Source organism: Lepisma saccharinum, chromosome 19, assembly GCF_977018435.1.
Source record: "Lepisma saccharinum chromosome 19, izLepSacc3.1, whole genome shotgun sequence".
NCBI classification, from domain to species: Eukaryota; Metazoa; Arthropoda; class Insecta; order Zygentoma; family Lepismatidae; genus Lepisma; species Lepisma saccharinum.
Window position 1 is genome coordinate 8,570,739 of NC_139247.1, and position 144,179 is coordinate 8,714,917.

The 144,179-nt window shown below is 37.9% G+C and overlaps 2 protein-coding genes across 3 annotated transcripts; one reads left to right on the top strand and one right to left on the bottom strand.

The window, feature by feature from the left end:
- Positions 1-22,884: 22,884 nt before the first annotated feature.
- LOC146002783 (uncharacterized) lies at positions 22,885-75,769 on the bottom strand. Its single transcript, XM_083140715.1, has 5 exons — positions 75,556-75,769; positions 70,097-70,258; positions 47,258-47,379; positions 31,499-31,539; positions 22,885-23,054 (listed from the first exon to the last, which is right to left on the bottom strand). Exons 1-5 carry the CDS (start codon positions 75,679-75,681, stop codon positions 22,885-22,887), a joined length of 621 nt encoding a protein of 206 aa, XP_082996841.1. The 5' UTR covers positions 75,682-75,769.
- Positions 75,770-76,116: 347 nt separating this feature from the next.
- On the top strand, positions 76,117-103,926 carry LOC146002801 (MIT domain-containing protein 1-like). Of its 2 annotated transcripts, XM_083140751.1 has the most exons (6): positions 76,117-76,216; positions 84,714-84,860; positions 87,031-87,207; positions 95,013-95,251; positions 97,222-97,421; positions 103,545-103,926. In XM_083140751.1, the coding sequence occupies exons 3-6, from the start codon at positions 87,078-87,080 to the stop codon at positions 103,699-103,701; spliced, it is 726 nt and encodes a 241-aa protein (XP_082996877.1). In that variant the 5' UTR covers positions 76,117-76,216; positions 84,714-84,860; positions 87,031-87,077; the 3' UTR covers positions 103,702-103,926. The 2 variants fall into 2 exon arrangements, with proteins under 2 accessions (XP_082996877.1, XP_082996878.1); XM_083140752.1 differs by lacking the exon at positions 84,714-84,860 and having other exon boundaries at positions 76,129-76,216.
- The last annotated feature ends 40,253 nt before the right edge of the window (positions 103,927-144,179 follow it).

A 144,179-nucleotide genomic window follows, 5' to 3' on the forward strand; every position in this document is an offset into this window, starting at 1 on the left:
CTCTTTTGGAAAACAAACTGCTAAAATTGACCAGAGTAGCACTTCCTCCATGATGGACAGCACGGAACTAAGAAGGGAAAAATGTACAGTAAGACGTAGCGTGTGGACCGGCCTTAAACTGTAGGTTCAAGTGGAAACTGAAGTAGAAGGAAAGAAACAAAACCTTGCCTTTTAAGCATGTCCAAGGGCGGAACCAGAAATTGCTCTCAGAGGAGAAGGGGAAAAGGAACGTCTACGACGACCAAGAGTGCTCCTTTCGCTCACAAAAATTTGGTTATTTTTTAACCCGTGGCACAACCCCTTAGAGCCAGGGCTTACCTACAGACTGCCCGCCTCACTCGCACCTGCCGAGGTGGGAGATAATCCAAACAGTTACGGGATGGCATGTGGTCAGCTCAATGAACCGCCAGCCGTTGTTGTAAGTTTCTATGACCGGTTATGATACTCATTCATAGCCCCCTAATTTCCTGACGATGGTGGGTGGCCATCGTTCCCATGGACAGGCCAATCTCTCAGGAAAAAAAATGTTATGCTTCCCCCAGGAGTCAAACTTCCGTGCACATCCCGTAGGTTATATCAGAGTTTTTTGTAGATTAGGCACACACAGGAGATGTACAACGTAAAAATTTTCAGCGAAAAATGCAGGCTCGACCAGGACTCGAACCCGGGTCTCTGGCATACCGTGCCATTGCTCTTTGGCATGGCATGCCAGAGACCTGGGTTCGAGTCCTGGTGGAGCCTGCATTTTTTGCTGAAAATTTCTACGTATATCAGACTTTATCTTGTAGACTACATGTCCTTGTCTCTGCACTTGAGCATGTCGAAAGTGATGACTGGATATTGCGGGAAATGTAAATTAGGGAGACGCTTCCGAGTCAGATACGTTTCTTCCTAGAATATCACAGGAAATTTCTGCTAATCTACAATCATAATCTCTCAATTACGAAGAGGCCGTCGATACAATATACATAATTTCCTACTTCATAATCTGTAACCGTGTCATGAACTTCCACACTCCACAAGTGCACTAGCAAAATAGAAATTTGCATTGTTACCCTTGTTAAAATTTCAGTTAAAAACAAAGAAAAGCTGACTTCACAAAGACTCAAACTTGGCGTCTCTGTTTCTGTATCCTTCTGTCCCTGAGCTTCCCCTTCAACTTAAGACATGAATTTCGACACCTTGTTTCGTGTCTTCATAATCAACGTTCTCCACGTCTGAGCACTCAAATTCTCATGCGTATCCTTTTCGACATGCGGAAGCACCGAAAGCACCCTTCCACAAGAAAAATAAAATGAACTCATGTCAGAAGAAAAACAATAAATGTGAAATGTTAACTTGTGAAGAAAGGACATGTAGGCTAAGAGATAAAGTCTGATATTACCTATTTTTACCTGTGCAAGAAGCAGCACTCACACACACACACACGCACACACACACACAAAAACCTGCCTCTTGGTCTTCAGAGGCTTTTCCTTTCTCCTTCCCCTCTGACAATTTCTGGTTCTGTCCTTGGGCATGCTTAAGGCAAGGTTTCGTTCCTTCGCTTCTACTTCAGTTTCCACCACTTTCTATTGCATACTTATTTTTTCTGCATTGTTCTTCCTATCATTTCTCTATTTTCTTTTCGATTAGTTAGTTTGAGTTTTTGTTTTAAGCCACTTTATGCATAGATAGACCAGTTGAGACTGAACCTATAGTTTAAAATGATATCTGAAGCATTATGTACTTCCACCGGGTATCGAACCTGGGACCTCTTTATTATAAGGTGATAACATTATCACTACGCAAATGGCCAGGCTTCTCCTTGGGTTACTGGACACATTTCCTGCTACATTTTACAACACATAATGAATGCCATTTTTCACAGAATATGTGTGTTCCTTGCAAAATCAGTACACATCGTTTTACAACTGGTATTAATATCACGGATGCAAAATAATGTTAGGTTGGTTTCCAGCATACAGACGGCAAAACTCGCTTCTTTTTTTAAGTTTGTTGCCGCTAAATGATGCAGCATCGACAAACATGTTCCTGAGAAAAGTTTTTGCTTTACATTTTCTCTAAATGTTTCTGTGGTACCTGGGCACCATTTTAATGACACCCTGTATAACAATCTAACAAACATCAGTGTTTGGAGGTGGTGGAATATGTATAAGTACATAGATATTCAAATGTTTATCGTAGGCACAAACATGGATAGCTATGGTTTGCCCTTACCTTTGTGGTATTGCTTTTAAACATGCTATTTCTTCTTTTTTTTTTAGAAATATCTACTGGATACTCGATTCTGGATATCACATTATTAGACCCGGCCATATATTTAGTATGATTGTGTGGGCAAGCAAAACATTTATTATGTCAGCAAAAAACTTCACATCACGTGCCGGCAACATACTTGTTTTTTTTTTAAAAAAAAAAAACAGCACAATATATAAACCACTTTAGGAGTTCTTCCAAGCTTTACATTTCATCTCGGAAGGTATGCAGTCAAAGTTCTGCTGGCGCTAGCGCACTTCCGTATTCTCGACCAGCTTTGATGAAGATTCTGAGACTAAATAGAAAACTTGGAAGAACTCCTAAAGTGTTTCCTATTATGCTGTTTGTGTTTTTTTGTTTGTTTTTAACAAATAAAATTTATTACTTGCTAACGGATGAAAGTGTGCGATGATGTACCAGAGAAAACATTTCTTCTCAGCATTTTGAATATTCAACGGTTATTATTATTATTATTTTTTTTAAGGCAGCTAACCGGTGTGTTGTAAACTAAGTCTTTCATGTGGCTTCAAATGTAAAAGTCGCAAGGCGTTAAATCAATCTGGGGATCGAGCCTGGCAGCCTTCATGCTGGTAAATCACGTCACGTCTTGTAGCTAGAGGCACATCCTTCAACAAGATTGCGATCCCGTTCCTCAAAAAATGTCCATAAGTTATGCCATTTAAGATTTGGGGCAGGCAACATGGCTCGATCAAGTGATTGTTGATGATGCCCATCCATACTTCTGCCTGGACATGCGACAGTGGATGGATGAAAATTACCCAAAGAAATGGATTGGCCTAGGTGGCCCGATTACACTGTGTAACAAAGATTTTCTTTCCTGGATGGTATGTAGTGACCATAATACCCCTTGGTATCCTGATGTAGGAGCACTAGTGCATTTGTTTGTATCAGCCTCCTTTTCCCGCAAATGGGGAAAAATGGATTTTTAAAATACGAAATTTCCCTCTTTCAAGATGGCAACACTTCCCCTTGTGGAGTTGCAACACTGCGTGAAAATCCATATCAGAAGCCGGTGGTACATTATTGAGAGTGTGTTTGTGTGTTGTTATTCATTGTTGTTCTGGATGTTTGTCTGTTCCGAGAACTCTTCTATGAGTTCACACAGTGTTAATGTACTGCTCAGAAGGTACTGAAAGCTGGACTTGCAGCACAAGGATTTCAGTTTGTTGCTACGTGTGACTGTTAGATATTCCTGTTCGGATGTGACAAGTATCTCCGGTTCTGACATTATATGTGTTTGATGTATCTTTATTGTAAATCATGCCAAGAAGTTGTGTAAATAACCCAAACAAGTTCTGTTACATATGTGGAAGAGTGACTGTTAAGTCCAATGTTACTCATCTGAAACCTGCTTTGAAAAAGGCTTATGAATTGTACTTTTCCTGCAAAGTCTTGGACCAGGATAAAAAATGGGCTCCGCACGTGTGTTGTAAATCCTGTGCTGTAACCTTCGGGGATGGTTGAACAGAACACACAAGGCAATGCCATTTGCCATGCCAATGGTGTGGCGTGAGCCACAAGACCATACCATAGACTGTTATTTTTGTTTAACAAACATTCGTGGAATAACCGCAAAAACAAACAAGTCAATCAACTATCCATGTGTACCTTCTGCTATTAGGCCTGTTCCACACTGTAATGAGTTAAATTTCCTGTGCCACCAAATGCTTGGACGTTGAGTGACTGTGATACTGAACGTGAATCCGAAAGTGAATGAAGTGAAGATCCTGTGTATGTGGGGAACGCAAAGGAACCGAATATAATATGCGAAGCAGAACTAAATGATCTCGTGAGAGATCTGGTAGGTCCAGTCCCGGTTACCCTTACTGTGCATAAAGTGGACTTAAAACAGCAACTCGTGAGAGATCTGCAGTTATCCAAATCACAGGCTGAACTATTAGCTTCCAGACTACAAGGTTCGAACCTTTTGCGGAAGGACAGGAACGTAACAATGTATCGCTGTCGTGGAAGTGATCTGGTGAATTTTTTTAGCCGTCAGGAAGGTTTGGTGTACTCTACAGATGTGTGTGGACTTATGTCTGACTGAGTATGACAAGAATCAATGGCGTTTATTTATTGATTCTTTGAAATTCAGTCTTAAAGCTGTGTTATTACACAATGGCAATAGTCACCCTGCTATTCCAGTCGCCTATGCTGTAGGTGTGAAAGAATCATACCAAAATATGAAGCTCCTGCTGGACAGAATGAAGTATGCGGATCATCCTTGGCACAGTTGTGCTGATTTTAAGGTTCTTGGTCTGCTTTTGGGAATGCAGTCAGGATATACAAAACACTGGCCACAAGCAAGTCGATGGTTCCTGGACAGAAAAGTGTTAGTTACCCGCCTCTTGTTGATCCAAAAATGTGTACTTACCACCATTACACATAAAATTAGGATTAATGAAGGTGTTTGTGAAGGCACTAGATAAAGAGGGTGGATGTTTCCAGACAATATTTCAACATATCACAGATGCAAAGTTAAAGGAAGGAATCTTTGTCGGCCCACAGATTAGAGAACTCATTAAACATTCAACATTCGACGAAATCCTGCATGAAAACGAGAAAAGAGCATGGGTTGCACTGAAGAATGTGATAACAAATTTCCTTGGAAACCGAAAATCTGAACATTATGCTGAACTTGTAGAACTGCAACTGATCTTTCATGCAATGGGTTCTCACATGTCCCTAAAGCTTCATTATCTACACAGTCACTTAGACTTCTTCCCAGAAAACTTAGGTGCAGTATCAGATGAACATGGTGAACGATTTCATCAGACCATTTGCATCTTAGAAGAAAGGTACAAGGGAAAGTGTGGGATTACTACGTTAGCTGACTATTGTTGGAGCTTGAAACGAGAAAACGAGGGTGCTCAGTACAAACGGAAGCGCCAATAAGACTACCTTGAACATCTTTATACATGTTACTTTATGTATCATCCTTTCCATCCTTGGATGCATGTACATTACTTAATTTGATCTGTATTGTTACTTCTGATACCTATTGGTGTAATACATAACATATTTTGTTCATAATATATATTTGTAGTTCTTGAATTGACGTTAATTTCATTTAGGCGTTTACGTAAGTACCTTTGGCTCAGGGTGGGATAAGGGAGCAGCTCGGGATGTGGGACAGGGGTCAGGCAGGGTATATATTTCGATACTGGTATTTATGCAGATCGATAGCATTGTTGTCATGTAATCTTTGCTTCTTCTACTGTGTAATTTCAAAAACGAATTACTTTTAGTTTCATTCTTCGTCCTGCAGTGCTTCAAATAGCATTGCATTTACATCACATAATAAAATTTTCAACTATTATTTCTCAAAATCGGAGGCTGATACACGAATTTCAGTTACACCACTGTAATCAGCGTGACAAGTTCTATCGGAAACAGTTGCATTCATTTCGGAAAGAGAAAAAAGTTGTAAATTTGTTACACAGTGTTACCTGGCCAGCTCAATCCCCCGATTTAATGCTTTGCAACTTCTACATTTGGAGCCTCATGAAAGACTTACTTTACAAGACAACGGTAAACTCGCAAGAAGAGCTCAGGGAGAGGTTCTTAACAGCTGGTCAACACATTAAGGACACCATCACATCACGAGTTACGAGACCAAATGTCCATAAAAACCTGCATGCCTGCATTCCTAACGGAGGTGCCCACTTTGAGGAAGATGTATAATGTTCTTTAATTGTATTATTCATTGATTCCATTCACATGAAGATGAATGAACTATTTTTTCTTGTACACAGATGTGAATGTTAGCAACATTTGTACCTTGCTGGATAGCAGATGACACAAGGAAGTAATTTAAGTAATTTGAACGCTTCGTGTCATACCATTTTTGTTATTAATATGTTGCCAAATAAACTAAGAGTGCATTTTTTATCATCACTTGTAAGTTTAGACCCACCCATTACTTACATGTGATTGTTATTTGGGACAATTTTTTTTCCAACCAAACACTTATTTGTTAGTTATCAGAAAACGCTGAAATATACATACATACAATGAGCTGTGTATTCTCAATTCTCATTTTTATGTGGAAAAACAATAGAAATTCGATTATCTCGAAAACTACTAATTTTCGGACGGGGTATCATATGGTCAAATTTATTGCAAACTGCCTCTACTTTAACCCCTTTCAGGGAATACACCTAATTATAGGTCACCCTGTATGTATGTACACACACACACACACACACACACATACACACACATAAACCCACCAATGCAATAAAACTAAAACCGTGAGATAAAATGAGGTTTTTCTTTCCAGACTGAACTTTCAAGGCTTTTTGCTCCCCCTAATCAGATGGTCTGCGCATGCCTATAATCTTCACGCGGAAAATAAATCATTGATAACTCATATATAACAAAAAGTGAACCCAAAAATGTTGATTACAAATCAAATGGATATCTTCTGGACTGCACATACATATCCAAAAATCATTCAAAGGTTTTTCCATTCCAGAACTTTGGCACGAATATCCAAGATACATCTAACGCTTTGAAGATTTTCACACCAAAGATGACATCTGATGCTTCGTTAACTTGAGGTCCTTTGTTCCTTGTGGAAGCATTTGAACTGTTCTTTTTGCGCAGTTTGATTAATTGTCAGAATTCAAATGAATGGGGTAGAAAGTAGGCTGCTCATCTTCATCCATCATTATGCTGTGTATGAATGAATGGTGTGAATCTGGTCAAGATTGAAGCAAATCATATACACAGCTCATAACAAATTTCCAAACAAAAACCGAGCTTACTCACACAAAATCCCTGCACATTCATCGGAAAATTCCCTTTTTTCACAAAAACTTTCTCACTCACAGGAAAAGCAACGAAGACTAAAATGAAAAAAGGTCTGCTCAAACCACAGCTAGAAAAATGGATATTTGGATCACATATCTTCAAAATCGCATAAATAGGAGAGGTTCTAGCAATTTTCAGATTGAATAGTTGAAAAATCACATAAATTTGTGGTAAAATCAAAAGCAAAAAATCAAAAGGCCCACTATCCAAACTTCCCACTTATCACTACTGATATTAATGAGTGCACTGTTTGGTTTAACATTGCAACTTTTGAAGAACTAAAATGACATCACTTCATGTCTTTACCATGAGCAGTGGATTTGATAGTTTTTCACATCAAAACAAATGTAAGCCTAAAGAGAGTATAAATATAAAACTCAAGTAATTCAACAAGTAATTACAGTAATCCAATATTTCACAGCAATCTTCAATCTTTATTTTTTTTTTTCACAAAAATTCTCATGTCCAGTAACAGCTGCTAGTTATCTCGGATTAGCATGTAGTCACATTACTGTAAGAGGGAACCACTATGTTCATACAAATGTTCCTACTCAACAATACAGATCTAGAAATGTTCCTGCACACTTTCAACCTAAAGATTAGAAAGCAACTACAATAAATTTATAACAATCTACTTAATATCACAAAATATGAGTAAACCATGGAATAGATCCAGTAGAATGTCAATTACAAACTTATGATTTACAGCACTATCAGAATCATATCTGCATTCCATACTATGAGTGACAGTTTAAGCAACTGTTGGTAGAAAATGGTTTCCCACAGAATTCACACTTTATGTTTTGTCGACACTTGAGATATGAGTGACGCAATTGGAATTGCTTGTTAACAAACTATATTTCAGTAAATGATTTTTTACTGAAAAGTATAAATATTTTCACCATTCAATCTTTCATGCTAATTCATTTTATAAAAGTACTTTTCAGAATCGTGTACCACACTGGTTGCAAGAATATAATGTGGTTGAATGAGTATTTTTTTTCTTGAATTTGGATGAACATTGAATGACGTTTTCAAGATTTTTTTTATTTAAGTAATTTTCCTCAAATACAACGGAAAGTTTATTATGAAACTCAACATGCAATAATTTCAAATGCATTTTCAATTTGTCTGAAAAACGTTGGTTACACTGTACAGAAATTTAAACTTTTCTTTATTAAGAACTAGATTTGTGTATGTTTCATACAGCCAAATTGTGTGATCAGCTTGTTACAAAATTTGCTTGAGTATTGTTCCTAATCCTGTGACATTGCTTATGCCTGCTAAATTGTGATTTATTCTTGAAGAACATTTTACATAAGTCACACTTCAAAGGCGTTTCATACATATGACATCGCATGTGCTGGAAAACATCTGATTTAAACTGGAAAGACTTTTTACATATGTCACACTGGAATGGTCTCTCATCTGTATGACGCTGCAGGTGCAAAATAAGATCTGATTTACCACTGAAATACTTTTTGCATACATCACACTGGAATGGTTTCTCACCTGTATGACACAGCATGTGCCTGTTAAGTTTTGACTTTTGTACGAAAGACTTTGTACATATGTCACAATTGAATGGTTTCTGACGTGTATGATACAGTATGTGAATGTTAAATTTTTTTTTGCACTTGAAAGACTTTGTACACATGTTACAATGGAATGGTGCTACATATGTATGACATTGCATGTGACTGTTAAGGTGTGATTTCTGCACAAAATACTTTTGACATATGTCACACTGGAATGGCTCCTTACCAATATGACGCAGCATGTGATTGTTGAGGTTCTGTTTATGCTTGAAATAAATTTTACATATGTCACACTGGAATGGTTTCTCACCAGTATGAAACCGAATGTGGAGGTTAAGACTTGCTTTATCTCTGAAAAACTTTGAACAAATGTCACACTGGATTGGTTTCTCACCCGTATGGCACATCATGTGTTTGTAAAGGTACCTTTTATGCTTGAAATAATTTTTACATGTGTCACACTGGAATGGTTTCTCACCCGTATGACATACCATGTGATTTTTAAGGCTCTGTTTATACTTGAAATATTTTTTACATTTGTAACACTGGAATGATTTTTCACCCACATGACACAGCATGTGTTTGTTAAGGCTCTCTTTATGCTTGAAACAATTTTTACATGTGTCACACTGGAATGGTTTATCTTCTCTATGACACCGCATGTGGAACTTAAGGCTCTCTCTCTGCCTGAAAGACTTCTTACATGTGTCACACTGAAATGGTTTCTCGTCGTTATGACATCGCATGTGGGTGATAAGACTCTGTTTATAAATGAAAGATTTTTTACATGTGCCACACTGGAATGGTTTCTCAGGCGCATGACACCACAAATGGATGTTCAGATCTGATTTTAGCTTAAAAGACTTTGTACATATTTCACAGTGGAATGGTTTCTCACCCGTATGGCACCGCATGTGAATGTTTAAACTCTGTTTATACTTAAAAGTATTTTTACAAATGTCACATTGGACTGCTTTCTCAATCATATGACATCGTATGTGGAAGCGAAGGCTCCTTTTATCCTTGAAATATTTTTTACATGTGTCACACTGAAATGGTTTCTCAATCATATAATTCACATCAGTGTACCTCCACAAGTAATCGTCACATATATCCTTTTGTTGCACTGATTTTTCAGGCAATGAGAAAACATTCGATCTTGCATTCAAGTGGGTCAGTAAGTGATCTTTCAAAGAACATCTATTCAGGAAAAGTTTCTTGCATATGTTGCACGAAAATGTTTTCTGATCTGTTTGAAAGCATGTGTGTCTCTTCCAAGCACTTTCAGAAGAAACTGATTTATTACAATTTCTACATGCGTGCAAGTTATCACTGGTACCGCGACGAAGGTGATTAATTGAGTGTGTAGATTTCACCATGTGGGCTGCATCCGTTGAGACTCTTGAATAAAGTAAAAGTAAGAAATTGTTTGTTAGGAACGTAAGTTGCAACATAAAATTTGTAATCATGTCTATGTATTGTACAATATAATTAGTCCAAGTACAGAATGTTTCAAAAGATATGCAACCCCAATTTGATTTGTCTTGTAAAATGAAACACGATGGTAAGTGCTAGCTGGATTAAAAATCTCATCTATTTAGATATTTTTCAGTGCTTAACATTATAATTCCTTCCATACAGAATATGGTGTAAATTAATCTACATTGGAAGACAGCATTGATATTTCCCCCAAGAATGTCACTTTAGGGAGAAACATATGTAAAAATTATTGAATAGTCATAATCAAGACATGTGATGACTGGTGCTATGTTAATCTGTCCTTTACGACAAATATGGGTCATGTGCAGCCTCTGATGGGTTTGGGGCTGACAAGTGAACATGTTATGTGACCTTAGCTAACAACAGTAGCAGTTCGAAATTTTGTCTGCAGTTCCAAGCAACATGTATTTGCCATACATTTATATGCAAAATCATAAATGATAACTTTACACTGAAATTGGACCCTGAGGGAGGGGATTCTACACTAGCAATGGCAATCGTAAATTATTTTCACTCGTGACCTGTTACTATTGTGCCATGGCTTTGTGTCAACTGATGCACCAGCACCAAATAGCAGCATTTAACACATTATATCTCCAACCAAAGAACGATATTTCAGTTCATTTATTTGTTCACTAATATTAACACAATCTCATGACATGCTCAAATAACAAAATACTATATATATATATATAATTTTAGTGTGATTTGAAAATGTCTTTGATGAAAGATTTCTATTTTCAAGAAAGAGGTCTACAATGTTATTGATATTGGGGTTTTGCATCCACCGTGTTGACACAAATGGGTTTAAATTTGCAGAATCGCAATGAAAGACCAGTCTTCGTGGACATGCCAGTCACTTCTCTCACATTAAAAAAAAGTATCTTTGGAGAAACTGAATTTCAGCATATTTCCGAAATCGGATACTTTCCATCTCACATGTCACTTATCAAAAATTATGATCTGGTTTGACTGTACCAACACGTAACTATAAATCATCAAAATTTAATCTCCAAACAAGTCCCAAAATGTTAGCACTTCTTTAAAAAAAAAAAAAAAAAATGGAGACGGAATTGAGATGTCATCAATGAGTGATCACTGTTGGTAATTACCTGCAATTTTCAACCTGCTTGCATCCATAGATCCCATCCTGCAAAAGTGTTTCGGAAAACTGTTCATCAGCACGAGGTGGTTTATATATTTTCCAAAAATCTTGTTTTCATTGGTGGATCATTAATTGGTAATTGCCGAAATGCAACACCCCCTCACCCCCCCCCCCCACACACACATATATATATATATATATATATTAGTGTGGAATCCATAGTTTTCGGGGTCCTTAAGTTGAATAGACACTCCCAATGCAGTTCAACTCCCAAGTTCAGTTTACACTATAGTTAGAATTCATTATTTTCCTGTCTAATACAAGATTGGGATAAATAAATGCCTGGGCAACGCTTGGCAATCAGCTAGTATATGTATGTATGTATGTGTATATATATATATATATATATATATATATATATATATACAGGGTGCTCAGAAATTCCCCTTACGAACTTGTAGGGCTAGTAGAGGGGACTGAGTAGACAATATGTGGAATAGGAACCCATGTCCGGAAACACGGAGTTTCCGTGCTACAACCATGACAATGTGTTGGATGTGTCCATGTTAGTATGGAACCAGGTAGACAGTACATGACGTCAGAAGATGACCTGATGGCACGGACATCTACCCTGCCATGCTATCCTGCCTGGAGCCACATTCATGTGCCTGTGCATCTCTAATGAAAATGGTTGAGAACACGTTGGCAGAATACATGGACATGATTCTTGTGCATGGCGCAGCGGAAGGGAATGGAAGAGCATCTCGTCGGCTGTATCAAAAGCGTTATCCACAACAAGCGACTCCATCGCATACCCTTTTTGCCAGCATTACGCAATGGCTCCAAGAACGAGATACCTTCCTGCCGACAGGAAGGATTGTGGTGCTCCAAAGAGATGCCACATGCCCGAATTGGAAGAGACTGTACTACACCACATTGAACAGGACACATCAACAAGTACGCAAACAGTTGTGTGTGCAATGGGTGTTTCTCGCAGCATTGTGTAGGAGGTTCAGCATGAGCAACAACTACATACTTACCATCACCAAAGGGTACAGGCTTTGAGACCAGCCGATTTTGTACCACGTGTTAACTTCTGCACGTGATTTCTGCACCACTACATCGACGAGCCCAAATTTCCACGTCGAGTTGTTTACAGATGAATGTAAATTCACTAGGGGGTGTGTTCTCAATTCTCGAAACAGCCATGTCTGGGCAGACAAAAACCCTCATGCAACGTATGTTACAGGATTCCAGCACAGATTTGCTATCAATGTGTGGGCAGGTATTCTGGATGGTCATGTGATCGGGCCGTACCTTCTTCCAGTCAGGTTAACGGGTGTTGCGTACTTGATCTTCCTACAGTAAGTATTGGCCTTGTTCTTGGATACTGTGCCATTGAACGTTCATCAGGAAATGTGGTTTCAGCACTATGACGCACCGCCTCACTTTACATGTAACATTCAGAGACATCTTAACCGAAGATTCAGGCAAAGATGGATAAGCCGAGATGGTTCAACCACGTGGCCCCCACGATCGCTGGATTTAACGCCATTGGACTTTCTCTTGTGGGGTCATATGAAGAGTATGGTGTGCGAGACTCCTGTAGAGACAGAGGACAAACTACTGGCACAAGTTATGGTTGCTGCACAAGAGATTGACGGGACACCAGGTGTGATGGAGCGAGTGTACCGGTACATGCTTCGTCGATACAATGTGTGCAACGACTAGAAGACAGAAACAAATTGTGTGTTTCACTGTCGACCCAAGTGTTATTGTGATCAATGAATAGTACATTTCCTTTTTATTCCCTTGGCATTGTTTCCAAATAAATTTGTTTGTAATATGGACTGAGTCACATGTCATTCACTTCTGTACCTTACATAACACCTCATTTGACATGGTTGTAATAAATGATTACACTTTAGGTCATCAGGTGATCTTCGGACGTCATGTACTGCCTACCTGGTTGCATACCAACACAGGCACATCCGACACACTGTCATGGTTGTAGCACGGAAACTGTACGTTTCCGGACATGGGTTCCTATTCCAAATATTTTCTACTCAGTCCCCTCCACTAGCCCTAGGAGTTTGTAAGGGGAATTTCCGGGTGTTTCTAAAGTTCATTTCCAACACGTAGGAGGTGATTCTACAAGTGAAAATAAACACAGAAGTTCATGTGACGAAATGCCGAAAACGGCACCCATTCAGAGTTATTGAAGTGGAAAAAGTGTGAAAGTTATGTTTACAAAGAAATACGAGGTGTGGCAATAAAGTTTCCGGACTTATGCTGTAACTCTTTTGTTGATAAAAAATCAGACAATCAAAATGTTGTACCCTTCAATGTAGTCCCCTCTTTGATCCCTACTTCACTCCACATGGATCTTCAACTGTTAGAAGAGGTTTGCAGGACATTTTCGGATATGCTGTTCAAGAGTTGTGTCGCTTTGGCTTTACCCCATCCACGGACTCGAACTGGGTTCCTTTTAATGCAGACTTGACTTTAGGGAAGAAGAAAAAGTCGCATGGGGCTAGGTCCGGCAAGTACGGTTGGTATTCCAATACTGGAATGTTGTGTTTCAGCAATAACGTCTTCACAGAAAGCACATTGTGAATTGGCATGTTGTCCTGATGAAGAATGCATCAGCCATTCTTCCACATGCCTGTTCTCCTTCTTCTCACATGTTCACAAAGGTTCCCCAAAAGATTTTTATAATACAACTGATTGACCATCTGACTTTCAGGAACCCAATCAATGACCAATTTTAGCGACTTTCTCGATACTGACCTGAGTTTTTAAAGAGCAAGGGCGGCCTGATTGTGGATCGTCCCCGACACCTTCTCTTTAAACTTCTCGAAAACCCGTGTGCGAAATAAACACTCATTCCCACAAATTTCAACTAATTGAAAGTTTCCATGGAGGATTTCCCAAGTTTAGTGAGATTAACATGATGTTTCACTTTCGAACTTAATATGATTCCGATGGAGCTCAGATGCACGGTCTGCTTGTAACAAATGCTACAGCCAGACTGCTGCACGCACATGCGTAAAAGTTTGTGCGCAGGAAAAGGATAGTCCACAGGTCAGTATCCTACCTGGCTCTTTGTTAGCAAAGCGACCTGAAATGAAAAAGAAAATCAATCCAGAAACTTAATTCCACACCTCGTAGTGGCACAACGACAAAGCACACGACCGTGGCTTAGGGTGTTCCACAAAGAAATGTGGCGTGCTCTATTAAAAAAAAGCACATAGCAGATGTGTGAAGTTGATGCGTAAGGGGTTCCCCAAAGGAAGTGAATGGGTCTGTTGAAGTCATGGGGGTAGGGAAGGGTTTAGCGAGATGCGATATCCACGGAAAGTGATATGTTGAGACTGACAAGAAGGAAGAAAGCAAATATTCATAGTGGTCATCACCATTATGTAGAAAACAAAGATGGCGCTAGCGTTGTGCTAGGTTGGATACTATGTGTCGACATGTTCTCTGTTTGCAGAGTGGAGGTGCCGAGGGAACCACATAACAGAAGATTTTCAAACTGTCTGCCATTAACTTCCACACAGAGATGACAACGCCGAAGCAACGATTGTTTAGTGTGAGCAAACAACCCCATTGCTGCGGCGACATTAATAAGTGCAACGAGATCCTTGCTTGACATGACAGGTGTTTCATATATGAGGCGTTTCATCTCTCCCCATAGAAAGAGGTCCAGGGGAGTGTTGCCTCAGTGCCAAGGGTACGTCCTACAACAGTTCAGGCAAAACACGGAGAAATGCATGATATGTGCTAACACACAGGCGAACAGGAGAATGTACGGCCCAATCAAATGGTCATGCACTATCCCACACCACACATTAACCACAAAACTGTGCTGATGGTGTGCCACGAGAATTGCATGTGCATTTGCAAAATCCCAAATGTGACTGTTTTTACTATTGAACATGCCCATTTTGGTGAATGTTGCTTCATCGGTCCACAACACCCTGTTCGCAAAATTCGGGATAGTTTACATCTGATGCAAAAACCATTGTCAAAACACCACACGTGGGCCAAAGCCCTGAGGTAAAAGGTCTTGTACCATTTGGAGTTTGAAAGGGTACATCCCCTCTTTGGACAGGACGTGCCACACATTTAACATGGGAGGTGGTGTGGGCACTGGCTATAGCATGCGTACTGGTGTCAGGATGATCCTTGACAGCATTTAACACAGCATCCACAAACTGATTTGTGCACACACTTCGTGGTCTTCCAATTTCTCAATGGGGTGGTAGTACTAATCCTGTTTCCCGAAGTCGAGTATGCACTCTTTGAAAGAACGTGTGCGACAGCAGCATCCTATTTGGAAAACCCTCCAAATACAAACGCCGTGCTGAAAGGTTATTACTTCCCGTCTCGCCATAAATGAGATGCATGTCTGCCAGCTCCTCTGCGATGTATGCTGCCATCCTCATTGCTAGATATCTGCAGAGCCATAGACGATGAACACTAGTGCACTATACACGATGGGCCATGCCTATCGATAACACCTAGCAGTGCCTACTGCAAGGTTTGCCCAATTCGCTAAGTTCACGTCCTTCCACTCGTACGTATTCAACCGCAAACGTTTGATGGAACATGATGCGCGGTGATGCTGATATCGCAGTACGTGAAGCACGAGTGACTGCAACTGGTGCTTTCCTGCTGGAAGGAAACAGCTGTGTTAGCACCCCTAGCAGGAAAGGCCAATGTCAAGGTCACACATCGGTCTTTCTGCATGTGAGTACGTACAATTATCGACAACACACCATCGCGACCAAAGACATCGCCCACATTACATTACCCGGGTTGCCCATGCTAATCACTCAATAAAACCCTTCCCTTCCCCCATGAATTCAACAAACCCATTCGTTTCCTTTGGGGAATCCCTTGCACATCAACTTCACACACCTGCCATGTGCTTTTTTGAATAGAGCATGCTGCATTTATTTGTGGAACGCCCTTCGACTTGGTCATATGGTTGGCTGTTGTGCCACTATTTCCTTGTAAACATAATTTTCACACTTTTTCCCCACTTCAATAAATCCGAATGGTTGCCGTTTTTGACATTTCATCACATGAACTTCTCTGTTTATTTTCATTTGTAGAATCACATCCTACATGTTGGAAACAAAATTTTAAAAACACCCTGTATATATGGATAGATAGGGAGAGAAAGAGAGAGGGAGAGAGATTCGACAAGACGGTTAATGTTCCAACAAGCACCCAGCAACATTAAAGTGTTAATTCTTGTTGCCTATGACTACGAAGAAGTTTTCTTCCCTTGTTACCTAGTACTGAATGGAGCTAAAGTGAAGAGTGAGTATACATTCTGGAGAATCACCTTCATCCAGCTATTCTTTGGAAACCACCAATGCTTCTGGGAAAACATGTGATTGTGCTGCATCACAACTCAAGGTGCTATTTTACAAAGTCAGTGGGGAAACTGCTTGAACAATGGGGTTGTAAAGTGCTACGAGTTCTTGTGACTATGACTTGTTTTGGAAGCTACAAAGTCCACTATGAGGACATTTGCTTGCAAGCCTTAGAGTGGTTCCTCATTCCTGTTTTACTCCAGAATTTCAAAACTAAATGAATCTTAAAAAAGAAGTAACAGATTGAAACTGTGCATCTAAAAAGCGAGAAATACACACAGTTTGCAAAATTGCATGTGCAATACAAGCATAAACATACACCCAGAAACTCGTAGTGATGTAAACATTAGCTACAAAACGATCGTGAATGCTATGTGGATATACAGTGATCAGAATGCTACATTTTAAAAGTAGCTTAGCTACAGCTACTCTTCCAAAATGTAGCTTCGCTACAACTAAATTTACCAAAAAGTAGCTCGCTACACTACTCCTGTTCGCTACTCGCTACTTCGCTACTTTTTGCGCTACTTCTGCATAAAAGAGCTTAAAAACAACCATATGGATATTAAAAAAATCCCCTACTACTGGTAAATAGATTTTGTTATTTATTATCATGATTCCAGTCATTTGATAATTTTCATAGCAGTGTTACTTCATTTACTTATTTTTACTATAGTTTTTGAGAATACCATACCTATGCAAGTAGCATATCAATTCAAATTTGATATATGAATATTGGAATTAGGGTGTTACCCAAATTAATTATTACAATTATACACAAATAAAATTTGGTAAAATTACGTATTTATGTTCACATTAACGTATTTTTCTTGACAATAAATATTTCATTTTTTAATAGACTGATATGAAGGCAGCATTTTGAATGAAAAGTACCTGGGGCCCGTTGATTACAAAAGGGCTCCAGGTTCGATACCCAGTCGAGGCACATAGTGGTTAAGATCCAGTCTCGATCAGCTTATCTATGCATAAAATGGACTCAAAACAAAAACTAGGAAAGACGCCAAGTTGGGAGGATGGGATCCTCCTGCTCCTCCATTCCCCGCACTTATCATCATTCTTCCTCCTTCTCACAATTATCCGAAAGTGGCAGAAAGCGACTATAGATAAGAAAATAATTAAATAAATCATTTATCCTCATTATCATGATTGAGAGAAGTGGAAGAAAAGATAAGGAAGTAAACAGAAGAGGACAAATGTGTGGTGGACTATATCAAAGCATTCGAAGATTATTGTGGAACAGGAATGTACCTATGAAACGCAAGAATGTAATATCGAACACATACTATGTGCCAATAATTATGTATGGAGCAGAGATTTGGACAATGACAAAGAGAGATAAAAAAAGATGCAGACAGTGGAGATGAAATTTTTAAGACGTATATTGGGGAAGACTAGAAGGGATAGAATAAGGAATGAGGAGATCCAACAGACAGTGGTGGTGGTGCAGCTTCAGTACAGGATAGATCAGGCACAGATGAGATGGTTCGAACACATGAAGAGGATGGATGCAGAAAGACTACAATGCACAAGGAGTGGGAAAAAGGCCAAGGGGGAGCCCAATATGTCGGTGAAAAGAGCAGATAGTGGAGAGTGTTAGGAGAAGAGGACAAGATTGGAATACCGTGGTAAGAGAGGAGTGGTGGAAGACCAGGAAGAAATGGAGAGGCTTGACTTCTATGCCGACCCAGCCAGAGGCAGAACACGACGAAGGATGATGGTGTCATGATTAGCAAAAGTTACAGAAAAGTAACGCAAAAGTAGAAAAAATACATAAATTTGAAAACTATGTATATTAACTAAAGAAAGTTGTCGTTTCTGCAGGAAAGTCAATAACTCGATAACTCGTACGTACTTTTTACAGTATGATAAAATACTGGGGTTATTTTTTAAGTAAGGTCCGTTTAGCAATAAAAATGAAGTAAGTAAATGTTTTTTTAAAAAAATATTTATTTTCTGAATTTACATACACTTCTCTATTTTTCTACATAATTTCCTTGCCAGTTTTAAAAAAAAACATTTATCGTAACTACGAGTTTTTGGATACCCTCCTCATAGAATTCCGCCACCTGTGATGATAGCCAGTTAGTCACGGTCCTTTTTACTTCTTCATCAGTGTCTAAACGCTTGCTGCCCAGGAAGGTCTTCAGATGGTGGAAAAGGTGGTAGTCGCTAGGTGCAAGGTCTGGATTGTATGGCAGATGATCGAATACTTCCCAGCCAAAAGATTCGATCAGATCTTGAGTGTGAACCTCTACATGTGGCCTTGCATTGTCATGAATAAGTACAACACTGGCTGACAGCATTCCACGCTGTTTGTTCTGGATTGCTTGACGAAGTTTTCTTAGGGTTTCACAGCAGGAAGCTGAGTTAATTGTTGTTCCTTGCAGCAAAAAGTCCACAAACAAAACACCCTGCCTGTCCCAAAACACAGTGATCTTGCTCTTTGAAAGTGTCTGTTTTGCTTTCACTTTGACTGGCGATGATGTGTGTCGCCACTCCATTGATTGTTGTTTTGACTCAGGAGTCACGTGGGACACCTATGTCTCATCTCCTGTGACGATATGACTCGAAAACTCATCACTAGAGCCTGGATTTATAAGCACAATCAAACAGTAAAATAAGCAAGTTAAAAACACAAAAAATGAAAAAAATAAGCATGAGAATAAGCATAAACAAATACAGGAAAATCTGAAAAAAATATTTGTTTATTAGATTTCTTAACTTATTCAAAGGTGTTAAAGTATGTAAGGAAGATCATCCTGAGATTTTCTTGTGTGAAGCTCCTGCATCTGTCGTGAAGAATGATTTGTACAGTGAAAATGTTCTTTCCACGTAGCATGACATCACAGGCACATGAAAAACACCACAGTTCTTCTTCGGTGAATTCCTCTTCAATGTCTGTTTCTTCACCAGAAATCTTTTTATAAATTTGGCACAGTGTTTTTTAACCGGGATTTTTTTCCTGCCTGAGCTTATCGGACACAATTTTACCAACACCGTGAGTTTCTGAAGACAACGTTACTGAAATTTCATCAATAAGCGAAAGCAAATTTTGCAATGTATTATTTCGAGCTTTCAACTGTGTTATAATATCAGGTAATTTGGAAAAATGATTATGGATGCACTGTATCATTTCTAGGATGCCATTTCTCTCGTCCAGCTATTTAGAAGCATTGATCTCGTCATCCCGATGCCGCAGTGTGATTGAAATAGGATTGAAATATGACAGATTTCAATAAAATATGCCATTTTAAACCAAAATCATAAAATATGCAAGCATAACAGTTTCCTGCAGAAATAAGCATTTATAAGCACTTTCAACTTTAGTTAAATAGCTCATCAAGGTATGTAATATGAAGTATAACCTTTCTTCTTACCATTAGAGGTCTGGAAAAGAATATGCATTTCACTTATAAATCCGGGCTCTACTCATCACCTTCCTCGTTGTAGAGGGTCAAAAATGTTAAAGCACTTGCCAATCTTTTCTTTTTGTGTTCCTCACTCAGCAGTTTAGGAACCCATCGACAGCACAATTTCTTGAACTGTAAGTTCTCAGACATGATTTTAAACAAAACTGACCTTGAAATTTGTGGGAATTCCGATGACAACTTGGAAATTGTGAATCTACTGTTTGAGTGAATGGGGGTGTCAACTGCCTGCACCAACTCGTCAGTGATTACAGATGGCTGACCAGCGCGCGATTCGTCATGGACGTTTTCCCGACCTTCCTTGAACAATCTCACCCATTTTCGCACTTTACTGTTACTCACTGCATTGTCTCCGCAAACTTCACGTATCTGGCGATGAATGTCCATAGGTTTCATGTTTCTTGCTGTTAAGAATCTGATGACTGACCGTATTTCACAGTTGGCGGGACGCTCAATTTTCTTAAACATTTTAACGACGCGTACAGACTGATGCTGTGAATGCAAATGGTGTCAGATGATGCTCAACGAATGCCAGGAGCCTGCGCGTGCACTCAATCCCACGCGCACACACAATTTCAAACAGTATTCACAAACAGACCTTGAGCCTAGCGACTACTAACTGGCTATCATCACAGGTGGCAGAGTTCTATGAGGAGGGTATCCAAAAACTCATAGTTCATTATGATAAATGTTTAAACAGGCAAGGAAATTATGTAGAAAAATAGAGAAGTGTATGTAAATTCAGAAAATAAATGTTTTTTGGAAAAACATTTACTTACTTTGTTTTTATTGCAAAACAATCCTTACTTAAAAAAGAACCCACGTATATTGAGGAAACTGTCATGTAAACCTGAGTGTTTTAAACGTATTGTAATTTTAAAATTTAAACAAATATTATCGTGAAAATAATTGTAATTCCAGATATTCTATAATTCTTGTTACAATAATTTCTTGCTGGTGAGATTCTATGTACTGACAATGATCAATGCTGGCAGTATTCCCTTGTCAGTGGTGCAAAATCCATCGCTCCTTTCTGCACTGCAAGTTATGTTTTACACAGCAATTAATGACATTTTGATGTCTCTTGCACCATGGATATCCACAGGATTTGTTCTGTGGGTGACACAAATGAGGCACTTTTATCGAGAGGTGCAGCAAACGAGGCATGATTCTCCCCAAAATAGCGATGCAGCTCAAAAAATGTAACTGTTAGCTGGAATATATTCATATATGTCAGTTAGTTATCTGGATATTTGAATTATTCAGATACTAATTAAATAAATTACGCAGATATCTAGATAATCTATATTTACATGTAGCCTAACAAACTGTCTTTATGAACCTCCTGCAAATTAAGGGTTATTGGACATTTTTTCTGACACTGTTGCACATTCAAAATTCCTTTCAAAATGCTGAAGAAAATGTAGCTGTAGCGAATTCGCTACAGCTACACACCAGCACACCTAGCAGCAATCGGGGAACACAAAAATGACAGAAACGTGCCAAGCAAAAACCCAATAAGTTCCAACAAGGATGGTGCCAGTGGCCGCTGAAATTAAAAGAACAAACTAAAAACAGCTTTGTGGAAAATTCCAATACCTATTTTCTCTGTAATTACTACAACCTCTCTCATTTCCAAAAATAGGACTAGCATTTATAGTTTCCGAATATATACGTAAAAAAGGATTTAGAAAATTTTGTTAAAGTGCACAATTCCTGCCACAAAAATGGAACACGTATCAAGCAATATGCAGTTAGTTTTGAACCCTCATGTCCTATGTTGTCTACGTGGGGGCCTGAGAAAGTTCAAATTTTGGAAAAGAAATTCAGATATTTTTCACTTTCTTGTACTTGATTAGTGAAAATTGGTCTTTTTTTAATATAAGCTTCTAGCCTAGAGTCTACTGAAAAGAACGAGATGTAGCTGGTTACTCTAGTATTTGTAGTTACCGAGATATCAATTTTTGGTTAATACCTTGAGCAATATAAAATTATCCATCATAGAAAACACAGCATTTACATTAGAAAATATTTTTTTCTCGGAAAATATCAACAGGAAGTTCACAATTTTTGCCATGAGAATAAAGCACACAAAAGGGGCAATATGCAAATATTATTTTGAACAGTCACGTCCTGGTGTTGGCTACATTTCCAGGAATTTTGCATTTTATCTTCAAGGAATGCATTTTTAATATGCCTTCTCTTAAAAGGTGCATGGGCGTAAGTAATATGCCATTGATGAGTGGTCTTGCATGGTCTCTACCTGCAAAATTGAAGGTATGTGCATGCAAAGGGTAGATGGTACAACCAAATTTACCCACTAACAATGATACAGTGCTTCCTTTTGTGAGCATTGTGCATATTTTTTTTCCCAACAAGTATTTAACTACTTTTACCTTGACTTTGCACAATTTTAGGAACATTAATGTACTACACAATATACAGGGTTTCTATAAATTAGTTATACAAAAGTAACCGTTAATTGTGAAGAAAGTGTATGTGTAACAGAAATGTTTTATACATCAATGAATACAGCATATCTTCAAGTTTCTTGTCGCACGTCATTTGCTTCTAGTTGTTAGTTTCAGATGCAGCCACTGGAGGCCTGAGCGTTTGCTTATCTCCTCTAGTGTTGCGCCAGCCATCATGGACTGTCAGAGGCTTATCATACCACAATTGCGTGAAGATATGGGTGCTGATTTCATTTTCCTCTGTATTTTCATAAAGAAGTAACCGCCTACCTCAATCGTGAAGTACCGACTTGGATTGGTCATGGTGGAACGATTCCGTGGCGACCTCATTCGCCTGATTTAACCCCCATGGATTTCTATATCTGGGGTTACATTAAAGAACATGTGTTTATCCCTCTTCCCAGCAACGTAGACAAGCTTCATGTCCGGATAACGCAGGTAGCTGCGACCATCGATGCATACATGCTTCAAAGGGTTTGGCAGGAAATCAAATACCGCTGAGACATTTGCTGTGTAATGAAAGGATCACACTTGTAGAGAAAACTTGAAGATATGCTGTATTCATTGATGTATAAAACATTTCTGTTACACATACACTTTCTTCACAATTAAAGGTTACTTTTGTATAACTAATTTATAGAAACCCTATATATTTTCATTCTTTTTTTTTTTTTTTGGTGGCTGCAGTAACATGTTCAATAAGTTTTCTTTTTTCTATCTTCTTCAAAAAAATTCAAATGTCTTCATCTTCTATTTTATAACTTTCATTCTTGGATGGGAATATGGATAAAATATACTTCCATTGAGGGAACTGTTATTCTGCACAAATATAAAACCATCTTTGGGGCTCTACAATTAGTTTTTATGCTACAATTTGCAGTACATTTGAAATGGGCATGCCTGGAGAGTCTCTTCCTCAAAGTTTCAGTGAGTCAGTATGGAGTATTTATTGGAACAGCTCACTTGCATTCTTGAAGAGTTCTTACTACTTTTTCTTATCATCATGAGCAAGAATCATTCCAAGAAAAATTCTGTGGTTTAGCTGTACCTCATTAAGGAAAATTTTTTCGACTTCAGGAAACTGGAAGTGCATGAAATGTATGTAGGATCATGTGAATTTATTAACTCAATGATAGTGTACATAATTAGTTTAATGAGTTGTTGTTTTAAGTCCACTTCACACACAGTAAGGCTAATCGGGACTGGACCCACAGTTTAGATTGGTTGCCTCCACCAGGTATCGAACCTGGGATCCCTTGATTACAAGGCGAAGGCTACCACTGTGCCATTGGGCATTAGTTTAATGGTTTTAATACTTAATGTCAAAACTGTATTTCAAGAAAAAGTTGGCAACGGGACGAAATCGTGAGGTTTAATAGGTGCATTTATGATTAATACTTGCCATTTCAAAATAACCTATGTCAACAGGTATCTAACAGTAGTGTATCAGGGGTTTACAATTTTTCACTTAAGACTCAATTTTTGTGCAAAATAATGTTTTATGATTTTTCATATAAAACTGTAGCCAATGCTTAGGCACATGTTGCCTGCATCTGTTGACAAAATTTCGATCTCCTACTGTTGCCAGCTGAGGTCATATGGCTCTAAAATGGCATGTTTCCACTTAACCCATACAATGGTCAGTCCCAAATTAGGATTGTTAAAGTTCCAGAAACCCATAAATAATAGTCGGTCCTATTCGGTTCCACCTTTTTTCTCCCACAATTTAAATTCGGCCCAAGTTGTGTATTGTTTTATTTCAGTACGGTACTTGGACCATATTTAAATTAATCTGGAAAAAAGGTTCTGATCCACCATAATTTCTATGTGGGTCCCAAATTGATTTCTCTGCTCTATCTGGACCGATTTAAAGTTGTGTTCTAAAAGGATTTGTGAGTATGTTTTATATTAGACTCGTAGAAAACATAGTGCAGGGAAGAAATGAGAATACTATTGTTCTCTCCTACACCATGCTCATAGACATTCCTTGTGAAGTATTAACAGAAGGAGTACATCTGATGGAGGATGAAATGTGGAAAATTGGTGTTATTTTCCATAAAGCACAGGCAAAGACTAGTGAAAATGCAAACACACCATCACTGTATTTGGTTTCATTTACATGGAGATTTCCGCCGGCCCCTGTGGCGGAGTGTTTAGCACATTGTGCTACGATGCCAGGGGTCCCGGGTTCGAATCCTGGCCTGGGCATGGATATTTGTGAGTATCCATTCATCAATTTCATCATATCATATCACTCATCCCCATCTTCGCAAATTAGCCAAAAGTGGCACAAAAAGCGAAGTAAAATAAAGCAAATCAAATCACAAATCACATGGAAATTTCCATCTACAGCATTTTTGCACAAAAAAAAACCTCCATGGTGCAACAGCCCTCGAAGAATCAGAGTCTGTCAGAGTGGCTTTACAGTGGACGACGAGTGGTCAGTGCATCGCATCCCGTAGCCAATGTTTTCTGGTTTCGTGACTGGAGCCCACTACTTCTTCTTTTCAAGTAGCTTCCCAATTGTCCTCACAATACTGGGTCAATGCCGAAATTTTGGGAGCACCCACCAGAAATTGAACCTGGGACCGGCCACACCAAAGGTACGAGTGCTAACCACTTGGCTATATGGGAGATATCAGTACAACTGAAAGTAACTCAAAATTCACTTTCACATTGCCAGAAAGAGCACAATAACTTGCATTTGCATTTGGTCGCAACATAAAAACTCTAATCTGCTTACTTGAAGTACAGTATTGCAGCCACTAGCAAATCATCTTCATTTATTCGTGTTGGAGTTGTACTCAAACTACTTCTATACAAAATATAAGGGATTTCAGAATGAGGCAAAAGGCAATAAACTCCATGCACCAAGTGACAAACACAATTCACACTGAAGCAACAAGCGGCACAAGCTCCTTTAGTCTCAAGCAAAACATTCATCATGCATGCGCGAACAATTGACCGAGGTAACTTGATACATGATATTGAGGAAACGGCCCAGTGGCACTTGTCACTCTTTTCTTTCCCTCTCTCTCTCTCCCTCCCTCTCTCTCTCTCTCTCTCTCTCTTTTCTCTTTCTCCTTCTTTGAAGGGGGGGAAAGCAAGAGAGAGAGACTTTTCTTTCTTTAATTTCTCTCTCTCTCTCTCTCATTTTTCATTCTTTTCTCTCGAGAAATTGAAGAGAAGAGAGAGCTAGAAAGAAGAGAAATGAGGATTTCACTAATGGTGCACCACTACTTGGGTTTTCGATAGCCAGAGTTTGAATGCAAATGATGGCTGACTGCAATTATTTCTTTTGAATTTTTTTGAATTTGAATTTAAAATTTTGGGTGCGTCAGCACTTAGGCTATTTTGCACTCTTCACATTATATGGGGGCAACCCCTTATCATTACAAAAAACAACTCTAACATTGCATAACTAAAAATCTTAAAATCTTCTGACTTCTGCTAAAAGCTGAGGCTGTAAACGGGCACTCAACACACACAAGGACAAAAAACAGGACAACACAAAAAATTATACTGGCCATAGTGCCAGTCGCCAGAGCCTCGTTAGTCTTCAGTCCAGGGTGTACTACGTGGAAGTGAGGTTGACTTTTGGGTGCCTACGTGGAAGGTACCCCTTACACCCCTGCAATTATTTCTTATATGAACTGTTGCTCACACATCACTGTTCTAGAATAAAAAATAAGCTTTAGAGTATACTACACTACATTATGCCCCAGGAGTGAGCAAACAAAAAAAGTATCTGCACAAGTCATGACTCAACATGTGGTTCCCTCACTTGCTCTCTCCACTTTTCTACTATGCAAGGCCTTGCTCCTCAGATTCTCAAGACAGTGTGGGTGTGTTTGCATCTCCTCACCTAGATGCTAGATTAGTCTTTCATGCTTATGACTGGATAACTGTTTTTCATCAGGTCCCATTCATGCTTTTGATGAGAGTACAAACCATGCTTGGTTGTGATGAAGCAACGACAGCTTTTGCGAATGGGTTGGACTGAATTCGGAAATTTGTTAGAAAGTGGACCATAATAATACGTCTTTCGAGTATTACATTACCTCGACATTTTGCAGAGAATTAAGTTAGGACTGATTTAAATAAAAAGGATTCTGGACCTTTATTCTTCTTTGTGATATTTTACTTCTTGGACCGAATTTATACACTTTATGTTTGCTGATGTTCTCTCTCGGATCAGAATTGAATTTATATACAATTCCTGGAACTTTATCGAACTGATCAAACCCAATACATTGGTCTCAAAGGACACATTACTATGGAGTCAGTGATCAGTTGTCTAATTATGACCCTTCGATAATTTGTTATGTAAGTTTCTCACCCAAAGTGGAATTCCAGAAGAAAAAAACAACAATGTTGACTTCTGCCATAGATTAATTTACAGAATTTCTTGTGTGGAGTAAACTGATAATGTTAAGCATTGAAAAATACATAAATGGATGAGACTTTATAATGTGGAAAACCCAGTGTTAATATTTCTCACAGTTTTCATGTCATTAGCAATCAAAGTTTGGGTTGTGAGCCTTCTGAAACACATTGTACCTTGACAAAGTATTAATTAGTTTATGGGTCTGTAGAATAGGATATGTACAGAAAAAGAGTTAAAAGTACATATTTAGCTGTAGAGCAGACGTCATACTTAGAAATTAAAAAATAAGTGGTTCATCATGCACACATTATTTGAACATTTCTGGTGCTAAATATATTCACTCAAATGTGAAAAAATATTATTTTGTATTTGAGTGAAATACCTGTGCTCGTAAAGTAAGAAGTTCATGCCTTATATACTACACATATGTAAAATCATGTAAGTAATACAGTGGGTAAATTTACACCTGTCTTCAGCTAAAAGTATTTTTTTTTTATTTATGAGACTTCAATAGAAAAGGTATGATACATTAGAATCTTTAGAAAATGAAGATGATTGTAGTGGGGACCAGAGACAGGGTATGAGAACAGTTCCAGGTGGGAGAAAATATAAATGCTACTACGTAATATACTCAATAGCATTTATATCTTGTGTACCAAAAAGAAAGATACATAGGTGGGGGAGAGGGAGGGGGGTCCTTGGTCACTGCACAAGTGGGCCCTGAGTGAGCAAAAGATTAAAAAACATTAAAGAGAGGATAAACGATGGATTTGTTTGGAGTTATTTTGTTGCTTGAATAACCTGCACTAGTTTTATTTTAACATTTTCAGTCTTGTAACACTAGCAGGATGACGATTTCCTAGCTACCTATTAGGATGAACCCATCTTTTTGACAAGTAAAGTTTTCCCAAGCCATATTTTTCACTGCGTGATGTTGATCACATCACCCACACTCACGACCGGATCAAGGAAGTGTGTGGCGTTAACCCCCCACACCCCCTATATGCCTTCATGGCAACGTGCTAAGCACAGGGGAACTTTTATTCTGAGCATGAAACAACTCCTGTGTTTCTCTATTTCCTTTTTTTTCACATCATTATAAGCATTTGTTACAAATTCTGCCTCCTACAGTGGCTAATAGAGGAGCACAAAAGGGAGAAAAATGTCTGGTCAGAAGGACCAAGTTATTCACATTCAGTTAAATCATGGAAGACGTGGAGTTAACTAAATATTGTCAAAATTATAATTAAATATATACATAAATATATAAATGAATCACCTATCAACATCATGGTGTGTTTGTGTATTTCATGTAATTTTTATTTGATTCATTTACTTATTTATGGGTGTATTTTATTTATTTACTTATAGTAAAAGAAACAAATGGGGGAAAAAAGACCTAACCCAGAAATAATTGCAACACAAATGTTTTCATACTATGGGAATGAGAGACGTGGTAATAGATAATACAGGTACTCACGTTTTCCGTGAAGCTGTTTTAAGTAATTTTCTATGTAGTAATTTCAGTGGGCACTGCCAACATCCTTATTGGAAATCGTTGTGTCATTGCTTGGTGCGTTTCTGCTGTTTCTTCCTAAATCGCCGCTAGGTGTACTGTTGTTGGCTGTATGTCTGTGTATGTGTCATATGCTGTTCACCGATGTTAATTGCTGCAGTAAGTGAAACCAAGCATGGTGTGCTTGACCACTATCTATGTTGAGTTCATGGTTGTAGTGCATGATGGCATGCGTTTCTTTGATCTTTGTGTCTATGAGGGTGTATGCTTTGTATTTGACATGTCCTTTTTCGATTTTATGGTTGTGGAATCTGATGTGTCTTGCAAGTCCAGTGGTGGGTTGGATAGTCTTTTCATTTGATAAGTGCTGCTTAATTCTTTCATTGATGGGCCTGATGGATCTGCCGATGTAATGAGCCTTGCACTCGCATTCAGCATCATAGGCACCGGGGTTGTCAGGGGGGGGGGAGGAAGTATCGTTTATGCTTGTTTAGTTGGTCAGCTATTTTTGAGGATGGTTTGTGTGCAATTTGGATGTTGTAGGGGATGAGGTCTTTGGTAAGGTGGTTGAATGTGGTAGAATGGTAGGGGAAGGCAAACACTGGACTTTTCTACTGGGATCTGGTTGAGTTGATGGTGCAAGTTGTCTGACCTGGATTTCAGCTTTGCTGTACCATGTGGAGAGTTGACATTCAGTATATCCATCCTTTAGTGCCAGTTCCGTGATGGTTGCTATTTCGTCCCTCAGGTCTTTTTCTCTGGATCAGTAGGAGAAGGCTCTTCGGTACAAGTTTATCCATACGTTTGCCTCTTGCTTGTGTGCATGGATATACTGGTTACCTGCATCTGGTTTTCTGAAAACTGTGGTTGTGAATTTGTTGATCTCGCGGCTGATGGTGAGGTCCAAGAAATTGATTTTGCCCTGCTTTTCTTGTTCTATAGTGAAGTGTAGGCTGTGGTGGATGCTGTCTAGTTTTTCTAACAAAAGGTTGATCTCTTTGGTTTTCCTTGTATATGACTATAGTATCATCAGCGTACCATCCATATCTAATGAATTTGAGTTCTGGAGTTTGGAGTATGCTTATTCCACAAAGTGCATAACTATGTTTGCTATGGGAGCTGATAGTGGGTTTCCCATGGCAAGGCCTTCAGATTGTTCATTGTTTTTTTTTTTGCCAGATTGTGTGGAATGCTATAGTCAATAATATATTAAAAATCCGCCATCCAAATGTTTGGGGAAAATCCGCCATCTTGGAAAATGGTGGAAAAAAAATTCAACTTAATTTTCTTATAAAAATTAATATCTCGAAAATGGTGCATTGTATACAAAAAGTGAAGATGACCAAAATGAAAGAACAGAAAATTTGCTAAATTATGTTTTTGTTTGGTAGAGATACCATCAATCTTAATTGAATTAGAAAGTCTTTAATTTTTAGAATTAGCATAAAAGTTGGTTTTCGACACAAAAAACAGCAAATATCAAACAAACTATGTAATTTACGTCCTAAAGTCACTGAACCAAATTCATACCTTATGATTTCCTCTAGAGATTGGAATTTGTTTAGTGCCTCTAAGAGTCAGGGGTTGAGGAGATATGGAGTTTAATGCAGAGTCATGTGTGCAACAGTTCTTTAATTCAAAGACATTTGTTGCAATTATATTTTGTTATTTAGTTTTATGCATAATCTGAAAAGAATGAAGAAAAATTCTGTTGTGCTACTCTATTCAATGTTGATGTTATTTTGTTTGTTATTCGTTAATATAGTGACTGTAGAAATTGGTTAATATACTAATGTGTTAAGTAACATTTGGAAAGTTATTTTTATTTAAAATATTGCAACAAACTGCTCCACACCGGGGACAGTTGCAATAAATTGGCGACCTAGAGCCAGGATTCGAAAATTGAGAGTTGATAAGAACTGAACTGATATGCTATAATGAAGAAAAGAGAAGTGCTTCAAAGTAGCGTGAGTCTTCAACCGGATCTCAGTGATGTTGCTGAAGTAAGCAACGAAGAGGACAATTCAGGTAAGCAAATGGAGGATTTACTCTGTTGTAAGGACAGATTTTCTGACACTTGCATGATTGAATGCACGTCATGCAAGAAATGGGAACATGTAAATTGTAGGGGTCTTACAGTTATTCACTGGGTAATATTCAGCTCTATGAAAGAAGACTATTACTGTAAGGCATGCAAGCCAGAATTCAATCCATTCACTCTAAAATCATACTTGGATACGGTAAATCCAAATATTGACCAAATTTTATCTGCTTTTCACTTGAGTTTGGCCCAACATGAGAATAGGTTGGAAGACAAGTTGCTCCAGAGTACCGAAACACTGGAGAATAGGTTACTTCAGAACACTGAAGCTTTGGAGAATAAGTTACTTCAGAACACTGAAGCTTTGGAGAATAGGTTACAAGATAGACTTGATCAGAACACTGAAATGCTGCACGAAAGTTTACAAACAAACTGTGAAGTTTGGGGCACAAAATTGGTTAGGTTGCAGCAAAGTACTGAAAAACTGAACGAAGGGCTCCAACATGTAGAAAATAAGTTGCAGCAGGTTTCTGATTCATGTCAATCAGTTAATAGGTTACTAAATGAACGTATAAATGATGAAGTAACTTTATTAAATTTGAAAGTCAGTGATCTTGAATCAAAACTAGACCATCATGATGATGAGTTAAAACAACACGTATCAAACCAGTTGTGCCAACAAGAAACTTCTATAAGTACACTACAAACAAATATGAATACTACGCAGGTATATGAATACTACGCAGGTAAAGTTGCAAGAATTTGATTCTTTGCAAGAATTTGATTCTATGCTTAAGGATTTAAATGAGAAATACATTAACTTAGAGCAAAGTGATGTTATTTGTACTAGTATGGTTAGAGACATTCTACAACCAGATAAAGAATTAAGTAATATTGATGCACTTACTAATGAATATAGGCACATAGCATGCCAAACTGATACAATATTAAATTCTAAAATAAAGCATTTTGTTTTTAGTGAACACAATAAATGCGAAACATTTCATACAGGTTCTTCTGGCTGTGATACATCTGATGCTGAAGTGAATTCTGCAAAGGAAAATGTAACCAAATTGTGCAAGGGCAAATCTGCTCACAATAAAAGTAGAAATAAATTTGGTAGAGCTTCCACTTCACAGGGCAAGAATATATATGCATTGCGGCATTGTGTTTTAGATAATACTGAATTTACTAATAGCAATCCTATTGTTGACAAAATCCATTGTGCATGTTCACTAAATAACCATTCATGTCTTTCTTCGTTGAACAGCTCTTTACTGTATGATAATAAGCACGTACATACTTGTGATATTGAAAATAATGCACCTATAGTCGTTTTCACATTCAGAAGACACAATGGGTTCTTATGGGCAAATACGACCGCTCTGTTGTGAAATTTCTCGATTTACAAATTTAGCTTACGTAAAATCGGTACCTGCAGTTTTGCAGGAAATTTTGTAGAGAATACGATGGTGAGCACAAAAAACTGGTAACTTGCTTACATATTTTTAGATAAATTAAAAACGCAAATTTTCTGTGAAAACAAAATTTTTACAATATTTTCATTCCTAACGTTGAAACATGCCATAAAATTGAAGCATTCATAATGAAAAAAATTGACACTGTTTTCTAATTGTCATAGGTGATGGTGGTGCTCAGAATTTATCAATACTTTAAAGCATATTCGCATTAAAAAATATTCAAATAAAGTATGTGGAGATTTTTTATATACGTGCAGTAGAAAATGTCGTCGCTGGCCATTTATTCTTTGTTCTGTAATTCCAAGTAAAAACAAAGTTGTGAAGAAAATAATGAAATTATTTTTTATAACCACTCAAAGGTTCCCAGAAATATTACTTCCATGCATTTGGAGTTTCTTTTTAACCCGAACTGCACACGAAGTAAAGGGACGTTGTCTGGCCAACTTGAGCCGACTCACCGCAGCATTCCGGCTAATCACCACCAAGTTTTCGAGTTGTTATTTTATTTCCATTCAGTAAAAATATTAACTTCATGCAGTTTGTTATAATAGAATTGCAATTACTTTAATTTAATAATTGACAATTATTTCCAATACTGCTGTTGTGAGCAACATTAGTGCTGTCGCAAATACACGTTGTTTTTGTTTACATTACTGTCGACATTAATACTGAAATGAAGATCACCTTTCAGTTTCCAACGTACACATAAATTCATAGACAATAATGAATGTATATATATATGTAACACAGTACCGTATCTCAATGTTATTCTATGAAATAATTACAGAGAAAGGCGAATGAATATTAAATGTGCCTGTGTATTAAATTAAATCTAATGGGAAAATGACATGCTAATGAACTGTAATGTTCACAGTATATTATTAATATTAATAATTACATATAATTATCATTATATATACAAAATATGTAACACCTTCATTGTGAAGAAAGCTCATCATTTCCCGGCGACATGAGCTAGCACTGTATTGGCAACACTGTGCGGTTTCTCCATAAGCGACGTTGTCTCTTCTGAACGTGAAAACGACTTTAGTTCTTTATGTGCTACAGACACATCAAAGCAAATTTGTTCTACATCTAACAGAAATTCCATACCTTCTAGAACTTATGTTGCTTGTGATAATAAAGACAATTTCACAGGTCTTGAAACTTCAGTATGTGGTTGCCAAAGTCAAAGTACATGTCATTCCTTAATCCATGATCAGTTTCCTGATGACTTAAATGTAAATCATAGTCCTTGTACTAGAACAAACTGTACTTACAACCCAATGTGGCTGAATAATGATTCTACATGGAATTCTTATAATCAGTCTGATACATGCTCTAATAGATTTACACGAGTTAGTGAATTCAGTCAATTGCCACGTTTTGGAGGAGATGTTTCAAAACAGTCTGCTAGAGAATTTATCGAACAACTAACTACAATGTTAAACTTAATTAGTGTTCCTTCCAAGTATAAATTATGTATAATTCGTAAGTGTTTTTATAATGTAGGCACTTCCTGGTTTAACAGTGAAAAGAAGAATTTCACTTCTTATGAGGACTTTGTACATAAATTTCTAGACCAATTTGCTTCTAATGAATTATTAGAAAGTCAGTTGACATTGTTACGATCTAGAAAATACAACCCAGCTTCAGGTTTATCATTGGAAGCATACACTTTAAAAACGTACTCTGCTTATTGTAACCTTGTGGAAACTCCAAACAAAGTTGAAGTAATACGGATGATTTTGAAACAGCTACCCGAGTCAATTTCAAAGAATGTGGGCTGCCATAACATTACAGATCTTAAGCAACTGACGCAGAAATTAAGGACTATTGATTTGTAATCAAGTGATAAGAATAAAAGTTCATCCTTGCCCGGTGATAATACAGATTCTGATGACAGGGCTAATAAGAAGAGAAGTATCGCAGACCAAAATACTTCGTCAGGCAAGTAAATGTTGAGCGGAATTCTTATGATTCTACAACACAGACTGAAAATGCAGGAATGAATGTAAATCATCGCCCGTCTCCCAGAAGATTTGAACGCAATCCCTCAAGAAGGCAGTTTGTAAGGTCTGAAAGAACTAATAATACCGTGAATGATTCTAATTTCAGACGTGAACATTATCCATCCATATATAATAATAATAATGGAAGTGCTGGTGTTAGAAGAAATGCAAATGTTGATGAACAATCATCTTCTATTAATGGCCAGTATACACTTAATTGTAATACTAATCAGAATAGTGACAGTGTTTGTAATAATTCTCGTAATTCGATAAATTACTCGGATGCTAGAACGGATAATCCTGTTTCATCTGAAAGGTTAGGTGAGTTTATTTGAACAGTGAGTTGATCATCGCTGTTACAAGAAAGTTCATTGTTTCTTATTATCGTGTGTAAAACAGCATGAATTTATTGTATTTGTTGTTTATTTATGTTCTGCTGATCATCATATTGTCTTTTATGGAAGAACTTATGTTCATCTTCTGATCTCATAACTGTCTGACATATTTCAATGTATCAAAGACAAGTGTTTGACACGAATAAAAACGGAAAGCACCAAGAAAAAGTATACAAAGTGTCTCGCTGGAAGAACGATAAGAAGGAATATATGTAATGTAGGATAAAATGAATGTAATATGGTATACCATTATAATGAAGCACTTCATTTGCACATATAGCTTCAAAGGGAAGAAGTGCACTCGTGAAGAATATAACCCTTTAAATGGATATAAGATGGTTATGAAATAGTAATGGCAATGAGATTGCAGTAAAGAAGAAATCTACTGAAGATGGCTGTAAAGAAGATGTGAAAAGAATGAGATTGCTGCCAAAGAAGTAGTAGTAGAAGAAGTGAAGATGATACATTGAAGATGTTACGTTTGAAAAATATACGTATTTCTACATCAAAGTATGATGTTAAGGTTTTCAACCGGAGGAGGAAGCTATTGCAACAGTTCTTTAATTCAAAGACATTTGTTGCAATTATATTTTGTTATTTAGTTTTGTGCATAATCTGAAAAGAATGAAGAAAAATTCTGTTGTGCTACTCTATTCAATGTTTATGTTATTTTGTTTGTTATTCGTTAATATAGTGACTGTAGAAATTGGTTAATATACTAATGTGTTAAGTAACATTTGAAAAGTTATTTTTATTTAAAATATTACAAACTGCTCCACACTGGGGACAGTTGCATGTGTTTCCCTAAATTTATGTGTTCCATTTCATATGATATTGGTTGATTGATTGGTTGATTTGCTTTATTTTACTTCACTTTTGTGAATTTTGGGTAATTTGCGTAGATGAGGATGAGTGATGATATGATGAAATTGATGAATGGACACTCACAAACATCCATGCCCAGGCTGGGATTCGAATCAGAGACCCCTGGCGTCGTAGCGTGATTATGATATTGGTGAGAATGAAATACATTGTTTTCTGCAGGGTTTCGTTCACGTGGCGTTCGTTATTACATGTTGTTTTTGTTGTTCAAAAATGTAAGTGGCGATTAGGTGTCTTAACTGAGAAAGGGGGTGGGGAGGGACAAGGAAAGTTAACTTTCTACTAACTGCAATTTGAATCATAACGAAAATGAAATTCGGGCAGATGATTTTGGATCAAATCTACTGGTAGACAAGGCTTAGAAGTAAGAGGCCATACGGCGGGGACAAAAACTGTGTATTGGGGGTGGGAGAGGACTGCTCCCCGTGCCCTCCATCCCTAATTGCCGCCACTGTCAATACATTGAACTAATATGATACAGTAAAATATGGTTCTAAACTGGTCACTTTGCCTTAAAGTCCATTGCAGAATTTTTCGTAGATACCTGGTGCTAAAATGCTAAATTTCATCATTTCCTCTACATACAGACCTTCACTTGTAGCACAGGTGTTGCCCCTGAAGCAGCAAAAGGAGAACATTTGCGTAACTGATTGAAGATGTAAACCCCACTTCCCAATATGCTGGGCTTTAATGAAATTCCGAAGAATATAGAGCATACTAATATATTGCAGCCACAGAGCAGCAGTGTCCTGCTATCTTTCAGAGTTGAACCAAATGTAGATCAAGATTTTTCAGCACCTAAGAGCTTGAACTTACATGGTGTCTACTTCTGAATTAAGCAGGCCAATGATTTATTGAACGTATCTCAGAAATATGTTCATTTGCAATGCACTTTGCTTCAAGTACAGTGAAGAGTGCTACATAAACTATGAAATGACTCCATGTGCCTCTGGCTATGGCTTTTTCGCATTGCTTTGATTTGTTCTAGGTTAAATTACATCATTTTGCTGCCACTTTTGGATAATTGCAAAGATGAGGACTGATGATAATATGGTGGTATAGATGAAGAGACAGTATGGATGACAACACGAGACTCACAGAGTATTATACTGATTCCAGACGCCAGAGCCTTGCTAGTATTCAAAATGCAGTCCAAGGTGTACTGCTTGGAAATGAGGTGCTTTTCCGGTGATCCTAGGTTACCATAGGTTTAATAGTATTACCTCCGTAAATGATCTCAAGGATTTGTTGAAGACCTGAATCTGCCATTAGATAAACAACACATCTCAGGAAACTCATCTTGAGCTGAAGACCACACAGCCTTAGTATGGGCTACTTCAGAGGACTATCTGAGTACTCATTGGCTACGAAACAGAGTGCTTTCAGAAATATTGGTTGACCAAATGTGATGATGTTTGTGATTGCCTCTTTGAATGCCCACAAATACAGTGCAATGTTGATTGAATGCATATCTGGAAGTAAGGAAATTCGCTGGTGTCCCTGGATGATCACTTTTTCATTTATTTCCCGCAGGACCTGCCACAGAAAGACTTGTTGTGTTGTCCATATATGTTTGTGATTGTGCATTCATCCATCCTTATCTTTGTGATTGGCAGAGTGGTAGCGTCGTCTCCTTATAATTAAGGGGTCCTGTGTTCTATACCTGGTGGATGCACACTGCATAGTGGTTTGGATTCCGCTTTAAACTCTAGGTCCAGTCCCGATTAGCCATACTGTGCATAAAGTGGACTTATAACACCAACTCAATCAATCAATTATCTTCGTGATTAGCCAAAAGTGGCAGAAAAACGACCTAATAAAATCTAAAGTAAATCGAATCAATCAGAAAAATCCATATCCAGAGGCACAAGGGGTTGTCACGAAGATAAGGACGGATGAATGAATAATTACACGAATGGCGCAACGTAAGTCCGTCTGTCGTAGGTCCTGCGGCAAATAAACGAAAAAGGTGATTATCCAGGGAAATCAGTGATTTCCTTACTTCCAGATATGCATTCAATCCACATTGTACTGTGTTTGTGGGCATTCAAAGAGGCAATCACACAAACATCATCACATTTGATCAACCAATATTTCTGAAAGTACTCTGTATCGTAGCCAATGAGTACTCAGATAGTCCTCTGAAGTAGCCCATACTAAGGCTGTGTGGTCTTCAGCTCAAGATGAGTTTCCTGAGATGTGTTGTTTATCTAATGGCAGATTCAGGTCTTCAACAAATCCTTGAGATCATTTAAGGAGGTAATACCGTTAAACCTATGGTAACCTGTGATCACTGAAAAAGTACCTCATTTCCAGGTAGTACCAAAGATAACAGGATACTGCTGCTCTGTGGCTGCAATACATTAGGATGCTCGATATTCATCCAAATTTCATTAAAGCCCAGCGTATTGGGAAGTGGGATTTACATCTTCAATCAGTTATGCAAATATCCTCCTTTGCTGCATCAGGGGCAACACCTGTGTTACAAGTGCAGGTCTGTATTAGGGATGGCCAGATCCGGATATTGCCGGATCCGGTTGGTTCCAGATCCTAAGGATCCGGATCCTAAAATTTTTCGGATCCGGAATTTTCAGATCCGTATCCGGTACTTTCGGATCCGGATCCAGAATTTTCAGATCCGGATCCGGAATTTTCGGACCCGGATCTGTTTTGCCATCCCACATGCGCTTCTTTTAATTAATACACTTACAAGGGAGGTCTAAGTCTCCCCCTCTGATTTCCATGAAACTTGGCAGGTGTATAGAGCCCCCCCCTCAAATGTCAAGATGAGGAGAAATTGAAGTGGGGATCTGACCCCGAAACCACGTAAATATGGCATAGGAAGAATCAGGGGGCATAGGGCCTCTCTATACACCTGTCTAATTTCATGGGAATCGGAGGGGGACACAGGGGTCAGATGATCCCCACGTCATTTGTCCTCATCTTGACATTTGAGGTGGGATTTGCCTCCTAAAACAGTTTTTTTAGCCGAAACAAAAAAACACGTATTTCTTCCTTTGGGCCCCTCTATACACCTACCACGTTTCATGGAAATCGGAGGGGAACACAGGAGTCAGACCCCATTCAATTTGTCCTCATCTTGACATTTGAGGGAGGGTTGCCCACTAGAACAGATTTTTAGCCGAAACAAAAAAACACTTATTTCTTCATTTGGGCCCATTTATACACACACCTGCCAAGTTTCATGGAAATCGGAGGGGGACACAGGGGTCAGATCCTCACTTCAATTTGTCCTCATCTTGACATTTGAGGGTGTTTTGCCCCCTAGAACAGTTTTTTAGCTGAAACAAAAAACACGTATTTCTTCCTTTGGGCCCCACTATACGCCTGCCAAGTTTCATGAAAATCGGAGGGGGACACTTAGATAACCTCCCATGTTAGTCTTACACTTTGTAATTATATAACAGTGCATATATTATAATGTTTTATTTTAATTTGTAAAACTGTAACTGTAGAACAATTGTATAATTTTTGTATAACATTTGTATCTTGTTATATGTGTTAAAGGTTTCATCCTGGAATGGAATGTCTCACATTTGTGTGTGTTTTCATTTCCAATACATTCGAATGAATACATATTCGTTTCAATGGCATTTACAAAATCACCTCTGACATTTTATGTTAAACAAGTAAGATTATTTTTCTGCACGAGTGTGTTAGCCGATGCGTAGCAAAATATTTTAGGAACAACACTTGAAAAAAATTCTTGTAGGACTAACTAATGAAAAATTTCTTTGTAATCGAAGATCATAATACCTTTTAAGGTGTGGTAATATTATAATGGGATTGAGTTACGAAACTCTCGAATCCGGATCCAGATCCGAAACTTTTGGATCCGGATCCAGATCCGAAACTTTCAGACCCGGATCCAGATCAGGAACTTTTGGATCTGGATCCAGATCCGAAACTTTCAGACCCGGATCCAGAATTTTTGGATCCAGAATTTTTGGATCCGGATCCAGATCCGTTACTTTTGGATTTATCGGATCCGGATCCGTTTGGCCATCCCTAGTCTGTATGTAGAGGAAATGATGAAATTTAACATGTTAGCACCAGGCATCTACGAAATATTCTGCAATGGACTCTAAGGCAAAGTGACCGGTTTAGAACCATATTTTACCATATCATATTAGTTCAATGTATTGACAGTGGCGGCAATTTGGGATGGGGGGCATGGGGAGCAGTTCCCTCGTCCCATACACACCTTTTGTCCCTGCACTATTGTCTCTTAATTCTAAGTCTTGTCTACCAGTAGATTTGAGCCAAAATCATCTGCCCGAATTCCATTTTCAATACGATTCTTTCTAAATGCCCTCCCCCCCCCCCTTGCTCAGGTAAGACACTTACATATTTGTACAACAAACACAACATGTAAGTAACAAACCCCACGTGAACTAAACACTGCAGAAAACAATGTATTTCGTTCTCACCAATATCATAATCATGCTATGATGCAGGGGTCTGTGATTCGAATCCCAGCCTGGGCATGGATGTTTGTGAGTGTCCATTCGTCAATTTCATCATGTCATCACTCATTCCCATCTTTGCAAATTAGCCAAAAGTGGCACAAAAGTGAAGTAAAATAATGCAAATCAATCAACCAATATCAAATGGAATACGTAAATTTACGGAAACTCATGACTCTGCATTAAACTCCATATCTCCCCAACCACTGACCCAAATGGCACTCAACAAAATCCAATCTTTAGAGGAAATCATAAGCTATGAATTTGGTTCAGTGACTTTAGGACGTAAATTACATAGCATCTCACATATTTGCTGTTTTTTGTGTCATAAACCAACTTTTGCGCTAATTCTAAAATTTAAAGAAAATATGAATCTTTCTAATTCAATTAAGATTGATGGTAGCTCTATCAAATAAAACAACTACAATTTAGCAAATTTTCTGTTCTTTAATTTGGTTCTCTTCAATTTTTTCTGTACAATGCACCGTTTTCGAGATATTACTTTTTTTTAATATTCAAGTTGAATTCTTTCCGCCATTTTCCAAGGTGGTGGATTTCTCCCAAACATTTGGATGGCGGATTTGTAATACATTATTCACTATACCATTCCGCACAATCTGGCACAAAAAACATTTGTGTTGCAATTATTTCTGTGTGAAACCGTACATTTCCTCTACTATTATGGTGTATTTTTGTTTGTTTAACGCCAGGGGTACCGGGTTCGAATCCAAGCCTGGGCATCGACGTTTGTGGCATCCTAATCTTTGTAATTTGCCAAAAGTGGCAGAAGAAAAGCGAAGTAAAATAAATCAATCAATGAAGGAGGAACCATCGATCTGCCGTATCATCTATCACATATTCATCTGAAGAATAATTTGTAGACAAGTTCGTAAGTCGTAAGTAATGAACATCTATTCCGGCATTGCCATTATGTACTCTGAACTCATCATATTCATAAATATTGCCTTCTCCCTGAGCTTAGACATCTGACAAATCATGGAGATAGCTAGATCACGATCCAGTAAGTAATGTTTGGGTGACATATTGGATACTGCACTTTGCCCAATAGAGTAAGCGAATAGGGGTCGCCAATATTTTACTCTAGATAATTCATTGACCAATCTGAACAAACATTCTATTTGAAATTACATCCATTAGAGGAACAACAATGAGCAAAGATGAACTAAGGTTCACTCAAACTTAGAATACGCTATTGCTAACAGATGTGTCTACTTAAGAACTGCACCCATCAAAATGACGAGTGATCCTACTTATAGTAGTAATCCAATGTAGCAGCCTTCACACATGAGATAAAAGTTTAACTTTTCACACAAGTATAGAGCATTAATATTTGTTAAAAGTCACAGAACATGGAAGCTGTGGAGTAAAATTAACATTGTTAAAATTACAATAAAAATAGGGGTCACCTATCAAAATGACGGGTTCCGTCTTTCTAGTGTTAAAGCAGAGGCAACCATCAGTTCTTTTTGGGTTACTTACACCTCTAAAGAAAAACATTTTGGGTTCGAACAGCAAAATGGTTAAATTACACTGAAATTAAGCACATCATCCTTGTAAAATTCCAGCCCATTTTGGTACGTCACATGACCACCTTTCTCAGAATGTCTACAATTTGGTAGAAACAAAATTCCCTGACTTTTTAACCTGTATGTGGTATCATGAGGTTCATTTGGACCCCAGGCTCAAATAAAACTGGGTGTTTTGAAAGCAACTTAAGTTTTTATGGCATCCATTTCTGTATTTTCTCTTTAATGTTTGTTAACAAACTGTGCATACTTCATGGTACCAACTGTGTGACTATGCATTTTTCTAAAAAAAAGTCTATTTTTGATTGTTTCTTGCTCTGAAGTGTTCAGATGAATGAGTTGTTTGGAAAATAATTGATTATACTTTTTCTGAACCTGTATATCTCTTGTAATAGGTTTTAGGGTTCCTTGAAATCAGGCAGATGAACATTGTGAATCTACCTTGTTCTCTTTAGATTTCTGAAACATCAAAGGAAGGAGAGTTCACATGATATTACTACCAAGAGTAAACATATGTTTTTACTGACTTTGATACAAATCTTAACATTTTTAAATCGCAGTGTAAACTTTTTCTTGTTTCCCTTGAAAATGAAATTCTGTTTGTTCTTTTTCTCTTTGTTCAAAAATCTAACATGTACGGTAGTGCTCTGGTTCAAAAATGTTGATTTTTTTCCAAAAAAACAGCAAATTACCCTGATATTTCCATGACTTTTCCAAAGTAAATTCCCAGTTTTTTCTAAGTTTTCAAAACTGGTAAGCACCTTGTTTCTATTCATTCTAATATGGCAGACTTCATGATGGCTGCCACGTTGGTAACACACTCTATGTCCTCCCCCTCTTTCTATAATGCTGGTGAACAGCCAAAATGTCTCAGAAATCAAAGTGCCTGAATCAGGCCCGTACCCACGATTTTTTGAGGGGGGGGCAGACCCTGTGGCAAATTTTAAATACATTTTCTCTGTGTGTGTGGGGGGGGGGTTGTATAGGAGAAAGTGTGGGTAGAGAAATTTGCTCATTTTGTTACGAAATGTTGAAGAACAGCATTTTCTAACCTATATGTATGCAACCACGTGACAAATATTTGCAGTTGACAGTGACATTTGTTTCTGTCAGAGAACGAAAAAAAAAATTGTATGGTAGAGGTAGACTACATGAGTGCATTATGCAAACAAATCAAAAAGCCTACGAAAAGCAACTTAGGTATGTGTGTGGGGTTGATAGATGAGGGTTCACACCAATTTTGCAAAGTCCCTGACTTTTCCAGGTATTTTACATAACTGTGTAATGATTTAATATGCTAAAAAATAAGAGTTACATTTCAACTTTGTAAGTTAATCAAGTGAATCACGTTTGTTGAACATTTTTGAAAATAAATTAAATAACCTTTTTATAAGTAATATTACCCAAAAAAAGAAGATTGTTAGGAAAATAAAACAAAACGTGTTTCTGGTTACAAATTATGCCAAAAAAAAATCATTTGTTTCCAATTACCTTAGTCCTAGCCTTGTTTTTCTGACTCCTCCAGTTTCCCAGGACTTTGGAGTCAGTGCGAACTCTGTAAATAAATTATCTGAAAGGAACGGCAAAGTGACTTCACCTTGGCAGTGTGTCTGTTGGCGTAATATTGTTCCTATGGTGTATTTTCGCTTTTAGAATCTTATTCGATAGTAAAAATAAATGCTATTAAAAGATGCTATTAAATGGGGTTCCATACATATGGGATAGAAAATGCCATTTTCAACAGCTTGTAGCATCAAATTTTTGGCCTTGATGTCTTCTGCACACTGTGAAAGTTGTCTGTTCACTGTTGTATGGTCACACCACTGTGTATTTATGTTCAAGCTAATTAAAAGTAGAAAAGAAGAAAAGTTGCAGAAAAACAAATTCCGATTGACAGAATTGAGTAAATAATAAATAATGTACTTAATTTCTTGAGTGTTTTGGACAAATAACAATGTATGTTAAAAGTACTTCAGGCAATTTTTTGTCCCCAAAATCTAGCAATGATTCTGCTGTGAAGTTGATTCTTCTATTTACATAATATTAATTAACCGTAAGCCATTGAGTGGCAGAATGGATATCAGTTGCAAAAAAACCCTGATGTCGGAGAAAGAAGACAAAGTTTTTTATCCTTCTGCTCAGTGGTGGCGAAAAGGGATGACAGACCTAGCGGTGCAGATGGACAGCTAAATGCCCCTTATAAAGTTGGTTTTGTATTGCAGTCACTGAGGAACCTTTCTTCCATAATGTAAAGAGAATTGAAAATTCCCCTCTATTATAATTATGTGAAACATTTGTGACTGAGCAGAGGCGAAAAGGTCGGGACATAGATTAAAAGGAATGGACTGTCCCGATGAAATCAGAACACCTGATAGCCTTGCATCAATGGCTGTAGAACTAAAATAGCCCAATATTGCAGACTGTAGACTTCTAGAGCCTGCCTCTCTCCAGAAACAACCTATTCATTTGTGCAAGGACAAAATCGAAATTCATGCAAAATTTGAGAAAGCATTAACGTAATTTTTGTAGGTTTTTATACATTCAAATTAAAATTTTTCATGGCTCGAGGGGGGGGGCATGCCCGCCCCCCCCTTGGGTACGGGCCTGGCCTGAATATTAATAATTCAAAGGTGCTGAATACGAATCTGACAATAAAAATTGTTAATTAGCTATAGTTTTCATGACTTTTGAAGGATATTATTATAAATAGGTTTTAAAAAATTATATTATTTCAATTGTCAGTATGTCAACATAAGTCAAAAGTGAACAGAGAATACATAAAAACACCTTCCTGTGAGCATCAAGTATAAAGAACATAAATGGCAGATCTGTGGTTATTTGAAAACTGTAGGCATAGTGCTTGGTCTTCAGCTTGGTTGTAGAAAGTTATTTTGTTTCCTATGTTTAATGGAATAGCAGAGACGAAATAGAACATTTTAAAATGAAAGAATGGCCATGAAGAAAATTTCAAGACCCTGAATCAAACAACGATGTAAGTGCATCTCTTGCAAACCCCAATTTGATTACATTACCACCACTGTACATAAAATTTTAATTATTAAAACAAAATTATAACAGCACATTTTCCTCAATTTTATATTTTCCTCCATTTTATGCTTTTGTTTTGGCTTGGTTATCTGAAAAACGTAAAATCAAGGTTCTACTGCACATAAGTATATAGTATCATTCATAAAAGTAGATTTATCTTGGTTATCTGAGCTTATCAAAATTTGTAATTGTCATTTTTGAACTCTTTCATTGAAATAATTAAGAATTGGCTTATTTCATTTCCAAAACAAAACAAAAGTTGAAATTTGGAGACCAGTGTGTCATGTATCAGGATGTTTGATTCCCATTTCCCTACACATAACTAAAGAGATGTTTCCACACTTATGAACCAGCAGGATAATGGTTAATGATATGTAGAAACTATGTATACTAGCATGATTCTTCTGAAATTCAAGCTAAGTTTCACATGTCACTAACCACATTTTTATTTAAGAAAACTGAAGTTTTCTCCAAAATAGCCATCACATTGTTAACGTATCCTTAAAATGATTTGCATAAACTTCCAAATTTACACATTGCAGTTTTTTATGGTTTTCTCTTAAATTGGAAGGACCCCTGGCTTCATTAACAAATGTTATGACATCTAAAGTCATTTTCACGTTCAGAAGACACAACGGCGCTTATGGAGAATCCGCACAGTGTTGCCAATACAGCGCTAATTCATGTCGCCGGGAAATGATGACCTTCCTTCACAATAAAGGTGTTACATATTTTGTATATATAATGATAATTATATGTAATTATTAATATTAATATTATACTGTGAACGTTACAGTTACCCTTTTTACTATGATCCATTGCGATCACTACACACGCGAGTGTAATGCACGAATATGACACTTCAGAAATCACTTTAAAAAGTAAAAATCACTGAGAGCTCACACAACTGAGAACACTTTTTCGAGAGAAGGAAAAAGTCTAAACAGACCAAAGCAGATCTCTCACTCAAGTAAGGGGAACCTGGCACATGGGTTAGATTCAAGTTGCAACCCAAACAAACAAATGAGTTATGGCCCACGTGAACTGATAAAACGTGAATGACTCAAGCAAGGCATCTCATATTTCTATCTTGAAGCCCCATATTTTGTCACGTGTTGGAAAGCCTTTCAAAGGTTAGTATGGTGTCTATGAATTTATGTGTACGTTGGAAACTGAAAGGTGATCTTCATTTCAGTATTAATGTCGACAGTAATGTAAACAAAAACAACGTGTATTTGCGACAGCACTAATGTTGCTCACAACAGCAGCATTGGAAATAATTGTCAACTATTAAATTTAAGTAATTTCAATTCTATTATAACAAACTGCATGAAGTTCATATTTTTATTGAATGGAAATAAAATAACAACTCGAAAACTTGGTGGTGATTAGTCGGAATGCTGCGGTGAGTCAGCTCAAGATGGCCAGACAACGTCTCCTTACTTCGCGCACGGTTCGGGTTAAAAAGAAACTCCAAATGCATGGAAGTAATATTTCTGGGAACCTTTGAGTGGTTATAAAAAATAATTTCATTATTTTCTCTACAACTTTGTCGCTGGAAGTTTTTACTTGGAATTACAGAACAAAGAATGGCCAGCAACAACATTTTCTAATGCACGAATATAAAAAATCTCCACATACTTTATTTGAATATTTCTTAATGCAAATATGCTTTAAAGTATTGATAAATTCTGAGCACCACCGTCACCTATGACAATTAAAAAACAGTGTCAATTTTTTTAATACTGAATGCTTCAATTTTACGGCATGTTTCAACGTTAGGAATGAAAACAATGTAAAAATTGTGTTTTCACAGAAAATTTGCGTTTTTAATTTATCTACAATTATGTAAGCAAGTTACCAGTTTTTTGTGTTCACCATCGTATTCTCTACAAAATTTCCTGCAAAACTGAAGGTACCGATTTTACTTAAGCTAAATTTGTAAATCCAGAAATTTCACAACAGCACGCTCGTATTTCCCATAAGAAAAGCATTGCTCATAAGAGGCCATTGTGTCTTCTGAACGTGAAAACGACTATAGTGCATCACTCTGGTTGGTTCTGATTTATCCCATCTTGCAGTGCTCATAGATGTTTGTTGGTTGATTTGTCTGCTGTGCCCTTTGATTTCTGTCATTTGGCAGCATTGTGGTGAACATGATACCACCGAAAAATGTCAATTGTTGCCAAAAAGGGTTTGTGCATGAACAGTGACACATTCTTGGTACATTTTTTCTAGCATTTGAAATCACGAAATAAAGCAAATTTGGCATAAAATGCAAAGTGTAGCCCATTTCACAAATGTCAACATATTTCATGATATAAAAATGAAAACATCACAAAAAATAGAACATTTCCTGTGTTTTAGGCTAAACAAGATAGAATGTACAATATGTGTGTGTGTATAACATGAATGTTTTTCAAAATTTTAAGAAGAAAAAACATGGTACATAGAATAATTCCTACAGCTACATGAAACTATGTGTAAATAGATGTTTTGCACGATTTTTCACTTCGTATCAGAACATTTTGCCTCACCGAGCAAAGTGGCCAGTTTCTGGCAAGAGATAAAAAGTACACATACCGGGAACTGTAACTTCAGTATTTGTCGCCCAAGAAGTAATGGGAAGTCATATCCTCAAAAAATAGTTTCCAATGTGTGCAATTGTCATGAACTGAAATGCTAGTTTATAGGTGCAATGAAGGTATAATTTTAGGTATATGTATTTTGCAAAGAAGTGTGCTAAAGTTAAAATGCTGATTTTGGAAAAAACAACACCAAAAAGTAATAAAAATAACACCACTTTTAAGAAAAAAGGACACCAAAAAATTAAGGTCCATAAATATAGTGTATATGATTTAGTAACTGAAAATCCATGTCCAAGTCATAACACAATCTCTGGATTCACTTACATACCTTGATGTTTCATCTTGGGGATCAGAGTTCTTTTCTAAGCTGGGATCAACAACTGCAGAACTATTTCCTTCAGACTGATCAGAAATACTGTCATCACTTGAAGTTTCACTCATCACTTTGACCTGGAATGAAGTGAAAGTCCAGCAAAATATGATTTATTGATACCATTTATTTCACTTCACATTCCTGCCACTTTTGACTAATTGTGAAAATGAACAGTAAAAAGATAAAATAGACGAAGGAACAATCACAAACGCATACAGACAACACAGAAGTCTCATAGAGGATTACACTGTCCATGGGTCCACATGCCAGAGCCTTGTTAGTCTACAAAATGCAGTACAGGATGTACTACTTGGAAGGGGGGTTGACATTCGGAAAGGGTGAGCCTTTACAAGTGTCCAGTAAAATAATCACACACGAAGGTAAAAGGTAAAGTTCTCCATGCATATATCAGTTGGGGGGTAGAGCCCAACACATTCTCAAATTTTCAGAGGTGATGTGATCAGCACCATGCTTTGGGCACCTTTACCCAACCAGGTAACCATTGATTTTAAGCTGGATGAGCTTCAGATACACTTTATACAGGGACAAGGCTGGAAAAAGTCCAACCTTAGATCACTCACCCCAGGAATCAAAGCTGGGTGGCAGTCAGATTCCCAACAGACTAGACTACTGCGACTCTATAATCGCACACAACTATTATACAATTAAAACTTACTCTGGAATTGCAAATTATTCTTGCCATATAATTCATATTACAAGATATGAGAAAACTAACTGTAGATGTTACAGTACACAATCTATGTGGGTGAATCACAGGAATTGATTTCTTACTTGCAGGGAAAGTGTGGTGGTGTCCTGTGGCCTTGAGGTGATGATAGTGGGTGTATCTGGAGTCTGTTTCTTCCCTGGAGTCCTTGTCAACTTTTAACATTAGTCAGTAGCACGATGAGTGAGCAGGAGGTACACCCGTCCATTGCACAATGCATCATTATCAAAATTTTTTACAAACGAAGGAGTAAAACCAAGTGAAATTTTGACCAGACATCGAGCACAGTTTGGTGAGTCCACCCTTTCAAAGATCCGTGTGTATGAATGGCACAACATGTTTTTGGGAGGACGGGAAACTGTGGAAAATGAAAAATATCAATGGCGGCCAAGGAAAAGCATCACTCAAGAAAACATTCAGGCTGTTCAGGACTTGATTGAAGGTGACCGTCGCTTGGCAGTCAGTGAAATTTCATCTGCAGTGGGCATAAGTTATAGTACTGCTCACACGATCATTCATGAGAACTTGGGCTACAGAAAAATCGCTTCGAGGTGTGTCCCACACCTCCTCACTGAGGAGCAGAACAAGGTTCGACTGGAAATCTCTCAAAGGGTCCTGGTACGTTATGAGAGAGAAGGGGATGAAATTTTGCACTGTCTTTTCACCTGTGATGAAACTTGGGTCCACCACTACACACAAGACTCAAAATAGGCCAGCAAGGAGTGGTGGAAAAAAGAAGAGGCTGGGCCAGGCAAGGCCAAAAGCCACGCATCAGCTGGGAAGATTCTTGCCACAGTTTTTTGGGATTTCAGAGGTGTCATTTTTATTGATTATCTTCATGAAAGAAGAACAGTAAATGCTGCTTACTATTGTCAACTCCTGGAAAGTGTTAAGGCTGCTTATCGGACCAAACAACGTGGTACACCCATCAGAAGTGTTCTACTGCTTCATGACAACGCTTGACCTCACACAGCTGGTGCAACTCGTGACAAAGTGGACGAAATTCATTGGACACCACTTGAACATCCTCCATACAGTCCAGACTTATTCCTTTTTGATTATCACTTGTTTGGACCCCTGAAAGAAGCACTCGGAGGTAAGCGTTTTCAGGATGACACAGAAGTGGAAGAGTTCATGTGCAACTGGCTGCACACACGACCGTGAACTTTCTGGGACAAAGGGATTGCCAAACTCCCTATCCGCTGGCTAAAGTGTATTTCAGTTGAAGGGAGCTATGTAGAAAAGTAATTACTTTGTTTTGTATTTGTATTTTGTTTCAATAAATTATGAAAAAAAAATCCCATTTATATTTGATTCATCCTAATATCTGATGAGAAGATATAAGCACTATAATTAAGGAATAGGGTTACCAGACGTCCGGATTTTCCCGGACATGTCCTACATTTTAGCCTTGTGTCCGGCATCCCGGAGGAATTTGAAAAATGTCATAAATGTCCTACATTTTGAGCGTCACATAATAAAATTAGGGAAATACGTGTTTCAGTTTAACAAAGAGAAATCATGCAAGTTACATGTTTATGGACTGCACTCTCAAACTCAATAGTGGCATTTATTTTGATTCAGTCATTGCTGAAAAATAAAATAAAATATTGTCCTGCTAGAGGACAAACGGAAAAACGGAAGCATTTAATGAACAAAAGTTTTGGGGCCGCATTCTGATGATGCGACCGTTCAATGCCTGAGGGTAATTTCTTGCCTTGGGGTTTATACTGATGAAACAATGTGTTTCCCATTCTTATTCATTATCTTGATTGTAAAGCAGGGGTTTAGAGAACAAAGTTATTTAGGGTGTCTACTAGTCAAGAAAGTCGTGAAAATCAAGAAAAAATAAAGAAAGTAGGTCAAGAAGTCAATAAAAAGTCAAGAAATTATACTTGTGGTCAAGAATGTTTGCTATCGCAATGACTGATTAGTGGATTTAGTTTAATTTACTTAACTTTTCTGCCCCTTTGGCTAGTAGCGAAGATGAGGATGAATGGCCATAAGATAAGATGGATGAAGAAACAATCACAAACATATAGGGAGGAGAACACGAGCCCCACATAAGATTATACTGGCTGTGAATCCAAACGCCAGAGCCTCGCTAGTCTGCAAAATGCAGTCCAGCATGCATTAATAGATATAGATCTAAATCTCTTGTTGTATACTGCTGCAGTTTATATTTTAACCGGCCTTTTGGTAGGATTTTCTTATTAAATATTATTTTCTTAATTGCTAATTTCAAACATAACCTTTATCTATTCAACCCCTACTTAGGTAAACAAAAAATAAAAATAAATGTATCTTCTTATTAAATATTATTTTCTTAATTGCTAATTTCAAACATAACCTTTATTTATTCGACCCCTACTTAGGTAAACAAAAACAAAAAATAAATGAATTTTGGATTTGTTATTTTGTTAGACACTCTGTTATTCAACTAAAAAGTACCCAAGATGAAACTTCTGGAACTATTTCTATGGTAATTGCTGAATATTTGTTTGCCATTACAGGTCATAATGCAAAGGTTGAGAGACTACGTTTATTACCATCAGCACAACGGACTCACGAGAGATATTTTTTTTCATAAAGTCTGTAAGAATTTTGGTACTGGCACATAAAATATATAAGAGTTTGACTGTTCAGTCTCTCATAAATATATTTTGACTGAAATTTTGGGAATTATTGGCTCCTCTGAGAAGTACCGTTAAAACAGGTGCATTGTTTAGTATAATTAGAAGTTTGGAAATTTTGAATTAAAGAATTCATTAAGAAATATTTTTTTTTACTGAAAAGTGTCAATTTTAAATTACTCTCTAACGTGTTCTATAGAAATATGTATTATTTATTGTGAATGTTTTGTGTCCTACATTTTGACTCAATGTCCTACATTTTGGAACATAATGTCCTACATTTTGGAACATAATGTCCTACATTTCCCTCATAGCGATATGGTAACCCTATTAAGGAAGAATATTATTGTCTTCATGATGGATGTGGTGAACACAGTTTAAGTATTACATATGTGAAGACTCATGTTTCCACGTTGCACAATTGGATATTTTTTATTCTGATTAGTTTTGAAGGATCACTGCCTTCAAAATTAATCAGAAAAAAACCTATCTAATTGTGCAATGTGGAAACACGAGTTTTCACAAATGTAATTGTTATATGTCTTGTAATTTCCTGAACTTTCAGCTATGATGTGAAAAGTATATTTCGGTTATAGCAAGACAGCAATACAAATTATGAATGGTAACACAATCAAGCCTTACAAAAACACTAAAACCACTGTCAAGTTAGTTTTATTTGTGTGTATAGCATTCCTTTACATAAAGAAAACCCAATAAAACTGCCTTGTTCAGCAGCTTTAGTGTTTTTGTAAATTCATTAAATGTAAAAAAGAAAGTTGTTGTGCTTATACATTTTCATCAAACAAAAGACAACTTGCAACAAGATCTAAGGATAGTGCTGTATTTGTAATTTGTTCAACAAATAAATTCCTATTATGATGCATTTAAATTTTTTTGTGATGGTAACACGAAATATGAGATGGCACTTTGTTTGTGTTTTTTTTTAAATTTCTGACAAGCATGATGCACATTTTCTTGTCATGTTTTGGCACAAAATGATGCAAATAAAGTGCAAAATAGAAAATAAAATCACAAACATGAAATTCAATGTATCCTTACCATCACAGCACTTTCTACAGTCTCAATTACCTCATGAACTAAGCAACAACCAAAAACACTGACTAATACTAATTTGGGACAGGGAAATTTACTTCTCAAGACAGGAATACATTAGATATATGAATCTAAATATATTTTACAATGAAAGTTGATTATGTTGCTACAATACGTAGTAAGACACCAGTGTATGTATCACCTGTTGCGCTCTGAGAGATTCGACAAATAGCATGCCGGGAAGATCTACCAACACAAAGTGAAATGGTCAGGAGGGTGAAAATGGCTTCTATGACTGAGAACACGGCCATCCATAACCATGTCAGCTTCAGCGTTCGTAAGGCTCATGTGCACCACATCCTCCCAATCCTGCCTACTTTTCAGTCATCCATTAAGACACCCATCTTCTGTTCAGACATCCCTCGTTTGTAAAGGGAGGACATTCAACAGATGTTCACTCACATAGACAAGGATCACCATAGCACCCAAACACCCTTCCACTTTTATTGGAGGATGGAGAGGGGAAACAGAGATGCATGTTATTTCATTCCACGATATTGATTGACTAAATTGTCATTTTAAGACCACTTTATGCACACATAGCCTAATCGGGACTGGACCTACAGTTTGAAGTAGGATGCAAAATACTATGAGCCTCTACTGGGTATCGAACCCAGTACCCTTATAGTACGGCGGATGTGTGTAAAATCAAGCATTTTAGTGATAAAAGCATGAAACTTGGAATGTGGTTTAATATCCGTTTTAATACAATTTTAAAGTTTGGAGGCATTTAAAATACCCCATTGGTCAGCAATGGTAGACGTTTTCAAAATGGCGGCCGATTTATTACTATATCTTTTGATACAAGCTGTGTAAATGAACTTTTATTGGTCCTGTTTGAAGATTTATCTCTGTTAGTGGTCAAAGGAAAGGAAAACTTTTCAATAAGGCCTACGAAAGCACTCTAAATGCGTGTTAGTGACGAAAAATAATTGTTAATTATCAGCACTCACGGTTACTAATTACCATATCTCCCAGATATGGATATATGGGTTGTATAAATTCCAGGGACCAAAACACAAAGACTGAACCAATGTGTGGAGATATGTGCTGAATTATGCATTTTTGTGATAAGAGCAGGATTAGGAATTACAAATCAAACGTTTTGAAGATTGGTGGCACTGAAAATATCCCAGAAGAGGGGGGGAGAGAAGGTGTATTTTCAAAATTGCTGTCATTGCGATCCTCAATACATCTTATGAGCTACATTTTGATACTATCGTCACGGAAAATAATGCAGAAGACGGTATAAAAGTAATTATTACATTATAACAAAGACACCTGATAACAGGCAAATTGTCTAAATTGCAGGGGCGATTCCTGAACATTAATTCGCTATGAATTGCCTGGGTCATATCTGCATAGTTGAAATTTTAACAATATATAAAATGTTCATTTAAGCTACTTCCATCGAGGATATTTCAGCGAATGACCCTATAGAAATATTAATGTTATAATCAAACAGCAGTGTGAAATCTGCAGATTCTTGTCTTGAAGCCATCAATAACTAATAATGCTTTTATAGTATCACAATGAGAATAATAGATGGTACCACCAAATCTACTGCCTGGTGAGCTATAAAGTAATAGCATTAATTACATCTGCTTTGAATCATGTTGAAATCGAAGTTATTATATTTGCTTAACGTTTTAATTATTGTACCTATCAAAGAGAAAATGACTACAAACTTTGACAGAGCCCACACAATGTGCACAACATACTCTTTGCATACTTCTGAAATGTATATTTTCCATTTTGCTGGTTTTATGTCGAAGGAGAAGCCTAATCCATACATAGATTTGGTAGTCAAACAAACGAAGAAGTGCAGTGTAAGAGACTGCACCTTACACTATACGGAACAGAACATTAAAAATGACGCAGAGTGTAAATACTTGTATATTGAATTGTTAAACTCTAGCTCAAGTGGCTAGCCGCAGAGCATAGTACTCATTCATTAAACTTGTGAAGAGAACACTTCATGCACATCAAGTCACAGCTTCCGCATGCAACTTCAGCACAAAGCCTATGACTTACACAGGCAAAATCAACAACAATGAAGATCCCAAGACCTTAGAACTTGGAGTGAAAAAGAAGAGAGGAGAGCTTCCACTTTGCTTTTTGGGAGATCCTCCTGCAATTAGAGTTAGGCGTTCTCGCCTGGGATCGATCTGCCCACAAAAGCAACTTTCCTCTCTACGTGGAGTCTTTGGTTAACTTGTGGATATTTCTTACCTTCTATCACTATAATTAATCCATGCTGTCACAGTGCACGTACGAGATAGATGAGCTTAAAAGAACAGAATCCAACAGTATTTGATGATGGTGGGATCACAAGCTAAGGAACCTGCACAGTACCGTGTGTATCGTACTCATGCGTGTAGAGGGAGGGGCAGAGAGGAGCAGGTTTGCCCGTAGGCCAAGCTGAAGGGATGGAGGGGAATATGTGCGAAGGCTTCTGGCAGAAAGATATTTTGTTTGTGGTCACTTTATGAAGGAAAATTTTCATTGCAAGAAACCTAGATGCTTCTCTTGACAAGGCTCATGAGTTAAGGGGACTTGAGCAGCGAAAGCATTGACAGGGAACCCAGCTCAACTAACGGGTCATTGAGAATGATTGCCGGGATTTTAAACTGTTATTACAAAAGAAGTATTTAATGGATATGCACGTGTGGCTCTTCAAATGATCAGCAAAGTTTAAAGTTTTAGACTTACCATAGTACACTTCAATATGGGCGCCATTTGTAGCTCTGGTGATGCCTAGACGGTATTCAATCCTCTGCCATGTCTTCTGAATCGTGTCCAGAGTTACAGTCGCAATTGCTGCAGCAACCCTCTCTTTAAGGTTCTCCCGCACATGCATCGTTTTAAGCCACAAGGTCGCACGAAACTTTAAACTTTTCTGAACATTTTAAGATGCCACATGTGTATATCCACTAAATACACTTTTATAATAACAGTTTAAAATCCCGGCAATCATTCTCGATGACCCTGTACTTCTACTCTGTCTCAAGAGTCTGTGGAGCAAGCAAACAAAAACTAGTAACTGCGGAAGTAGTGACTTGAGAGGGTTCGACCAATGAACTCGTGAGAGGGCAGTTTGCAGAAAAGTAAGCACTGCTTATGTCACCCACTTGATTTCGCCCATTCTCTACCATTATGCACTACATTAATCCCCAGACTCCCTCGACGTAGTATAGGATGGTTACTGGACTAGAAAGAACACAGGTCATCGAATAATTCCTCGCTGCAATCAAGGCATCTGAACTGAACAATCCGAGAAGAATCTGCACCACCCAAATAATTCCAGAAAACAAGCATCTTTCTGAAGCATGTCATATCCTAAGGGTCGCCTACAAGAGAACTTGGAAACATGTTCTCCGATAGCGGCACCGATAAATCATTTTAGAAACATGAATAGTGACAGATACAGTAATTGCTCAGTCTACAAGAGTCATCCAGGAAGTTAGATGGAATAAATGCAGTAATTTCTTTGAAGAGCCTCTAATTTGTGGAATAGTGCTGTTCAATAGATTACTTAAGGGCATGCAAGACAGTCTCCGTCAAGCTTTTCCATACGAGTCAGTGTTGCCAACTTAGCTCTCTTGGAGCCAGATCTGGCTCTTTCGTGTACTTGTTTGCCTGTGAACTGGGGTGCCCGCCCCCGTTCCTCACTATGATACCATTACTGGTTCCGGCTCACATAGACCAACTATGGCCATGATTATACATGATTTGCACGTGACGTGATATTGTTATATTGGCTGTGTCGCCCCATCCCCTCCTATATCCCCAGCAATTTATTTTATAGCGCCGCGTTGACGTGAAATTGGCATAATATTGTTATCAAGGAATCCTTTATTTTCGATTGATTGATTGATTTGGTGTTTTAAGTCCACTTTATGAACAGAAAGGCTAATCGGGACTGGACCTAAGTTTAAAGTGGAATCCGAACCACTATGTGCCTCCACCGGGTATCGAACCTGGGACCCCTTGATTACAAGGCGAAGATGCAACCACTGCACAACCACTGCACCATCGGGGAAGCCCCTTTATTTTCGATTTTGAACAACCTTGAGATGGGTGATGCTGCCGGATCTAAATGGTGAAAACTAAGAATAAATTGTCATCAATTTAGAGTTAACGGTAATAGCAGCACTACACCCCTTTGACAACTAACATTACTCTTGGAAGCACTTTTAGGCCAGTCAATAAGGGAGTCCAATAAAGAAAAAAATTAGGGAAAGCTGGAACAAATTTTATTATGTTCCTAAAAGGGTTCTTAACAACATATTAATTTTGCACCCCTGTACCGGATTTGGCCGCCATCTTTGAAAAATGGCACCTAAAAACAGTTTTTTGCAAATATCTCGATTGGAAAGCACTTATGTGCATTTCTCCTCTAGGATGCTTCGTTTGGGGCTAGATAAGCGAGAAAGTTTAGGTTATTTTCCCACCCCATTTTGCAAGCCCAGAACTGAAGGAAGCACCTGTTACATGATGTTTTGCAGTATATCTCTTCTATCAAACTGCACTTATTACATTTGTTCTTTCTTTAAGAATGTCATTCATGGTTCAATTGCTTTTATCATTGCATGCAGTACTTTATAGGAAATAGTTTAGTGTGTACAAAGGTAAAGAAAGATAAAATGCTCACCTGTGCATTGCACCATGCCAGTTTAGTGTGTGCGGGAGATAACAGGAGATAATATGTTTGGTTGGAAAGTCAAAGTATCTCCAAAGGAATATGTTGACTTTGTTTTGGTCTCTGATCTGGTTAGATATGACGACTGAGCCGTGATGTGCCCCATGAAGAGTTGTGCGGGATGGCAGAGAAGTGACTGACTCAATGCTAACCAAGTGGATTTTCGTCATGCCTACTACATAGTTCACAGATAAAATAGATGGGCTGCATGTTGATGTACAAAAATATCTTATATCAAGGGATAAGCAAAGGCTTCCTGTTATTTTGTCAGTGATTCTCTCTCACCCACCATTTCCTGGTTTTGATGGTATAAAGTCAATAATTACAGGAATAACACGAAACAAGAAAACCAATCCTTTGGCTGCTCATGATGTTAGAATGTCTTCAATGTTTAGTATTTGGCAAATGTCAAGTTTGAATCAAATAAGAGATATAATAACTGGATCAGTCACTTCTGAAGTGAAAATCAGAGATGTATATATAATAATATTTTACTAAAGACCTATTCAGAGTACAAACTGTCCCATACCCATTGTAGCTGATGAGGTAGGGATGTGGAAAACCAAAAAGCCTTCTCTTTATGACCCTCTTTGAACCACTCTCTGAAAGTTTCACAGATGGTATCAACACAAGGAAGCTGCACCACTAGAGTTTCTTTGCATTATATTCTGTGAACTCCTTCAAGGTTCCACAAGGGGCCTTGTAGCTGTAGAAAAATGGGCTCAAGTGTTCAGTGATCTCTGAACATTGCAAAGATTTACCTGTTCAAAACCTGACACTGTTCTATACTCTGTCCGGGGAATATCTGGAGCAAGGCCGCGTGCATTATAGTAGAGAAGGGGATAAAGCGAGTGAGCAGTGCGAAGCACTACAAGCTCCTGTAAACGGCTAGTAGCTACAGTAGTTTTTTCCCCAGCATGCAATTCTGTTTCGTCTCACGCAGAGGTTTGGACTTGGGGGGTGTGTAGTTAGGGCACCACACTTTCTTGAGCACGACCGAAGGTGGGGGTGATGTGATCAATACCATGCCATGCTGCCATTACCTCCAGTTTCCTCCAGATACCCACTTTATACGACGCTGTGTGGGTGCTGGAGCCGCTTGAACAGATGGAAAAAAATCTCTGCTCTTCCCCACTGGGGATCGAACCCAGGTCTCTCATGTGGTGGTCAGATGTCCTAACAACTTTTTTTTCTCAAGGAATACTCCTATGCGGTAGTATTTCCCATCATTCACTGTTGAAGATTGTAAATACTAGTGCCTTCCGCTCCTCATTTGTTTTTATTTTACTCCCGCTGGGAGCTTCTGGCAAGAACGCTGAATGCTGAGAGCGTGTGATTCGAACAACGGCATGGTGCATGTCGGCTGGCTGCAGCGGGAGAACATTTCAGCTAGCCTATCGGATGTGGGCCTTTTTGTATTATTTCAGTGTGCAAACGCATTTAATTATTATATAGTACCAAGTGAATTAAAGGACTTATATCATATACGAATTTGTTGCTATATCCGTTGATCCAGCCCTATGGTAAGATAAACAATATGGCGTCATACTCAGAGATGCTAGTTTTCTTTCATGTTGATACGTGGAAGGTATCTTCAAACATTTTTGGTCCTCCGCATTCCGGATGTAGTGACAGTTTGTTTCGTGCAGGTCAGTGATAATCAGTTGTGACAGTGCTAATTGTGACAGTTTTACAGAACAAACAGTGTTTTTGGTTTGCACGCATACATGTTTTCCGCGCTTTCGTAACGAACATTGTTTGAACGCATTTTGCAGTGACCTTGAACTCGGTTGCGATTACAGTAGCATTAATCGTCACGGTACGGTGGAATCAGCTGTTTTCAGGAACTCTTGTTTCGTCGTAGGATGATGCATTCTCTGTTTCTTCACGACCGTCGTGGGAGGAGGGATTGACTTTCTACGCGAGCATCAAAGAAGCCAATCGGTGAGTAAGTCTGGTTCATTTTACATTTCCTTCCTTGTATTTTCCTTACCTTGCAACCATGGCCGACATTCAGCGTCTTATCAAAGAGAGAAATGCATGCAAGCGCAAACTCAAACGTATAGCTTCGTATGTTGATACTTACGATGAAGCATCAAGCAACATTCTAACAATCAAGACTCGCTTGGAGCATTTAAACGAGGTTTGGCTAAAATTAGAGGAAGTTCAAGACAGCATTGAACTACAATCAGTCGAAGGTGAACATGACGCGGCAAGAGAAGAAATTGAACGTATGTACTTTGATTTGAAAACAAGAATGCAAACTTTGATTGACAAGCATGTCACAAGGCCAGTTTCCCCTGAAACTAAACAATCTGTATCACGAGGAAGTACGCAGGTGAAACTTCCGGCAATTGCATTACCACATTTTAGCGGTAATTACACGCAGTGGGTGTCTTTCAAGGACACGTTCGTGTCGCTGATACACAACAATGTAGATATTTCAAATGTTCAGAAGTTTCAGTATTTGCGCGTATCGTTGAAAGGCGAGGCCTTACATCTAATTCAAAATTTGCCAATGACAGAAGCAAATTACGCTATTGCTTGGGAGCAACTCAATGAGCGATACGACAATAAAAGGTTGATAGCGGTGTCACATGTAAATGATATTTTACATATCAATCCAGTTGTAAAGGAGAATTGTCAGGAACTTCGTGCATTTACAAACACTGCAGTTAGCTCTATTTCAGCGCTCAAAATGATAGCTGAAGATACGTCGTTAACTGATATAATTTTAGTTCAGCATTTTGTTTCAAATCTCGATCCTGCAACGAGAAGAGCATTTGAACTAGAAAGTAATGATACTGAATTTAGCACATTAGATCAGCTCTTTAGTTTTCTAGAGCACAGATGCCAGGCTCTTGAAAAGATTAATCCAGTTACGAGTGAAGGTAACAAGATAGCAACAAAATCATCTACAAATATGCACAAACAGTACAGTGCTAAATGTCAACAATCTTCGAAGTCATATGTTACAACAGATTCTTCATTGTGCATGTTTTGTAAAGCAAACAAACATCGCTTATTTTCGTGTGAAGCCTTTAAGAAAGCTTCTATTTCACAAAAGTATAAATTTTTACGTGAGAATCGCGTATGCTTTAACTGTCTTAGCAGCAACAATCACGTTTCGGCACAGTGTAAATATGGAGTGTGCAAGCGATGTAAACAGAAGCATAGTACTTTACTTCATGTAGATGAAGGTACATCCAATGTAAACCGGCAACGAGAAATATCTGGGGGTCACGTGAACACATCGATGTTAAACAATACAAGCGATTCTTCACAGCATTCAGATCAAGCATCTCAGGTTTCTTATTGTTCAATTAAGCAGAAAAGTACTTCACAGGTGTTACTTGCTACGGCAATTGTTCAAGTACAAGATATAGCGGGCAATTGGGTCAATTGTCGTGCTCTCTTGGACGCGGCGAGTCAGAATAATTTCATTGTTGAAGACGTTGTTCAAAGTAATCGTCTTAGAAAGGTAAAGCATCGAGTTCCCATTCAGGGAATCAACAATTCGTCAGCTGAATCGAGTCATTCAGTAGAGATCCGTCTGAGATCTAATAATAGCAATTTTACGACAAGTATTTCGTGCTCAGTGTTGCCAACCATTACAGGACTAATGCCTTCAGAAAAGTTTGATGCATCTGAATTGAACATTCCAACAGATATTCGTTTAGCAGACCCAAACTTTTGTTCGCCGGGCAAAATACAGATTCTGCTTGGTGCAGAGGTTTTCTTTACCGTTATGAAGCCTGAAAAGAGAACAAAACCAGGAAATTTCCCCATTCTTCAAGACACAGAGTTTGGATGGATTATTGCAGGGAAGATTCCAGCAACATCTTCTAGCAACAGTATTACTAGGTCATTTTTCACGAGAAAGGAAGATTCTCTCAGCTCGCAGCTCCAACAGTTCTGGATCATAGAGGAGATCCACACGAAACTGCAATCACCAGAAGAAATTGCTTGCGAGCAACATTTTCAGCGAAATGTGACACGAGATGAAAGTGGCCGTTATACGGTCAGGCTGCCATTATGTAAGGATCGTTCAGTGTTAGGTGACTCCTCGCACTCTGCATTAACTCGATTTCACCAATTAGAAACGAGGCTTCAACGTCAACCACAATTAAAGGCTGATTATACAGAATTTATGCAAGAATATTACCAGTTGGGACACATGGAATCCATAGGGAATTTAAATGATGTACAAACAAATGACTGCACAAAATTTTTCATTCCGCATCATTGTGTTTTCAAGGATTCCAGTACAACGAAAATACGTGTTGTTTTTGATGGGAGTTCGCCATCAACAAGCGGTGAATCAATAAATAGCATACAAATGGCTGGACCTACCATACAGGAGGATTTATTTTCAATTGTTCTAAGATTTCGAACTCACAAGGTGGCATTGGTTTCTGATGTAACAAAGATGTATAGAATGATAAACATACATCCAGATGATAGGCCACTGCAATGCATTCTGTGGAGAAACTCTCCTCAGGAACTCATAACAGCATTTCAATTGAATACGGTCTCGTATGGGCTTACATCAAGTGCCTTTTTAGCAACCAGATGTCTGAAGCAGTTAGCCGAAGATGAAGCAGTTAACTTCCCACACGCATGTCAAGTGTTGCAGCGTGATTTCTATGTTGATGATTACGTTGGAGGAAGCAGTAGCGTGCAAGGTGCGTTACAACTTTATCAAGATCTTTCAGAACTTCTGAAAAGAGGAGGATTCATCTTACGAAAGTGGTGCTCCAACAGTACTGAAGTACTCAACGCTATTCCAGAATCACTGAGAGAGACTCAAAATCTAATTCATTTTCATACCGAAGGTGTTAAAACTCTAGGAATTTCATGGAATCCCTCGGCAGACACTTTCATGATTAACATTGGAGCCAAGTCTGTCAACATGATGTCACACAAATCAACCAAACGTCAAGTAGCCAGTGTTATTGCCCAGATTTTTGATCCAATTGGACTACTTTCACCAGTAACTGTAATGTATAAGTATTTTTTACAACAGTTGTGGCTTCACAACATAAACTGGGATGATCCACTTCCAGAAAGCCTGCAAGTTGAATGGGTTCATCTTCATTCTCAGCTACCAGTCATCAGTGAAATGCAAATACCACGTTTCATCCTAACACCTGGTTGTGTCAAGAATATACAAATCCATGGCTTTTCCGATGCATCGGAGAAAAATTATGGCAGTTGCTTGTATGTTCGTTCAGCAAACGAAGAAGGTTACGCCGAAGTTCACTTACTGTGCTCAAAATCACGGGTCGCCCCGATCAAGAAAACCACTCTTCCTAGATTGGAACTGTGCGCTTCAGTCTTATTGGCCAAATTACTCAACAAGACTCTCCCAATTTTGAGACTTAATATTGACAATGTTTATTTGTGGACAGATTCACAAATAGTTCTAGCATGGCTCAAATCGCCAGCAAGCAGATGGAAGCCTTTTGTGTCCAACAGAGTAGCGCAAATTCAAGAATTTACTCAAACTTATCAATGGAGACATGTTTCGTCCAAGGATAATCCAGCGGATTTAATCTCCCGTGGAGTTAAACCTCAAGATATTCATCATCATTCGCTATGGTTTCATGGTCCAGCTTGGTTGCAAGAAGATGAAACGTGCTGGCCATCATCATCATCTGACACAAGTCTTAACAACAAACATGTTCCTGAACAACGAAAGCTTCCTGTAACCACACTGGTGTCTCATCTGCAATCAGAGGCAATAATAAACGATTTTTCTACATTTTTCAAATTGTTAAGGATTGTAGCGCTCTGTAAAAGATTCATTCGCAATTGTAAAAATGCAAGTAACAAACAATGCGATCCACTTACTTCAATTGACATTGAAGATGCCACTCAAACGTGCGTCGTTATGACACAAATTTCGTTCTTTCATCGAGAGATAAATGATCTCACTGCCAAAGGGCAAGTATCCAACAAAAGTATCCTTAAAGACTTACACCCCTTTCTGGATAATCAGGGAATTCTTCGTGTCGGAGGTAGGCTAGAAAATAGCAACTTGGAATTCAGCAGCAAGCATCAAATCATTTTGCATCCAAAAAGTCACTTCGCCCGTCTACTAATTGCATCAGAGCATGAGCGATTGATGCACGCAGCACCCCAATTGTTAATCTCATCCATTCGAGAAAGGTATTGGATACCTAGAATACGACAAGTTATTAAGCAAATCATTCATCAGTGTTTAACTTGTTATCGTTTGAAGGCATCCGCAGCACATCAGCTAATGGGACAGCTCCCATCCATCAGAGTTACACCTAGCAAGGCATTTAATCATGTGGGCATAGACTATGCCGGACCATACGTCATCAAAGTAGGGTCAATCAGGAGTAAAATCACAAAGAAATGCTACATAGCTCTTTTTACGTGCCTAGCCACGAGAGCAATACATCTTGAACTAGTAACAGACCTTACTTCTGAAGCTTTCATAGCAGCATTGCGACGCTTTACAGCAAGGCGAGGCAAGTGTTCCACCATTATCAGCGATAATGCCACAACATTTCAAGGAGCGAAGAACGAACTTCAGAAACTTCAATTGCTATTTCAATCGCAAAGATTCAGTGAAGACATTCAAAGGTATGCAGCACAAGAAAACTTTCAGTGGAAAAATTCACCCCCACGTAGCCCAACATTCGGTGGTGTCTGGGAAAGCGCCATAAAATCTATGAAGTACCATCTTCGCAGAGTCGCCAAGAATGCTGTACTGACATACGAAGAGCTGTCAACTCTTTTGTGCCAAATCGAAGCTTGCTTAAACTCTCGACCTCTTACATCCTTACCTGACTCTCATGAAGAATTTAATTACCTCACTCCAGGCCACTTTCTTATTGGTGGTCCACTAACTTCCTTTCCTCAACCAGACTTAACTGATCTCAAGGAAAATAGACTTTCCAGGTGGCAACGAGTTCAACAGTTTCAACAAAGGATTTGGAGAAACTGGTCCCGAGATTATCTTCATGGTATGCAACAGCGTCAGAAGTGGACAACCACGCAGCCCAACCTGCAACCAGGACTACTTGTGCTTCTGAAAGAAGACAACCTACCCCCATTATCCTGGAAAATGGGCATTATAGAAGAAGTGTTTCCAGGGAAAGACAATTTAGTTCGTGTAGCCGTGGTTCGCACCAAGGATGGAGTGTACCGCAGGGCTCTAAGTAAGATTGTGCCTCTTCCAGATGGGAAGATCAATTAAACTTCCATGATTTAGTTTGGATGCTGTGCATTCCAACGGGGGGGAGAATGTTGAAGATTGTAAATACTAGTGCCTTCCGCTCCTCATTTGTTTTTATTTTACTCCCGCTGGGAGCTTCTGGCAAGAACGCTGAATGCTGAGAGCGTGTGATTCGAACAACGGCATGGTGCATGTCGGCTGGCTGCAGCGGGAGAACATTTCAGCTAGCCTATCGGATGTGGGCCTTTTTGTATTATTTCAGTGTGCAAACGCATTTAATTATTATATAGTACCAAGTGAATTAAAGGACTTATATCATATACGAATTTGTTGCTATATCCGTTGATCCAGCCCTATGGTAAGATAAACAATATGGCGTCATACTCAGAGATGCTAGTTTTCTTTCATGTTGATACGTGGAAGGTATCTTCAAACATTCACAATTTTCTCAACTTTCACACATATCACTTTTTACTAATATTCTGGGTTTTTCTCATTAAGGATATACACAAGTATCCATGTCCTAGCCGGGATCCCTGGCATTGCAGCCTGCTGTGAAAACAATTCCACCACGGAGGTCAGCAGGACTGAGCTACCGTGGCTCATACATTTAGAATAGGTATTATAATAAGAAATAAGCCTGCAAGTTACCTTGTGAGAAAGTTTCCTTGTCTTTCGCCCTTGCAAAATGGAGTGGAGAAAAATAAGTGAAATTACTCGCTCCTAACAGTGCTTCTTAGAACAAAAATGCACATAACTTTCCTTATAGAGAATTTTATGTAGATTATTTTTCATCATAACCTCTTTTGCTGTAAAGTGCTTTCCAAGTGAGATATTTGCAAAAAAACTGATTTTGGGCGCCATTCTTCAAAGATGGCGGCCAAATCCGGGGTGGTACAGGGGTGCAAAATTAATATGTTGTTAAGAACCCTTTTAGGAAGATAATAAAATTTGTTCCAGCTTTCCTTAATTTTTTTCCTTATTGGACCCCAAAACCATCCCTTGTTGACTGGCCTATTTATAAATCTAGCTCCTTGAAAATTCAGTTTCAACTCCATTTAAGGTGAAATTTAGCTCTTTTATGTGCACTAGGTTTGGCAACACTGCCAGGAGGCAGGGAGAAATGCATTGGGCATGTGGGAGTATTTTTTGATTTGTTATCTTGGGAATATCTAACTTCTGATGGAATCGAAAATGATATCAATGGGAAGAGGGCAGTTTGAAGAAGTGATTGCCCAGCAGAAAAGTTGAAACTCCTATTTCATTAGCCGTATCTTGATGTTGAAGTTGATTCCCCATAAGGAATACATGGGATTCCGAAAATTCTTATTAGTCATATTTTTACAGGTCGTATCTAGCTTAATAATTAACTTTGAAAAACACTTCGACCTATCACATGTGGAGAAATTCATACTCTCTTGTACCCCATGCTTTTCTTCAGTAGCATTGTCCATTCCGACGATGTTCAAATAAATGCACATATGGTGCTTAACCCTTAGTATGCCGCGCGGTCTGACGAAAGTAAGCCCAGTGTCGCCGAGGCTTTGAGCGGGAAATTTGAATTCGTATACATAATGGAGAAAAATCGTAATAACTCTGGCACTATGGGACCAATCTACTTCGGATAACTTTTGTTTTGCAGGCAATACATCGGTGCATGCAACCATGTAAAATTTGGATGCCCCAACCGTAGGGGGGTTACGGGCGGGGGCTGCATCCCCCGAATTTCAATGAAAAAATCATAAAAATGTGGACTTTGCCCCCTCTTCTCCAGCTACTTTGGGGAGAAAACCCGAACTTTTGCTTTTTTTTGTTCGTACTTGCATCTTGTGTAGCTACTGTGAATCTTTCTTCCCTGTTGACTCGGCTCTTTGTGGAAATATGTCCGGAAGGAAAGGATTGTGTGTTAGGGAAATCGATGAGCTGTTATATGATATGAATTGTTTTATGGTGAGGCCTTTCCTAACAGAGGAGGGAAGGGAGCCTTTGCAATCGTTTGTTTTGTCTATACTTCTGGATAGACGCACGCTTTAGACTCATGCTTCTGGCCTCTGGCTATCGTCAAGCTTCATTGCATTTCTAACAGAGAGGTGACAGAAAGCTGACACCTGCCAAACCTCATCCAATCCCCTCTCTCCTTTCCCCCCCCCCCCACTACTTCAGCTGGATCACCAGGTCTAAACTCAAAGAAGAATGTGTGCCTTATCAGTACTAAATCACAGCGTTGGAAGCTTGGAGGAAAACAGCATCGTAAATACCAAGCATTTATTGTGTCTGTCAACTGAAGAGCGAACATGTGTTTGGGTGAGCCCAAACACGTGACATATTCCGAGAAAGGAGTGGGGGGGGGAATTTGAAATTTTCAAAACAAGATTGCAAAACAAGTTCCCGAACGAACTGTCAGTGTTTCAACCTCAATATATAAATATAAGTGTGGCAAACCCTCGATAATTGTATCTAAAGCTGTTTGTAACATATGTGTTACAGCGGCTACAAGGGACATACTTTTTTTGTAACATATGTGTTACGGCGGCGAACTAAGGGTTAACTGTATCTACTCGCCTTAACAAAACAATCTTCTCCTCTTCATTCATCCTCCTGAGAACAAAATCGCGCGAAAAGAAACAGCTAGCTCATCCCCGTAAAACATGATAGAAAGTTGATCTCGGTTATGTAGATTGCTTGCCAAGTGACGAATGGCCTCCTTTGTCGGTAAATGGATGCAAGTTGGTGGCTAAGTCAGGTTTGTTGCCATGTCTAGAGGAATTGGTAGAGAAATTTACTTACCACCTGAAATACGAGTAGGTATGCTTGTCATAGATGACAAAGTAATTAACTTTGTTTGAATCTGACATACATCACAGTTCAATCCAGGTCGACAAGAAGACATGGTTTTTGACATGTATCGCACCACGAGCCTCACAACAGCAAAAGAGGAAAGACAATTTGAAGGGGTGTAAGCGAGCAAAGGAATGCTCTCCAAAATTTGCTTCAGTTTCTTCGTGTGGATGGGAAAAATAAATAAATTTTCCCTAAACTTCCTCATAAAGCGTCAGCCTCATCAAATCGTTGTATCTACCTGCGCAGATTAAAGGAAGGCCATTGTGGATACAAACACAGATTGGCTTTCACCATGATCTCATGAACAGCAAACCCTCTAATGTTCCTGAACGTTCTAGATGGTGTTGCCTGCAAATTCTACAAAGGTGGACTCCATACGAGGGACACAGTTGTGATCGTTCTTGCCATCAGTTTTGCTTAGAACCTCGAATACGAACGTTTGATGGTAGCAGGTGGAAAAATTTGGTACATCTGGATGCCACGAAAATGGACGAACCTTGGGGTCAGGCAAAGTGCAGTAATATCTCAGCTCTCTATGCCATAAGTGGGTGCAACACCAATTTTAGCTAGCGTTGCCCAACAGATGGGATGAGACGGTACTTTCGTGTCTCATCTTGTTTTGTCTCATGAAAATGCTGTCTAGACCCGAAAATAGTCGCTCATCTTGTCTAGTGACCAACACTAAGCGTCGCAGGAAAGAAAGAGTATTTGGCATGGGCGACCTGGAACACTTTTGAAGAACTGACACCTACGATCCAGTTCTTGCTAATGGCACCACCTGCTGAGAATACATTCGCCGTTCATCCAGATATTGAGAGCTACATCGTAGCTCAGTACGATTGGTGGAGACTCAAGGGGAACATCAACGATACCCCAAGAGTTAAAAAGGAAGATAAATTGAACATATTTCCTCTAGAAGAGATGATCTACACCAGCCGCATGACAATGTCAAAACTCTTCAGGCCGCACATCTCAAACCCCAACCCTTTGAAGTCCAAAACTAAGGAGTCGCCCTTGACAGGGGTGATTCCAGTGATTACAATTGCAGGATTGGTATATGTTGTTAAAAATATACACAGTCTCCCTGTCCTAAGTGCCATAAATAAGCAACCGCAGGGAATGCAAAAACCAGAAGGCTTAATTCCACCCTGCTTAGAAGTGAATAATTGCACGATTACTTATATGTGTGTTTGTAGTAAAAATATTTTAATTACAATCCTTAATGGTTCTATTGAAATAAATTAATTTGAAATATTTGTTCGTAGTCTGTGATAGTATTTTATATTTATTTATTTACTCAGAGTTCCGATACAGTCTTATTTGGCCTTTTTACACTGAAACAACATAAAGTAGAATCAAAGATAAAAACAATAACAAGATGGGATAGATTTACATGTTCTTGGTCAGTAATGTACAAAAATTACTTTCTGAAAGGAAAATATCTACATCCAGGGGAAGTTTGTTGTAGATTTCTGGCAGCCTGTAAAACAAGGAGCGTTGTAGAAGGGATAGCCTAGTGGTTGGGTTGAGGAAGAGTTGCAGGTTGCGCGTTTGTATAAATTGATTCCAATTGTTCAAACATTTTGGCAAGAAGCCTTCTATGGATAATTCTAGTTTTGTTTCCCAGAGATTTGACACATTCCTTTTAGAAACTAGCTTCTCAATGTTTGCATTATGCTTTTGTGAGCAACAAACTCTTAATGGAGACAACAAATGTTTGTCAGTCATTTTTTATTGTTGGGCTATTTTATTAATCTTCATAATGGAGAACAGCTGTTTACCAAGGCAAGTGGGGCCTCCCGATGGTGCAGTGGTAGCGTCGTTGCCTTGTAATCAAGGAATCCCGGGTTCTATACCCGGTGGGGGCACAAGTGGTTCGGATCCCACTTTAAATTGTAGGTCCAGTCCCGATTAGCCTTACTGTGCATAAAGTGGACGTAAAACACCAAATCAACCAACCAAGGCAAGTGCTGCCAAAATCACTAAAACTCCAGCAGCAAAATCTCTAACTGGAGGTTATTGCTCTGGCAGATTTGAGAAAGATCTAGAAACAACCACCCTGAGATATTTCTCTATCAATACGTATTCCGATGATGAGGGTGCATCGAGTTCGAAGCAATGTGAACCTACCAGTCTTCTTAGAAGGTGCCGCTGTTATAGCAAGAAATATCTGTTCATGGGTTTCACGTGTTCAGGCCCAGAAGACAAGCAACTTCCACAGTGTGTGTTATGTTATGACATATTGTCCAATGAAGCCATGAAACCATTGAAACTGCGAAGGCATCTTGAAACTAAACACAATGAACACATGACAAAGAGCATTGACTTTTTTAGAATTAAGGAGCAGGAGCTTCGCGGAAGCAAGAAATTTGTAAAATTTGTGGGTGCAACAATGAGAATGCTGTGAAGGTGGCATTTGAAGTTTCTCACCTGATAGCAAAAATTGGAAAACCTCACACAATTGCTGAAGAATTGGACAAAGGTTTAGCGGAGACATAATGGGGAAAAAATATGTAGAACCATCTGCTCATCAATTACAACATATCTACAACCATTTTCACCTCCAAAGAAAATACATGATTGTAAAGTAAAAGTAAAGTGCTTGTGTCCTGAAGGCATAAGGGGTGTGGAGTTAGAACCCCACACTTCCTTGATCACGGCCGAAGGCTGTGGTGATGTGATCAGCACCATGCTCCTGGTCACCTTTAACCCCTCACAAAATTTTCTCAAGTTACCTACTTTATATGATGCAGGGTGGGTACTGCAGCCACTTGAAGAATTGGAAAAAAGCCCATTTCTCCCCCACTGGGGATCGAACCAGCGTCTCTTGCATGGTAGTCAGACACCCTACCAACTGAGCTACCATGGCTCTTTTTATGTTAGGTAAGATAAATTTTGAATCAAGAGCACCTATTTAAAAATCAAATAATTAAAATCATCAAAATCAATACCCTAAAATCAAATTATCACATTAAAGGCATGCTACCATGAAAGACTAAATGAGTAGCACGTTAGTTTCCTGACCACCATTTTCGATCAGCCATGCTTGGTAGTATGATTTGATTGATTTGTTTTTTTAAGTCCACTTTATGCACAGTAAGGCTAGTCGGGACTGGACCTACAGTTTAAAGTGGAATCTGAACCACTGTATCATGTGCCTCCACCGGGACCCCTAGATTACAAGGTGACGATGCTACCACTGCATACTTGGTAGTATGACAGATATGGGATTTTTCGCTATGTTATTCAGGGACAGCCAAAATAACTCTCCACAAGCTTTCAGCTTCACCCTATTTTTTCAAGATAACAATATCAAATGACTGGGTTACATGCAAAAATACAGTTGTTTTTGTTTTGAAGCTACAGGCTGAAATTGTATTCAATAAATGCCTCAAGGGGTGAGGTAAATGCAGTTACAAGGTCACGAAGCTAATTTAAAAATAAATCAATGTAGTTGGCAAGAAAGCCATATTGGGATTTCTACTGGCATTTTTAAAAGAGGTAAATATTATATTTGTTAAAGTTGGCCACTTTTGTACAAAATACAAATGAATAAAATATTATTTACCTGATTTGTCTGTCTTTGATTGAATTTCACCCTCTTTATGGAGGTCTCATCTTTCATCATCATATCAGCATTCACACATGTTTGAAGGAAATCGTGATATATATCAAACTCTGTGAAACACTGGATGCACACAATATCTGATGAATGAAGTGGAGTTGTTGCCTAAAAGGAAGAAGAAAAAGATTGAGTACATAAAATAACACTATGTCCATAATTGTATCATTAAATATTAAAATAAGAAGAAGAAAAAAACAACTGGGACGTACAGAGTGACGTTTTTGCAAGGCATTCAAGTGGCACATAGTACGCATTGGATTGCATTGTTGCAGACTAATGAGGCTGTGGTACCACAGGCAGCACAAAGCTATTCAAGTAAAAAGTGTATGTCGTGGTTCCACTGAATAAAAAATTACTGTGTGCACAGTCATTAGGGGAGGGTCAGGGACACACAGCTTCTGTACAGATGCATTAACACTGCAGTGATCGCATGGATAAGAAACTCCTCATTGGTCACACAAATTATTATTGAGACTCATTGAATCTTATTGTTTTTACTTATTATTTATCTCAATTGATCTGGTTTCATAACGAGAATCTCCATTTTAAGTATTTGGGTTCACTTAACAAAAAAATGTACATTACTTCACTCAACACATTACAGGAAGGTGAAAATAATAAATCTAGTAAATTACAGTTGAATGCAATGAAGCCAAACAAAAATACATACAGTGTATCTTAAAATCTTACTTTTATCATTCTCATTTCACACATGGGTTTCTTCTGGTCTGGGCACACCGACTTCATACATTTATGACAGATTCTTCGAAACTGGTTCTTACATATACGAAAATTCTATATGTCTGAAAATGCTCCCATCAATAATCGTGCACCAACCTATGATGCCAGGGATCGCAGGTTAGAATCTTGATATGGGCGTGGGTGTTCTTTGTGAGTGTCCCTTCATCAAATTTAATATCTTCACTCAGCATCATCATCATGATTAGCCAAAAAGTGGCATAAAAGCGATGCTGAATAACAACAACAAAAAAAGTATACCAATCAATAGTTGTGCAGATCACTATTGTGTTCTCCTGAAAGTTGGGCTCAATAACAAGTCAAGAATGGATGTATTTTAAATAAAAGCTGAACGAACGGAGTTCCTGGACTGCTCCAGGAAGGTACACTACACTGGGAGAAAAGGTGAACAGTGTTGTCAAATCATAGTAGCATGCAAATACAGATGAATTCAACCTACTGAAGGAAGATACTTCGGCCTTTTGTTTTATTGCGATTTCATCATGCTACGAATGTAATTTTTACATGGTTTGGCTAGACTTTACTTTACGTCCTTATTGCCTTTTGGTGGTAACCGATCGGAGTTAACAACACCGTAGGCTCGTCTTGTGTCCGCGTTGTGAATGTGTGTGCTTTGCTCGTTTGCGTTCTGCGTGGTGATTGCTTCTTTGCGTTCCCGGTGTGTTGTGCGTGTGTATGGTGCGTGAAGAACAGGTTCCAAAAACTTTAGTGTAAAATACATTTATCACCAGTAATTATTTAGTGCATCATTCAAAACCGTGCTTGCAGACAGCCAGCATCTCTTCGGGTAAGTACCTTTTTCTATTTTACTTTCTGTTCACGATAGCCCCCACGAACCATTCACGGGGACAAGGTATGCCTACAATGTTAGGTTAGGTTCCATTAACACTCATTTCACCCCTAAATATGTGCTTCATCATTGAAAAGTTTCCTCAGTACGTTCAATTACGCATATCCGGACAACATCAATTTTTATCGATTTCCTCCTTTAGGTAATTATTCTTCGCTTTGGGATTTATGTTTGAATTCCTTATACAATAACCTTTCCAACGATATACAACACGTAATCCTTAGGAAAAGGACGTAAAGTAGAGTCTTACCCATGGTTCGATTTTGATGTACGTCTGTTAACACATACTGCGGAGTTTTAGGGATTACTTAAGGTTTTGATCAATATATGCTCTTGTGGTTAGGTTAGGCAGGTTAGGTTTGGTTGCCTTGGCATTAACATAAAGTCCAATGCATTCTACTAAGGTTCCCATTTACTTCTACATTCATTCCCACGTTTCGAATATATTTACCTTCGGACACCTATAACTTTTTCGTTTCGTCAATTTCTGACATTCGTACTTACCTATCTGCTTCGTGGAACATTCTTTATGGTGTATTGACATTTTTTTCATCAAAATAATTGCAATTTTTCACATTACGAGTACTTCCTTCTCGTAGTCTTTTCACTTTCCTGAGACACAATATGGTGCCCCACATAATCACAAGTCGTGCTTGTGTTCTGTTTTCATTTGTTATGCTGTGTTTCAACATTCGGGACCCAAGAAATACCCATGAACAAAGACCTTTTTTCCTTTTTTTTTTTACACACACGAAGAAAATTGTAATGTTTCGTGGCACTTTCCGTGAATGGTTTTTGGGGCTACCCGTCCTGGAATCGGTGGGAAATTTAAACTAAAAAATTATTTTTGTATGAAATTTTTGAGTCCAAATTTCCCACCGATTCCGGGCTTCGCCCCTAGGATAATTGACCTACCACTCACAACCGATAACGCGGCCCCGCCTCCGCTCCGGCTCCCCGGCTTTCTCTATAGAGTCCCTGTTAAAGGCATGTTAGAAATTGGCTGGAGTCACCTACCCCCAAACGAATTTCACCATGCATCCACGACATGTCATGTTTCTAACTTTCGTTGCAAACACAGACAGTTCGAAACACTGGATACCAAATGAATATGATCAAAACACAATCACGATGCGTGATGATGCATGAAGGTGTACGCGCCAAAGGCTACTGTCTGTCGTAGAATTAATTTTTAACAATGAACATGAATTTCCCCTATCATACGTTCTAACATCACACAAAAACACCTTCCCGATGTTAGACGATACTACAGGAACTTATTATGGTAAGTACTTTCTTCTGTAGATATGAAGAAATCTGTCCGAACAATAGTAAACTAGTACCAACTTAACTTGTTCTAATTAGTTGCTCCTATCTTTAAACTTATTTCAACCGTTGTTTCCACTATTGTAAAGTACTTACTAATAATCCTGCAAAAAATGTTAAACATTCAGAACTATTACTGAAAGAAAGAAATGGAAGATAAGGTCTCGGTATCAGTTCGTTATATCGGAGACACTTTAAATTGGATATTTTGTGTTTCGTATGGTGCGTACTTAATAATTGTGTATTGCAGAACATATTTGAAGGGGCCTTTAAGGTTTTCACACGATTAGAAACACTTTTTACACTAAAATAAGCCATTCCTTTAAGTGTTACAGAACGCACATCATGGCGTGAGCCCCACAAACCATTCATGGATAGCACCAAAAACTATTCACGCATAGCAACAAAAATCATTTGGGATCATATAACCATTCACGAATAGCCCCAAAAACCATTCCCGGATAGCCCCATGGACCATTCACAGAAGGTTAGGTTAGGCAAACAGAGTTACGTGGTTACGTTTTCGCTTAAATTGAAGCAATGGGAATTGATTTCCGGCTGAAATAGATTGAAAGATGAAACAAAATACCTCGAAGAACTTCAACAATGCTACAGAAACTGATTTCCGTAAGTAGTTTCTCCTGTAAATTTGAAGAAAAGTGCCTCCGATCATAACTGTTACCAAGGTCTCATCTCTACCACCTTATGTGAACAATTCGGTAAAATTTCAGTAACTGCCAAACGTGTCCAATTTCCTTATTTTTCACATGCATTCTACATTCCTAAGGATTATTGAAGGTGCCATTTCGTTTTTTCCACACAAATAATCTCAAATTTGGACATATCAAGTAATTTTTGTTTGCTCGCTTTTACTTGCGTTACATGCGATATGGCGGAGAAATCTTGACTAGCATTGTCCATGATCAGTGGTTATGCAGTGTTGCAACCTTCTTCATAGAAAAATACCTACTTTCCTGTTACTAATTTTGTATTTTTTTGCAGGTTCGAAAATCCAACGAACCATGCATGGATAGCCCCACGAACCATTCATAAATAGCCCCACGAACCATGCATGGCAAGGTTAGGTTAGGTAAGCCAAACATAGTTAAAATTGTTTTTTTAAAATTAGAAAAATATTTTTTTCGGGTTCGAAAACCCCACGAACCATGCACGGATAGCCCCGCAAACCATGCACGGAAAGGTTAGGTTAGGTAAGGCAAACATAGTTAAAATAGTTTTTTAAAATTAGAAAAAATATCTTTTTTTGAGTTTGAAAACCACACGAACCATGCAAGTTTAGGTTAGGTAAGGCAAACATAGTTAAAATTGTTTCGTTTATTTACGTTCTACAACTGTTACAGTTACAAAACTGCGTGGTTTGAAACAATGACCGGTTGTTACATCATGGATTGCCCCGAAAAATTTGGTTCAGGTAGTAGACTGACTTGCATGCATCGGAGTGAAATTAATGTCGAAAATTACATGACTTACCGGAAAAAAAATTTAAGCGTGAGGAAAAAACACTTCCAAGACCTTCATACAGTATAAAGAAAGTCATTTCGGTAAGTACTTTCGGTAAATATGCGATATCGCCCGGACGGATTTCTTCAAATTTACAGGAGAAAGTACTTACTGAAATGAGTTTCTTTAGCATTCTGGACGTTCTTGGAGGTATTTTCTCTCACGGAAAGTAAAAACTTCATTTTTGAATGCTGCCGAACAAGAATTAATCCCTTTTTACATAAGAAATTGGCATTGCCTGCCACATTATGCCGTAATTTCCATTGTGTGCATGCAGATGGCGAGAACGTTGAAAGTCACGCAATCTCTGCAATGTTTCCAAACGTGCATTTTCCTTACGAGAATCTTTTTTAAACTATGCTTACCTAACCCAACCCAGCCTAACCTAACCCTGCCGGAAATGGTCCGTGGGGCTATCGTGAATGGTTTTTGGGGCTATCCGTCAATGGTTTTTGGGGCTATTGTGAATGGTTTTTGGGGCTATCGTGAATGGTTTTTGGGGCTATCCGTCAATGGTTTGTGGGGCTATCGTGAATGGTTTTTTGGGGCTATCCGTCAATGGTTTGTGATGACATAATAAACACGAAATTAGGTATTTTTCGGCGAAGAAGGTTGAAACACTGCATACCCACTCCTAATCGACAAAACACAAGCACGACGCGTGATGATCCGTGAAGAGTGCACGCCATATTGTATATTACAGAAGCGGAACAAGTAAGACAAATAATCAATCGTAATATGAAAAGTTGACACTATTTTATGGAAAAAGGCATAACTTCACCTTAAAGAATGTCCCGCAAGGCAAAACAGGTAAGTACCAGTGGTAAAATTAAGGAAATAAATGAGTGAAAGGTGTCCGGGCGTTATCGCATCTTTACCGTACTTTCTCCTGTAAAATTGAAGAAATAAGTTTTGCGGATACGAAACTTTTACCAACAATTCTTACCCCTATGCCGAGGCAACTCTTAATTTTCCTTAGAATTTCCATTCCATTTTCTTCTGCCTTGAGAATACTTATACTTCTGTGTGAGCTACTTAGTTCAGAACAAAAAAAACATTTCGAAAAAGCCATAATTTCACACTACTGCAACTGCGACACTAACTTCTCTTTCATCACACATTTACTATAAATCTCATAGACATTTTACATATATCTCTTTCGTATACTCGTATGGTATATGAGCCTTTATTGCACGACGTCAGACCATGGGTCAGACCAACTTCGTGTTCAGACGTCGGACGAGGAATGCCTAGGCTGGCATATAAAGTTTGATAGCATTAATACACATAAAATGTACTATTTATGCTAAGAGAACGAAACTGAACGAGCTTAACAAAACAACCTAAGCATTTAGTGTAACAATTAAAATTTCTGATGTGAAGTCAGAACGAAGATGTGCTCTCGCGTTGTGCAATAAAAGTGACCCGTTTGTTTACAGACAGACAACAGACAAGATCAGGAAGTAATCTGTGGTAATCTGTGCTGGCAATTTCATCCCCTTATTCTGTGTATTCCAGTTTGTGATGCAAGTGAAATCGGAAGTGAAGGATCTTGCGTAATGTTGTCCAACTTCAAAATTAATCGCAAATCAACAATATGCCGATAAGTAGGTTCATATAATATTTTATATGAACAATGTAATGACCTTTTCAAACTATACATATAATGAGTTTTCATTGCCAAACAAAAGCATAGAATTCCTTTACAACTAGTTTACCACAGTTAAGAATTTGTATTACAAAAAAAAAAAAATGGTAAATGTCTGTTATATCGGAGACACATTTCTTCATTTTTACAGAAGAAACTACGGTAAATGTCTTATATCGGAGACACATTTCTAACGCATATTTTCAGTTTCAAATGGTTCGTACTTACCAATTGTGTATTCTGGAACGTATTTCAAGGTGCCATTATGCTTTTTACACGAAAATAACTTCGATTTTTCACATTACGAGTAATTATTTTGGGTCCTTTCTTCCGTTGCGGAACATAGAATATTTCGCGCACAGCTGTGGATCATCACACCACGTGCTTGTGTTTTGTCGATTTGGAGTGGGCATGCAGTGTTGCAACCTTCTTAACCGAAAAATACCTACTTTCGTGTTCATTATGTCATCACAAACCATTGACGGATAGCTCCAAAAACCATTCACGATAGCCCCAAAAACCATTAACGTTAGCCCCATGAACCATTTCCGGCAAGGTTAGGTTATTTTGTGTTAGGTTAAGTAAGCATGGTTAAGAAAATAAAAATAAAAAAATTCTTGTAAAAAAAAGGCACGTTTGGAAACACTTCTTCCTCTCGCAAGACCGCGTGACTTTCGACACTCGCGCCATCTGCAGGTTCATAATGGAAACAATGGCATAATGTTGTCGCTTCGCACAAAAGGCTACTTTATTACATCAAAAGTGCTTATTTTCTGTTGTGCAGCATTCCATAGTGACAAAATACCTCCACGAAGTTTGATAAATGCAAAAGAGACTCATTTCCGTAAGTAGTTTCTCCTGTAAATTTGAAGAAAAGTTTGTCTGATATAACAGACATTTACCGAAACTACTTACGGAAATGAGTTTCTGTAGTATTTTGAAAGTTCTTGGAGGTATTTTCTCACCGTAGAATGCTGCACAACAAGAAATAAGAACTTTTGATATAACAAACTTTCATTTTTTGCAAAGCGACAACATTACGCCGTTGTTTCCATTATGTACCTGCAGATTGCACGAGCGTCAAAAGTCATGCGGTCTCACCAGTCTTTCCACACGTGCCTTTTTTTTATTTTATTTTTTTTAACTATGCTTATCTAACCTAACCCATTTTATTTTTTTTAACTATGCTTACCTAACCTAACCCAACCTAACCTTGCCGGAAATGGTTCATGGGGCTATCGTGAAGGGTCTTTGAGGCTGTCGTGAATGGTTTTTGGGGCTATCAGGAATGGTTTTTGGGGCTATCCGTCAGTGGTTTGTGATGACATAATGAACACGAAAGTAGGTATTTTTCGGTTAAGAAGGTTGAAACACTGCATACCACACTCCAAATCGACAAAACACAAGCACGACGCGCGATGATCCACAGCTGTGTGCGCCATATTGTATGTTCCGCAACGGAAGAAAGGACCCAAAAGAATTACTCGTAACGTGAAAAATCGAAGTTATTTTTGTGTAAAAAGTATAATTACACCTTCAACTATGTTCCGCAATACACAATTTGTAAGTACGAACCATTTAAAACTGAAAATATTCGATAGATATGTGTCTCCGATATAACAGACAATTATCAAAAACATAATACCAGAACGTTTGGTTTTAGAAATCTTTTTTGGTACTATTATAGTATGGGGGTTACACCTACAAATTATATATTTCACACTTTTTTACATTCATAACGTACTATTTTGGCATGCGGAACATTTCCTAAGGTGAAATAATGCATTTCTAACTAAGATAATGTATATTTCTTACATTTACGAGTACTTACTGTTACTTGTTATTTCGATTCTGTAACACATTATGGCAGGCGATAGTGTACTGGTTCAGGGTGCGTTGTGCAAGTGTTTTGTCGATGTATGCAGTGTTGCAACCTCGTTCACCAGAAAATACCTACTTTTGTGCCCGTATTTGAAATTATGCTAATACCTCGCAAACCATTGACGTTAGCCCCAAAAAACATTTTCCGTAATGTTAGGTTTGATGAAGTTAGGTTAGGCAAGAATAGTTAAAAAAAAAAAAAGAAATGACACATCACGTTCTAGTGAAAACACGGCGAGTTTGAAACACTGACTATGGGGTTACGTCATCTTAACACACGGAACATTGTGCTCTCGTGCAGAAAGCAAATAACGGCAGAAGAAACAGCATGTCGGACAGAGATTTTCGCAGAAAACAACATGTATTCGCATTAAAATGGATCAAAACTACATTCACGAACTTCACAAACCTACAGAAAATGATTTCTGTAAGTACTTTCTCCTGTAAATTTGAAGAAATCCGTCTCTCCTATACTATAATGTTACCACAACTTCAACATTTCAGTTTTTTATCTGTTGTACTTTTCTAGTTAAGAGGCCCTAGCTCCGTGGTCCCATACTACAACCTCGATTTCCCGCACATTTCAAATATTTTTGTCACAAAAATTCGTTTTTTTTTATAACAAAGGGTGTTTCAAAATAGTGCGGAAGGTAATTTTTTAAATCTACCTGCTACAAAACTTATGTTTTCGTAATATTAAAATTCCTTATGTATGTAACGTCAATACGGTTTTTTAGGTCCATCATGGATTCATGTGACAGGCGCACATCTGCATATTTTATTTTTCTTCTTATGATTGACTTGTGCAATGGGATAATTTGCGGGTAAAATTTTAGTATGCCCAATATGCATTTCTTCAATTTTACACAAGAAGTACTTACGGAACTGACGGTAAGACTCTACTTTGTCCTTTTCCTAAGGAATACGTGTCATATATCGTTGGAAAGCTTATTGTAAAAAGAATTCAACAACGTGAATCCCAAAGTGAGGAAAAAAAGTGAGGAGGAAATCGATAAAAACCGATGTTGTCCGGATATGCGTAATTGAACGTACTGAGGAAACTCTTCGATCATGCACATATTTAGGGGTGAAATGAGTGTTAATGGAACCTAACCTAACAGGCCTAACCTCACCTTGTAGGCATACCTCGTCCCCGTGTATGGTTCGTGGGGCTACCCGTGCATGGTTTTTGGAGCAAACGTGAATTGTTTGTTGGACTATCGGGGATCTGAGAGACAGGCACTTGTAGTTAATATGCATATTTGCTTATGAAATTAAATGATTGAGAAAGATCAGCAGGGTGCAGAAACTCAACTTCCACGGTATTTCCAGCCTCATTCTTGTCCAAGACTACAGCAAGCCTCAATAATTGTTGTTCTCGCATGTTACATATCCTTTCACTTCTGCCAGTTGCAACCCTGGCTACCTCTCATTGTGGCATGCTTTCAGACTGCGGTTGGTCATAATATTTCACCCATAGCCATCCTACATCAGAAGCATAACTTGGGGGGACAAGGGGACACTTGCCTTCTCCCAATATTTTGAGACTTATAACCATGCTTTATAAAAACCTGGTAATTATTAAAACTTTTAAATATGTTATACATTAGTAGTAGTAGTACATTCAAATGGAATCGTATCCAAATATACAAATTTGTACATTTTTTAGATAGCCCAAGATATACGTTTTATATATATGTATTGTAAAGTTTCTTTATTTTTTAATTGTTTTAATTTTTTTTAACAAATATATGTTAACAACTTGCTCTCCCCTCAAAAAAGTGAGACCCCAAGTTATGCCCGTTTCCGACATAACCATTATTTCACCATTTGACCAATTTGGTAAACAACATAGTCCCTTTACAAATGAATGGAATTTACATTGCAATATTCCTGTGTCATATGGTCTTACCTAAGCTGCTCGTCAAGTCAACCTTGCAGCAGGTTTTATGTATCAATCCGCGCGAGAACTGAGCTCAGAATCTTCCGTGCCAGTCTTTCCTCAACCGCCGAGCTGCTTACATCGCAGACACTGAGAAAATCCACAGTATTGCCAACCGCACAACACATCAAAACCCGCATGCATGTCAAGTGGAATGTATTTTTGCTTCTCTTTGTCTCCTGAAACATAAAATTTTAAAAGTACTTTCTGCGCATAGATTATTTAATAAATGTGTCATTACTTAATATAAATGCGAAATATCTTCGAAACATGAGAGCGTGTGTGTATATTTCGAGCACGCAAAAATAAAAATGAACAAAGATAAAAGTAAACAACGATAGGCCCTCTTGAATTTAATGACAATTTTTTTTTTTTTTGGTTTAGAAAGAAATACATTTATGAAAAACGTGGTTGCTTCGTCCGCAATACATCCGTTCCTGTAAGACACACGCAATTCAAGTTATACCACCAAAAAAACATGATTTGTTATTGGTGATATATACAATCAGGTGCATTGTCTGTCGCTATTACTCTGGTTTCAATTTATGAATCACTTCACTAAACCAGGATTCAAATCTTGGTCTGTCCATTTCTTGCGGATAATCACCCTTCCCTTTCTTTGCGCGGAACAGTAAATATGCACCTTCAACAAAGCTTTCATTGCCGCCAGTGGGTGAAACAATAAGCCTCCCCCTTCCCCTCATCGTTGGTTTCTTCAGCCCTGGCGTGGTTTTGCATGCTGGTATCCTTCCATGTTTTATTCCCCCTTCCCCCACCCACCGAGTTGAAGGACGTCTCGTCCAAATAATAAACATGTTTCTTCTCACTGCGATATCTTTTAATACCGCGGAGATTCTTTTGTCGTCAAAAAACAAACAATCATTTCCTCTTGCTAAACTCAAACAGCAAATCATTCAACACCCGTGATACAATTCGTGCGCACATTGACGGCAAATCACCTCACGCCCTGTTTTACTTTGATCTTGTTGCCGCAAGGAGGATTATGCATTCAAAACAACTTGCTTGTCTTTGAAGAAAATTTCCCTTCGGACGAAGTCCAAAATAACATTAGGGTAAAACCGCGCGCTGAACAGTAGATTCAGCCATTCTCGCCGCTCTACAATAAACATAGGGTTAAAAGAGTGGGATGTGCAACACTGGTATCGCCGATTGCACGCGTTCTGCAACGCATTCAGTCTCGCTCGACTCGCTCTAAAGTTTCAGTGTCTCTTCAACGCACTACACATTGCAGTTGGCGAATCTACGGTTCTAAGTTCGTCTGCACAGTGATTGCAACCAATTAAGTCCATACCTGCTAATGGATGTACTATTTTGTCTGTATATTACAAATTAAATAACTGTTTTCTTGCAAGTATGCAGTTGTGTCGGAATAGAACCCGTCTCAGTGGAACTATGTTCTTGCGCGCACGTTTGGAACTACATATGCGAAAACCTGCTGCAAGGTTGACCTGACGCTTGGCTTAGTGTATAGTATTTGTTTGTACATGTCAAAAACTATGATCCCATTGCGATCCCACATCCAAACTTCTAAGACTTTATGTTGAAATATGGTGGAGGCACGTAATGGTTCTGATCCCACTTTAAAACTGTAGGTCCAGTCCCGGTTAGCCTTACTGTGCACAAAGGGGACTCAAACACCAATTCAATGAATCAATCAATGATGTTGGAATATTTATGTTTCTATGCGTACTTTTTTTAAAAAAAAAAAATTCAAAATATAGGTTTTTGAAAAGTTATTTTTTCAAAAAAGTTTGAATGACCTTGAAATATAAAAAAAATGAAAAATATTCATGTGATATATCTAATTAAAGCTCATAGGAAAAGCAACAATTTGGTTCTTATCCCAACCTTCTACGTCAATTCTAGCTTGATGAGTTTGTTTTGTGATTGCAGTTGTGCCGAAAATTGTGCTTTGTTCTATATTTCAGAGGGTTCTAATTGGAGAACTACAACAGATACAAATCTGCAATTTGCAGTTTTCCTACCTTAGGTGGTACTTCATAAGAAGTAAGTATGAATAAAATCAGAGATGGTCGCGTTCACAATTGGCCAAAATTTGAATTTGGTTCACTTGACATGGAATGACCCAGTGAGACCCAGGAGAACTATTCTTTGCGAGCAGCCATTCATTTACTATCCCCTGCTTGCATCATCCACTTTGTGAGCATTGTGTGCAAAGGGCTATTGCATCCGTAAATGCTTTCATTGCTAGGTTAAGGTTCTTGTCATTTATAAAGCACCCATAAATCCTTTTGTTGTTAGGTTATGCAGGTCAGATTTAGGGCTCGTAGCATTAAAATAATGCATACAAATCATTCCAACACTTCATTGCATAATATCTGGTCTGAAACATGTAACCTCCTTGGAGCCATGAACGACATGTTTGAGACGACCATAAACAATGAATTTTTCAAATTATAATTTCTCTGCTAAATAATATTTAGTGAATGTCTTAACTGTGCAAGTTAGTTTCTCGAATATACTTTGGGTGGCATAATGAAAGTATTTAAATTAATGTTACCCTCTGTACACTCACTAGAAAGTGAAAATTTTTGTGTAATTTATGAAGACTACGTTCCATATGAACGATTTCTGCTGTGTTCAGCTTGTGGAGATGTGTTAGGTTTTTTTTTTTCTTACATAGTACAACTCCCAGTGATGTGAACTAAATGTGCAGAATTATGTATATGCTGCATTGTTTTGTAGTGTTTTTACAAGTAATTTTTGCTTGTGAAAGTCATGCGGCTGGTGTCCCTCAGTACAGCAGTGAGAAAGTTAGAAATTTACATCATTTATAAGATTGTGCTTCACATAAATGTCTGCTGTTGTTTTAGGATGCGGATCACAAATTACGGAGTTTGATCTCAATGTAAGTCAAGAGTACTTTCGCCACTTTTCATTAGTAAATATCAGTTACATGCACACTGAAATAGCAAAAGAAGAAAAATAGATAAATAATAATATGTTCAAACTGTAACACCAACAAATTTAGCACTCCTAACCTAACTAAAATGTTGAAAATTGCTATCTGCGTTTCATATACTCTGTGACTAGAAGTAGCCGGAAACCTCCCTGAAAATGAAGTACAAGTTTGGGCCACCCTTAGCCTTGGTGAGCCTTCACTCTCGCAGATATACTTTCAATCAGGTGGCAGAAGGTTTCCTGGGCAATGGCAGCCAAGGAAATTCACTGTCGGCACTATGCAGGCACTATACACCACAACCACACCCTACCATCGTCTCCACATTGTGTACCATGATTCATCACTCCACGCAACAGTTTTCCACTGTTCTTTGGTCCAGTTTCGACACTCCTTGCACCATGCGAGGTGTCATTTTGCATTTGCCTGTGTGATGTTTGGCTTATGAGCAGCTGCTCTGCCATGGAAACCAAGTTGCCATCTTCGTGCCAAACAGTCATGGTGCTTGGAGTAGATCCTGATGCAGTTCAGAATTCCTGTGTGATGGTGGCAATAGATGATTGACGATTACGCTGTACAACCTTTTCAATACTCAACGGTCTCTGGAGGTCAACATGGTAGGTTGGCCTGCATGCTGTACGGTTGTACACGTCCCTTCAAATTTCCATTTCACTATAACGTTGGAAACAGTGGACCTAGGGATGTTTAGTGGGTGGAAATCTCACGCACAGACTTCTTACACAAGTAGCACCTAACCAGCTGACCACATTGAAAGTCTGAGTTCCTCAAACCGTCCCATACTGCTGTCTCACGCTGTCTGCAGACTACTGAGATGGCTGACCATGTGTTTCACATGGTAGATGACAGTACTGTGTCATCCTCTATGATAAACATACGTTTCATTGTGTGTCCGGATACTTTTCATCCATATGTAGAATATAACATGCGCTACATTTTTTTGGTGTAAAGTTTCGCAAAACGTACATGCATTGCATATATATAAATAATAAATTAATCTGTGGTGTAACAGCCCGTGAAGGCCAGTGCCTGCCCAGCAACTTCCAGCCTGACTTTCACTAGGGATGATGGGAGATCATCCAACCACTTATGGGATGATGTGTAGTCAGCAAGACGAACCCCCATTGTTGTAAGTTTTCTATGACTGGGTTACTCTACTCATTTTTAGTTTTCCAATTTCCTCATAATGGTGGGTGATCTAGTTCCATACACTGGCCGAAATCTCAGGAAAAGTTATGATGCTACCCTCAGGAGACTCGAACCTGCACACGTCACATAGCTGAAGCCTCAAGCTTGCACTTTAGACCACATTGTCTTGGTGGGGGACATGCTCATAAATGTGGCACATTTATATTTTGAATTCTCAAAAACAAGAATTGTTAAATGTTAGTGGTAATTTTGTTTGCTTTTTAAGCACATAATATGTTGAAATTCACAAGAAAGGCCACAATTTGCATTTTTTGCTATTTTCAATGCAGGAAAAATATGTTGAGAACATGTCACTGCCTGCACATAAACAGCTTTTTGCAACAATAACATTTTTTTTGGTGTTATCACATTTACAAAAAAAAATCATGGTTCCTAGTTAATAGTTTCAAAATTGAGTAAAGGAAGCCATTTTTGAAAACTCTACATACTGCTAATTTTTTATAATATATCTGTATATTTTTACAGGAGTTATAATTTGGCCAAAGATAACTGATGATGCTTAAAAGCTGAGCAAAATGTTTGTAGTACAAAGATTAAGAGTATCACATCCCACGCTGTTCATCGAAGACTTGTTGGTCTGCTGTACATTGTCCACAAACAGTGTTTTTGCCTGTAAGTATCATGTTTGTAGTTGATTGATTGATTTACTTTATTTTATTTCACTTGTGCCACTTTTGGCTAATTTACAAGGATGGGGATGAGTGATGACATGATGAAATTGATGAATGGACACTCACAACAAACATCAATGCCCAGGCCAGGATTCGAACCCTGGACCCCTGACGTCATAGTGTGATATGCTAACCACTCTGACACGGAGGCTGGCTGTTCATAGTTGAATTTTGGCCTTTGTTTTTTTTTTTTTTTATTATGCATGTTCTAATGTAAAATTTCTCTTCCCCTGTATCTCCCCCCCCCTCTCTCTCTCTCTAGGCCATAACTTGACTTTTGTGTTATGCAAGTCTGCTAACTATGAGGTCCATCGGCAAGTTAACCTTTAGGGGATGAATCCTTGTGTGTCTGGATACCCCCTGTGGATGCGATCTTTTCAAGCACGTGCTTTTCCAGGGTGGCTACTCACCGGGAATTATGTGTTAATTCTAGCGAAAAATTCCAACTTTTATTAATCCAAATTAATTCATACATTTCCAAATGTCCCGAAGCAAGTTTTTCGGAGTTTAGCTTTTATTTGTACCGAGCAAGGGAAAGGAAGCTGCATGGAAAATAAAACAGAATTCTCGTAATTCATTTGCTTTGTTAGTGTCCTTTGCTGAGCAATCTATCTGACAGATGGAAGACTATTGAAATATATCTTAAAGTTCATTAGGTAAATTTGAGTTCAAAATTCTTATACAATTAACAATTTTTTGTAGAGTAGTATATCTCGTAACACTTGTTACTTGTGTTTGTGGATGTATTTCTGGTCTGAGTATGTGAAATGCCAGATGTAAACTCTGCACCTTAAATTGAATATTTGAAATAGAATTTTTGGATCAATTGGGAATCGCACAGATCCTTTATGTTGCTAATATATTGTGGGGGGTGGGGAGGGAGAGGCGGTAATACATAAGGTTGATATAGAAAAAAACATCTTCTTGGACCTTAAATTTTTGGGAAGTTTGCCTTGAAAACCAGGAATTGTACTTTATTTTTATCGTGAACCTACAGTGGCCACCCTATTTTCATACTTGACACAAAGTACAAAAAAAAATAATTCATAACTGTGGTAGAGAGCTTTTAGTGGGCCAGCCACCATGGCAGAGTGGTTAGCACATCACTCTACGGCACCAGGGATCCTGGGTTCAAATCCCGGCCGGGGCATGGATGTTTGTGATTGTCCATTTATCAATTTCATCATATCATTGCCATCTTCGCAAATTATCTAAAAAAGAAAGCAAAGTAAAATGAAGAAAATCAATCAAAGCTTTTAGTGGATGTAAAATTTATGCAATTCATCTCACAATAATTGCAGTTAATCCTTTCAGGACCAGATTGAAATTTTGAGTTTTCCCGAGGAGATGGGTTGTACAAATAATCATGCTAAGTGATTTAGCTGAGTGGCTGGAAGTTGTGAGAAAATAATCTCGATTATTGCAAGATTGCAAGGTAAAGGCAAATCCATAACCAATTGGAGCAGTTTGTCATTATTACAACACATCATGGAAGCACAGTGCCACATTTCAACCTGGTGGTGAAAAATTGAACTATTTATTTTTATCCCCATCCTCTTCCCCATGGTCTGCATAGTGGATTCACCAAATTTCAGAGTTCTGTGGTGCCTCAAACAGGCTACAGAGGGCTCTGAGTTGGGTAACTTTAATTCTGGCCACCCGGTATGTGAAGTTTGTGCTAGCTTGTATGGTGTTCTGTGGTTTGGTGTTGATTGTATGCTTCTTGCTGCTGAATTATGTTCTAAGTTGGATTTTTGAACCTAGTCTACTAACGTTTCTGATAACCCCCATGGATATTTGGTATGCATACTGTACGTTTTGACTCGCTCTTTATCTTAGGTCTGTTGTACGTTCAGTTCCCACCAACAGCAAAAGAAATTACACCTGAAGATGAGAAAAGAGGTAATCTCTCGTAACAGTGTTAGAATAGGTGTAGTTTACTAGACAATGGATAATGTCCAATTAGCATTGCATGCTTATGCTTCAGTGTTGGTAATAGTACTTTATTAGTACTGATAAAACAATCAATTCAATTTACTGACAAATCTATTAATTTATTTTGCTTGCCTTACTTTCCAGCTTCTAATACATCTTTTGTTTTATTTTAACAGGACATTACTCTGATTTGACATATTTTGTGTTCGAAACCATATAAAGAATGGCGTTTAAGGAGCCAACAGCAATTGCCATTTTGGTGCGTGCCGTAGAGCTCGACACGAAGCGAAGATTCACAGAAGCATTGCTTCTGTATCAGGAAGGACTTCAGTGCCTGATGGAAGTGATCAAAGGTATGTATAAAATATAGAGGCATTTAACATTGGAATGGAAATGTGTGGGTTGTATATTTAAAAGTGGCAACACTGTCAGCAAAAGGTGTTAATTCTGTGCATGTGCTATCAGACGTTGAGCATTGTCAGTTGGGGCCCATGTCAATGTGTGGAGTGCCAAAAGTGGTTAGTGCAGAGAGTGCTGTTGTGTATGTACAAGGTTGAAATGAAAAAAACATTTTGTGTACTGTCCTAAAACATGTTTCCAAAGGTAGAACAGTGATATTGGATCAAAATCCAGGTGGCCCGTGCCAAAAACGCATGAGAATGTCATCAATACCTAGCCGTATCTGATAGTTGGACAATGGGTAAGTGCACTTTTTGATAAGGTTTGGATGTGTCAGTGAGAACATGAGTAAAATTGCATCACTCTGGATTCCCTATGGTGACAGGCAGGGGTAGGTATTGTTGCTACAGGCTTCATGCAAGTCTTGATGACATTCTCATACATTTTGCCATGAGACACTTGAATTTTGATCCAATATCACTGTTCTACCTTTGTAAACATGTTTTAGTGCAGTACACAAAATGTTGTTTTCATTTCAACCTTGTACATACACAACAGCACTCCCTGCACTAACCACTTTTGGCACTCCACACATCGACATTGGCCTCCAACTGACAGTGCTCATTGTCTATTATCACCTCTTCCTGACACTAATGCCACTTTTAAATTTACAACCCACGCACATACCACTATCGGTTAGTTCACTTATGAAATTGGTGATCTTAATTGTCAACTATGTTTCAGTGCCTGTGTGTATTTCTTGGTAGCCTTATGTCAACTTCTGCGGCCGAGTGGTTAGCGTGCCATGCTACAATGCTAGGGGTCGCAGGTGTGAATTTCAGCCTGACCATGGGTCTTCTTTGCGAGTGTCGCTTCATTAATTTTGTCATATCAACACTAATCTCATGTGATGTGCATGAATAGCCTACATGCTGACATGCCCATAATGTAAGAATCACTCAAAGCTTTTTCTCTGAGCCATGCTTCACCATGCAATCCAGGTACGATACCCACTGGGGGCCACATTGCGCAGTGGTGTCAAAGCATGTTGTACTAACCACTCCACCATGAAGGTTGGCTAAAAGGTGGGTGAGTGGATTGTAGGTTAACCAGATAGCTCTAACTACACAAAGTGCAGATGATTACCATAGCATGGATTGCGGCCTCAATTGCAAGAATGCCTCTAATAAAGCACAGTGTACGTTCATGTGTGACACTTTTCCTCAAAATGTTGTTCCACAATTCTGTTATGTATAACTAACTAACTCCCTAGCCTTCTTAAACCCGAAGGTTCATGGCTGCAGCAACACAGGCCTTCCATCTTTCCCTATCTTGAGCAAGTTCCATATACTCTTTTCCATCAATACCGATTTCCCTTAGGTCCATCTCAACGTTGTCCCTCCATCTTCGTCTTGGCCTTCCTACAGGTCTCTTACCATCAGGTTTCCCAACAAGAATCCTGTGAACTCCTCTTTCCTCTCCCATTCGTGCCACATGGCCTGCCCACCTAAGTCTTCTTGATTTAATTATTCTAATAATATCTGGACATGAATACAAATTATGTAGTTCTATATTATGTAACCTTCTCCACTCACCTGTCTCCTCATCCCTTTTAGGTCCAAAGATTTTCCTAAGGATCTTATTTTCAAATACTCTCAATTTATGTTCCTCTTTCAATGTAAAGGACCAAGTTTCACACCCATATAATACTACAGGCAAAATTACGGTTTTGTATATTTTAACTTTTACTTTCTTAGATATTAAATGAGAAGACAAAATTTTATGAAGAGAGAAGTAACATGCATTTCCTGAATTAAGCCTACTTTTTATTTCCTCTTTAATATAATTTTCATTTGTTAATATTACTCCTAAGTATTTGAATTTGGAAACTGGTTGAAACTAGTTGTTATCAATAATTAGATTTTGATTATTACCTAACACTTGGTTTCGGCCTGTAAGCATATATTTAGTTTCCTCTTTGTTAACTTCCAAACCTATCTGTTTAGCAGTTTTGAAAAATATTTTAGCATTATTCTTAATTGTATTCACATCATCCCCCAGTAAGTCTACATCATCTGCATATGCTAACAACTGAGTCACACCATTTAACTTTAGTCCTTGTTTAGTTTCTTTTACCTTCCTAACAGCATATTCTAAGGCAAAATTAAAGAGCAATGGAGATAGTGCATCTCCTTGTTTTAACCATACATCTGTTATGTATATTGATGTGTAATTTTATGTATATGCTTAAGTGGAAGATAGGCATGAGCTGTACTCCACAAGTCAGCATGAGGCAGGAATGATTTGATTATCAGTAGGGTGTGGCTTTATAGGCACTAGAAACCTCTCTAATATGCAAGCAAATAGACACCAAAAAATAGGCACTTAAAAAAGCACTATAAAGTAATGAAGGGAATAAAACAGGCTCTTGAAGAGGCCTACTAAAGTTAAAAAAAAAGACACTAAGACAGGCATTGAGCATGAACTAGTTAATTAAATTTTCTTCTTGCAATGCACAGTTAGACTATATTAGCATTACAATCTCAGGATCAGGAACTAAATGCCCTATTTTTATTTCTGGAGACTTTATATGTATTTCCCATGTGGGAAAGAAATTTTAAAGTGTTAAATAATTTAACAGTTATACTTGCCTCCTTCATATGAGCTTGACAGAATGTAACATTTTCAATGGTAAAACAAGTTTCTGCCAGCAATCTGTTGTTTAAGTAATGTACTTCTGGCCACCTTGTCCAAGGGTGCCCATCTTTCCCCAAGGCCAGTGGTGTGTCACCCTTAGATCACGTCATAATCCCCATAAAATATTTAATTACGACATCATGCCTATTATTATCCTATCACTTTTTAAAGCTTTCTGAACACTATTTCATCAGTGCTTCCCTTCTTCATCTAATGGATTAAATATGGTGCATCTAGGGTAAAAATTACTTGGAACATGCTCCGTAAATTAATTACTATGAAATATATTCTGATTCGCCCTTCTCATCAAACATATTGCAGCATTGTGCCAAGGTGTAAACATTTGCTACATATACTAACCACATGCAATACTTACACTTCTCCAGCTCCCACCTGTTCCACACCAAAAAAGCCACTCCATTCTCCCTAGCCCTCAGGGAACAGCACCTTAATTCTTCACCCACCTCCCACCGGAATTACAACCTCCGCCTACACCAAGCCCTGGTCAACCGTGGCTATCCCTCCACCCTGGTCACCAAACAAATATTGCGAGCTGTCTCTCACACCACCACCACCACCAAGAAACCTGCCGCCACCATAATCTCCACTTCAACAAAATTAAGCACTACACTTTCTACTCTCAATCCTCCACAGTGATCCTGAAACCAAAAACATCTTTCCCAAGAAGCCTAGAGTGGTTGTCACCCCCCCCCCCCCCAACCTCCAAAACATCCTGGTCCACAACACTCCTTCACCACACAACCAACACCCCCTTGCCCATAAATGCAACCGCCCTAGGTGCAAAACCTGCCTCATTCTTATTACCTCTCACACCCTCCAGGTGCACAGGACCACTGGCAAATTTACCCTTCACCCCAAAGGGACCTGCTACACTTCAAATTTGATCTACATCCTCACCTGCAACATCTGGGGGAAACATCAACTGCCCTCAACTTCAACCACCGTTCCTCCATCCACAACCTGGACTTCACTGTTGCCATCCATACCAACCTCCACAATATCCCTTTCAATGACTGCTTCTGAGTAGCGATCATCCATCTCTTACCCCAACCAGCTAACACCTCAATTTGCAAAAGATGAGAGAAGGCCTATATATCGGCCATGAGTGCAACCACTCCACATGGCCTGAACAAGGCCACCCAGTAACTTCCTCACCTCATCCCACCCCCTCCGCAACTCATCCCTCCAGCCCCAAACCAGTGTTCTCCCACCCCACCTCGTCCTCCCACTCACAATTTTTGACGAGCCTGGTGACCGAACAGTGTTTTTTTCCATTTTACGCACTACTAGTTCTTCAATCAAGACCTGGCAACTCTGCAGGCTTCTAACTTCCGTTTCCTTCTTTGCAAAAAAAATTTCGCTATCTGGTGAGTGTTTCCTTTCTCCTTCTTTGGTTTTTAATTAGCCCTTTTGGCCCTCGCTTGTCCTTTGACATTTTGAAACACATGTTATTTCCACAGATAAATATCTTACTTCCTTTCCCACACACAGCAAAGTACATTGGCACTGGTTGAATTCTACAAGCTTTAAGCTGGAATAAGAAAGGGATGGATTGGTGTCGTTTCATCCAAGTCTGATTTACCAACAGCTAGTCTAGTTTGCTTACTCTGATTAAGCGACAATTGGAATTCCCAAAGGGCTGACACCCCTTCTGAAACTCAAATATGGCAAATACCAGTTTTAGTCTCCAACAAATTTAAAATTTCTTGCATATCCTATTTTCCTTTGTTCAAAAAAACTTTCTTCAGTGTTTGGACCTCCCCGATGGTGCAGCGGTAGCGTCGTTGTCTTGTAATCAAGGGATCCCGGGTTCGATACCTGGTGGAGGCACATAGTGGTTCGGATCCCACTTCAAATTGTATGTCCAGTCCCTACTGTGCATAAAGTGGACTTAAAACACTAAATCAATCAATTTATTAAGTAGAGAAAGTCAAAAATGCATAAAGAAAGCTGAAGGAAGCAAATATTGAAGAATAGGCATTGTTAGGCATGATTAAGCAAAATTGGTGCCAACCCTAAAAATATACCTTTATAGACACTATAAAAATGTATTTTCGGACTAGAAACATCATCAAATGAGCTTAAAAATTAAAGCCTATGTTTTACTACTAAGAAATGAAAAAGGCAAATAGGCAAAAATATGCACCCTAATTTTCAGATTTGTCTACTTAATTATGTGTTAACCTTTAGTGAAGGGAGCCTCACATACAAGTATAGCCTATCTGGATGAGACTTTCCAAATTTGTCATTGTATACAAAATGAATCGTAGCTTGAGAACTAGTTGCTGTTGAGAGATTATTTTTTTTAGAATTACAAGACTTTAAGCAGAGGTGACATTTATACATTGTAACCCTCAATAATGAGGAAGAGGAAGAAAGAAAATTGATATTTAACAAAGAAATTTGTATTTGTCATGCACCATGGTCACCATAATAGATCAAAATGAATGAAGAAAAATGCAGTATGTAGCAATGGTACATTCCTACAAGCATGCAAAGTATCGTTGAAAATTGGCTGCTACATTTGAAGAAGGAAAATAATAACAATGCACAAGAATGCCAGTGTTGTCAGCTTCCGGGAAAAAAATGGAATTTTTCTTTGTGTCTAGCTGAAGCCAGGGCAGCTGTTTTCGAATTTTCCTCTCTTTTTGAAAAACCGCTGGATATTTCAAAATCTGAAAAAAATTACATATTCTGAGAATTCTTTCTGGAGCATTCACAACAATCTACATGTGGTTTGTTTTCGTTGTTGTCCAGATATTCTCAATAGTTTCATTCCTACGTAAGTTTATGAAACGAAGAAGATAAAAAGGCCAATGTGAATGAACTGAAACTTTGTTTAAACAAGATTCATGAAGAGCTTGTCCAATGTTTCTTACATGCAGTATAGGCATGTTTAAAACAGAAGTGTTACAAGCAACTTGTTTAAAATATTTAAAACACATGACTTTTTTTTCTTAAATTTTTAACATTTTTTAGACTTGTTTAAAACACATTTTAATATTTCATTACTTGATTCTTTATAGTTCATTGTTATTTGTGTGTTTGGTAATTTTGTCTATCTATGTAATTAGTTTACTGTGCTCAGAAATCTGTTCAGTGGTCGAAAATGTATATTCTGTCAGCAAGTAAACATGTTGTGATGTATACCTGTGGGCTACGTTTAAAAACACATGCTTATTTTTTGTTATTACAAGTGTTTGAAACACTTTTATGATTGAGTGATATATGGATGAAACTGTTTTGTTTCGCACTTAACGTACCTTGTTGTTGATTAGCCAAAGTGGCAGAAAAGCAAAGAAAAATTAACCAAATCAATCAACTAAACAGCTTATGTGTGAGATTTCTAAGTAACACAAATACCTAGGTAGGTATTTTAAGAAGTTACACAAGTGTTTACTTTATAACTAGAAACACAGTCCTTCCTTGGATGATTGACAGATTTTTTTTTTTAACTTTAATGGCTTCCGCATAGTCTAATGGTTAGCTCTTGCCTTTGGTTTGAGTGGTTCCAGGTTTGAATCCTGGTGGGAGCCCCCAAAATTTCAGCATTGACCCAACATCTTGTGGATATTTGTGGAACTACGAGGGCAATTCAGAAAAAAAAAAACACCGTTTGGTTATCAATGACAAGACACTCGTAGATACAGAACTTTTATTATACACATTAGAAAAGTACATTACATTACTTTTCGACATAACCATTCAAATTGAGGCACTTGTGATAACGTTTTACAAGGTTTGAAATTCCTTCTGGAAAAAAATCTCCTGCCTCTCATTGTCAAAGCAGTGCAATGCAAGCAACTGTTACAAGTGCCTGAAGAGGTGGTAGTCGCTCGGTGCCAAATCTGTGCTATAGGGTGGATGATCCAAAACATCCCAATGGAAGTGCTCCAAAAGTTCTTGAGTGCATCCAGCGGTGGACTCATCGCCAGTCACAATTCTGTTCAGAAATTGTTCTCCTTCATTGGCATAACGTGAGAAAAACTCCAATGCAGAACCCATTCGGTGTTTTTTGTGTTCCTCAGAATGGAGTTTTGGAACCCAACGAGCACAGAACTGGTATCCCAACTTTTCGGTCACCACCACATACAAAACAGTCCGAGAAATTTGTTGAAAGCGAACATGAACCGACGGACTTCACGGACAGTTTTGTCTATTTCCTGCACGAGTTGATTGCTGACTGCAGATGGGTGCCCACTTCTTGCCGCATCGTGCACGTCAGTTCATCCATCTTTAAACATGCGACACCATTCACGCACAACACCTTCACTCATCACGTTTGGTCCGTAAACATTACACAGTTTGCGATGAATCACAGCTGCCGAAAGTTTTTTTTTTCACAGAGAAATCGTATTACTGCACGCATTTCACATTTGGTGGGATTTTCTTTTGGAGCGTTCATTTTAAATTGTTATAGCGGACGAATCAACTACAACACAACCTTCCACTGCCCACTGCATACTGAACTACTTCGCACAGCGCCACAGGACTGATGTCTCTATTCCCATCCATTTCTCGCACATGCGCAAACGGAGGTTTTTTTCCAAATTGCCTTCGTACTTGAAAAGAAGAAGCAGTCTCCAGTCTCGAAAGCCAGAAAACAGCAGCACTGACCACACATCACCCAATGAAGGAACTTCTCTTGCAGGCCGGCCCTTAGAAGGCTGTTGATTTTGATTCCACCAGGTTTTGAACTCAGAACCCCTAGAGAGCTTGGAGTTTTAGTTATCAACTATATTATTCTTAGAAAATAAGTCTTCTTTGCATAATGTTTCAAATGTTCTATTTGTTTAAAACATGTTTCTTGTTCTTGATTAAAACATTTAAATCATTCTCAAAAGAAAAATATTTTATGTATTTCTTTTAAAAAAACTCAGTTTGCCAACAGTGAATGAATGTTTTGTTAAGTTGATGTGTAAAAATCGATGCACACAGTTCAAAATGGTGATTTGCAAAATCTTTAGCATTAGTTTTATTTGGTGTATCCAAAACATCAGTTGCAGCTATGAATTCGGATGTGTTTGTATTCAAATTGCAGATATGAGAGATGAAACAAGAAAAGGCAAGTATAGGGCAAAGGCCGAGGAATACATGGACAGAGCTGAAAGAATAAAGCAGCACATTGAGCGAGAGAAGGCTGCCGGTAACTATCATGAGCAAATCACCATTGAAGAAAACTCAACCGGCCACAGCTACGAGAGTGTCTTTGGAAGATTTTTGAATGACGAAGTGAAGGAGATTGATATAGCTGATGCTTATGTGCGAAAACACCATCAGGTATAAGTTTTACATTTTGTATGGAACTTACGTTTTCAATGTTCTAGTTTGTTCTAGTCTTTACCAAATTGTCTTCTACACCTGGAATGGAACGATTTGATGTTGTGATCCGTTTGAACCAGAGTAGCTAGTGCAAATTGTTTAAGCTTTAGTGGCCGAATGGGGAAAAGGATTTCCCAGCACTATGTGGCAGCAATTAATGTGCCATTTCATGATATCTTAGTTCTGTATATTTTTTTGTGTTCATTAGTACACATACGAAGATATACACATCCTCGAATTACAAAACAATATATCCATTGGTACTATTATTAACAAGTAGAGTTTGAAAAAGTCATTTGTTTCCCTGTATTATGGGAAGAACTTAACTTCTATAACCTATAACTTCTCACTCACCACTTTTTTCTGATATATATCACTTTTAGATGTAATAATTGGAATAAATGGACATTATAATGCAACAATTAGGTGTCCAGGGGGAAATCCCTACTTTTCATAAATTTTGACTTTCAATAATGTTGCATAATGCCCCCTTTTTTATTTTTAATTGGAGAAGAGTGGTCTTTTGTCATGCTTCCCTCCAAATTTAGATCATCCAACATCTATAGGGTCGATGCTAGAAGCTACATTCGGGAATTTGTTTCTGTAAGCTGTCAACACTGCCACTCTTATTCATTATTATTATTTTTTGCCCAATAAGTATCAGCCTATTTGCATAGTTTGAAAGTTTCCATGTACAATTGCTACGTACTACATTTTTTCCATTTACTTAGGCCAATTGTGCTGGGCACAGAGGCATGCAGAACAATTTTAAAAATTGAATTTCTTCTTGTTTCTTTAACTTTCATACTGGAAGATGCAATGTATAAATTTCCCATCCGCTGAAAGCCCTGTCATTCTGAAAAAGAAGAGAAACTATTTCATATCTCTACAACAATTACTTCTCCCCCAATATTTTTTTTGTACATCATGTCAATTTGAAATGCATGCACTAGAAACATCCCATCTGAAGAGGCTATTCTCATTCCTCATCCACTATAGGTTAAAGCATTGAAATATTATTGTAATATGGAAAACAAATATGGACCAGAAATTTGCAGAAAGTTAGTTTGAAAAATTATCTATATGCAGGGGTAGACAAAACTAAAAATAATTTAGGCGCTAGCCTTTTTTTTTTCAGTAGCCAAGGGTTTTTTTTTTGGGCAAATATGGGCTAAGGAAAAAAACATGAATGAAATAAGATAAAGCTACACATTTGAATTTGCACCTTAAAACACTTAATTTATTAACTAATACAAGATTGGAGTAAAAGCAATTCATTTTTAAGAGACACCGAAATAGCCTTCATTGGGTTCCCAGTCATACTTGCGAAATTGCATTATGTGTTTATATTTGATTTTCCACCAAAATGCAGAACTGTACTCTGTCAGGAATCCTTGGTTCAAATCTCAGTCCTCGACATTGGTGTTCTTTGTGCTTGTCCTTTCATGAGTGTCGTCATATCTTCACGATTAGTCAAAAAGCCCAAAAGCAAAGTAAAATACACCAAATTAAATCAATATACTGTACTTGTTATTTAAAAAATAATAATAATGATAATTTGTATAAGTGAACTCGAAATATTAATAAAATATTTGCAGATCTAAATTTAAAATTTAGGCACCAGGTAAAATTCTTCTTGCAGTGTGGCATCCTGGTACCAAGTTGTTTATCCCTGCCTACACGTGACACAGCTTGTTTTATTTGTTTAACCAAGCAGGAGTAAATATTAGTCGAATTGGTCTATTTTTTGGACAATGTTCAGAAATTAAATGTAAAATTATTCTAAAAATTGGTTTTATAATCAGGGCCAAAAAATTTGATTGTTCTAAATTTATTGATTAACCACAAATTTGTTCATTATCTTTGTAGTTCTTATTGTCTTCTCTTTTCACACTAAAATTTTGTTAATAGTGTCCTTTTATTTTCAGTGTCAAAATTTCCTCCGCTTTTGTGAATTATGCGTGAAGAAATGCAAGGACCTGAGGGAAATCCGGCTCACCACTGGCAGTGATCCTGGCAAAATAGAAGAGCAAAAACAGAACTTGACGCAGATTGGGGAAAGCCTTGCACAGCACAATGTGAAACTGCATGCGAACACATCATCAACATTGCACGATCGACATATCCGGTAAGTGTTCACAAGAGTGTAATTTTCAGTTTCATGGGGATGAACTTGTAAGAAATTTTCACAAACGTTGATAACCTTTAGTATGTTTTTTAAATATGTGGTCCATCACTAGGGCTACATATTTATGGTAAATAGAAGACCCAAGATTTTGGTGCAGAAATTAAACCAGGCACATTTTGGGATCGAAAGCGGTATATCAAATCCAATTTCAGTGTTTTGATGGTGAATGAAACCCTAAATTTGATTTTAAAACTATAATTAGTACACAAAATAAACATTTGCCTTCTAATAGCAATTCTGATAGTATTAAGTGTATTCCTGTGTAACGAGTTCATTTTTCCTTCAGTTAATTAATTATCCATGAGTTTCATAACTCACAGGATAATTCAGACTTCAAATAGTGTCATATCAGAAAATAAAGTCTAAATTTCGTGTTTAAGACCAGTTTATTTTGCTTCATTTCGTAACAAAACATTTTAGGAAAATACACCTCACACTTTTCAAAAACATAAAAAATGAACATTGCAGTGTGTTTATTCATAATTTGTTTCCCGTCAGAAACGAAATATGCATGCCTCTCTCTATTATTCTTGTTGAATGTTTGCTTCCTGTTCAGTGACGATATGATCATTATCATAAGTAGTACGAGGGTTGCTATTTATGTATCCGGAATAACAAACAAAATAAAATATGTATCATTGAAAATGGTTTTATGTTTTTCAAAATATTCTCCATGATGATCAATGCACTTTTGCATACGTTTGAACCAATTCTCATAGCACTTTGTAATTCCGATTGGGGTATCTCGAAAACATACATTTTGAATTCATCAATCGCTTCTTCTGGCATCGAAAATCGTTGACCACATAGCTTATTTTTCACGTACGGGAACAAAATGAAACCATTCGGTGCTAAATCAGGGCTATACGGTGGATGACCCATCAATTCAATGTTTTCACTTTTCAAATACTGAGTTGTTTGGACCGATGTGTGGCAACTTGCATTGTCATGGTGAAGAATGATCCTGCGTCGCTGGTTATTTTTTGCTGATTTCCCCAAAGACTTCTGGCAAACAAATGGTTGTGTACCATTCAAAATTGACAGTTCTATGATTCTCTAGTGGCACTGTAGCCACATGTCCATTTTTCCCCAAAAAACAGGTGACCATTTGTTTCAAAGTGCTTCTTGCACGAACAATTTATGTTGGGTTTGGCTCATCTTGGAACACCCACACCGTCGACTGCTGTTTGCTTTCGGGCTCATATGCATAAATCCAAGATTTGTCACCTGTGTAGATGTTATACACGGCTTTTGAAGCACCACGATTGTATTTTGTTAGTATTTCTTTGCACCAATGGACACAAGACTTTTTTGAGCGATTGTCAAATTATGTGAGATCCAACGCGAACAAATCTTCTTCACAGCTAAATGTTCATGCAATATCTTATGTATGCTAGTCATACTAATGCCCAGGGATGCCTCAATCTCACGATATGTCACATGACGATCTTGCATTATCAGTTCTCGCACAGCATCAATGTTTTCTGGCACAACAACCGATTTTGGACGGCCTTCTTTAGATTTGTCTGTGAGCGAACGACGGCCACGATTGAATTCACTAAACCAGTGATATACAGTGCTTTTAGATAGTGCTTCATCGCGAAAAGTCGAAGTGAGTTGATTGATGCACTGTTGTTGAGGTAATCCACATTGAAAGTCATAGAAAATCATTGCTCGAAAATGTTCTAGAGTTAATTCCATTGTTGGCCTCGGATGAAATTTTCAAGTCCCTGTAACAAACAATGTTACCTAGCAACATTAGTGTTTCCAGTTCCGGATACATAAATAGCAACCTATGTATAACCCAGACCATAGAAGCATAAAGGCATTTTGTGTATCTGGTTTGTACTGTACTGGTTGAAAGTTTAAGAAATATATTTCAGTTGATATTTGAAGGTATTAATTAGAATTTGATAATCAATGCCTGAATTTGAGTATTTTTGTATGCATATTAAAATATCCAGAAAGCAATAATTCTCATTGTTATGATTAAGCAGAAGTGGTAGAAAAACAATGCTAACAAGATATAAAATATAGTGAAGCATGTCACAACCGCACTTTTTATTAACCTTTAGCAGCCGGATGGGAAGCTGGCTTCCCATGCGTTTAAACCCATTGTTGGCACCTGGGAAGAGTTTTCCCAGCACCATGTGGTTAGCAATTAATGTTCAATTTCTTGAAATGTACACATGATATTTCAGTTCTGCTACTTTTAGTTCATTTGTATGCACATGAAGATGTGACTAGGGCTGAGCCGATACCACTTTGAACCGATACTGATGCCAATACTCTCTCTCACCTGCACCCACCAATACCGATAACTAGAGGCACATATTTTTAGTAAATAAAAAAACAAAATTTCAGTACAAAAACTGAGTCAATTTCAGGTTTGAAAGCGGTAAATAAAATAATACTTTGGTGTTATAGCGGTGAAAAATTGGATGAAAAGTGGTATATAAAAAGACATTTTGGTTTTAAAATTGTGAATATAATCCTAAATTTGATTTAAAAACTACACTTATTACACAAAATTAACATTTCACTTCTAATAGCACATTTATGTAGTTATCAGAGTATTACATTTATTTCTGTGTAAAGGAGTCCATTTTTGCTTCTCCAATATTCAAACCAGAATTAAACAATTTTCTGTGAATTGCATAACACTCAGGATAATTCAGACCTCGGAAGGAGTCGCATCGGTAACTAAACCCTAAATTTCATGTTTAAGAGTTAATTTCGCATTTTGCAGGTCATTTTGCATTATTTCGTGACAAAACATAGGAGCAAAATGCATTTCACACCTTTCAAAAACATGAAAAATTAACACTACAGTGCGTTTTTTGGCATTTCGTTTTTTCGTCAAAAACGAAATATGCATGGCCCTACCAATAATGATATTTGTAAAATTTGATTACCAACTCATCACATCACATCACATTCATTTAAATGATTCGAAAATAACACTTGAAAATTTCTTGTTGACATTTTTTTTTAATATATATATGAACTTCTCTGTAGACCCAAAGGATGCAAAGAAAGAGGTTTTGGAAATGTAGCAAGACCTTTTTAAAAGTGTTGCAGTTACACCAAAATAGAAACCTGTAAATTTTGTCTCCTCTTCAGTTCATATAAGCACTCACTATTCATTCTGGTTGTTTGGGTTAACCTCAAGACTGAGGAAAAGCAACTTAAAAATATATGCAAATACAGTTATTAAAAAGTAATGCCTCTATATGCTATTCTGTCCATCATTCTGTGTCATTTGCCGATATCAACAGTCACATAAGGGACCTACACAGAAGGAAAGAGTCCAAAAGTAAATTGTTGAATCCACAACCCTTTCTTCTTGCTTGAATGTAGATAAAACAAAACAAATTCCACAGTGACCTTCACCACTCTTTCCCAAGAACTCTGCAATCATCTGGCCCGGAAACATCCCAGCATGGTATTAATGCTGGTTTTAGCGCACTAGTTTGTGAGCAGGAAATGAAAAAGAGTGCTTTCTTTTATTTCCACACAGCCTTTACCAGGTACCTACATGCCTTTGAGAAGTTTGGTTGCAAGTGTCACTTTGCCTATGCTTTAGATCTTGTCAATCAGCTGCTTCCCAGGAGGGTGGGGGTTTGTCCAGCATTTATTGGAAAAACTACGTGTGAAAGTTCTTCCAATCTTTCCCAAGGGAAAACGAATGAACTTTTGAAAAGGACAAATGTTGCCCTTGGCCTTGATTCTAGTGACTGAAAAACAATGGTATCAGTGGGAAATTTCAACCGATACTTACTGATACCGATACCACTGGTCAGCCAAAACCGATGTATCGGTATCAGCTCAGTCCTAGATGTGACATACCCAACTTAAAAAACAATATATCCATTGTTACTAATATGAACAGAATTTGAAAAGTCCTTTGTTTCCCTCTGCCTATTATGGGATAGAACTTATAAAAAGGTCTATAGCTCCTCTACCACCACTTGTTTCTCATATATTTCAATTTTACATGTAATAAGAACAGTATACAATAGTGGTTCAAGGGCAAAGGTCCAATTTTCAAAATTTCCCAAACATTATGAACATCTTGCATAATATTAGGTTGTTTTTTTTTTAAAATTACAATTCAAGGATGGGCAATACATATCCTCAAAGAGTAGTCTTTTGTCTTACTTCTCTCCCAAATGTGGTTCCTCCAGCATCCCTATTGCTGACATTAGAAGTGAAATTTTGAAATTGTTTCTGTAAGCTGGCTACATGGTTGTTATTTTTTTCCCCTCAAAGAACCAGCTTATTTTCAATGAAGCTTTGCCAGCTTGTAGGAATGTATCATTAATATATACTGCAGTTTTCATTCACTTCGGTCTATTATAGTGGGCACTGGAGCAGGCTGAATACTATTTTTTTTTTATTATTATTTTATTTTCTTCTCCTTCCATTAACTTGGTACAATGTATAAATTTCACCTCTGCCAAAATCTGTTCCATTTCGAAAGAAAACAAAACCAATTTTGTGTGTCTGTAACAATTAGTTCTCCAGCTACGATTTTTTTTGTTCATCACTGCTAGTTTGAAAAGTGCGTGCTTCAAAAGTTCCAGGGGTAGACAAAACTAAAAGTATTTTGGGGACCAGCATTTTTTTTTTTTAAATATGGGCTAAGATAGCCATTAATTCAACTAAGACAAGGTATGAAATGTGATCTTAAAACATTCATTTATTAATTAATACAAAATTGGAATGAAAGTAGTAGCTCAGTCGTTAGGGTTTGTGACTACCGTGCGGGGAGAACTGGGATCTCCACCTGTTCAAGCAGCGTGGTGCCAAGCACAGGGGAGCACTTTACTTTTTTTCTTTTTTTTACAGTGCAAAGATTTATAATGACATGTTTATTATTCTGATTTAATTATGCATGTGATGCAGAAAACACACAAACATTAAAAAACACGTACTGTTCTTGTTATTTAAAAAATGCTGATGGAAATATCTGTAAGAAAACTAAAAAGAAAATCCTGAATAATTCAGGCACCGAGGGAAAATCTTCCAAGTGCCCTGTATTTTTCTCCCTTGGATGATACCTTAGAAAAAGAAACCATGTATTTAAACATGTTCTTTACAAAACCAGGATACATTAATCATACCTCTATTCATTTAAAAAATAATGAAGTTGCAGAATTTTGAAGCGAATTGTAGCCTATGTATAAAAATATCAAATATATAAAATTGTGAACAATATTACAGATACTGTAATAATAACTTTATCCACTAAAGTGTTGTAATTTAGAACAGTTTATACAGGGCCGGGTTAAGTTTGGCAAGACTGCCAGTAGGTGGAGTGAGACTTCACGCGGAAGCTGGGATTTTGCTAGACACGTGATGCCATTTTATTCGGCATCGAGCAGTGGAATGCTGTACATTGTGCTTTTGTTATGGAAACAATTTTTAAAAATGGGGAATCTGTTGTTGGAACATTACATTACCATGTTGCAAGATTTTCTCTTGCCAGAACTTTGCAGACGACGAATTGACCCTACGCAAATTTGGTTTCAACAAGATGGAGTGGGTTGACTACTCATACATCGAAGACATCGATGACAGTTCTAAGAGAAATGTTTCCCTGGCATGCCATCTCTCAACAAGGCAACATGCCATGGCCACCTTGCTCACCGAATCTATCGCAATGCGATTATTTTTTATGGGGTACCTCAAAGGGAAGGCTTCCATGAATGAACCATGCACTAAAGATGAACTGAAAGCCTTAATTCGTGTTGAAATATCGGCAATTCCACAAGATAATGGTCCAATGTGCTGTGTAGAATTTCAGTGACAGGTTGCGAGAGTGTGTTTGCAAGAATGGATCTTATTTGTGTGACGTCATTTTTTAAACGTAGACATTTATTTATCCATTTTTTTCGTTATGATTCATAAGTTTCACTTAATTTGCTGTAAATTAAAAAAAAATGTTTTGTATCAAATTACAATCGTGTACTATGATTTCAGAAACCGTCAGATTTCCCTTCTGGACCTTGTATATACCATCAACTGTGCTCCATTATTCTAATTTGTTTGGCATTTCAGGTTGAGTTCTGGTTGGATCATCAAAATTGGCCGTGGATTGGACTACTTTAAAGCTGCTCCAAAATTCTCCTTAGGCTTCTTTGACATGGACCTAAGGCCTTGCGTTGAGACGAATGTCGACATATTCCACTCTGCGAATGTGAGGACAGTGAACTAGTGACCCAGTACACTACGGACCAAACAAAGACTAGAACAACAGATTATGTAAATACTTCTTGTAAAGAAATATGCCTGTTGAACTGATCTCGAAGTATATTTTTACTGCTCAGTAAACAAAGCAATTGATACAACATTTTAAATAGATTATAAAGGAAGTCTTTCCTCTCGTGTCTTAAGGATGTATTAAGACATGCAGTAAATTGGATCTTTTTAATTTGTACTATTTTCTCAGTTTTATTGTTCAATTACATAAGCACTGCCTTGTAATCATGGTTTATTGGGTTTGATACCCAGTGGAGACACATTGCACAGTGATTTGGATCCCACTTTAAACTTAGGCCCAGTCTCCAATAGCCTATCTGTGCATGAGTGGACTTAAAAGAACAATTCAACCAAACAAAAATTCAATTCTTTTAGAACATAAGGCATGGTGTGTGGTATAGTGATTATTTTTTACTTAGTTTGGAAGGTTCATGGTCCTTTTACCTGTTTTGAGTACAATCTTGAATACAGTCATTTAGTGACACATGTGAATGTGTGTGCATCAAAGTTTGTTTGTGAATGGTGCAATTGAAACAACACCAGTGTTGCATGTGTTTAAAAGTTTTGCTTGTAACGATATTACTTTCTATTTTATAACTATGCACGGGGGTGGGGACATTGGTTGCATCACTGCCTTGTTATCAAGGGGTCCCAGGTTCGATACCCAGTAGAGGCACATAGTCGTTCGGATCCCACTTTAAACTGTAGGTACAGTTCTGATTAGCTTACTGTGCATAAAGTGGACTTAAAAACACGAAGTCATGTATGGTGTCTACCGATTGGGAATTCCTTGACTTCTTGTGTGTAAATTTTTGGTATTTGAATTTCCTTCACAGACATGAAAAAAATGGCCATATTTAATTCAAAATATATTTTTGCACTGTTTTGGAGCATTTTGTTTAGCTATTGCCCTCCAGCTTCATTGAAGGTTTATAGTATTACTTTGAGGTACAGTCTAGAGGGGTTAGAGGAGTCACTGGTTTTAGACAGCTAAAAAGCATCTATCTCTAGAGCTGGTTATTTTCCCGATCCCCCTGCCATAGAGAAGGTTTGAAATACTTTTCAAAATAAAAGTTTTATATATTTGCACATGATTGTACATATTTTCATAAAATTTCTTGAATTCAACTTCAATTATAATCAAAATTTGAACAAAATATGGTAGTTGCCAACCCTAACCACCATGCAAATGTAACATGCTTGTACTTCCTATCCTGCAGATGGAAAGACAATCATAAATGTAATTTAAAGTGCACAATATGAGCTTTTCTTACTTATTACTAGAGCAAATAAAAGATCAAGATTTTTGGTACAAAAGCTGGACATATTTCGGGATCGAAAGCAGTACAATCTAATTTTGGTGCTTAAATGGTGAATAAAAATCTAAATTTCATGTAAAAAAATAAGCTTAATAAACAAAATTTATGTTCCACTTCTAACAGCACATTTATATAGTTATCAAAGTATTAACTTTATTCCTGTGGAAAGGAATCCCTTTGTGCTTCTAAAGTATTTACTCCAGAATTAATCAATTTTCTGCAAATTGCTTAACAGAATAATTTAGACCTCAGAAGGTGTCATGTTGGTAAATAAACCTTAAATTTTGTAATTCACATTTTCATTTCATGACAAAACATGGTAGCAAAATGCACCTACCTCACACATTTCAAAAACATGAAAAATGAACAATATGCTATTTCACATTTCATGTTTCCATCAAAATCAAAATATGTGTGCCCCTACTTATTATCTTTGTTCTATATAATTGAATTACTATTTGTTTTGAGCACTTTGAGCTTGAGTTTGAGCCTTTGTTTTTAAGTCCACTTTTATGCACAGATAGGCTAATTGAGACTGGACCTATATTTTAAAGTGGGATCCAAACCACTATGTGCCTTCACCAGGTATCGAACACAGGACTCATTGATTGCATGGGGACGGCATTACCACCGTTCCATTAGGAGCCTTTCATTTTGTATTTGCTGATGAGTTGCAGTGAAACACAATGTGATTGAGTTGTTCATTAAAAAGAGTGAATCAATTTGACAAGAGTTCTTATTGCAATCTACTATACTTGTTTTGTGTGAAGTCTGGCATTGCTGATACTTGCTGAGGTAATACCTGATTCCGTATTGGAATCTTGTTATGACTTTGTACATGTGTTAGTGGCACATCTGTGATAAACACTAGAATATGTTGGTTTGAGCTTCATTGTTATATTGACACAGCCTGTGTTCTTTTGGGTTGACATGGAAGTACTAAGTTGATTGGAATATTACAATCTGAAACTATATCTTCTAATGATGTTTCAGCACTGAACATATTATGAAGAATGGGATCTGCATTCAAATTTTCATTACTATAGTGGAACTGAGCCTGCAAAGACCCGCGATTCCTGGGCACAGTACTCCCGTGTGGAGGGGATGGATACAGTGGTCATAGTTGAACCGATGGAGGAGAGCAGAAACTTTTGGCCAAAGGTTCTTATCTGTGTGGTCGCTCTGTGAAATACGAAGGTTGTTCAAAAAATAAGTTTCCCTATGTTGCAAACTCTACATGTCTAGATAAGTACATACCTCTACTATTTTTCAACATAATCGCCTTGCACCGTGAAGCATTTGTCCCAACGCTATACCAGCTTATCAAAGCCCTGTGCAAAAAATCTTGGCTCAGGCCTTGCAACGCTCGTCTTACTGCAGCCTGGACTTCTGCATTACTTCAATGATGCTGTGAGCTGCCCCAAGGAAAATGTTCAATGTGTTGGCCACATTATGAACCTTGATTCTTCTGTTCCCCTGGATCAGTTCATGCACTTTCGCAATGTTCTCATCAGTGGAGCCAGTTGAGAGGCGACCGGATCGAACTACATCAAAAATCCCTACTCTGCCTTCGGTGAACATGTTGCACCATTTTCTGACCATCTGCACAGACATTACAGTGTCACCGTACACAGCAACCAACTTCCTGTGGATTTCAAGCCATTTGCCTATTTGTACCGATCCACGGTACACACTTCTTTTTGACACCAGCTGTCCAATACGTGTGCACCTGCCATGCTGCCTGCCCTCCTCTCTAATGGTGTGAGCCGGGTCTTTCACGATCTTCTGTTGTTTCTTTCCACTCTTCACATGCACCTTCACGTCTGTGGGAGAAATGCTTATCGTTCCTTGAAGGTGACAGATAGGGCTCATCAACCATGTGCATAGTGTTACCCAATTATTTGTGTAACAAATTTTATTACACAGAGAAACTTATTTATTGAATGACCCTCGTAGAATTCTCAGCCAGAGGTTATGGCTTCAGTGCCATCAAAATGATTTTCAGTATCCAGAACAATTAATGTGTCCAAGATTTGAGACAACAGATGAAGTGGCACTAAATATTAAACAGTAAGCACATCTGCATGGTGGTCAGTAACACTAACTACATACATAAGACAAGTTCCTTTGTAAGGATGCTAATCAAAAACCTAGATTTCTCTGCTCAGTAGTTCAAAACGTATTTGAGATAAATTAAAGCACAGTGCATTCAACATAAGTAAATAAATAGAAGCATGGCCTCTCAAGAAACCCATGTAACAATATTCCCAAGTTCATTTCTAACAGGGCCTTCCTGATGGCTTAGTGGTAGCATCGTCGCCTTGTAATCAAGGGGTTCCGGGTTCGATAATACCCGGTGGAGGCACATAGTGGTTCGGATCCCACTTTAAACTGTAGGTCAAGTCCCAATTAGCCTTACTGTGTATAAAGTGGACTTAAAACACCAAATCAATCATTTCTAACAATAAACCAAAGGTTATCAATGAGAAAAAATCAAACCAACAGACTCTACACAAGAATCCATTTAATTTGAATTGGTAGTCAGTAATGCTAACCACCATGCTGCCAAAAGATAGTCAGCTATTTCTAGATTTTAAGGGGAGGATGTTCACTTCTTAAAACTTTAAAAAAGGCTGATATGCATTAACACTTACATTAATTTAATATTTTGTAGTTAATTGTGCTTAATTTTGGATGTCAAGGAGGAAAAGCTGAGATCATCTTTTTAGACATCCAAGGGGTAATTAATTAGTTATTAATGTCCATACACTGTATTTATAAGTTCAGTGATATCAGTTGGTATAACGTTATTTATATTTGAAGGCATTGTGTTTTTAACATGGAAAAATCAGATTATTTCATCAAGAAATTAAAAAAAATTGAAAAGTGAAAGACTATGAAATAAGATTGTGTTTTTCAGACACATAATTAATAATTTCATGCAACAAGCATAGATATTTGTTGCATCAAATTGTTACCACAGAGCTACATTGTTACTATTTACTATACTTACATGTGTATGCCACTCACTAATGACATTAATGACAAAAATAGTGTTTACTTCATGTTGAAATGATTTGTAATCTGTTGAATAAGATATTTTTCTTGTCTTTGATTCTAAATTCCACAGATAGGTAGAATATTTCTGCCGCATACATGAAATGCGATTGCATTCATTTGCAATGAACCGTCTTGAAGTTTCCAAAGCAACTGACAAAATGTTTATTGTTGTGTCAGAGTATTGCTAATTTCCTTAAATATTATGCAAATATATAAATAAGTTTGTGATATTAAGACTGCTACAGATAATTGTTGAAATAACTATTTTTGCATATGTGTGTTTGTGTAGGAAGGCTGATTGATTCTGGGTCCAGTCTCTTCAAGTGTGGCTACTACATGTATATTTATGAGAATCCAGGTGATTTTAGCACTTTTTGTGTATTATGCACAATATTATGTGAGTGATATGAGAGGGGAAATCAAGGTGACTAGTCATTATAAAGTATATTATTTGATTTCTTTCCATGTACTCTTAAGTGATTCCACCATTACATATTGGATAATGTGAATGATCTCTTCTGTAATGATATCTGAGAGATTATATGAAAACTATCCATTTATAAAATTTCACTATTGGCATATGCTTTTCATATACTGCAGGTTAATCTTCTGTTACTTCATTTTCATGGAAATTGATACCTGTTGAAGGAATTTTAGATGCATGTGTAAATCCATGAATTCTCATGTACAAATTATGAATTTGAAATGGAATGTAGTTTGATACTAGTGGTACAAAGTAATTTATCATCTGCAGAAATACTAATGCTTTTAAAATATATTTTGTACTCTTTTAATGTGTTAAAGTAAAATGAAAAATAATTAATTGAGATTTTGACTGCCATCTACATATATTTCCCTGTGCAAGTCTACAGAATACATTGGTTATTGCTAACAGAAATAACAACTTGATGAAATATCAGGAATTCAGTTTATTAGAAGTGGAAATAATAAATATATATGAACATTTCAGACAATTATTCAAACTCCTGGAACACAATATTGTGTCTCAAACGGTATACAAATGCATGTCAATTGTGTGAATCATAGCATTTACAAATTCTACTTTCCAATAAAAAGAAACAAACACACACTAAAGTTTCAAAGACGTTTGTGAATGTTACACATAATGGCAAAACATAGTTGTCTTCATAATTTTCGTAATAAATGCTTACTTTCTGATAAAGTTGTAAAACTCAGTGGGTACCATTACTGTTTTGCTTTGAAGTGCTGGAAAAATGTGTGTGTGAGTATTAAATGTAGCATATATCAGAAGTAATGATCTACTGTGACATGCACCTTTCTGTCTGTGTAATCTTGTTATAGGTTTTAATATGCTAAGTCACTCCCATTAATCGGACTTCTTACTTTTTAGAGGTAGGGTGCAGCAATACTTCACTTTGCATTACCTTCTGCATTTAGGAAAACTCAGATTTTAACACGTAAGCTCTTATATGCATGCATAATGCAGCTATGCAGTTTCCAAAATATACAGGGTGACTGGTAATTAGATGTATTCGCTGAAAGAGGTTAAAGTAGAGACAATTTGCAATAAATTTGATCATATGATACCCCGTCCGAAAATTAGTAGTTTTCGAGATAATCGAATTTCTATTGTTTTTTTTAAAAAATGACTATTTTCCACATAAAAAGATGAATTGAGAGAAAACTGCTCATTGTATGGAACTTATTTCAGCGTTTTCTGATAGCTAACAAATAAGTGGTTCGTTGAAAAAAAAGTTTTTCCCAAATAACAATCACATGTAAGTAACGGGTGGGTCTAAACTTACAACTGATCATAAAAAAATGCACTCTTAGTTTACTTGGCAAAGTATTAATAAGAAAAATGGTATGACACGAAGTGTACAAATTACTTAAATTACTTCCCTGTGTCATCTGCTATCCAACAAGGTACAAATGTTGCTAACATTCACATTTGTGTACAAGAAATAATACTTCATTCACCTTCATGTGAATGGAATCAATGAGCAATACAATTAAAGAACAATACACGTCTTGCTCAAAGTGAGCACCTCCGTTACGAATGCAGGCACGCAGGTTTTTACGGACATTTGGTCTCTTAACTCGTGATGTGATGGTGTCCTTGATGTGTTGACCAGCTGTTAAGATCCTCTCCCTGAGCTCTTCTTGCGAGTTTACCGGTGTCTTGTCATGAGGCTCCAAATGTAAAAGTCTCAAGGCGTCAAATCGATCTGGGGATCGAGCTGGGCAGTCATCATGCTGATAAATCATGTCACGTCTTGTAGCTAGAGGCATCCTCCAACAACATTGCCATCCCGTTCCTCAAAAAATGTTCATAAGTGATGCCATTTAAGATTTGGGACAGGAAAAATGGCTCAATCAAATGATTGTTGATGATGCCCATCCATACTTCTGCCTGGGCGTGCGACAGTGGCTGGATGAAAATTACCCAAAGAAATGGATTGGCCGAGGCAGCCCGATTCCCTGGCCGGATCGATCCCCCGATTTGACGCCTTGAGACTTTTACATTTGGAGCCACATGACAAAACACCGGTAAACTCGCAAGAAGAGCTCAGGGAGATGATCTTAACAGCTGGTCAACACATCAAGGACACCATCACATCACGAGTTAAGAGAACAAATGTCCGTAAAAACCTGCGTGCCTGCATTCGTAACGGACGTACCCACTTTGAGCAAGACGTGTAATGTTCTTTAATTGTTTTGTTCATTGATTCCGTTCACATGAAGATGAATGTAGTATTATTTCTTGTACACAAATGTGAATGCTAGCAACATTTGTACCTTGTTGGATAGCAGATGACACAAAGAAGTAATTAAAGTAATTTGTACGCTTCGTGTCATACCATTTTTGTTATTAATACGTTGCCAAGTAAACTAAGAGTGCATTTTTTTATCATCACTTGTAAGTTTAGACCCACCCATTACTTACATGTGATTGTTATTTGGGATTTTTTTTTTTCAACGAACCACTTATTTGTTAGCTATCAGAAAATGCTGAAATAAGTTCCATACAATGAGCAGTTTTTTCTCAATTCATCTTTTTATGTGGAAAATAGTCATTTTTAAAAAAAAAACAATAGAAATTTGATTATCTCGAAAACTACTAATTTTCGGATGGGGTATGATATGGTCAAATTTATTGCAAATTGTCTCTACTTTAACCCCTTTCAGGGAATACATCTAATTACCAGTCACCCTGTATACTGGGTCATTCCATGCCTAATAGGGCTGGGGTTTATGGTATTTTACAACCTTTTGCTCGATCGATCGATAATTGTCTTTATTGAGAGGGCATGTTTCGGCCTCGTGGGCCGTTCTTACAACAAACCCTTGTGAAATACATATTACAATTTACACTTGACACTTCTTGAAAATCAATGTTGCAGTAGAAAAATAAAAATAAAACATTCATACTTATAATGTAAACAATTAATGTACTGAAGGTACAGAGTTAAATCTAAAACCACAATTAGAATAAAATTATTACAGAGATAAAACTAAAACTATAACCACAACCTCATTTCCATTCATTACAGAAAAGACGAAGCCAGGCATTATTGTTTGGACAGTAGATGCTTCTTTAGGTTTATTTTGTGTGTTGCAGGGTGGAGCTCCCCTGAGGTCAGTGGTGGGGGAAGATCATTCCATTCTTTTATTGCAGTGACTATGATAGAATTTCCATAGGGTGTTGTTCTGTGTGTGGGAATCGTGAATTGTGTTTTTTGATGAAGGTTAATTTGTTTTCCCTTCTTCCTGTACGAAGCAATTTGATCATATAAATATTTAGGTTCCTTATTGTTCAGGATCCTGTACAATAACGACAATGCCAAAAATGTTCTTCTGTTTTTAACGTTCAACCAATTAATAGAGGCATGCAAATTTCGTTTTTGACAAAAACACAAAACATGAAATAACATGATGTAATGTTCATTTTTCATGTTTCTGAAAGGTGTGAGGTATATTTTTCTACCCTATTTTGTCACGAAATAATGCGAAATGAACTGCAAAATGCGAAATAAACTCTTAAACACGAAATTTACCATTTATATACCAACGCGACACTTTCTGAAGTCTGAAGTATCCTGTGAGTTATGCAATTCATGGAAAATTGATTATATTCTGCTATAAATATTTGAGAAGCAAAAATGGACCCCTTTACACAGGAATAAACTTAATACTCTGGTAACTACATATATGTGCTATTAGAAGGGATAAGTTTATTTTGTGTAAAAAGTGCAGTTTTAAATCAAATTTAGGATTATATTCATAATTTTAAAACCAAAATGTCATCTTATATAGTAGCACTTTTGATCTGATTATTCACCGCTATAACACCGAAATTGTATTTTATTTACCGCTTTTGAACCCGAAATTGACTTAGTTATTGTACCGAAATTTTGCTTTTTTATTTACCAAAAATATGTGCCTCTACCAATTAAGTTCCTTTAGGTACAGGGAAATATGTTCTCTTCTTTTGACATTGAGTATAAATCTTGTGCAACTGTTTTGATGTTTCTGTAGCTTGTAATTTATATCTTCTTCATTCCCATTTACCTATAGAGTTGGTTGTGTTAGACAATAGTTATATACAGGGTGACCTGTAATTAGATGTATTCCCTGAAAGTGTTTAAAGTAGAGGCAATTTTCAATAAATTTGACCATATGATACCCTGTCCGAAAATTAGTAGTTTTCGAGATAATCAAATATCTATTGTTTTTTTTTTAAATGACAATTTTCCACATAAAAATGCGAATTGAGAAAAAACAGCTCCTTCTATGGCACATATTTCAGCATTTTCTGATAACAAACAAATAAATGGTTCGTTGGAAAAAAGTTTGTCCCAAATAACAATCACATGTAAGTAACGGGTGGGTCTAAACTTACAAGTGATGATAAAAAATGCACTCTTATTTTACTTGGCAACGTATTAATAACAAAAATAGTATGACACGAAGCGTACAAATTACTTAAATTACTTCCTTGTGTCATCTGCAATCCAACAAGGTACAAATGTTGCTAACATTCACATTTGTGTACAAGAAATAATACTTCATTCATCTTCATGTGAATGGAATTAATGAACAATACAATTAAAGAACATTATACTTCTTGCTCAAAGTGAGCACCTCCGTTACAAATGCAGGCACGCAGGTTTTTACAGACATTTGATCTCGTAACTCGTGATGTGATGGTGTCCTTGATGTGTTGACCAGCTGTTAAGATCCTCTCCCTGAGCTCTTCTTGTGAGTTTACCGGTGTCTTGTAAACTAAGTCTTTCATGTGGCTCCAAATGTAGAAGTCACAAAGCGTCAAATCTGTGGATTGAGCCGGCCACACAGGGCCTTGGCCAATCCATTTCTTTGGGTATTTTTCATCCAGCCACTGTCGCATGCCGAGGCAGAAGTATGGATGGGCATCATCAACAATCATTTGATTGAGCCATTTTTCCTGCCCAAATCTTAAATGGCATCACTTATGAACATTTTTTGAGGAACGGGATGGCAATGTTGTTGGAGGATGTGCCTCTAGTTACATGACGTGACATGATTTACCAGCATGATGACTGCCCAGCTCGATCCCCCGATCGATTTGACTCCTTGCGACTTTTACATTTGGAGCCACATGCAAGACTTAGTTTACAAGACACCAGTAAACTCGCAGGGAGAGCTCAGAGAGAGGATCTTAAGAGCTGGTCAACACATCAAGGACACCTTCACATCACGAGTTACGAGATCAAATGTCCGTAAAAACCTGCGTGCCTGCATTCGTAATGGAGGTGCCCACTTTGAGCAAGAAGTATAATGTTCTTTAATTGTATTATTCATTGATTCCATTCACATGAAGATGAATGAAGTATTATTTCTTGTACACAAATGTGAATGTTAGCAACATTTGTACCTTGTTGGATTGCAGATGACACAAGGAAGTAATTTAAGTAATTTGTACGCTTCGTGTCATACTATTTTTGTTATTAATACGTTGCCAAGTAAACTAACAGTGCATTTTTTTTATCATCACTTGTAAGTTAAGACCCACCTGTTACTTACATGTGATCGTTATTTGGGACAAACTTTTTTTCAACGAACCATTTATTTGTTAGCTATCAGAAAACGCTGAAATATGTACCAAACAATGAGCTGTTTTTTCTCAATTCGCATTTTTATGTGGAAAATTGTCATTTAAAAAAACAACAATAGAAATTCGATTATCTCGAAAACTACTAATTTTCGGATGGAGTATGATATGGTCAAATTTATTGCAAATTGCTTCTACTTTAACCCCTTTCAGGGAATACATCTAATTACAGGTCACCCTGTATAAGTACATAAATGTGAAGGTTCAAACATGGTTCATTATTTACATATAAATTTTGTTAACTACCGTGCTGTAGGTTAGATGTTTTAGTTGAATTTTTTTACTGTCTCAATTTTCCATATGGATTCAAGTGGCAGCTGGTGACTATGCTGGAAGTTTGCACCAAGGAAGAACCGCAGTCACGAATCCTATTTTCTAACAGCTGAAGGTGTGAAAGCCATTGTAGCACTGCAGTGGCGTGCAGTGACATTTAGACTAGGGCACGCAACATTGGCAAACAAAAGGGGGTTATGGGGGCCAGACCCCCCCTCACCTTGGCCATCGTGTTATTCAGAAAATTACTTCTTTCCACAATTCTATAATGGGTAAATTCTCATCCTTGTATGATTATCCAAATGTACCAAGGTAAAATATATGTGTGAAATTTCATATTCGCAAATATATTCTGATAGTAGCTATGTAGAGTCCAACAGTTCAACTTCAATTAATTCCTTCATACAGCGTGATGAACATTGAACGGGAATGAAATGGCAGAATCATTTTTCGTGCTTTTAAATAGGATGTGATAAATTTGATAAATCTCAGTATCCTCTACTATTTCACAACACCTTTCTCAGAGCAAACCAACGAACAAGGCCAACAATAAAGTTTCATGGTTTTCCTACTGTCAGCCACTCTGCAGAGAGGTTTTTTTTCTGAAAATGCCTAATATACTGCATACCATCCTTCATAACTCTTGCCTAAAACAAGTCCTCCAAATCAGGAACAAACCTTCCAATTTGGATTGTTTGCACTTTTTCGTAAATGCTGAAAATACCTTCTCCAGAATGTCATCAATAACTCCCGGTCCCCCCTATTCTATCGCTTCACTGCACCGACAAACAATAGAGATCCTGCAATGCAAATAATATGAACGAAACACTCAGTGCAAATTTCACATGACAGAAGAAAGCAAAAGTCAACCTCCCACAGCTATCCCTAAAAACTCCGCATTGTTGCGGACGAATGAATCGCAGTTACCAGTCCACGAAACATTTTGTAGATGGGAAAGCACACGTGGAAAATACATCAGCATACATCCCAGAACACTTGAAAAGCTAAAATAAATTATGTTAAGCACAATATAACATCCAATTACATCACTTTGCAATGTCTGGGGAGAGGGAGGGGCTCATTAGAATCCCATTGTAAGCATTGTGTTTAGTTACGTTCCTTTCTTTTTGATCGTTCATTCATATCGTCGGGTCAACAGTCAACACCCATCATTCTTCTTCTTCTGGCGCTACAGTCCACTGATGAACCTTGGCCGCCTCTGTGATTTGTCTCCATCTATCTCTACCTTTTGCCACAACTTTCCAATTTCTATACTGGAGCTTCCAAACATCCTCATCCACTCCATCCACACATCTTAACTTAGGCCTTCCTCACTTCCTCTGTCCACCTGATCTATCCAACGTCACTCTCTTTGCAGGGTCACTATCACTCATGCACATCTCATGACCTGCCCATCTTAATCTTGCTGCCTTTATTACACCAATAACTGTTGGTTCTTGATATAAGTCGTAGAGCTCCTTATTAAATCGCTTTCTCCATTTTCCATTCTCACACACTGGTCCCAATATTCTTCGTAATATCTTTCTTTCAAAGGTCTCTACCAGCTGTTCATCTTTCCTTGAACTGGTCCAAGTTTTCGCAGCATAGGTCAATACAGGTCTTATCAGTGTCTTGTAAAGTATTAACTTAGTTGTTCTGGACAATATTGTGCTCTTAAAATGTCTCCGCAGTCCATAATAGGCCCTATTTGCTTCTATAAGTCGTGCCTTTACTTCCTTGTGTGAATCATTCTCCTATGTCACAACAGAACAGCCATTGTTATGGTCAATGATGGATTATATCCGTGTGCTTTACCTGCTGTCATGTACTTAGTCTTCCCTTCATTCAACACTAATCCCATCTTCTTTCCTTCCCTTTCTACGGCTAGAAATGCTTCTTCTGCTGCATGTAGAGATCTTCCTACTATGTCCACATCATCCGCATATGCTAGTATCTGGATTGACTTATAATATATGGTACCCCTAATTTGCACCCGAGGTTCCCGTATAACCTTCTGTAAGGCAATGTTATACAACAAACATGACAGCACATCGCCTTGTTTTAGTCCATTTTCTATTTCTGAGAATTGTCCTCCTACTGTTATCTTACTATTAGAGCCCTCCATAGTTATACTCACCATTCTTAGTAATCCTATTGGAATTCCAAGATCTTCCATTGCCAGATATAGCTGGGCCCTGTTTATACTATCATATGCAGATTTAAAATCAATAAATAGATGGTGCGTTCCTATCCCAAACTCCAGAGTTTTCTCCAGTATTTGCCTTAAGGTGATTGATTATCTGGTTAATTGTAAATTTCCCTGGCCTGAACCCACATTGATATGGTCCAATGCACTTTTCTACATATGGTAGTAGTCTTTTATATATAATTCTTGCAAATACTTTATATGCAACGTTCAACAATGTAATTCCACGATAGTTTGCACACTCCATCATGTCCCCTTTCTTGTGGATAGGTACTATGATACCCATCCTCCATTCACTTGGCATCTGTCCCTTTTTCCAGATTATGTTTATTATTTCATTGAAGCCTCTAATGACACACTCGCCTCCATGCTTAAGTGGCTCCACTTGCAAGTTATCTATCCCAGGTGCTTTACTATTTTTCAGTATCTTGACTGCCTCCCATACTTCATCTAATGTTGGACTTTCTATGCCCTCTTCTCCTTCCTCTTCTTAATTTAATCCTTCTTCCAGCATACCTGCTACGTCTGCACTGCCATTCAATAGATCATTAAAATGCCTTCTCCACATTTCTAAAATTTCATTACTGTCACTAATTATCTCGCCTGTTTCATTTCTACAGACTGTTGTCCTTGGCTTAAAAACATCTTTTGTATTATTTACCAGCTTATAGATCTGTCTTACATTCTTCTGCTCATGGTGCAGAATACAACTGCTTCATCTTCTGCTTCGTCTATTCCCTTTTTTTTTCTTTCTATGGACTCTTTTCTCTTGATATTCATCCCTAACTCTCCTTGTTGCACTTCTTTGCTGCATCCTCTTATATACATAATTCTTTTATTTGGTTACATTTTGACATTCCTCATCGAACCACATTTCTTTCTTTACTGACTTTTGTGTTTCAAGTATTTCCTTTGCTACATTACTGATCCTCAGCTTATATCTATCCCCTCTCATCTACATTTTCCACTTCTGCCGGTTTCGTCCCGATGAATCCCACTTGCAATTTACTTCTGTACCTCTCAACCACCGTTGGATTTCTTAAATGTGTGACATTAAATTTTATCAGGCTAGTCGCCTTAATTTTTTGACTATTAGATATTCTTGCTCTAATGCTTCCCATAAGCAAATAATGGTCGGAATCAATATCAGCCCTTCTATATGATCTAACATCAATGATATCTGATCTATGTCTACAATCTATCAGCATGTGGTCAATTTAATTGTAAGTTTTTCCATCCGGGTCTCTCCATGTCATTTTATGAATATCCTTGTGCTGGAACAGAGTTGTTGTTATTACTTGATTCCGAGATGCTGCAAACATTATTAGCCTCATACCATTGTTATTTATTACTTTATGCATACTTTGTTTACCAATTGTTGGTTGATACACATTTTTAATGCCTATCTGGGCATTAAAGTCTCCAATTACTACTTTTATGTCATTTTTTGGGCAATCATCAAATGCTTTCTCTAACGCATCATAGAAATCTTCTTTTACATCATCTGTGGATACTTCTGTGGGTGCATGTGCATTGATTATAGTGTAATTAAATAACTCTCCTTTAACTCTTAGTGTCGATAATCTTGAACTTATAGCTTTAAATCCTATCACTAGATGTTTAGTTGTTTATATGTTATAAACGCAGTTCCTAGCATATGCAGACTTTCATCACAGCTATAGAAGACAATTGCTTCTCTCTTTTCCAAAACTCCTTTTCCAATCCAACGTACTTCTTGCAATGCCACTATCGCAGGCTTATAATTATTTTGTGTAGGAATTAATTTGTGCACCTGGACAAGAGATGGCGTAACAAGCATATCGTCCCACAGTTCCGTGTAGCCACACATGCGTTGAAAACTCCTGTCAGCACGCATCGTTCGTAGTATAGGGCAGTTGATTGACACGTCAACAACAGCATTTTGTAGTCAACTGAACATGGCGCAGTTCGTGCCAGATAAAGTGTTTTTGCGGGGTGTTCTGCTTCATTACTTTAACATGCAGAAAAGTGCTACCGAAAGTCATCGTATTTTGGTGGAAGTGTATGGTGACCATGCGCTAGCTGAGCGAATGTGTCAGAAGTGGTTTGCACAGTTTAGAAGTGGCGATTTCAGCCTGGAAGACCAAGAGCGACCTGGACAGCCAAAAAAATTTGAAGACGAAGAATTGAGAGCATTGCTCGATCAGGATTCGTGTCAAACGCAGGAAGAACTTGCAGAAGCATTAGGCGTTGATCAAACAACAGTTTCCAAACGCCTCAAAGCCATGGGAATGATTCAAAAGATGTCTCATTGGGTTCCACATGAATTGAAAGATGAAAAACCATTTGCGAATTGCTACTTCAAAGACAGAAAAGAAAGGGGTTTTGCATCGCATTGTTACTGGTGATGAGAAGTGGATCCATTACAAGAACCCGAAACGACAAAAAGCCTGGGTGAAGCCAGGTGAACCAGGTCCATCACAACCGAAACGAGATATTCACTGTGCAAAGGTTATGCTGTGCATATGGTGGGATATGAAAGGTGTGGTGTACTATGAGCTGCTGCAACCGGGTGAAAATATTAATGGAGAACGTTATCGACGACAATTAATGCGTTTGAAGTAAGCTCTGGCCAGGAAACGACCAGAATGGGAGAACAGACATGATAAACTTATTTTTCAACATGATAACGCTCGCCCACATGTTGCAAAACCTGTCAAAACCTATTTAGAAAATGTCGGATGGGAAGTTTTACCCCACCCGCCATATTCACCAGACGTTGCTTCTTCGGACTACTACTTGTTCAATTGCATGAATAACGATTTGATTGGACAGTGGTTCACTTGTTCGGAAGATATCGAAAAATGGGTCTCTGACTGGATCGCTTCAAAGGATGAGGACTTCTTTCGCCACGGAATCTGTAACTTGCCTGACAGATTGGCGAAAGTGGTGGCTCGCGATGGACAGTATTTTTCTTAAGGTATTTATGTATTTTGTGTTTAAACTACAGCTTCAATGTGTGCGTAACAACTGCACGAATTAATTCCTAGACCAAATATTTAGTTGATCCAGCAATATCCTCAACACCCATCCTCATCAACCTAAAGGCTGAAATACAATGGAACTCAAATAAAATGGGGCCTCCCCAATGGTGGAGTGTTATCATCGTGGCCTTGTAATCAAGGGGTCCTGGGTTCGATACTCGGTGGAGGCACACAGTGGTTCGGATCTCACTTTAAACTGTAGATTCAGTCCCAATCAGCCTATCTCTGCATAAAGTGGACTTAAAACAACAATTCAATCAAATAAAATGTTGATCCCGAAAGGAGATAAACAGATATTCTCCACTTTGAGAATTGAGTGAAACTTGCAAACTGTTCACATATTTTCCCCCAGATATAGTGACAACGCCAAAAGGGAGTTCACGCAAGACACAATCGCAGTTGGTCAGTCCATTCTCCTTGTCACCTTCCTATATGAAAAAAAGAACTTGCTAGTGTAACTTTAACCTCATATGAATATTTTATATCTGATAGTTTATGCGTATATTAAATATAATCTTTCACTACGATATATTCTTGCCCCCCTCTCTGATTCCTGTATCAGCAATCATTTTTTATAATGTATATTTATTGCAACTCAACACAGTGATCTATCTACACGTGACTACTAATGCTAAATGATAGTAAGCTAAACATTACAGAAACAATATATATGTTGACTTCTGCCAACACTGCAAACGCTGCCGAAATCTTTGGTACCTTTGATGCTTAGAACAGGGAAAGAGATGGGGGAGGGGGTGATCTGAGCCAATGGGGTTTGCATTCCGAATTTCTAGGGTACCAAACAGAATAAACAGCGTTTGCTGGTGGAAATCGCCAGAAACGTGGATCGAGTGGGTGCGGACAGAGCGGAAGTCACAATCGGGATGATTCGGGACTGCCTTCAGGTAGGCCAGGCAGGCTACACGAGACAGGCAGCAGCGTGTTCATGTGGAAATCAGAATTTCTTGCAGTAGAAATGCTTTTGGAGCAATAATTGTTGAATTTTCATGTTCGGGGAAGACAAAAGAAATGTTAATTTTTTCTTACTGTGTTGTGAGTACACATTGCATATCTTGCATACCCCGAATGCATGCCTCTGCAGCACTGTATGTTGGTCAGTGGATTTTGACGCATAAGAGACAAAGCAGTATGCAAAAATGTCTGCCAAATGGGCCAGGTACTTGTATTAACTGCATTTCGATAAATGTGCACCACTTCTCAGACATTACAAGGAAGAGGAGGGAATTTTGCGTGGTGTGGTGACTGGTGATGAAAGCTGAGTGAAATAATGAAGCAAAGAATTGCATCATGCTTTGTTGCCGAAACTGAAGAAGTTCGCAAGTCAGGCTAGTTTAATTGTCCCTCTTTTCTTAGGACATGTAGTGTGAATTACCTGCCTAGGAGACAAAAAGTGAGCAGCAAAGCACATTCTGATCTGCCGACACATTTGAAATCTGCCTTCAGAAAAATAAAATGTGGATTGTTCACATAGGATGTATTGATTCAACGTGATACAGCATGTCCATATGTGTCACGCATGACAACTGCAACCAACTGTCACTGTAGATTTAAATATCTTCCACGCCTAGGGTGACCAGACGTCCTCTTTTATCGGGACATGTCCTCCTTTTTAGGTGTCTGTCCGGCATCCGGGCGGATTTTTTAGAAATCTGTAAATGTCCTCCTTTTTTGGAAAGAGTATGGAATCGACCATAGCAAATGTGCTGCATAGAGAATGCTTCCACACATAACAATCATCATATCACTTGGGGTGCGTTAAGTATTCAAGCAATGCTCACGTAACATTTGGGAGCTGAACATGATCAGACTTTCCCGACTGAGTCATTAGTAGAGGTGTGCAGGATCCAGAAAAGTCGGTTAAAAAAATTCCCATCCTGATCCCGACTTCAGGAAATGATTTCCAGACATTTCGAGATCCCGAGCAGTTCGGAACTTCCAAATGGTCGTTTTAAAAAGTGGTTAATTCTTAATGTTTTCTGCATTATAAGTTTCTTGACACTTCTCTGAAATTGTTAGCTTTTATTTCAGAAATCGAAAGAAAGGGAAATGACGTCAAATTCGCAATTTCCACAGCGTCGGGAATTTTTTATCATTACCTGTTCCTGAAAATTTCTCGGGAAATTGCAGATTTTACCCATCCCGAACATTGGGATTTAAAAAAATTCCCCGTCCCGACCAAAAAATGTTCTGTCCCGCACACCCCTAGTCATTAGTATGTATTATTGTAACTCGTTGCTTAGCAATCTGAGACTTGTAAAACACATGCAATTTGAGCAGTTCCTTTTTGATTGATTGATATGGTTTATTTTAATTCCCTTTTCTGCCACTTTCGCTAATTGCGAAGATGAGGATGAGCGATGATATGATGATTTTGATGAAGGGGCACTCGCAAAGAACACCCATGCCCAGGCTGGAATTCGAACCCGGGACCTCTGGAGTTGTGGCACTGGGTGCTTACCACTCCACCACAGAGGTCGGCCAGTTCATTTTCGAGTCATATATATGCGATAGAGAAGCGCGTAGTGAGAATTTTGATTATTAAGTTATATTTACTTTTATGAAATAATGAAGCGAAAGTGTAAATTCATCAATGATCTTGCAAAAAATAAAATATAGCTCTTAGAGGATGGAAGAAACGAATATGAGGTAAAGTGTAAGGTGGCTGTCACTTTCCCCTCCTGTTGAAAAAGTGCAAAAATGTTTGTGGCATTAAAATCATATTTCCTGACACAATCTAAACTACCTAAAATTTAAGTTCTGTTTTTGGAAATAAGTTAAAGTGAAGCTTACTTGTCACATTTGCATTCACTTATGGTGATATTGCATTCTAATATCCAAGAATTGTAAAAAGAGTAAAATTCTGTGCTTCAAACTATAGATATTCTTAATTATGATTGTCCTGTGCTAAATAATACGGTTAGGAGATAGCTTTCGTTGCTTAAAGGTAATAGGAAATTATTTAAAAAAATCATCAGATTTATATTGATTAAATTATGAGTAGGGACGTGTGAAGTTTTTGTTTTAACGACAACACCGAATACTTGAAGAAAGCACAATAATGTGTCTAAAATGGATTTGTGTAAATTAAGGAGGCAAGTTTTCAATGTTTCGGAATCGCGAAATAACTCGAATTATGCCATTTTTGAGAATAACACCGAATTTTGCACTTTAACACGAAAAACGTCGCGAAATATGCAATACAAACTAGGGATAACACTTCTTTTGTTCAAAAAGTATTACCTGAAGTGCTATTTGATCTGTCGTTTTTAGTCTAGCTGGTGAATTTCGATTAAATCGAAATTGTCATGCTTCATTATTGCAGTTTGGCACAGATATGACTGACAGTAGGGGACAGTAGAGTTCCTGAAATAGAATTTGCTCGGGGTGGGGGGGTGATCTTCCCAGAAGGGAAATTGATTAGGAATGGGAAAATTTTCAGGGAGAAGCACCTTTTGTGTTTCGAAGGCAGGGGGAGAGGTTGTGTATGCAAGTGAGCGAAACACAAAATGTCTAATTTGAGGTCGCAGAGGAATTTTCCTGGCATTGTTGGAGAAAGTTATATGTATGACTATTTTCAAATATTTCGGTGATATCATTCAATAAACATTTCATATTTTCTGGCTGATGAGACGAAATAGTTTTCCAAATGGAAGAAATTTGATAATTCCTAACAAATGTAAGCGTTAAATATATATTTTTTGTCATTAAAACTAAAATTTGCCTCAATTTTCCAGAACTAAATCACTGTGAAAATCTTAATCATAGAAGGAACAGTAAATATGCAAGTAAAAATAACCGATTTTAAATTAATAACACCGAATTTTGCCCTAAACCACGAAAAATAATACCGAATTGCAGTAAAAAATAAAATCAAAATTCAGTTGAAAATAAAACGAAAACTTCACGTCCCTGTAATTATGAGTAATGGCAAATGAGTTGCCATTCTTTGCGGTGTCCTCCTTTTTATGACTTTGTCCTCCTTTTTCACAATGCTCTGTCCACTTTTTTACATGTATGTGTCTGGTCACCCTATCCATGCCCACCATATGCTCCTGACCCTGTGTCCTAGGACTACCACTTCTTTTGGAGTTTGGAAGTCATGTCAAAGACATGGACCATGAATGGCTACTTATCAGACCCAAAGACTTCTGTGCCGGAATACAGACACTTCACAAATGATTTGGCTCACACATTGAGAAGTGTGGAGTCCACAAAAAAGAATAAGGACAACCTATTTTCCAGAATATCATGTATGGTTAACTGTCAATGAAATAATATTTAAAATTTTTGTATGTATAGAATAACTTCAGTGCTATTATCCATGGATAAGGTGACAAAAATATTCATAGCATTAGGTTTATAATGAGAGAATGGGGAAGTTATATTATCATTTGTTTTGTATGGGAGAAAAATCACACAGTTATTAATAAATCAGACCTGTCATTATGGCAATGTCATTTGCAACAATTTTTGTCTCGTGGTGAGTGCCGAGAATTGGCAATGTAAATGAAATCCTACAAAAAATTAAGAACAGTAATTATTTGTGCTAAGGCTGATCAACAGAGACACTTTGAAAAATTAGCTGCCTGCTACGGTGTACAACAATATGAGATATGGCGCATCAAATATGAAATTGGCCTCCAATGAAGATTTTATTTCCTGTTTATCACAATGTGTGTCGTTATGCTATTCATTCTCACAAAATATTTCCACTTTGTCCTTCTGTCTCCACTTCCTCATAGCTTCATAATAGCAGCTCACTTGGAAATACAGCAACACTGCAAACAGTTCCTACAAGAAGCACTATAAACGTGCTCTGTAGATTTTTCAAACCAAATACCACGTTCTCCTCACCCTCTTTAAAATTATATTGATGGTAGTCATATTTTTGCAATTCAAGCATGTGTATTTCCTCCCACAATTTTGATATTCTTGATTCCACACACTTAGAGACAATATGTTTAAATGGCTTTGAAAGGGGAGACCCTCGTCTCATGTGAAAGACTGAAGGACTTGTATCAACATGTTGTGACATAGCATGGAAAGTAGTTCCCCATATGGATCTCTAAGGTTCAAGATATTAGCCAACATATTTGTATAAGTGGCTTGAACGTATACAACAGTGTCCCTCTGCTTCATAATTCTCTCAAATAGAACATTGCTAAAGTTTGTTTCAACCCATCTAGAATATAGCCACTTGGAAATGTTGTCTTCGAATTGTGAGAATGCAATCCAGTCATTCCTAGATCCAGTTATACGCAGTCCGGATTCGAGAAGCTCCTCCAGTGTGTCAACGTGAGGCTCCACCTTAGGGTTTGTTGTGAAGCCAAATAGACCTCTTTGGTACCCAGCATTGAGAACCAAACAACAAAGTACACAAAGGCCAAAGGCAAACCTCGACAAAAGCATGTTTGGCGTGTGGGGAACAAAAATTCCTGAAACAATGGACAAGTTGAGAAACGATTCTGAATCAGATGAAGCTGATTCTTCATCATGTGAAATTTTGGACTTGAATTTCACAAATACAAAATATGCTGCACTACATATCCAGAAAAGCATCTGATAAGGAAAAATCAAGTTCATCCACAAGGGGTAATAAGCTCCTTTTGGAACTAAAAATACATTGTAGAAGAAAGTGATTGAATAAATTATATCTAATAACATATACATCAAACGATCAGCAGGTGCAGATGTTATTGTGCCGTCCCCCCCCCCCCTCCCCATTTGCCCGTCAAATATTTGTTTGAAGTCTCCTTCCCTTTTGCCCTGAGAATCCAGCCACCCTATATTAGAGAAAATCCATTGGTGTTTTTAATCCGTACCCTGAAATTAAGCTTACTTGCCACTGTAGATAGCATTGACCCATGCACACCTCTCAAGATGTTTTTACCGTCAATCACCATGTACTCAACATACACAGTAGGTTGTATCAAAAAAAAACTTTTTTTTCGAAATGTTAAGGTGGCTAGTGCGGAAAAGTGGCCATTTGTGATCAAAAACACGTCTGATTTTTTTCAGATTTTTTGGAGGTCGTTTAGGTGGCGCGCATCGACCTTGAAGTTTTGATAGTGATTTGGTTATGCAACACGCACAACAATTTCACAAAAATGTCATTATTTGGCTATTTCATGTGTTTTTTTCTGCATTATGGTCGTTTATTGTTTTGTTTATGGCAAATATGTTACATTCGTGCCGTAGGGGTGATTTCCTATGCTGTTTATGTATGCTTTTGGTCAAAAATTGTCAATTTGAGGCTAAAAACTCCATATTTTTCTATTTATGGTTTCCAATTGGTTTCGACTGTGTTTTATTCGAAGGTTTTCCGATCTAAAAGACTAAATAAAATATTTTGGCTTTCTAATTGCTAACAGTTCCTCGATTACTGTCCAGCGCTTCGCTTATTTTCATAGCTTATTATGCTTTGAAAATAACCCAGAGCTCACCACGAGGAGGTGGCTGGACTGCGAGCTCCACCCACCCAAATGATGTTGGCAACCATAATTTTACTAAGGGGCAGGCCAAGATTTTCTTCTAGTTTTCTCCTTGAACTTTATAGTCACTTTTTTTTCGAAATGTCGGCATATGTTCTCTAGATTCCAATTTCGCTTTGATGTAGCCATCACGTGCGCTGGCACCGAAAACGGAAGAAACAGCCTCTGTGATAATTTTCACAAGTGGCTCCACTCCTTTTTTCTGGCAGGGGAAGTCTTGAATTTCCGCTATATTTTTGTTTTTATTGTAGTCATCTACTTCTTCATTTGTAATATTATTGGCCAACGTAGGCTCGTGGAGGGAGCATGAAGCCCAATCAACCATGTCATAGTATTGGTCTGCATTAAAATTGATGGTTGGTAAAACAAAAGTGCGAATTCTTTTGCCTTTTTTTCAATCCTCTTGCTTTCTTAATTCTTTGCCAACCAAAACTTCTTATTTCTGGGTTTTGGTCGGTTATTAAAGCCAGCATAAGATTATCAGGATGGGCCAAGAATGCGTTTTGTTGAATGACCCTATTAATCTGATCTCTCAAGTGGTGTGGGAGAAATCGGGACAAGTGGATCAAATTCCAGAGGTGTCGGGCGCCGTCAGTTATCGATGGTTCCTTTTTGATCCCAAACCACACCGATGCGTACACCTTCATTATGTAGTATGTGGAATTTGATCTACTTGTCCCGATTTCTCCCACACCACTTGAGAGATCTGATTAATAGGGTCATTCAACAAAACGCATTCTTGGCCCATCCTGAAAATCTCCTGCTGGCTTTAATAACCGACCAAAACCCAGAAATAAGAAGTTTTGGTTGGCAAAGAATTAAGAAAGCAAGAGGATTGAAAAAAGGCAAAAGAATTCACACTTTTGTTTTACCAACCATCAATTTTAATGTAGACCAATACTATGACATGGTTGATTGGGTTTCATGCTCCCTCCACGAGCCTACGTTGTCCAATAATATTACAAATGAAGAAGTAGATGACTACAATAAAAACAAAAATATAGCGGAAATTCAAGACATCCCCTGCCACACACAAGGAGTGGAGCGACTTGTGAAAATTATCACAGAGGCTGTTTCTTCCGTTTTCGGCACCAGTGCACGTGATGGCTACATCAAGGCGAAATTGGAATCTTATAACGGTCAAATATTGAGTAACAGGTAATTAATGTAATTGCCCGTTATCAAGAATTAATTACAATTGGTAATATTAAAATCCGTTGCGAATAAAGGTGTCTAGCGACTGCCTTAGCCAACACTAACTTGCACAACCACCGTTTTTCACCCGAATTCGGATTTACATGCATTCTTATGGGAAATAGCAGGAAAAGAGCAACTTATAAACCAATGGACCGAATTCGATGAGATTTTAACCAGCGGAAGACCACATCATGAAAGTACTGATTCCAAGGTTTGAGCCTAATCAGAACAGAACTACGGGAGTTACGAGGGTCGCTATTTATATTTTAAGCCTAACAATGAAAAAAAAAACAGGAATTTGGCATTGAAAACTGCTTTATTGTTTTTCGAAGTATTCTCCTTTATGGTCAATACACTTTTGCATTCGTTCGAACTATTTGTCAAAGCAGTTTTTCCAATCTTCTTGAGACACCTCCATAATATGGTTTTTGAACGCATCAACGGCATCTTCCGCCGACGAAAATCGTTGTCCACGGATTTTATGCTTGACATTCGGGAACAAGAAGAAGTCATTGGGTGCCAAATCAGGACTGTACGGCGGATGACCCATCAATTCGATTTTTTGACTGTTCATAAAGTCGGTTGTTAGACGAGATGTGTGACAGCTTGCATTGTCTTGATGAAGAATGATCCGACGGCGTTTGTTTGTTTTCTGTATATGACCGAAGACCTCTGGCAAACAAATTGTTGTGTAACATTCAGAGTTGACCGTTCTACGTTCCTCTAAAGGCACAGTTGCCACATGACCAGTTTTCCCGAAAAAACAGGCGACCATTTGTTTCGATGTGCTTCGAGCGCGAACAACTTTTGTTGGATTGGGTTCGTCTTGAAACACCCATACAGTCGACTGCTGTTTACGTTCCGGTTCATATGCATATATCCATGATTCGTCACCTGTTACAATCTTATATACGTCTTTTGAAGCACCACGATTGTATTTATTGAGCATTTGTTTGCACCAATTGACGCGAGCGTCTTTTTGAGTTTTTGTCAAATTGTGTGGGATCCAACGAGAACATACCTTTCTCACAGCTAAATGATCACGTAATATTTTATATATGCTGGTGGAACTAATGCCTATGGTTGCCTCAATCTCACAGTATGTCACATGACGATCTTGCAATATTAGGTTTTGCACAGCATCAATGTTTTCTTGAACAACAACTGATTTTGGACGACCTTCGCGAATCTCATCGGTGAGCGAATGGCGGCCACGATTAAATTCGTTATACCAGCGTTTCACAGTGGCAAAGGATGGGGCTTCATCGCCAAATGTGGAAGTAAGTTGATCGATGCACTCTTGTCTTGATAATCCACATCGAAAATCGTAAAAAATCATCGCACGAAAATGTTCACGAGTTAATTCCATTTTATTGTTGTCGTGCAATATCCAAGGCAACATAAACAACACAAATGAAGCTATTGACAAAACATTTGAAGTACGTTATGGTCAATAATGCCAGACGATTCCGTGCAAACGTCAAATCGCACCTAACTTCAATCAGTGTTGCCAAGGCTCAAAATATAAATAGTGACCCTCGTATGAATTATTAAAGATCCACCGCTGGGTTCAATGGGAGACGGTATTATGGTGAGATGTCCCTTTCTGTCCTTGACTGACAGAATAGCGGAGGATTTAGACTAATCTCTGCACGAGGGGCTGCTACCAGAGGTTAAGGACCGGAGTGAGCATTGACCAGGATAGGAGGACAACGGTCAAAGCACCAGAAACAATAAATTGATACCTGAACACAGAGACTAGAGAGTCACCTCGTTCAAATCTGGAATAAAAGGGATGATTCGGAATAGCGAGAAAACAGTTTGCCTAGAATCGGCTGCGGAGTGTGAGCTACATGTGCCCTAGCTGCGAGTCGCAATCGGACCCGAGGTCTGGATTTGTTCCTCGAGTGAGTGTTTTAGAGCCATGGAGTAGAGCAGAGTAGAACCAGGGGGTCGTTTCCCCCTCGCCGTGAACGCATTCGTGCACATACGTGTGGTATGTGAGAATAACGCCAGACACGTCCACCTGTGTCAATCGTCCGAAACAACGTCCTAAGTTAGCAGAAGTTAATAACAGTTAATATCCATCTGTGTCCATGGGAAACCGCGAGAAGTGAACGAGTGAAGCCAGGATCTGATGATGCCAGATGGAACTGCCGGGAGGTCCATTTTCGCCAACCAGGATAAGAGCGAAGTATGACGCTGGAGTGTGGGCGTCTTCCAAAACTGTATAACCACTTTCACCCTACCCAGGTCAGAGGGAATGCAGCGAAGGTAAGATCCAACCATGTGCATGTGTGAGAGAGATGACGCCAATCTACTGCGAATCTGCGTAAATCAAATCATTGCATAACTTAAATCAGTGCTATGGCATACCTAGACATCGTTATTCTGGCAGACAATCAATGTTATAGATCAGAGTTTATGTTTACAGCTAAACAATAGTTCATTGAAATATATTTGTACCTTCTGAAAAGCTAGAAGGGTTCGCACAAAGAACAATTACTCACTTTATACTTAAAACCCTAAACGATAAATTGTAAAAGGCAATGTAGCCAAGAAATAGCATGAGTATAGTCAAAGTATTAATTAATCTAACCTTTGTAATTGTCATATTGTCGCAATATGCCATGGAATGAGTGTATGAATGAGAGATCGAGTGAAAGAGGGCAAGATGTACTGTGCATTTATCTGTGCTTTAATATATGTGTATATTCAGAACCACCGTAGTATTATGTAACGTCATTTCAGGTACTTAAAATCAAATCCTCCTAGGTTTATTCTCGGTAACTCCGACTGTAGGCACTTATCCTCAGTGGCGTCGCTAGGCCCTTTTAGGGGGGGCTTCAGCCCCCCCAATCCCTCGATAAGCCCCCCCAATATTTAGCTATTATTACATACAGTATTTCGAGAAAACATATTTGAACAATTGTTAACATACCTCTAGATACATATTCTCGGAAAGAATCGTTTCGTTGTGACATAATTTTTTCTTAAACCACGATCTTACATCTGACACGTCATGTCTTTAGCTGGTAACAGTGCAAACGATCGCCGTCATTTGTTCTATTTTCACAATGGTTGCTACGCGAGGAAACGGTAGTGGTGCGTTTTGTGTTACGGAGTTTGTGATATTGTGTTTGTTATCAAAGCTTTTTGTGACATTTACTGTTGTTCGTACAACAATAGACAAATTTATTATTCGAAGTAAATGTTCGTGCAGTTAAATGTTTGTGCAGAACTAAAAAATCTAAGTAGCACTAGATGGGCTTGCCAAATAAGGTCTCTACTTGCGGTGAGAAAAACTTATGATGCTCTTTTGAAATATCTGAGGAAACCATCAGATTCAGCAGATAAATGTACAGCCCTAGGCCTTTATGAATTCTTGAGAAAATTCTCAACCATGATGTCTCTGTTTATTTTCATTGAGCTTCTGTTCATAACAAAAATTCTCAATAACAAGTTGCAATCACCAAGCCTTGATATTGCGGAGGCAATTGCAGGTGTTAATGCAGTGCTTGACACTTTACGAAATGCGAAATGAAGAATATTTTAACTCTGTATACAAAGAGGCAGAGTCATTTGCGAAACAGAAGGTAACTTTTCAATGAAACAAGTGTTGAATATTATTCAAAAGTTCACAAACGTGTTCACACATTACCATCATCACTGAAAGGCCACGTTGTAAATAAAACCCTGGGGCACAAAACTGATACCGATAAACCTGCATTCTGCGGATTTTTTTACACTATCGTTGATCGAATGATAAATTAGCTGGAAAGTCGTTTCAAAGATAAAGCAACTTCCAGTGTTCTGGTTGGAATTCAGCATATGTCACCTTCTTTACTTACAACAAATTTTGACTTGTTTTTGAACCCTCAATTCTTGAGTGGTTTTTGTGACTATTTTCAATTACAAGTGCCGATCGCTGAAATCATGGTTGCAAAAAATTACCTAAATAACTTGACGTACACCATCACATCCATACTACATTTAATGCACGCCATTCCAAAAGAAATGTTTCCGAACTTATGCAGAATGTTGCAAATTGCAGTGACAATTCCTGTGACATCAACATCGTGTGAGAGGAGTTTTAGCTGTTTGAAGAGAATCAAGACATTTTTGCGTAATAGTATGGGCCAAGACAGACTTTCCTCACTTGACATACTGGCCATAGAAAAGGAAGTGTGTCATGAAATGTGTTATTGATAATTTGGAAGAAATTCGAACCGCAGAGTACAGCTGATACATAAAGACATAGTTCACCAGCATTAGAAAAACAGGATAAGAATATCCATCTGTTTTCATAAAAATTAATGCAGTAAGTCTATGTTAGTTTTAATTCCTTATGATTGTTATATATTATTGTCTTATTAATTACTTTGGTATTTTCAAACATTAAAAATATTTACAATAGTAGTAAGTCATGTATCTGGTTGCAGCCCCCCCAAAGCAGATGGCCTAGCGACGCCACTGCTTATCCTGACCGTATTATAATTCATGTAATGTTTAATTCGTGTGACAGGTGTCACGGGGAGCGATTCTCATTGTTGCGTTGCTTAGTTCAGTTGAGTTGAGCTAATTTTTTTTAGCGCGTAACAATCTAGAGAACATATGCCGACATTTTGAAAAAAAAGTGTCTATAAAGTTCAAGGAGAAAACTAGAAGAAAATCTTGGCCTGCCCCTTAGTAAAATTATGGTTGCCAACATCATTTGGGTGGGTGGAGCTCGCAGTCCAGCCACCTCCTCGTGGTGAGCTCTGGGTTATTTTCAAAGCATAATAAGCTATGAAAATAAGCGAAGCGCTGGACAGTAATCGAGGAACTGTTAGCAATTAGAAAGCCAAAATATTTTATTTAGTCTTTTATATCAGAAAACCTTCGAATAAAACACAGTCGAAACCAATTGGAAACCATGAAAGAAAAATATGGAGTTTTTAGCCTCAAATTGACAATTTTTGACCAAAAGCATACGTAAAGAGCATAGGAAACCACCCCTAAGGCACGAATGTAACATATTTGCCATAAACAAAACAATAAACGACCATAATGCAGAAAAAAACACATGGAATAGCCAAATAATGACATTTTTGTGAAATTGTTGTGCGTGTTGCATAACCAAATCACTATCAAAACTTCAAGGTCAATGCGCGCCACCTAAACGACCTCCAAAAAATCTGAAAAAAATCAGACGTGTTTTTGATCACAAATGGCCACTTTTCCGCACTAGCCACCTGAACATTTCGAAAAAAAGTTTTTTCGATACACCCTAATACACAGGAAATAGAGCCTGCATCCATGCAAATTCTTTACTTTGTTTGAATAAAGATCTGCTCTTAAAATAAACCCATTTCCTTTCCACACATCTAATACAGTAACTTGAGTTTCCCCATTACAGTTACTTTCTGAGTATGGGAAGTGTGTGTATATACCACCACACTTGTAACCTTAATTTACTGCAATCTTTTCAATTCCCATTGAATGGAAGGGGCAAGTATTACCATGTTCACTATCCATAGTCGACGTAGAATTGAGAATATTATGACAATCCATCTTGAAGCTGATTTTTGATCCTGAACGACTATCAAGTATTTGGCATCTCTTTTCCAATTCAAAGAATTTATAAGGTTATTACAAGCTTTCTCAAAGCGTTCTGCATTTCTCGTAGTACTCAGGTAGTAAACGTTGTTTCTGGCAGAGTGCCAGCCATATCCTAACATAAGTGCCATAATTTTACCTTTGCTTAGTTCATTGTACATTAGTGGCTGATGGATGTTTCTGCTGATAGCGTTATTTAGTTCAATAATATGTTCATTAGCCAAGAAATACAATGTTCTAACACTACTGAAGTGCTTGCTTAGGATCTCTAGGATGCAATTTGACAAATCTTCCACCTCTTCTGACAATGAGGAATGAATCTTCACATGCAGAACAGAGACTGCAATTGTTGGTAGAAGTAGCACGAGTTTCAGTAACATCTTCCTTGGTTCAAGTATCTGCAATGGGAAACAATATCTATTTGAAAAATAGATAATATATATCACAATAAGGTAGGCTATATTATAATATTTCCAAGATTTAATCCCTTAATACATTCTCACCTGTAGCTAAGTCTGTATTATACGGAGGCCCAATGTTACACAGAGTCGCAAGATGGTGGGTGCTGGCTGGAGAATGTTCTCACATCACCTTATCTCCAGCTCTCACACAAACTGCATGTGTTACGCTGTATTTAATTATTGGAATTATAAGATATGTAATCCAATGCTTGATTGTTTCTGATTTTAAATACTTCACCAAATATTTTTTTTGGTAAGTTCTAAACACACATTGTTGCTGTGAAATGTGCAGAAGCCTAATTTTTATAACGGTATTATTAATAACTGGTTTTAAGATGTGCATGGGCACAGTACAGCAGATCGCATCACTGATTTTAGGCTTTACCATCTAATACCTTTATATACCTGTCTGTTCTTGTGAGAAAGATAGAGAAAGAGAGAAGAATACAGGGAGAGGGGACAAAAGAGTGATGCCTTTTAGTTGCAGAAAATATTATGTCTGACATTCAGTAGTAATACAAAAATCAACCAATCATAAATATTTAGTACATACCAAATGTAATGTAAATTTTTTTGCAAGACGGAGAAAGATTTTCTGAGACTAATGCAGGATATAATCTTCCTACTAGGATATATGATTTGACATGCATTTACACCCCTAAAAATACCAATTCTAATTTGCATTTCTAACAAGGATGCTAATGTAACTTTTCCTTGATGAAGTAGGGATAATTTCTCATCATTGATGTCAAGTAAGATAAATTCATTTATCGCAGTTGGAAATGATAAAAGATTGGAAATGTTTTTACTGCCAAAGGGATTTGAATCTAAAACTATTGGAGTGGCACACATATTTATTACTCCTTTAGTCATGTTTATGAGGGAATAACAAAATTTTTCAAAATGAATTATAAATATAATCTCCCATCCTTCTCTTTATATTTTGTAAAGAACACTCAAATACCTTTTTGTAGCAAATAAACAAAAGGTAGTATAAACCATCACAAGACATGAAAACAAATATGTCCTATATTTATGCAGGTGGTGTCTTAATGGAACCATACCAGGGCGAAACGTGTTGCCTATAGTATGCAAGGTAAGATGGTCCCTTGTCAGTTATTGTGGATACCTGGGAAGAAGTTACTACATATATCTTGGTGTTGTGTTGAATCCCCCCCCCCCATTTCCCAATTTACCTTGAACATACCATGACTATGTACGACTAAATGTGAGCAGCCTGTCTGGTAAATCGTATGCCCTGTATTTTGAGCTACTAAATTTTGGAAAGTGAAACAACCAAAACGTAACATAAATTTATAATGGTTTTTTTTTGTATGGCCATTATTTAATGCTACTCTTCTAATTCTGTAGGTTAATCACCAAGACTACCTGCAGGATTTTTTTTTCAGGTGAGACAACAGTGCTTAAGGTGGGGAAAATGCGACCTGTTGCTTTCCTCCATTTAGGAAAATTCTCGTAAAGCATCCCGTGTACTAGGATAATTTGCTTAGGCCTTTAATCTGCTCTCTTTCACAGATATTTTCAAGCTAAAATTTCAAAATTTGAATTATATGAAATTTTCTCTGATATCTCAGGATGCGCAAGTGCCCCCCTCCCCCCAGTCCCCCTGTGCTGGAGACCTTGCTAATCACGAAGATGAGAATGGGTGTGGGTAGATGAAATAGCAGATAGAACACTGCCAATGGATTGTCACAATGACAGGTAGGATACAAAACCCACAATGTCTGGCAGTGAGACGTAAGAGTTGGTTAAATGGTTGTAGTGTTTAGTTTGTTTAGACCTTATAACAGTTCTGCACGAGCACAACAAAGAAACTAAATACAATTAGAGAATTTAACCTTGGCATGAGAAACACACTTACCTGATGTGGGGGGGGGGCTCACATGCCAACACTTTTCTATCATTAAAATTCAAGAAACTATTTTGTTATTGAATCACTTCTTCCTTTGTTTATTACATATGTGCAGTTCTTTATTAATCATAATAACTATAAAAATTATCATCAGTAATGAGAAATAATAACTAATTATTATATGAGTATCGCACACATATTTTACTATTCACTAAAACTCATAAAAACCATAACACCAACCAATGTACACTCTTACTGGCATGAGTGTCTCGGCCTCCCCGATGGCACAGTGGTAGCATTGTCACCTTGTAATCAAGGGGTTCTGGGTTCTGTACCCGGTGGAGGCACATAGTGGTTTGGATCCCACTTTAAACTGTAGATCCAGTCCTGATTAGCCTTACTGTGCATAAAGTGGACTTAAAACACCAAATCAATCAAAGTATGAGTGTCTCAAATGACACACATTCAAAGATGGCGTCTGGTGTACCCACATAGTACATTTTACCTCTATTTATTTTACCTTTATGTTTTTATGAACAAAAGTAATACAGAAATATTGGGAAATTACTTGGAGAACAATGTAATTTATTTTTAATATTTTTAAGAAAATTCACATTTGAAAAATCGTAAAAATAGAGGTGGTGAGCATGACATGTGTAAGCTAGAGTTAATTAATTTGTGTTTTTTGTCATTGTCCTGAAACTATTGGTGAACATGGTAATTTATGAAAATATGGGCTAGATAGTAAGAATAAAAATAAAGACATTTTAGAACTCTTTTAGTCATTACTATCTCCCATTATGAAAAAAAGTAATTAGTGTGTGTCCTTAAAGTGTTTCAAAAATGTCTTAGCAAGAGTTCAAGAAGTGTTTCACACATGGAAAGTGTATTAAAGTGATCAAATGTAATTTTTGGGAACACTTGTCCCAAATGTGTAATTCACTTTTGGAACACACTTAGATTGAAAACACTTTTTTCACCCTTCTAATACACTATCAGTACATAATTTAAAATCACTATCAGTACTTTACTTTTTGTTGTCCATAGTACACATCTCATGTGTACTGAAAGTGATCAAAAGTAGTTTCTAGACACTATGCTAAAAGTCTACAAAAGTGTATTCTTAAAAAGGTGTTACTGTTTTTGATAACACACACATGTGTTTAAATAGAGTGTGTTGCATAGTTATTTCTATATCTTTCACCTCAAATAAAGCAGAAACTAGGGTGCAGATATTTGCATGTGTGCCTATTTTGTCCTTATGTAGTGAACAATAGGCATTCATGTTGTAAATTTATTTTATGTTACCAATGAAGGTAAACGTTCCCGTGTGCTATGCACTATGCCATGAGTCATACATATAGGACAATGTGGGGGTAGTGCCCCACACTTTCTTTGATCAGGTAATATGATCAGGACTATGCCGCCTTTACACACAGGGTTGCCACCAGTACCCATTTATTTGAGGCTGGGTGGTTCCAGTAGTTGCTTTATGATGACACAAGGTCCAAAGTATTCCGACCTTAGATAAACCACTCTGGGAATCAAACCTAGATCTACCACATGGCAGTCAGATACCCTAATGACTATTTTTATTATAGGAGAACCCTTAATGTTAATGCAAATCCATAACCACAAAGGTGACAAAAGAAAATACAAATTTGAAGTTATGTTCACAGTTATCCTCCTCATGTCTTTCTCTGTTTTTCATATGTATCAGTTCTCTTACTCTATTCTCTGTTTTCACATTGAGGACAAACACAATCATCTGCATCCTACCCTAGATTGGAATCCAGGACCTCCATCATCACAGCACACTGTGATAACCACTTTGCTACTGAGATCGTCAGTGACTAATTCACCGTGGCTTCATTTTATACAATATTGGGTTAAAAATTTATATTCTGGTATATTTGTTATCTCTGCCTTCTTCTTAAATATATTTTTCCCTTATCAGGAGAAGCAACCCAAGTAGCTGGTTTCTGGCTCATATTTGGAACCACTCAGATAACAACTCACCCCCTTTTTAATCCAGCTTCACATTTGTAGGACTCAATCTGTATTCACTTGTTTCCCCCCCCCCCCCTCTTTGTGTGTGCATGTACTGAAGGAAGGAACCTGGCTTCGAAATTCTGTTGAGATATCGAGATATTGTAATTGTTTGTGTGTGTATGTACACACATACATGTATGTATGTATGTATGTACACACACACACACACATATATATATACAGGTTAGGTCTGTAACTTTGTATCAATGTATAAATCGAAAAGGATTTATGCCAAGTAAACAAAAGTGGGCCAACTTTGCTGAAAGTGATTGGCCAAAAGTAAGAACATTGGTCAATGGTGATTTTGGCTGTGGTTCCAACGTTTGCCCAACATACTGAAAACTAAAGCATATATAGGTTGGTTTTCTAATGTGTATATATGATTTATTGTGAGACCAAATATAAACTCTAGTATAAATTATTTGCATAAAATAAAAAAAAATACACACTTTCTCGTTCATATGGTATCATTGTTTCCAAAGTACCTTCAAGTGGTAGCACATAAACTTTCTACAGTATTCTAACTTTCATGAAATTTAGTCTGCATGTAACATTGTTTATTTTACACGTATGGAACTTGAACAACCTTCACAAGAATACCTGTAAGCTACTAGAGGTAGCTGTCTACTACAGCTAAACAGTCAAATAATAAACCTTTCCCAGCACAGACATATCTTCCATCCATGGCGGCTAAGAAATGACTCATGAGTAATTACAGTTAAAAATGGCTTTTACTTTCATTAACCAAATATTATATTTCCAGTATGTGCTGTGACTGAAATATTTGAAAAGAAACACCGTTCCTGTAATTTATTTGGGCCTTTCCGATGGCGCAATTGTAGCATCATCTCCTTGTAATCAAGAGGCCCTGGATTTCTTATCCTCTGGAGCCACATAGTGGTTCAGAACCCACTTTAATCTAAGGTCCAATCCCTATTTGCCTTACTGTACATAAAGTGGACTTAAAATACGAAGTCCATCAATTTATTTGACACTCTAGAATTTAGAGCATACTCTTGAAGGTTGTCGTTACAAGAGAAAGTAGTTTTTAAAACTGATTTTGACTCACTTTTCCATGGATGGGCAAGCATTGGCAACATCTGGTGGCCCAATGTAAGACAAACTTGAATTTGCCAACCAATATAAACCGAACCTTTCCCATGTAAAGACTGCCATTGGCCCAGCGGTTGTGGTTACTTGAGATGATAGAGATCAAAGAGAGAATTGAATGGTGGAGTGTGATTTCATTGGGTGACTCTCCAAAGGAAGTAAAGTTCAAAATCTTCAAAGGGAACAAGAGTAACCCCTTGTATGTTTCCCTTCTCTTCTTATCGGTGCCAAGTGTAAATTTCTCCATTTCATATTCTGACTTTGTAGCCTTTCAAAAAGAAGAAGAAAGCCATGAATGTCGCCGTAGGCTTCAGCTCCCCTAGCCTACCCCTTGCAATGGGTCTGAGTTGGAAAATGACTGGAAATTGAGAAAAATGTCCATTACGATTACCTCCCACTAACATTCAAATTGAAAGTGCATTACAAAGAAAAGGTTTCACTAATGTTTAAACTGAGGGCGGATTACTTTGTCAAAAGTGAAACTAGTAGCTTCAAATGTTTCCCAATAACTTGCTGTGAGATAGATTTTTTTTTTAATAAAAGAACATCTTAGGACACACTAGCATATAATTTACTGTGGAGAAAAATACAATTAATAAATGTAAAAGTGACGATAGAAAATTAAAATGAAATGTTCATGTTCACTTCCCATTTTGATGACTTTGTGTTTGTTATAACTTATTCAATTGCTTATTTTCATAATTTTCTTGCCTATTTGCCTGCCATTTGAGGAGGTTTTTAGTGCCTATAAATGTACCCCCTAAAGATAACAAACATTTTTACATAATGAGGAGGAAATTCCAAATATTTCACATGAGCACTTTACGTGAGAAGTAAGGGTGTGTGGGACAGAATATTTCTTTTGGTCGGGACGGATTTTTTTTTTTTTTTAATCCCTGCATTCGGGTCAGGATATGCTTGAAATTTCCCGAAACTCTGGAAATCTCGAATTCTACACGTCATACACCTTAACTGATTGTATTTTGCATTTCTGGAATAAAAACCAACAATTTCCGATAAGTTCCAGACTCTTGCAATGCAGAAAACGTCGAGAATTAACCACTTTCTAAAATGACCATCCGGTATTTCCCGACGGCTCGGGATCTAGAAAAGTCGGGAAGTCATTCCCCGAAGTCGGGATAAGGACGGGAAATTTTTTCTTCCATCGCTGTCCCGACTTTTCGGGATCCCGCACACTCCTAGTGAGAAGTATTCGACTTCCTGTCATGTTCTCCCCAATATATAGTTGAGATTTGTTGCAATAGAATCTCGAAAACTGTGCTTCAGCTTATACAGATCCCTACCGACCTCCGTGGCGGTGTGGTTAGCACAGCGCGTTACAACGCGAGAGATCCCGAGTTCGAATCACAGCCTGAGCATGGGTGTTCTTTGTGAGTGTCACTTCATAAATACCATCACCCATACTCATCTTCGCGATTAGCCAAAGTGGCAGAAAAGCGAAGTAAAATAAACTGAAACAATCAATCAATCAATCATCTAGGTTCCTATTATTTAAGGCGTCAGGCTACGGGACGCGCGTCAGATCAAGTTTCCTGGCGGGTTAATCTACGAGGGCGTGCTGAAAAGTAATACCTCCTATTTCTTTTGTGACGGTTTAAATCCATTTTGGATTCCCCCAATTGACATTCATCGGAGAATGAAGGCTTTTTTATGAGGATGAATGTGTAACGTCAGTACTGTATGTTGCAGCGCTGTTCATGCTCACAATGAAAACCCCTACCGAGGAATTCTTTATTCTCAAGAAGTTCTTTGTCACACACGTTGAGAGTTTCTCGGCAGGGGTTTTCATTACAAGCATGAACAACCCAACATTATGCAGCAATCCCCATAAAGGGCCTTCATTCTCCGATGAATGTCAATTGGGAGCACATTTTATGCGGTTAGAAACTCGGTCACCACACGCAGTTTCAGATGCACCGACATAGTATGGTTACATAATGCCATTTTCCTCGCTCTAGTTTCGCAACCGCTGGTGATGGAAGTTTGAAACTTGGAATGGAGAAGGGGAGAAGTCTGATGAGTACAGTCCATGGTTAACCAATATCCAAAATATCTTTACATCATCACAAAAAAATAGAAGACTTACTTTTCAACACGCCCTCGTACATATAACTTTTCATTTCTGGGAGTGTAAGTTTGTGTTTAGAACCAAAATGGGTGTTGGTGAAATGTTTTAGGGGGCGCTGAGGAAATTTTTGGACGTTGTTGGGGGCGGGGGTGTTGGGAGCGCGTTAATAAATCTTTGCTTGAGGGGAAGCGTACCAACTTTTATTTGTTGATTTCGGCCTGTACATGGGACTGGTGACCACCCACCATCGTGAGGAAACTGGGGAGCTACGAATGAGTAGCGTAACCCGCTCATGGAAACCCACAACAGGGAGCGAGGGTTCGTCTTGCTGATAACACTCAACTGGTTGTATGACCTCCCACCTCTGCTGTGGCATGTGGAATGAGACCGGCAGTCGGTAGGTAGCCTTGGCCCTCAAGGACTGTTGCGCTACGGGTTATTATTCTATAAAAACAGAGATAAAAGTCTAAAGGGGATAAGGTCCGGTGAATGTGGAAACCAAAACTCTTCAATTCATCTAGCAGGAAAGATTTCCACAAGTGAGATTATGATCCCTCCTTTGAATACATAAAAACTGAAGCCGTTGTTTACAGAGACAATACTTGGTTATCTTAGAATATATCATTTAGGTTTCATGGACGGTCAGATTGGCAAATGTAATTCTGAAACACCCTGTAACTTGCACTTTTTAGCAAATAAATAATGATGACATCACACGTTGACTTTATAGGTTTCATACAAATGCTATGATTTACTCTACGGCAACAAAATTAAAATTTAATTAAATGCAAAAGATAGTATTTTAATGATAACAACATTAAGTCTTGTTTCTATGATAACCAAAAACTCAATATGCTGACCAAGGCAGAATTTATTTTATTTTAAAACATAAACTAAGGATAAGGAAAAAGATCGTGAGATAAGGAGTCCAACCACGTTCCAGATAAAATTGAATGTTTATCTGAATCGCCTGTTAGGTGAAACAACATGTGACAGGAGAAGGCTACTTGCTGGAACACCTGGAAAGGAATGTTCCAGATAAACAACTTTGTAATAATCTTGTGTCTGTAGGGGAGTGATTTTTGTGTGTGTATATATATATATATCTTCCTGTTTTGTACCTTATTCATTTGTATTTGGTACAGAGTCTGAAGAAGACCTTGCTAGAAGGTTGAAACGTAACGTTTTGTTTATGTTTTAAAATAAAATAAATTCTGCCTTGGTCAGCATATTGAGTTTTTAGTAATTTAATTACCTTAGTTCTACGCTAATAATAGTTGCTAAGTGGTCAATATGATTCTTTCGGCACTACGTGATATTTCGTGCAACGGTATCCTAATCTCACAAAGATGTCTGAGAAACTGTTAAAGTTGAAGTTACCTTCGAAAAAGAACATTCTAGAATGTAATCATTTGGGCGAGCCTTGCACAGATAGTCAGGGGTTTCGAAAATTATTTCCACGATCAATACACGCATTGCTTGATATACTGCTCATTTGAAAGTGTTGTTTCAGAGATTGTCGTGAACGATATTAAGGGTCGAAGAGCAATTTGCTTACTTCTAAGATTATGGTGTAGGTGAGCCAATATACACACAGCCCCATTATAGTATTGACGCCTATGGACCACAGAAACGCATGGAGTACATAAAAACAAACACATTGTCTTCGCAAATGTTTGTCGTTTCGGCACTATGAACGCTCAAACAGCATTTTGCCGCCTGTATGCTCACTGGGAAGTTGATTCTTGATTGATTGATTTAGTTTCTTTCCTACCCTTTCCTGTTTTTTTTTTGGCTAATCGCGAAGATACTATGTATGAAGAGACAATCACAAGAATACAGGGACGATGTATGAAGAGACAATCACAAGCATACAGGGACGATGTATGAGATGTATGAGGAGACAATCAGAAGCTTACAGGAACGATGTATGAGATGTATGAAGAGACAATCACAAGCATACAGGGACAATGTATGAAATGTATTAAGACAATCACAAGCATACAGGGACTATGTATGAGATGTATGAAGAGACAGTCACAAGCATACAGGGACGATGTATGAAGAGACAATCACAAGCATACAGGGACGATGTATGAGGAGACAATCAGAAGCTTACAGGGACGATGTATGAGATGTATGAAGAGACAATCACAAGCATACAGGGACTATGTATGAGATGTATGAAGAGACAATCACAAGCATACAGGGACGATGTGTGAGATGTATGAAGAGACAATCACAAGCATACAGGGACTATGTATGAGATGTATGAAGAGACAATCACAAGCATACAGGGACGATGTGTGAGATGTATGAAGAGACAATCACAAGCATACAGGGACGATGTGTGAGATGTATGAAGAGACAATCACAAGCATACAGGGACGATGTATGAGATGTATGAAGAGACAATCACAAGCATACAGGGACGACACAACATGAGGCCCGCTGAAGATTATACTGGCTGCGATTCCAGACTCCAAAGCCTCGTTAGTCTGCAAAATGCAGTCCGGAGTCATACGCCCAAAGGGAATGCCACGTCCCCCTGGAAAATTAATGTTAACCTAAAAGTATGTATTTCATTTCATTTCAGTCACAGTAATTTATGTTAATTACGAGTATTTAAGGAACATGATAATTTAAGACTGAAGCATTGTTTTTGAGGGGACATCACTAATATGTCCTGAGTGTACTACGTGGAAGTAACGTTGACATTTTGGTGTCATTGAAAACAGCCGCCCCTTAGATTACTCCATGCTGCTGTATGGTCCGTTTTTGGGTACATGATACGTACTAGTATGTCCATCTGCTAACTAAATTGTAGACAGCTAGGGTTGCTAACTAAGATTATATTCCCATATAATGCCAATTTTTACTCACTTATGTAGCTGCTATTTCCAAACCCATCAGTAGTTGCACGTGACCTATATTAGTCGCAAATCACGGATTAGCATTGCATGAGTAATAAAGACTTTCAATTATGCCTTTGCGAAAAATTTTCATCTTCCTCCTTCTCCGAAAATGCTATTCCGGAAAAAAAATCCTCTCGGACTTACCCGTTAACAAATGACTGGAGCTTCCCGTATTGAAGTGACAACGTAAGGTATTAAAAATATGCCAAAAGTTATGCCACTGTAATTGGAAACATTGTTTTTGAAAGTTCAGACCAAGTTTAAGCGTTATTTCATTATCCGTTACACATTCCTCTATAAATGTCTAGGCTAGATTTAGATACTAGTTCGAAATATGGTATTTTCCCTATGAGAGATAGATACTATGCTCTGTCCCGGGAATTTCTGGAGTAAGCGAACGAAAACAAGTCTCTGCGCAAGTAATGGCTCGACTGGGCTCGACCAATGAACTCGTCAGAGGAGAAGTGGATGCAGTTACCATCTGTTTACAGCAGCGCTCTCTCCTTTGCTCCACCCACTCGCTTTCTCCCCTTCTCTTCTGTTATGGGAGGCCTTGCTCCACAGATTCCAGACATAGAGAATAGAACCACTCCTTGTATTAAATTAAGGC

Bases quoted from the DNA above. Each gene is read 5' to 3' on its own strand.
- LOC146002783 (XM_083140715.1), bottom strand. From the start codon at position 75,681: ATGGCTTTTTCGAAATGTTTTTTTTGTTCTGAACTAAGTAGCTCACAC. The intron at 70,259-75,555 runs GTAAGAATTGTT...TCTTCCTTTTAG, and splicing joins AGAGTTGCCTCGGCATAGGG to GCAACAACTCCACTTCATTC. The intron at 23,055-31,498 runs GTATGAAATGTT...TTCATTACACAG, and splicing joins TATCACAGCCAGAAGAACCT to CAAATGTCTCAGCGGTATTT.
- LOC146002801 (XM_083140751.1), top strand. From the start codon at position 87,078: ATGGCGTTTAAGGAGCCAACAGCAATTGCCATTTTGGTGCGTGCCGTA. The intron at 87,208-95,012 runs GTATGTATAAAA...TTCAAATTGCAG, and splicing joins CCTGATGGAAGTGATCAAAG to ATATGAGAGATGAAACAAGA. The intron at 95,252-97,221 runs GTATAAGTTTTA...TTTTATTTTCAG, and splicing joins ATGTGCGAAAACACCATCAG to TGTCAAAATTTCCTCCGCTT.